At 41.3% G+C, this 144,179-nt stretch overlaps 6 protein-coding genes across 9 annotated transcripts; 3 read left to right on the top strand and 3 right to left on the bottom strand.

Moving 5' to 3' along the window:
• Positions 1–31,730: 31,730 nt before the first annotated feature.
• vgll3 (vestigial-like family member 3) lies at positions 31,731–47,164 on the bottom strand. Of its 2 annotated transcripts, XM_031561072.2 has the most exons (5): positions 47,011–47,164; positions 34,251–34,337; positions 33,360–33,672; positions 32,638–33,147; positions 31,731–32,476 (listed from the first exon to the last, which is right to left on the bottom strand). In XM_031561072.2, exons 3-5 carry the CDS (start codon positions 33,646–33,648, stop codon positions 32,436–32,438), a joined length of 840 nt encoding a protein of 279 aa, XP_031416932.1. In that variant the 5' UTR covers positions 33,649–33,672; positions 34,251–34,337; positions 47,011–47,164; the 3' UTR covers positions 31,731–32,435. The 2 variants fall into 2 exon arrangements, with proteins under 2 accessions (XP_031416932.1, XP_031416927.1); XM_031561067.2 differs by lacking the exon at positions 47,011–47,164 and having other exon boundaries at positions 34,251–34,597.
• On the top strand, positions 45,354–55,509 carry chmp2ba (charged multivesicular body protein 2Ba). The gene is made up of 6 exons (XM_012819804.3): positions 45,354–45,599; positions 48,710–48,801; positions 51,237–51,431; positions 53,228–53,330; positions 53,435–53,541; positions 53,897–55,509. Exons 1-6 carry the CDS (start codon positions 45,566–45,568, stop codon positions 54,017–54,019), a joined length of 654 nt encoding a protein of 217 aa, XP_012675258.1. The 5' UTR covers positions 45,354–45,565; the 3' UTR covers positions 54,020–55,509.
• Positions 55,510–56,425: 916 nt separating this feature from the next.
• On the bottom strand, positions 56,426–63,745 carry pou1f1 (POU class 1 homeobox 1). Its single transcript, XM_012819802.3, has 7 exons — positions 63,604–63,745; positions 61,108–61,257; positions 60,859–60,957; positions 58,628–58,873; positions 58,050–58,214; positions 57,753–57,813; positions 56,426–57,669 (listed from the first exon to the last, which is right to left on the bottom strand). Exons 1-7 carry the CDS (start codon positions 63,743–63,745, stop codon positions 57,462–57,464), a joined length of 1,071 nt encoding a protein of 356 aa, XP_012675256.2. The 3' UTR covers positions 56,426–57,461.
• A 14,968-nt stretch (positions 63,746–78,713) lies between these two features.
• htr1fa (5-hydroxytryptamine (serotonin) receptor 1Fa) lies at positions 78,714–80,340 on the top strand. The gene has a single exon (XM_012819789.2). The coding sequence runs from the start codon at positions 78,801–78,803 to the stop codon at positions 79,926–79,928; it is 1,128 nt and encodes a 375-aa protein (XP_012675243.2). The 5' UTR covers positions 78,714–78,800; the 3' UTR covers positions 79,929–80,340.
• Positions 80,341–82,184: 1,844 nt separating this feature from the next.
• Positions 82,185–88,924, bottom strand: zgc:152951 (uncharacterized protein LOC569013 homolog). 3 transcript variants are annotated; one of them, XM_012819816.3, is made up of 11 exons: positions 88,594–88,923; positions 88,028–88,301; positions 87,781–87,892; positions 86,059–86,211; positions 85,631–85,801; positions 84,815–84,888; positions 84,037–84,234; positions 83,754–83,891; positions 83,392–83,481; positions 82,935–83,078; positions 82,185–82,720 (listed from the first exon to the last, which is right to left on the bottom strand). In XM_012819816.3, the coding sequence occupies exons 2-11, from the start codon at positions 88,265–88,267 to the stop codon at positions 82,592–82,594; spliced, it is 1,449 nt and encodes a 482-aa protein (XP_012675270.1). In that variant the 5' UTR covers positions 88,268–88,301; positions 88,594–88,923; the 3' UTR covers positions 82,185–82,591. The 3 variants fall into 3 exon arrangements, 2 of the variants coding, with proteins under 2 accessions (XP_012675270.1, XP_031416892.1); XM_031561032.2 differs by lacking the exon at positions 85,631–85,801; XR_004162964.2 differs by lacking the exon at positions 82,185–82,720 and having other exon boundaries at positions 82,941–83,078; positions 83,278–83,481; positions 88,594–88,924.
• A 268-nt stretch (positions 88,925–89,192) lies between these two features.
• c2h3orf38 (chromosome 2 C3orf38 homolog) lies at positions 89,193–91,475 on the top strand. The gene is made up of 3 exons (XM_012819818.3): positions 89,193–89,421; positions 89,558–89,733; positions 90,449–91,475. The coding sequence occupies exons 1-3, from the start codon at positions 89,295–89,297 to the stop codon at positions 91,010–91,012; spliced, it is 867 nt and encodes a 288-aa protein (XP_012675272.1). The 5' UTR covers positions 89,193–89,294; the 3' UTR covers positions 91,013–91,475.
• Positions 91,476–144,179: the final 52,704 nt, after the last annotated feature.

The raw sequence follows: 144,179 nt of genomic DNA, 5'->3' as shown, positions 1-144,179 counted from the left end.
GTAAATCAATGTGAAATGTATTTATTGATAGCTCTACTGATGGCTGTAATGTGTAAGTACTCAGCTGTCAGTACATAACTTCAATTTCAGAGCAGTTATGTGTCACTCAAGATTATGTCACAAATGAAATACATTTGTTTCAAAGACATTAATTGGAAACCTTTTGGTAATAATTTATATCACCAAGGTTTTCTATTCCTCTGAAAAACAGGCTGACTGATGGTAGGTGGACAGCCGGGTTGTAACCAAGTTGAATGTAAATTGCGATAAAGATTGCTCTTTTCCTCGCAACAATTTCTTAAATGAAGAAATGTCCACTTGAGCTTCTTTTTGAAAGCCATTTTCGGTTAAGTAATTTCAATAACATGTAGCATGATGCATACGAGGAGGTGTTCGGTGGGCTTAGCATTTCTAGGCTACCGCATTTGTGTGCCACATTGTTTTGTATATTTTGCATTGCGCATAGTGTTACGGACAGTTAGTTAGTGCAGCCACTTCGTGAAATGAGCAACAGACGTTCAAGGCAAGTGACGTGTCCAAATGAAACCCCGTGTGAAGTAAACAGTCAAGCCAAGATGTCAATAGTTTGACTTCCAAGCTAACTTAACCCTTAGTTTAGCTACGCTAGCTTGCAACTTCTTATTCGACACGGTGTAAAAGTTCAGTTAAGAAGTCGGTTGTGTGTTTAGCCATATGACTTAACATAATTATTTAAAAAAACGATCGTTTTAAAGTCAGGCAATCGACATTGCAGCTAAACAAAAACATTAAGTAAAGATCTAGGTTTTAAATGCGTTTTACGTTATTTGTATATCACGAACCAATCAGGGGAGAGGTAAAAAGGTTACCCTTGAATGAGTGGTGGTGATCGGTTTTGGGCTATGAGTCGAGATTATTGTTTAAAAGCTCTACTGAAAAGTAGTTTGTTCTGTAGGCTACTGTTGTCCTCAGTTAAGTGTGTTAGGTTAAACCTGGTGACAAATGTCTCATTAAAATACATAGTTTACTGGGCCTGAAATTACAGTGATGTAGAAAACAAAGAGCTACAGATCAGATACATTGCACCACACTATCAACTGGATGGAAATTCTACCTGGATCTCGAAAGGGTGCAGTGCACAGAATGAACGAAGACCATGAGCATTGAAATGTTAATTTAAGCAATAAGCCCCAAGAGGCCGTGGTTTGCGCTGATTTTAGAACAGGTAAGGGGAGTTGTTAGGCACGACGCGAAGCGGAGTGCCTAAAACCGCCTTACCTGTTCTAAAATCAGCGCAAAATAGTTTAATAACAAACTATCATTCTTCCGCCACTACAAAGTATAGTTCCTAAATAAATCGTTGCCATGCAACAGCCAGATGGAACACTTGCGCTACCGACAAAAAAGGGGTGCTTATTTATTCACATTAAATTGTATATCGCCATTAATACTGCAATTGTTGAAATAGTTTTCAAACGGGCTCCTCTTTGCTGGTGCAGCGACAGGGGTATCTTGATGTTGACGCTTCAGTGTCCCAGATGATGTTGCAAGGATGTTGCTCCACTCCTTCCTCTCGCTGTAATTTGGACGCCAGTACGATTTCAGTGATGACTCGCACCTATCTATGTCCCGTCACTGCCATAATCTCTCTCCCCTCTAGGCCAGCGACAGCTTTGTAACGTCTTTCTTTCTTTGAAATATTCCATGCGCAGTAATATGGAATGTTATCATAGAATGTTATGAGGACAACTTGAAAGGTTATGCTGCATTTTACCAGAGCATACAGAGACCCTCCACCTGAAGACTTTTACACCGTGTCGAATACGAAGTTGCTAGCATAGCTTGAAGCGTTCAAGTGTGCGTAACTTGAATAGAATAAGAAAAATCATAGTCCTCTTATGCTGCAGAGGAAATGGATCTCCAGTTATTTATACAATCTCAATTGAATTTTTTTTTTTTTTTTTAGATAATGGAGATCCTTTTAAAGCCATAGTGGATATAAAAATAAAATGTCTAAGAGATATTAAAGATAAACATTAAGGGATTTCTTTATTTAACTTGCTAAGAAATAACAAATTTGCCTTGCAAACACCAACAAGTGATAAAACGAATGAAAGCTAGTTCGCTTGCTAACTGGTGTAATTCAGCAATATGATGACAATCCACAGATTTGGTTAGCTCTCCTTCACTTATTTTAAGGATGTTATACAAGCTAGTTACAGACAAAAAAAAAACCAATATAAATCTTGGTAAAAATGGTTGCATGATGCTTTTAGGTAGCTGAAACTCCTCATGGAAACAGTTTGCCTTGAGAAGTGGACACACTCTCCATCTGTAAGCGTATTGTTAGGAATGGTGCATGGATATCTGGCACCCAATGTAGACCCTCTGATTGAAAGAGCTGCTCTAGCTGTCAAGGCTGTAGCCTTAATTCTGGTGTACCGTGCCGGGCAACCTCTGCTTGTACCACTTCTTCTGTATCTCTATAACATGTAATTTTATGTTGAGGCTGGTGAGGTGCTTGTATTAGTTGGGTATCTACAAGGTGACTTAAGTTTTGTATCTTAGAATATCCCCTTAACCCTAGTCTGGGTTTGTATCCCACCCTCAACCTTTTCCCTAACCTGGCTTCATGTTAAATCTCAACCCCTTATCCTAGAAAGCCCAGGTAGTCTGTGGCATGCCATAGTGAAGTGTGGTCTATGTTAACTGTAGAAGGCAGTGCATTGTTTACATATTGTGATATGCATGTGACATCTTTTCTAGTATATGACTGAAATGAATTTGTTTGATGCCATTTGTTTGATGTTTATTAACCGGTCCCATATGATAGGATCATTGCCTGCAAACTCTGATGGCTGTGATATCATTGTTCCTCACCATCACAACTTCTATTCCACTCAAATAAAGCAGCCCACTAGGATATCTAGTTCTGTTTACTCACTGTGTCCCTTTTTCTTCCCATCCTTCTCTTCCCCCGTAGGATGCAGCTGTAGTCTGTCCACCTGATCTTGCAGACGTCCTATGCTCACTGTTGCCCATCTCCACCCAATTATGATTCATTCGATCCCCTGCTTATGATGCATCACATATAGCCACCTACCTGTAACTATATAGCCATCACTGCCATGGTTCTCAGCTGCATAGCCCCACTTAACCTTATAATAATAATAATAATATTATTATAATAATATTATATTTACAATATGTTCCCACTATGTTGTTGTACAACTAATATTTGGAAATATTTGGAATGCTGGTTATTCACTCTCCCCTACCTGTATATCCATTCGCCGTTTGCTGTGCGTGCTGGAGGGATTTTACATTACATGTACGCTAATACAGTATGTTTACAATTTGCCTGATATGTATGAATGATCTGCTTGCTTCTGACTCTCTCTCTCTCTCTCTCTCTCCCTCTCTCTCTCTCTCTCTCTTTCTCTCTCTCTGTCTCTCTCTCTCTGCTTCTCCTTCCTTTGTATCTCTCAGTCAAGCTGACTTCAAGCAGATGGGCCCCACCGTCTTGACCTGGATTCTGCTCAAGGTTTCTTCCTGTTAAAAGGATTTTCTCTTGCCACCATTACCTATGTGATTACTCTAAGGGGTTCAAGACTCTGGCTCTGTAAAGTGCCTTGAGACATTGTCTGTTGTTAAAGCAGCAATACTAGCAAGGTGAATCATAGCATTTACCTAAAAGGCATGCAGAAACCTTGCAAACACCATCAACAGCCCAGTTGACGCTGATAGAAGCTTACCAACACACTAACTGGTGTCTAGCTGGCAATGTCATGCGTGTGAAAGCTTTTCTTCCATTTTTGCAGGGTGTTCCAGCCTGGTACACAGAACTACATAGGGCATATCCTGGATGGCTAGTGGGTAGACAGATAGACACAGGTGTTTATCTGTCCTTCACATGACCATATGCTATCAAAATTAATTTGAGGATGGTACCAAAACTAGTTGCCTATAAAAACATACCTCAAAAAGTGTCAAATTATTGCATAGTGTTACTTTAATACCACTGTATAAATGGCATTGTTGCATAATGTTACTTTAATAACACTGTATAAATGGCAGTTTATTTGAACTGAAAATGAAAATAAATGACACTTAGGCTACAATTTTAGATATTGTGTTTGTAAATGTCAACTTTGATTAAATAAACATACAAAATCAGTTTAATTAAATAAAACCTTCAGTGTAAGGTTTATTATTAAGCCATATGGAAACTAGACCTCATTTTAAAATAGCAGAAATAATAACTACACCAATGGATAATTGCACGATGGATGGCAAGTGAAGTCCGCAAGAGAGACTTTCTACAGCTGTTTAATAAAACCCTTTCGGACAGTTTTGGGTCTTAGCTGATTTACAGAGAATCTGTGTGTTAAGTCTGTGTGTCAGTAATACCTCAGAGGTCTGGAGATTGGGCATTAGACAAACTGTTTAATAGTTTGCATCTGTTCAGTACTTTTCCATACAAGTATGCCCTCCTGTGGAAAATTGTTGACATGCAGGTAGACATAGGCCATGCAATGTTAAGCTATACTATAGTATATACTACTTTTCAGAATTTGTGAATCACTGAGAAATGTACTTATATTAAAGCTAAATTGATTGAAAAATAATGTTGTAAATGAAAAATGATAGATGGAAACAGGTATTTTAACTGAATATCTACGTAGGCTCATAGAGGCCCGTTTTCTGCAAACATTACCCTAAGGTATTATGTATTAGGTATTAAACATTACCCTGAGGTATTAGGTATTAAACATTTCCAAATGTATTATGTTAAAAGGCTAATTCCACCTCAGAAAAACCCTTTCTGAACATGCAGCTGAAAAGTGTTGTTTATATGCAGTTTATATTGCAAACAGTGCGTTCCAAAAGTAGTCAGTCCCCTTCACTTTTTTAACATTTGTTTCTGTCGCAGCCTTAAAAAAATACAAGAAAAAATATTAGGTACCTATTATTATTATTATTATTATTATTATTACAATGCCAAATACTAAAACTATGACTAGAGAGTAGGCCTCAAGTAAATTAACTAATTAGACAGATAACAAAAAGGTGAGTTTTTAAGCATTTCTTTTTCAAATGTACCAAGGCTGTTGCTGGAACAGACAGCACTAGGTACTGTAGGTCATTCCACCACTAAGATACCATGAACGAAAAGAGTCTTGACTGCAATCTCATGCTGCAGAGAGACGGGGAAACAGAGCTGAATCATAGCATTTAAATAGGCAGGTGCTGTGCTGATCCAGTGGCTGTTCTATAGGGCTTTAAATGTAATTCCAGCAGCTACAGGGAGCCACTGAAGGGTGGCCAGCAGAGCAGTAACATGTAGCAGCAGCGGTCTTGCTATACATGCAGACAGGCCTGTTAAAATGGCATTGCAATAGTCTGATTTAGAAATAACCAAGGCCTACATAATACGTTATTTAGCATATTGTCTGATCTTCAGAATATTATAGAGCGTTAACCAACAAGACCTCAAGACAGAAGATACGTGCCTCCTCCTCCTCCCCCAGCTACTAACCTCACTGCTGATAACTTTGCTTCCTTTTTCACAGAGAAAGTGGCAGCCATCGGGAAACAGTTCGACCAACTGTCTCCCCCCCCTAAGGGCGCAACCGTCAATGGCTCATCATTTCCTTCCTTCACCCCTCTCAGCGAGAGTGAGGTCTCCAAAATCCTAACAGGTAGCCGTCCAACTACATGCCCGCTGGACCCCATCCCATCCAATATCCTTCAAGCCATATCGCCTGCCGTCTTACCGGCAATAACACAGGTGATTAATGCTTCATTTAATTCTGGAACATTCCCTTCTTCATTTAAAGTGGCTCGGGTAACACCGCTGCTCAAGAAGCCGTCTCTCGATCCCACTCAGGTGGAAAACTATCGACCGGTCTCACTTCTCACGCTCCTATCAAAAACCATTGAGAGGGCAGCTTCCAAACAGGTCACAGAGTTCCTATCAAGGAACAATCTCCTCGATCCAAACCAGTCTGGATTCAAAAGTGGTCACTCCACCGAAACAGCCCTGTTGTCTGTGACAGAGGCCTTGAAAACAGCTAGAGCAGCAGCTCAATCCTCAGCTCTCGTCCTGCTTGATTTATCAGCTGCGTTTGATACAGTCAACCACCGCATCCTTCTGTCCATACTGTCAAGTATGGGCATTTCTGGCAAAGCGCACTCCTGGTTTGAATCGTACCTCACTGGGCGCTCGTTCAATGTGTCATGGCAAGGTCAGCTGTCTGTACCTCACCACCTTACCACAGGGGTGCCCCAAGGCTCGGTGATGGGACCACTTCTCTTTGCCATCTACACCACTTCGCTGGGCCCTATCATCCGCTCGCATGGTTTTTCCTATCATTGCTATGCCGATGATACTCAACTGTTTCTGTCTTTTCCTCCTGAGGACACCACTGTCTCAGCGCGGATCTCGGACTGTCTTGCTGATATATCCACATGGATGAAAAACCACCACCTTCAGCTGAACCTGGCCAAAACGGAACTGATGGTCTTTCCAGCCAAACAGGCCATCCACCACAACATCAGCATCAATATTGACTCCTTGTCTCTTGTTCCATCCAAAACAGCAAGAAACCTCTGGGTCATTATTGATGACCAACTGACTTTCACGGACCACATTGCCTCTGTCTCTAGGTCCTGCCGCTTTGCGCTATTCAACATCCGCAAAATCAGGCCGTACCTAACCCAGTATGCCACCCAGCTGCTGGTGCAAACCTTGGTGAATTCCCGCCTTGATTACTGCAACGCCCTCCTAACGGGCCTGCCGGCTTGCGTGGTGAAACCACTACAAATGATCCAGAACGCGGCGGCGCGTCTGGTGTTCAACCAACCGAAGAGGGCACACGTCACCCCGCTTCTTATTGACCTCCACTGGCTGCCTGTAGCTGCTCGCATTAAGTTCAAGTCACTTATGCTTGCCTACAGAGTGCTTGATGGTTCTGCTCCCACCTACCTAAATGCTCTTGTAAGGGCAAATGTTACACCCAGGATGCTGCGCTCTTCTAGTGAGCGTCGTTTGGCACTGCCGTCTGTGCAAGTACGGCAGTCCAGACTATTCTCATTTGTAGTTCCACGTTGGTGGAATGAACTACCCAGCACTACCAGAGCAGGGGCGTCCCTCTCTACCTTTAAGAAGCTTTTGAAGACCCAACTCTTCAGAGAGCACTTCCCGTCCTAACTGGCACTTCGACTAGTAACTTGCAATTACAGCAGTTACATTTCTGCACTTCTTTCTTTATTTTTTATTTCATTTTGTTATATTTCTTATGTAAAGTAGTATTTATTTATTGTTACACCAGGTTCTATTGCTCGTAGCTTGAATATTCTCTCCCTGTACGTCGCTTTGGACAAAAGCGTCTGCTAAATGACTAAATGTAAATGTAAATGTAACGTGCTCAAAGAAATGTAATTGGTCATCAAATGTAAGTTTTGTGCATATTTAGTTAGGGTCAGTGAAGATGAACCGAAGCTGAATGTTAACATTTTGTGGGATTGCAAGGTTGGCTGGGAATACGAGAGGCTCAGTCTTTGAAAGATTGAGCTGAAGGTGACGATCCATCATCCAAACTGAAATATCACTGAGGCATTCTGAAACTTGGAACCGATATTATGGGGTCATCCTGGGGGAAAGACAAGTACAGTTGAGTGTCATCCACATAACAGTGATGGGAGAAAACATGGGAACAAATTATCTCACCTAAGGAGGTGGTATAACTGGAAGAAAAGGTGGTACAAGTACCAATCCCTGAGGTACACCAGTGGAGAGGTGGTGAGATTTTGATACTTGTCCCTCTGAATGAACGTCCACTGAGGTAAGATTCAAACCAACTGAGTGCTTTCCCCGAAATGACCAGTTTGGACAGCGTAGAGAGGAGGATGTCATGGTTCACTGTGTCAAAGGCTGCTGACAAGTCTAGTGGAATCAGAACTGACTGAAAGACTGAGCCGAGGCCTTCACAGCTCCCAATGCTTCAGTCACAGATTCAGTAGAATGTCCACTTTTAAAACCTGACTGCTTAGGGTCCAGCAAATCATACGGAGACAGGAAATCAGAAATCGGACAACCTTTTCAAGAATCTTTCACAAAAAAGGAAGAAGGGAGACAGGTCTATAGTTCTTCACATCAGAAAGGTTAAGTGAATCTTTCTTAAGCAAAGGAGTAACCCAAGCCTGTTTGAATGATGTAGGAAAGTTTCCTGAACTGAGTGAAGTATTGACGACATGCATGATAGGCAAAGTTGTAGGCGGGATATAAACAATAGAGCAGAAGGGAAATGGCCATCTCTAAACAGGAAGTATAGACTTGACATAGATTTAGAAAGTAATATATTTTATATTATACGGCTCCTCAGAATGTTGCAAAAAGTTCCATTGATTTGAATGGGCCACCCCAATTTTCAGAGGTCTGATATCTCTTTATATTGACCGCTGTCATTGTCAACGGGTTTTGTGCCTCTATTTCAAATATTTCATATCATTCCGCAAGTAGTCCGGTCAAGTTACAATGACTTCCTGTTACGTTATATGAAGTCAGCAAGTAATAGGTTGCTACTGCTGAAACTTTAAAGTTCTATTTACGTGAAGAACTATTTTTTTCTTAGGGCAAGTCACGGAGCAGCAATAAAATCATTAAAAAGAGGTATTTTGAAGGAATGTCTTTTATCATATTAGCCAGTAACCGCATAATAAGCAGGATACTGTATAGTCCACCGGTCAGTATCGTAAAATAACCCCTATAGTATATTTTCCTATACTGACCAGCATTATCACTTACATAAATGTCTCTGCCCTTCAACATTATAGATTTCTCCTATATGATTTTTATAGCTTGTCCTGTTGCAGATTGGTCCTTAAGTTGTGACTTCAGATGACAATGTGAAATCTGGAAGTCCTGTCTTGGACCTTTCATTTTCAACTACCCTTTGTGCTGTCCCTCACTTGGGATGGTCTATCTAACCCATACTCAGTGCAGTTGTTTTAGGCCAGATCCACCGTAACTTCATTGTGGCATTCACTGTATGTTTGTCTCGCAGTTCTTATATACCCTTATACACCTTCTATATGCTTGGGCCTTGTTCAGTGCCTGCCCTTGTGCTGCTATGATAAGTATTTTAGGTCAGACCTTTCTAGCCATTGGTGGTACTATTGTTAGACACCTGTGCTATCTGCTATTGTTAGCCACCTGTGCTATCTGCTATTAGTAGCCACCTGTGCTATCTGCTATTAGTAGCCACCTGTGCTATCTGCTATTGTTAGCCACCTGTGCTATCTGCTATTAGTAGCCACCTGTGCTATCTGCTATTGTTAGCCACCTGTGCTATCTGCTATTGTTAGCCACCGGTGCTATCTGCTATTGTTAGCCACCGGTGCTATCTGCTATTGTTAGCCACCGGTGCTATCTGCTATTGTTAGCCACCGGTGCTATCTGCTATTGTTAGCCACCGGTGCTATCTACTATTGTTAGGCCACCTGTACTATCTGCTGATATATCACATGGATTATCCCATCTTTAGTCCCTGACATATATTGTGGCAAGGTTCTGATTCCTCTTGTAGCTGTTGGATTGATTACTTGATTCTTTAACTTGGCCATTGAGACAAAGACTCCAGCTCCAGTGAGTGAAAGTGACAAGTGAAAATATCAAATTGGCCTGTTCTGCCTTTTACTCCTGCTTTATCTCTGCTCACGGCAGGCCAAAATGTGACTTTTAAAAGAGTAAATTGTCATGAGTCTCAGGGCCTGTTTGAATTTCTGTGTGAGGCTCAGCCATGTGTAGTCTATTAATGATCCATATGAATATTCTTGATATATTATTGAATATAAATATTGTGGCTGGAAAGGCAGAACTCAGAGCTTAGCACTACCAGAAGCCTTGCCTGTACTTGATTTATGGCAGCTCTGTGTAATTAGGGAGTTGTCAGCATAGCTTCCATTTGCAGCTAATTTCAGTTTCCCCTCAGGTTGGCAACACATGATCTTGATGGTAAAGAAAAGGGTCATTTATGCATTGTTAGAGTTTGTATTAGTCTTATTTGGAATTCCAGGCACTCCATTCATCCAGTCCAGTCCAATGCACATGAGGCACTGGTGTTTGACCAGTAGGGGGCAGTGGCGCATCACACAAATGGCATTTGTCCCCAAAGCAGGGGCTGAACTAAAATGTTGGTGAATTACTGAGTCTGTAGTCTCTGAAATTAATCAGCTGAACACTTTGTCCCTCCCAAGTAGTAAAGATGGTCAGTCTTATTGACAACTCAAAACTGTGCTATGAATGCCTCAGCAAATGGATCACCCCATAGTTTGAAATGTAAAACGGCAGGATAGGAGAGAAGTTGGTACTGAGGCAACAGAAGTCAACGTGAACTGACAAAACACTGAAATATGAATTTAGAACATTTAGAACTTAGAGGGCTTTGTCTCTGTCTCGTTTGCCCTTCCATGTCACCTGGGTCCCTGTTTTCAATACAATTTCAATCACTGTGTTAGAGTCTCATGCATGAGGTTTCACTTCTATAATCCTAAATCCTGCCCGATTGATCTAACCATGGATATCGACTTCTGTCATAGCCTACATGTCAACAGGAAGAGCTAATGAGCTCTATTGTGTTGTTGACATACAAAACAAATGGGTGAGAACCCCACAATTGAAAGTGTGTTGTTATCATTTCTACTCCTAGCACACACAGCCATGCAGTCTGGTAAAGACACTATTTCTACCCCTAGCACACACAGCCAAGACAGTATTTTCATGTCCTTGGACTGCACTTGTTTATTATCCTTTATATTTCACCCTGTGTTGAGCCATACCTGCATTTAGTGTTAATCAGCTGCTATCATTATTAAGTGTTTCATGCTCATAATATTGATTTAGACTGCTGAATAAACTATTGACTGTGTCCCATCTTACGACCATTATATACTAGTTGCTAATGAACTGGATTAAATGAATTATGTAGATAATCTAAAGTTTTTCAAGCTATACTTCAGACCTCCCCTGAATATGAAAACCTCCTGTAAAAGATGAATTCTAGATGAAAACTGCACTGAATATTTCATCTTTCAGTGTCAGTTTCCTTGATTCTGGTGCACATTAGAACAAAGCTTTCCATTTGACATACATAACCCTCGCTTGGATGATGATGGTTATACAAGCAAGCACAGATTAAACTTTGAACTTTGTTTTGTTGACTGTATTTGATCTGTATGTATATTTGTCCATTTTAATGTATTTGCGGATCTGTATGTGTATTTGTTTTGTTGAATGTATTTGAGTATTTGTATGTATATTTGTCTATTTGAATTGGTTCCAAAACATTGAGTATGGTAAATGAAAGGTGTTTTTCCTCCATTGGGGATTGTGACTGCTTTGAGTGTGGGTCACTAGTCATTTTCCTCATGGCCTACAGTAAAAGCAATGAAATCTCTTCTGCAATTTTCCATTTCCTCTTTATTAAGGCTTTATTGGCAGAGACTGCTGGTGACTCAATTAAAACTGAAAAGCGTGAATTTGCTGAGATAATGATTGTTCCTTTAATCTGGGTACGTATGTGTCTTCAGAGATCTGCTATGTATGCAAATTGGTAACTTTAGGAGGCTCAGAGGGTCATATTGGCCCAGTGCAATTAATGCGTGCAGACACAGGGATGAGAGCCTCTGTGATGTGACCCTCCAAAACAGCAGTCTTTTCCCATCCAAAACTAGATATGAAATGAAAGTTAAGTCAAACATTAACCATTCAGTCTTAATCAGCTCAGCCAGCAGGTAAGGAGCAGCTCATTTTTCTGGACATATTTACCACCAAACATTAATTCCCACTGTCTATCCATAGACCAATTGCATACGCATTAGTGGATTGTGAAAGGGTTGAAAAAAAAAAAGGCTCTGGATACTTGACCTATGAAACAGAGAAAGATTTACTTGCATAATATTTTATGGAACTAAAATTTCTTGTAATAACTTAGTCCCCAGTGTTATTTATGATGTTAATTTGTCTGTATTTAATTGGAAATGAATATTTTAATGTTTACCGCTAACCCACTGGCCTCAAGGAGGGTTTTAAAAAATCAGTGATTTCAGAAGAATTTAAACATAAATGTAACCTTTCAATATTTAATGGCCATATTTGAAGCTATCCACATGTAGAGGTTAGAATGCTGCCTTAATGTGATTCAATCTCTGGGTTCACGTTCATTTCACAGAGATATTGTGGTTGATATTCAGCATGCTGGAACTGAACATCTAGATGTCATTATTTTATGCACACTGTTTCTCTGTACTCTCTCTTACCTGCGCAAGAAATCGGAATTTTATTAGACGTGTTATAGTTAAAAACAGGCCAATATTTGTAGGAAACTTATACCGTAGGTTCTTGACCTCTGTATTGATAATTCTCTTCATTTTTGACTCATTTAGTAGTCCTGGCCTTTACACTATGCTGGTCTTGTTCTGGACGACTAGACTTGATTACTTATTGGTTACAAGATGTCAGTGGAAATGAACAGCAAATAACTAGTTTTGGTACCAATTAGTTCCACCATTCCATCAGTAGGCCTGAACCCAGGATCTCTGCCTCAGAGCTTCGATTTACCAGAAGGATGTCCTTTGGATTGGACAGTGCAGAACCCAGTTCATTTTCCTGAGTTGACTACTGTAACTTTGCATCAGAATCAGATCAGAATCAGAATTATTTTTAATGGCCAAGTATATTTACACATACAAGGACATTAACTTGGTGTGGTTGGTGCATAGGACATAACCAACAAAATAGCAAAAACAAGACTAAAAGACAAATGTTTTACAAGATAGAATATTAAATAATAATTAATAATTTGGGCACGTGCAGGGCTAAGATGCAGTGAATTGGAATTAGCAAACCCAGAGTCAGTGTGATGCAGGGGGCTTGTTTGTGAGCCCCACTGCCGTGGGGAAAAAACTGTTCAGGTGGCGCGAGGTTTTGGTGTGTTTGTGTGTGTTCGTGTGGCATCCAGGGTCAAATGAATTGGACTTTTCATAGAATGTGTACATTTCTCAATCATAAGCATTACTTCTGGAGGCAGCAGATCAGGAATACTGACCTGTCATTAACTCCGTGATTGCTATCCTTTAGATATGCTGGAGTATAGAGGTTAATGGAACTTGAATGGACATTTAGATTCGACTGTAATTTCAGTTGCACTAAAGTCTCTTAGGCGAGTGATCTTTTCTCAATGTTCCATGCTTTCGAGGGCTGTGACCCAGCAGAGTCCAGATGCATTAATTCAAGCATTCAGTAGATCTTAGTCAAAGACCTTTAGTCCCTTTGCGCTCTCTCTCTTTCTCTCTCTTTCTCTGACTCTCTCTTCTCTCTCTGACACACACACAAACACACGCGCACACACACACATACACACAAGCACTCACACACACACACACACACTTCCACCCACACCCACTAACACATAGTCACACTCAGATTGGAGAATAACCTCTGACATTTAAAGTAACTTCATTTCCACATTAGAAAGAATAAAGTACCATGCTGAAAATATGTCAGTCTTCAAAAACTGAAAGTGGCCTGGCTCCTCTGTCAACACATAAATATCTCCCATAATGGTGGTTTGTATAAGGCCTGGAAACTTAGCAGTGGAATGGTCCCAATGGGACACACTGTCCCTTAGGCATGGAGCTCTGCTCTGGCCGGGGAGTAAGATCCTCTCAGTCTCTCCACTGGTTAAAGCTCATGCTCACTGGTCATTTAGAGTGTGTCCTTCAGGCAGATGTACTGTATGTCATAGGTCATCTTCTTACTGTCCATACACATTGCCTTAGTCATTTTGTGGCATCCCAACAGAGCCTGTGTCAGCTGGGCTCTCAGTGGATCAGTATGTTAACTTATAAAGTGTGGAGGCATCTCCCTATATTAGATAATTCAACGGTTTTGATTTCTATTATTAAGCAGTGGCTTGAAATGCACCGAAGTGAATCACGCCAGGCCCCCGTCTGGCCTGAACTCTGACTGTATGTTGGCTTTGTTCAATTGCACAAGATGTATTTTCTGGGGACTTGGTCACTTGGCTTGCTCTGGATTGGCCTTACCTCATATTGTTTTAATTCCAGACTGGTTGAGTCATATAGAGCAATCAGGGTAGTCTCGGGCCACAGTGCCTTTTTTGGGAATGTCATGTGAGAAGGACTGATGCCATTTTCCCTGAAAATAAAGTCAGAGCTGTCTGGAAGTTGTGGAATGTGTGGCCAGCCCCAGGCCAGGGTTCTGTTTGGAAATAACTGGGCAGATTAGGAGCGTTCTCAGGGATAACATGCAGGGGCAGGCCCTCAGCCTGGAGAACTGACCTATCAGGCGCTGCCAGCTCACTTCTGAACTTCCTTTTCCTCCTCTGCGTTTCGCTCATAAATAAATCCTGTCCTCTTAGCACCTCCCAACCATTTCTTTAAGACTCTGTGATGTCATATGATAACGGAAATAGCGGATCACACTTGTTTTTTTTGTTTTTTTTTAAATCAAAAACTCATGTACTGGTGTCTGTTCAAAAGCTTACGAAAGTTCAAGCAGCCTTTGCTTTCCTGTACAGAATGCATTCTGTAAGCTGCTGACTCATGGAGCTCACACCTTTCGGCCACATCATACTTTCAGTGATATAGCATGTGGTCATAACTCACTGTGTACAAAAACACTGACTTCTACGTAAGTTCAAGCAGCCTTTTCTCTTGTGGACTGAATGCCTTCTATAATTTGCAGAGTCACGGAATGTATTGTAGTAAATCCCACATCATACTTCCAGTCACATAGCAGAACGGTTATGCGGACAAATCGAACATTCCATGGCATGGAGTGATCCTAGTGTGGTGCATTCTGCATTACGTGCCACAAAAGTATAAATGTCGGCCTAGGACATCTATTACGTGGACAGAATTACTTTTGTCTTTGTTTTTTTGTACACGAAGGGAGACGTGCATTCAGCATTTTGTCTACAAAATGAAAAGCACAACGCTCAATTCAGTGCATGACAGGAATCATCTGTTTTATTTTCTGTGTATGTTCTCTCTTCAATATTTCATTGACACAATGATAACACGTTTGTATTTTACGTGGACAAAATGCATTACGGGGTTACATGGTTTTGTAATGAATTTATGTATTTCATAATACACAAGGCATCCTGTCTATGAAAAAAGGTCTGTTACACTTGGCACCCCATAATACAGAGGCGCCCAGAGAGCTGAGTTAGCCATGGCTTCTGGTGGTCTCTGGTCATCTGATCGTGGATACGTGGCATTATCTCATACATGGCAGAATGGGGCTAAGGCACCAGAAATGTGTCGTGGCAATGTATACAACCTATAGTGGCGTCATCATGACAATACAAGGCACTGAATTGTGTCATTAGTCACCCAAACACATTAATCAAATTGGAGTCATTTCTGATTTAACTCATAACATCCCATATTCTACAACTCATAACAGCATATTTCACATGCAGTTACTCTTATTTGACCGTGTAGATACAGGAGTTAGAAATGAATTTAACAGTAACCAATGATCAAGTCTTGTGACATTCCGTGACAGAGCTGTACCACAAAAAGTAGGCTAAGTAACATAAATAAATAAATAATAATAGAAAATAGTGTTTTTCTGTTGTATTTCATTGCATCATTCTCTCACTAAATTCTGCTGAATGCTCTGCCTTCACCCATGGGGGCTTAAAAGATAATGGATACTACATATAGTACACTACAGACTTTGACTTGTCAAATTTGATATCTGGGCAAGGTTAAGGTAACAGCTGCCTTGGCCTTCTTTGCCACTTCTATGCCAGTATATTCCAGGTTTAAGATGAGCAATACATTCACTGACAGCCTTTTTCACACAGCAGTATACTTTTTTTCCATCACCTAATCCACACCATGCAATTAAAACCAGGTTTCTGGATGGGCATAGCCCTCAGAGAGTCATGTCTTTTGAAATGGTAGAAAAGCCAGATCCCAGGTGGGGATGAGAAGGGGTGTTTTGGAGAAAACCTTGTTCACAATTAGACACCTTTCTTGTTGTTGTCTCTGTGTCAGCGTCTGCTCCATGGCTGGAGGTATCTTCCACTCATTCCATGTGCTAACAATACCAATGTTAATGTTTCATGAGATCAATGCATCGACTGTGATAGAAGTATCACAGCACATAAAGGCACCCAAGCAGAAACTGAACGTGAGCTCCCTGGAGGCCTGAGATGGGAGAATGGTTCATTCTTTTTATTAGTGTAATTCCCAGTACAACAGAGTGATCCACTTGATGAGGTGCTTTTGGATGGGTTCCAAGCCCTCAGGTCTATGTGTTATGGTCGCTCTTATCTTCCCTAATTAACAGGCCATCATAATAGTGGAGGACTGTGGAGATGAGAATGAGACAGTTTAAAGATGTTTTGCTATCAGACTAACTACACCAGATCAAAGTACACATTTGTCGGCAGAACACCCTATAAAAATGTACTTTTTAGGTAATCGCTTGCTTGAGCATAACTAGGCTGCCTGCATGGAGCTAGAATTGAATTGACCTTACTGTTGAACATAAATGTAATATCAGTAAAACATGAAAAAAGGGTATCATAAAAGATCTTCAATCGGATTTTGTGCCCACAACAATATTATGAGTGCTTTAATATATATATAGCCCATATCCAGGACTGCCTTTGTTTTAGAAAATCCGATGAAGCCAAACTTTTACTTAGAAAAAATGCTAAGCATTGTTCTTACAATATCACATCTTCTGAAGCAGAAGCACATTCAGAGGCAGTTGGTAAAGTAGGTTGGCTATCTGCTAGTGGTGGGAGTCTGATCATTGTGAGAAATCTTTCTGGCACAAGGTGCAGTGCTGGATTTGGGCCGCATCTTGATGTGAGATGTCTGTCACATTCCGGCCACATGTCAATTAGGGTGTGAGAAGACAACATAAACATGCTAAATAAGAGCGGATTCATGTTACAGCTGCACAGGCTTGAGGATCAAATGCTATGAGTCACAGTGCACTGGTACTGCTACAGCTGTGTTTGTCTGTGTACATGCCAAACTTAACAAGTACAAATTGGGTTCACGTTTTCTTTCTTGAAAATAATATTCCAATCTCTGGATCATCTCTGACGATTACATAGAGGTTACATTTAAAGTGAATACTTGGTCAATAGAAGCATTTAGACATGTGTTCTTAATGTGTGTATGTATATGACTGTATGACGTTTGATGGTCCAAGATGTGCATGGATTGTTTTGTACAAATTCTTTATTTGATTATTTTGTGTGCGTATAAGCACATATGGACACCATACATGTCTGGCTCTGGCTCTGGCTCAGGCTGGCTATGTTCTCCATAGCGGGGCAATTGCGTGAGGAAGGGAGGGGCGTGAGGCATGGCAAGGAACAATGTTTTCTCTTAATAAAATCCCTTGTTTTCTCGTTGGATGCTTAAAGGACAGGAAACCGGCCCAATTCCAATCTCATTACCATGCCATGTTGGCCGGGATTCAGCTCATTATAATGACAGCTCTGTTGGCCAGGGCTCGCTCCGCACAATGCCCAGCCTTTCCTGCGCAGGAGCTTACAACAGAATGCGCTGACGTCCTCGTCAAATCCAACCACTTCCACATGAAAGATGTTTTCTGAATATCTCTGTCTGTTGGAAAACATATGTATTGGAAACTACCCCAAATGTTACTATATTAGATTCATGGATCGTGTAGATTCATCTGAAAGCGTTACTTTGAGTGTTTCATTGAAGTGAAAGCCTTTGAATGTCTCACCATTTGGTTTACCTCAGACCTCACAAGCCATGGACTTAATGATGATGATTTATTGAATGAATATTGACAAGGTGATCACATGCTTTATCAAGGGGTCATGCTAACAGGATGATACCCGGCCTATGGGACCATGGCAGCTGTGGAGTTGGAGTATGTATCCGGCAATAAGGAGCATGTAGTGGGGCATTGGGCGTTGGGCTTTGGATGAAAGTGACTGGAGCCCAGTGACTGTGAGCTGCAGGTAGCGCTGGTGTTAGCTCAATAGGCTAAGGGCTCATTTGGGCAAACTGGTCTACCTAGCGGCCGACCGACCCTCTCGTGTATGTTAAAGAAGATTTGTATTTATTTCATACAGCCAGCCTTTGATTGGTACTCAATATCTTTTTTAGTAACATAATGCCTTGCCTGCCATGAACGGCATGTCAAATTGTCTGCGAAAGAAAGTTATTAGATGGTTATTCGTTCAAGAGGTTTATTGGTCCGTCCAGTCCTCATCTTCAGATGTTGTTTTGTTGACTCCTATCCGCTGTTCCAAAATGATGTGCATAATCTGAACATCTCATAGGAAACTCTATTAACCAGTCTCTTTGTGTTCATATATTGGGGAGCCACTTCAGATATATTAGCCCTCCTGAATCCTGAAGGAAGAATCAGTAGTTTTGTTCTGTATTCACCAGATGGTAAGCACTCTGTTGTTACACGGATTTATTTTGGTTTAGATTATTGATTGGCAATATGCTATGCAATGCTTCGTATGTTACATGTGCACACAGACGTGCACAAGTCACAGAGTGGTCTTGCTTTGTAGGTTAACATTAAGCACAGATGAATTGAACTGAATCACAGAGTGGTCTTGTTTTGTAGGTTAACATGAAGCACAGATGAATTGAACAGAATCACAGAGTGTTCTTGATTCTAGGTTAACATGAAGTACAGATGACTTGAACTGAACCATCCGATCTCCCTTTGTTCAGAACAACTTGTAATCTTTCCGCTGCATCCTGAGAGGTGGTGGTCCATGGTGTTGCTGGCACATACTGGTCTGTTAAATCACTACAGAACCTTTCTGTTTGCGTGTGACACTGGGGTGTGGAGCTCTGTGGCAGATGGCGTCTGTGCGTGTGGACTAAATACCGCGCCTTATGCCCAAGGTCTTGGTTCTTCTAACCATGTGCATGCTGTGTTTTCATTCCTGCATGAGGACTACTGCTGGCGCCATTTCTGGCCACTTTCAGAAATCATGCTACATTTCATCTTAACAGCAAGGCCACATTGCTTATGTACTGTATATGACCTGGCTGCAGTATACAACCATAGAACAAGCTTTGTGCACCAGTGCCACAGCATGGTGAGCTGCCTATCTAACCATGACACGTCTCTGTCCTAGCTAGAGTTTCTCTGTTAACCTGAATGACTAGGATAGTCTGCTGATTCTGTGTCTGTCATGAACAGTCTGCATGCCACAGTTGGCCTACCTGCAAACCTTGCCTGCCTGTAATGGCTTCTAACAATTTGTATTCACTAGCTTCATGTCAGCATACTGACCACCGTAAGTATCGCTCCATCATCAGTAATGGATTGCAGATGTGCTGGGAGTTGTCAGAGTAGATTTCTTAACACTCATGTTCCAAATGCATATTATCTGAAATACACCAGAATGTGCATCTCTGTGATGCAGAGACAATTTGCTCAGCAATAGCACGAGTCTATTTTTAGACATTCCCTGTGACATACAATATCACTGTTGACATTTACACTTTGAAAGGAAGAGTCACCCACTAGGTTTGTTTTGCCCTTTGGGAGTGCATCGGTATGTTGCATGTCAATTGCCTCATGCCAGTGAGAGTTGATTTAACTTGGAATAGCTCTGTGTGCTTAAATGAAAGTGCAGCAATGTGCTCAGAAGACACAGGGTTGTGTTTTAATGTCGAGCTCAGAAATAGTAAGCAAAATAGCTTCAGATGACTCATGTGGACATAGATGTCAGATGCCCATGCCATCATTTACAATGGTTATCTTGGAAAACAGAAACAGGACAAACACTATTTATACTGCATGGAATTATGAGGGAAGTCTTTCCCATGGTGTGGCCCAGGCCTATGGATGAAGAGGAGTAGTCACTGGTCTGCCCACACTGGCTCACTAATGTGTGAATATATCCTGACAACAGGCAACAGGACTGAGTCAAGGCCAACACAGGAGTGAGTCCAGTCCAGTCGTGTCAGTCTGACTGTCTGTCTGTAACCTGGTGCTGATCATTGGACATATAAGAACTGAAACAAAGGATGTTCTGTCAACAACACCCATGCCTTCATAAACACATGGCTCATATCTTGTGTCTGTTCGGCAGTGTTGTGTGCAGAGATGGGCTGTTCATCCTCATGTGAGATTTGAAACAGTCAACTCTTGTCTCCACATGCATGGCCATCCTTGCATGTGGGAGTCATGGTAACACATCCATATTGTGGTGGTATACTGTACCTATAGTCTACAGCATACCCATAAGCTAAGACGATGAAGTCCCACTTTTTCATTGATAAAGATATACCAGAATAGACTGATTTGCAGCTCTTTAGTGACATTTTACATATAAATATTATGGAATTTGTCCACACAAAAATAGTTCCAATGTTTCTCAAGGTGTGCAGAGATAGCAAATAGTGGATCACGTGCCTCACGTAGAATTTCCATAGAGTTTAATGCTGCCTCTCTATGGCCTAGAGCTTCAATAGGATGACTCTGCTGTGGAAGTCCTTTGCTTTGCAGGATGGTACAACAGTAACATATCTCCTGGAGGAAACTACAGGGAAGCTGGGGATGTCACTTGCATATAAGACTATGAGTCAAACTGGAACAGTTTGAATCTAAAATATCATCATTAGGGAAATAAACTATTCTTTAATTGCTGTCATATTTGCACCAGCTCATGTTTCCTTATTGCAGTTAACAAACCCAACACTTTTAATCTTGCCATTAGAGAAAATAACAGATTTTGAATTTACTCATCTTAAGCTTTCGTTCATGTGAAATAATATGTTCTATTGACAGTTCTTTCAACAGTTGTTTTAATTGAATTTAGAAATCTGTTTTTGACTCCCTTCAACACATTTAGTTTGTCCACTGACTACTAGCTCAGTGTTAATCTGCCAAATAACGGAGTTTGTGACAGCGAGAGGAATTCTTGATAAGCCCTTGAGGACTGAAGAAGTCACGAGGGAGAATGTGAGCAATGCAGAGCATTCACAACAATGAGTAGTGTCAGTAGCCAGGCCCCACAAAAGCACTGTTCTCTCAGCTGTCAAAGACGCCATTGTGGCATCAGGCGACTAGAACTAACCCGCCAAGGGCTTTTATCACACTGGCATTCCACGCATGCTGCCCCCTGACGTAGAATGCACCATGTCTTCCTCCATTCATTTCCACTTTTGATTTTTCTTATTCTTCTCTGCCCCCCTCTGTACTGTTACTCACGGTTTATATGGAGCTAGTCGGACTAAAATGCTAAAATGGAGCCTGACACCTTGTAGACTTTCCCTCTCCCTCCCTCCCTCCCTCCCTCCCCCTGTCTGAATGTGTGACGCGTGACGGATTCTGAGGGGAATGACACCTCTCTGGGATGTTGTCCGTCAAGTATGTAAAGACACTGTTAGACATGAATACTCCATGCAGAGTTGCACGACAGCACAGATTGTAATCTCTTTGCAGCGATGAAGGGATAACAAGAGCTTTATCCCGCTTATCCCTCATCGCCTCAGATGAGCTGCGTGTAGCCCAGCAGAGAGGAGCTCTCGACCAGATAAGACAGCTCAATTCTGAGGGGGAAGTGATACAAATTGGCTACTAATTCCATTGTCTGTAGACATCCCCCTCCCCAACTGAAGCTCATTGTCTCAGTGTCCAGTTTGATTCCTGTTGACCAAAGGGCCTCTCCCACCAAGGCTCAGCAAGGCTGCTTGTTCTGGAGGAGGCCTACCTGCTGATGGGCTGTCAGGGCCGGGCTGCACTCAGGGCTGAGGGGGTCCTTCATTAAATGAGCTCCCCTGTGGTTCAGGCCTCTGCCGAAGCGACAGCACACCCGGCCCTGCATCAGACTGGCCGGCCCCCTGCTCCACACTCTCCCACTCCACCTTCCTCCTTCCTCCAGAGGCCTCTGGAATGACTGATTGACAGGTGTTTCAGGGGGATGCTGTCAGGAAGACATTTTACATATGTGAGATGCCACCCCCCTGTCATGTCCTCCATTCCAGGCCCATTGTGATCCCGAGTGCAGGTGGCAGGATGGCGAGAGTGGAGCAGAGCCCAGAGATGGGGATGGACTCGAGAACATCTCAGTAAACTGCATAGATACAGTAGGAGTCACTGCCACAGGAATGCCCCTGCATGATAGGGCTGAAAACCTAGGTTTGGTTTGAGGATAAGGATGGAAGAAAGTGGCAAAGGTGAATACCAGACCGTATTATTGTGGCTGAGTGAGATCCCAGTAGGTAGTTTTATTTGACATTTTAGTAACTGCCTTTTGTCTGTCTTTTACAGGAGCTGTTGGATTTACAAGTTGGAGAGTAGAGTGGGAGCAGGAATGTTTTGGGCGAATCATGAACACCTAATGAATCAGGTTTAGAATCATGAACACCTAATGAATCAGGTTTAGAATCCTGAACACCTAATAAATCAGGTATAGAATCATGAACACCTAATGAATCAGGTATATAGATACGTCAAATATTCAGAGCGATGACTATTTTCTTTTATTGTCTTTCTTTCTTTCTTTCCTCCTTCATCTGTCTGTACCTCTGCTTCTCTGCAATGGATGTTTCAAGGTCTAAAGTGTCACAGTGTTCAGCTGCTGTGATCTTCTGCAATAAGCGATGATAACTGAAATATGGATGGTCATAGCTCTGTTAAAAGTCCCTGACAAAACATCTGCCCCATGTGCTGAAGATTTGGTGTGAATCTCAGGAGCCTCGTAGGCATTCTTCACTGTTATCAGCCGCTTGGGAGCTAAATGAAACTATTGCTCTCCCATTTTCTACATGCAGCTCAAAAACCTGAAAAGGTTAAGTACATTCGAATCACAACCCATTCAATTATGTAATGCTGGTCCTGATAATTCGATTTCATCTGGACATGTGACAATATTTTGACTGATCACTCTCTGTGATGAAGCTCTGGACTGGTTTCTAACTCAATTAGGTGACAGTGATCATATTGCTGAGAAGAGGGGAGTGCGTGGGCTTGCCTTTGTGCCGGCGGCTGGGGTGCTTGTGTGTTTAGGGTGATTTCTGTTGGCGGGGTGCTGTCACAGAACGTCAAGTCAAAGAAGGAACAGGAACAGGAACAGGGTGAAGAGACACAATAGTGACACATATCCTAGATGTGGGTTCCTCTCCCTCATGGATGGAAGTGCAAGCTTTTGGGAGTCCTATGAATATTTTGCACAAAGGGCCTAGGCATTCCGTTTCCATAAAGGACCTAGGCATTCAGTCTCCATGAAGGGGCATTTGTGCAGTGACAGGCCTCACTGTAATAAAATAGGCCATCAACATATGTCGTGATTATGAGGATGTCTAGCTCTAGTTTTCTCAGTCTGATTTAGACACAGTGGCCTCCTCTCTACATTATATCCCTCTAATCAGATTTGGACTGAAGTTGGGTGTCTACGTATATGTCTGAGACTACATATTTACTGGGGGATATGGTGTAATACATCAAACTGGAACCAGTTGAAAGAGAGAGCACTGGACGGAATTTTCTTTGCAGTGGCTTATGGCTGAGACAGTGTGTAGTCAAACTTTGAGTCACTCAAATGGAAAGGCCTGAAACTGAATTTTTGTTTACCGTTTACTGCCGTTCACGGATATTCTAATGTTTCTGTTCTTATGTTCCATTCCGAACATACTGTTTTTAAAACTAGTTAGATACATTTTTTACTACCAATTTTCCACATTGCAACATTGCAAACCAAGGTTAAAAAATGTATTTTAGAATTCCTTTAAAAGGCGATTTCAAATTCCTGACACCTTTAGCTACAGTGTGGCATCAGTCAAGCTGCTACTGAGTATTAGGATGATGCACCATATTCAAGAGAAGTGCAATGGTGTTACACTCTGGAGATTAGATGTAGCCTGCTGTCATTAGCCATCTTAAGTAAGCTGTCGTATTCTGGTGTTTCTGTTACCTAGACCAGAACCAATCGTGTCAACCAATCAGTTGGCTGACTACCACTATGTTTTTTCTCCCAGGTAAGCTAACAACTAGGCCTAACTGGACAACAAATGAAGTGCAATAAGTAGAAGTCTAATTGGACATGATTTAATTTAATTAAGGTTCAATGTTTAGGAAATACTCATTTGACCTTTGTTTATCTTTGCTTGAAAGCTACCAATATACTGAAGACATTCTTCTTAGGTGACCTAGAGCAAATAGCTCATAACATTATGCAAAACAGTAACAACAAGATTATTAACCAATGCTGCTAAATAACAGCTGTGTTTCAGAACCATTAATAAAAAAAAATCCATTTCGTACCTAAGTATGGTTAGTGTCCGGTTTGGGCCTTTTTTATCTTTACAGCATGAAATAACTTCTTATTCAATAACTTTGTACCTCAGAAATGGACATCACATCAATCTTTGGTCTGTCTATGTCTGTCTGTGATTTTGACATACTGCACATTGTCCCCTTTCTGGTGCATTCATGTAGCTATGTCTTCTTGAACTCATCATCTTCTTCTGTTGAATGTATGCAGAACGCTATGCCTTCTGGTTTGATGATTTGCATTGCAGTGGCAGAGAAGAGGGGGGTTAGCTTATGCAGTAAATCAGCTCTTGTCAAGTCCAGTCATTTGACTGTGAGCCCAGGGAACCTCTGGCTGCGCTGAAGCTAGTCCTGATTGAGAAGCACAATGGACCCAACAGATGTAAGGTAGCTGTGATGGTGGAGCTGCACCCCACTTCTCGCCGCTGCCAAAATGCTGAGCCATGGAAACAGGTGGAGGGTGGCCACTAATCTCTTTTTAAGGTCCAGAAGTATTCCAGCAATGTGCCCGGCCGCTCTGTTATTCTTGCCTTTGGCTGAGCCAAACGGCTGACTCTCATTACCTAACAGGGCTGTCTGAAGGACCACATGCCTTGTTTTTTTGTGTAAGTCACTCATCTACAGTGGTCAAAGAGCTCCTGTGGATTTCTCTCTTTTTCCTCAATGAATGACAGGACAGAAGGAACAACCTGCATCCTAGTGTCTGTCTAGACTCAGGAGGGCCTGAGATCTGCTGCAGGAATGTTGAAGGGGGTGTTACCGGCCTTTCTGTCCCACGACTGGGGATGGGTGGGGCCCCTTGCCCACACCTGCTCCTGTTGTCCCCCATCCGTCAGCAGGGCAGAGTGTTTAAACATGCCTGCAGGAAGGAGAGAGGCTGGCAGTGGCCCTGCTAATGAATCTCTTCCTCTCATCGGATGACCAACAGGGGCGAGTGATTAGTGGCAGTAATGAAAATACTGGCCCTCTCATTGGCAAGAGGAGAAATGCATGCTTGTGCGTGCCGTTATTGAAGTTGTGCCCCTTTGACTGTATCCAGAACCCCCCCCCCCCCTCTCTCTGAACCACTGCCTTGCTGCAGGAACAAAGCTGGTTAGAGCTTTGGCTTCATCTATGAACAAATAAACATTGACAATAACTGTGTATAGAGTTTGACAATTTGGCAAGAGAGAATTTGTGTTGGACCATTGTGTCCCCTATGTCTTACCGCCACCCCATTTGTTGCAGTGACAGAGGAGGAAGATGGATTGGTATCTGGATTGTGTATTGTGGAGTCATTGAAATACCGACACCAGGGTGAATGCTCCGATTCTGTAATGAGCTGTGATGTTAGATTAAATAATATATATATATTTTTTTAATCAGTCTTTGGAAAGTTTGATAGAGATTTGCCATTGTGTACCTTGTGTGTACGTAGTAAAGTGATCTGGCCCTCATAATACCCCAAGGTCCAACAACAATAGCCTCATCTCCATTGGTATGAATGAGGAAGTGGCCCCTGGGGACGGAATGAGAATGGTGTTTTCAGTGTCCTGGAGAGACTGCATGGGGGGAGGGAGGGTGTTGGGACTGTCTTTCGCTGACATTTCCAGACTGTTGCTGACACTTCCCAATGTTTTCATTCAGACACAGGAAACCCAGTCAAGATGGCTTCCTCCTGTTGGGAGTTCTCGGTAATCCCTTGGAATCAAATGTGGTTTGGGCCTTTTGGGGGCTCACCTGTGTCTTAGTCTCACATGCTGTTGTGTCACAGCTGGTCAGATCTTTCGAGAGGCAGAAAAAATTTATATTTCATAATAACATTGTCCAACTACAGATGCGCTCCTCTCTGTGAGTCCTTTGTAAACACACTTAAAGCTAATTTCCTTGTAGGAAATAAATACTTATTTGCTCAAGAGCAGCGATGATACATTTATGAAATATGTGGCATTGTGTGTGGGATACATATGATTTTATACTCCTTGATTGAATGGTGGTAAAATGAATAGGCCATTTATTGAGTTCAGTTAGTTGGGCTCAAAGCCCAATCCTTTTCCATCTAGAGAAAGACTCATCCAGACATGAAAAAAGCAAGCAAGAATGGAGCAGTAAGTTGATTAAATCTCAAAATCCCCCTACTCCTTGGCTTGGATAAGTTTAGGAAAGATTTCGATTTTTTTGTACGTATAGTAAAGGCAGGCAGAAGTGTCGTGCAGTAATGTTTCCATTAATTGTAAGAATCAGAGGAATTGTATGAACCGCCATTGTACATCACTTCCTTTTTGACTAAATCTCACATCTTTTACTTTTATTCAAGAGGTATGTTGGATCTCCTGAATATAAGCTAGATCATACCTAGACCATACAAGACTATGACTGGGAGAGAGAGGGATAGCTTTAGTAAAATAGGTGAGGTAAAAGTGTTGGAAGCTAAGGATAGATAAGGAAGAGAAGATGAACAGAGAATGATATTACCTTTCTTTGGGTGCTTTACCTTGCTTCGCTTGTCTTTCGTTTACTTCACCTGTTGCCTGGGGACATTTGATTCGATTAGAGCTTTGCCCATGCTGGAGGTTAAAAGACATTGGTGCACACTTCTCCTTCCTCTCATCTAAAATCTCATTAAAGACCCAACCTTGGAGTGAGGACAGAAAGAAGAGACATCTTCCCTACAGGAAAGGGCCACTATCCTCTGGCCATTTGTTTTCAGTTTTGTCATCCTCTCATTTCCAGACACCCTCATCCCTGTGTGAACAGACTATCACAAGGGCACAGAAATACTGCCATGCGTTATGGAAATGAGCACACGCTGTGGGACAGGGCTATCCTTTCTTTGGACGACTTTCTCACTCTCTCCAGGAGCAATACATTGTGGATTGAAGCAGTCTGGGTAATAGAGATATTCCTTTAATGTCAGCAGCAGCGTTGCATTCCATGATGTCCTTTCATTAATGACATACACGTCTGAAAGACCACTCTCATGCTTGCACTGTGTGCTCAGAGAGCATATATGAGCACCATTAGGACCAATCTGTAACCAGTCATACATATTTGATAAGGTCATTAAGGGTTTATTGAGTTTCTTGAGATGGGTGGAGTGTGGAAGCTGTCATAGAGGGGTATGTGCCTCTCTCTTGGTGGGTGGGCCGGTGTAGAGCAGGTGGACTGCTGTTTAAGGAATCGCAGCAAATGAAAAAGGTCATCAGTGTTGACTTTAGCCCATGCTTGGATATATATTTAACTTTGATTTACAGCCATGTCAGCCACATTATTCAGGAGCGTACAGACATGGAGCACTCATTTAACACTGAAGAGGGAGTCTGTGTTTCTCTTTGATCTTCTTATTGGCGCACTTTAACAGAATGTGTGTTGGGAAGGGGGGACAGCACCAACACTGGGGGGGGATCTTAGTTCATACATATCCTATGTGATTGAGCTTTACAAGCCAAATGTCATTTACAGTCATTCTTTATATTTCTTTAAACCACAAAATAGTTTTGCATCAAATAAATCATGCCAGTGTGCAAAGTTGAATGATTTTCCAAAAAGAAAGACATTCTCATAAAGACATGTGCTTCCAGTGTTTTATATTTGCACATACCTTGCAACTTCAATTTTCATTGGAAGATTAATTGGAAGATGAATTCCTATTTGCAGGCTGCATGTTGGTATTCTTCATTCCTTTCTGTTTTATCCCCTCGTCTGCTTCCTATTTCAGCCAATGAGTAAAACTCTCAGGTGGCGCAGTATTCAAGAAAACCGCCAATCAAAGGATGTGTGTGTGGCATAATAAAAACCATCATGCTCCATTTAATACAACTTACAAAGGTGTTGACATGTATTTGCTGGAGAAAATGGACTCTGTCTTTAATATCTAAACAGTACTGGAGGGTAGTGTTTCATCTTGGGCTGGTTGCATGAGGAAAGCAAATTAGTTTCAATTATTCCTACAAATTGGAAGAGAAGTTGGCATGTGGATGTGAGGGAGTAGATTAGCTTTAGATGGAGCTGGGTTTATGGCTGCCACATGCTCCGGTACCTTCCACAGACAGAACGCCAAAATGAATGGAACAAAATAGGGGTTTCACATTTAGGCAGCTGGGATTGTGTTGGTGATTGTTAGACTAATCATCTGCTCAATTACGCTGGAATGTGGATGAAAGATGAGAGAGGAAACACTGAGTGTGGTGGGGTCCACACTGTTTTGACAGCTCAACACACTGCCTGCCTCTTGACATGGCAAATCTGGCCACCTTTAAGGCACTGAACTCTGCATGTTTGTGGTGTCCAGCTTGATTTAGACGTAACCCCACCACTTTCGGGAAGAATGGGACTTCAGTGCTGCTCAACAATTGGGTTTTTAATTCCTCCTTAAACATTAGTATTTTTTTGGTACATGGCACCTGTGAATAATTGTCAGATTAGAATAATTTGTTAGATTCTTCCTGTAACAACACTCGGTTGCTTTGGGGTGTTTCTGTGCCTTAACAGCAAAGAGACTGAAAAAGAGAGTATCAGCAGCAGCCAATCAGTAACCTTAGCCCAGCGCTAGTGTGGTCGGCCCACACCACATATGGGGCTAGTGCCCACCAGAACCAGGCTGGAGTCTGGCTGGAGGTCACGCCCCATCTCTCTCTCCCCCACTCACTTCCTGTCTAATCTTCACTCTTCTATCAATAACAAAAGCTGGAGAGTTTAATGTTATGTTATGTTAAAACTTTCAAAGAATAATTTGGAAGCAACAGGAACATAGAATGATTTGGAAGTAACAGGAACATAGAATGATTGTTGTTAAAAAGGCAATAAGTGAAACTGCCTTTCTCTTTCTTGTATAGGTTTGACACCTTCTTGATTCATACATACACTAAGTATTTGCATAAACACTATGCATTTTCATGACCAAAAGCGACTAAACAAATCCTTCATTTGATTGCCATTTTATCCTCTTTTTATTAGAGAATGCTTTAGCTCACTTTGTCTGGATCTCCAGCATTCCCACAATACTGACTCCCACTGGAATGAGAAAAAAGTCTTCTAAAGGAAGTCTGATTTAAGATTTTCATTTACCATTGGGATTGGTAATGAAGAATCAAAATGAGATTGAACATAATTTAGGCAAAGCCTTGTTCAAAGTACAATATGGATAATTCCAACACTCCATGACCAAAATAGAATCCAAATGGCTGGAATGATTGTCTCAATCAACATTCATGATGGCTCTGTTGGCCGTTATGAAAAAATAACCCAATACGAAAAGCAACTGTTTATATCCATACACATTGAATCCATAAATATGGATTATATTCTGCAGGTGCTGATTAATTGTTCATGGTTGCGGTTGATGAAACCTTTATTCTCACCTTCAGTAACTTTTTAGTTCTTTATTTTACCAAATTTGGTTTAGTCAATTGTATCATGGGAAGTAGGTCGTCTGATATGTAGCATAGGTGGGAAGACTTCTGGCACTCTGAGATTCTTTTGAATGAAGAGTGCATTACAAATAAAATAAATTATTATTATTACTTCTGTTGGTGCCTGTAGTGTGTCCTCATGAGAACAGAGAGTCTGAGCTGAATAATTATATCAGTACATCATATGCTAATCGAGAGAGTAAAAGTGGCGTCCTTTGATTCTTGGAGGGCTCCACTTCTCCAGTGGCTGGTTTCCTTTGGGAGAAGGCCAGTCTGTGAAGGCCAGAAGAAGCTCCCAGGGCTTTCAGAGCTATGCTACATACAGTACACAACATCACTGAACATAATCTATAACCTACTCAGAAGTACTTCTCATCAGTGATGATGATATCATGTTCATTGTGCTGTAATTAGTGTCAGGAACACATATGCCTTAAAGATGAGTACCCAACATTTGAACATAGAACAGTGAAGGTGCTGCACTTTTATCAGGTCCATCTCCATATTGTCCCCTTTCAGAGACCCTTCATCTTCTGCTTGTGTTGTTTCATCATTATTGCTCTCCTTTCCTCTAGTGGCACCCCAATAACAGCGTCTCTGGATCCCAATGAGAAAACAGAGTACCAATTAGCAGCGCATATTAAGTGGGGCATTTTTACCCTCTTGAGAATAATAACCTTCACTCAAAACTAACCGGTGTTTATCCTTTAATTCAGGACATCATAACATGTACCAACCAAAGATAGGAGGGACCCTGAAAAAAAAACAACCATTTATGACACAGGTGCATGTGTTAGCCAAAACATCTGCTTCATCAAAAAAACCCTCTGGCTCTAAGCTGATAAACTAGTGTAACTATGTAGTTTAAGTTCTTTTGGGTGCAAAGTGTCTGTTAACCATGAGAGCAAACCCTATAAGAGTGGTTGGATGTGCACACTACACAGTCTGTAAAGTACAGACAGCAGAACACACCTACATTGGACATCATTATCGACAAGTTCCACCAACATCCTCTGAGCAACATACATTGGTTCATAACTATTACAAAACACCTGACAGAGATCTCCAGGTTATTTAATTACACACACACACACACACACACACACACACACACACACACACACACACACACACACACACACACACACACACACACACACACACACACACACACACACACACACACACACACACACACACACACACACACACACACACACACACACACACATACACACACACACACACACACGCGCGCGCACACACGCACACACACACACACACACACACACACACAAAGGCATATCACTGCAGATATAATTTGTGAACTTCTTTGAGCAAATGAAAGCATTCATTTGAATAGATTGAGTAAATAGTGAGTATTGCCCTCATGGACCTAAAGGAGAGTACAGTAGACGGCCATGAGGGATGCCAGAATGCCAGGAAACAGGGATTGTAAATGCCACCTGGTCAAAGAGCTTCTAACTTGTCTGGCAGTCCCCTGGAGTCTCCCTACCGCTCACAGGCTTGATTGCTCAGCTGTCTGTAACGCTGAAATGAACACTGTTCTTGGCAAAGGGCTCACGCAGAAATATTTAGAGTTTCCAAAATAATGCTCAATTTCACACCCAGAGCACATATCCAGCGCTCCTTGCATTCTTTGGATAGAGTGAACTTTGGGTAGACCATAGACGGAGAGACATTCCAACACATTCCTCAGGCTTAATACAAACTGCAACAGCGCGCCTGTGGTTTACACAGCACATATGTTGTCTGCTCACAACCACTTGAACTGATTATCATCCCTCGTATAGATTCAACTATCTATTAACCAGCCTTTATGAGCTTATTCTCACCATTTAGTTTTAGTTCAGTGCAGTTTGTGTTCAAGTCTTTGGATTCATGGATGTTTCACAGGCAGAAATGCCTCTAACCGAATCAACAGAACGACAGAATCATCTCGTTGAGGAAGCGGAGTGAAGCTCTGTGTAAAACTAAAGAAGGCATCCATCTTAAGAATCATTGCCAATACAACTCAGCAATTTATTTTTAGCTTTAAAATGACATCATCGTTTCCAACAAAGGCACAACAACACAGAACATAATTAACACTTCTGCTAAGAAGACCTATATAACAAGATATATTACAGTAAATAGACATTATTTACAAATGTACGTATATACACACCTATACAAACATGAACACATATACCACTCATTTACCAGTCCTTCATATAAACATACAATTTATGTGTCCCAACAAGAGGCAGTTCTTTTAACAGAACCAATTGATAGTTATACAAAACTGCAATGGCATCCCATTAATCAAGACAATATGACCATTCTGTATAAAGGTAGTAAAATATACCTTTCAAGTTCTATTCTCAGTAACATCCTTCATTTGAGATAGCTCTTTAAAAGGCCAAGTGGAAAAGCTGTCTTCCTGGAATCTTCATCCCGCGGATGGTGCATGCACATACACCAGTCCAGAGATTCATCTCGGTCAAGGAATGTTTTTGGAATGAAATCACTTCTCTTGTCCGGAGGACATTGCTTTGTGAGCCTTATTGATGAAAGAGAGACAGAATTTTCCTTTTTGAATTCATTCCTTGAAATAGTGGAGGTCATTTACAGGAGAGGGTCTGTTCAAAAAGAAGCTTGGGCCATCTAATTCAGGACTGCCTCAGCCCCAGGGCGGTAGGTATCCATTCATCCATTCAGAACCAAACAGCTGCTTTGACTTTGTCCTGTTCTAGTGCTGCATGGAGATAAGAGAGACCAGTTTAGGCATACTGCTGTACTGCAAGACAGTGGAAATACAAATCTACATTTAGCACACCACCATTAAAGTGTGACCGGACAGATGGCAAATCAATCAAGTTGACATAAGAGGTGAGGGGGCTCTCCAGCAGCACTCACCTGTTTCAAAAATATCCACGGAGCTGTGAAAGGTCTGCCAGCTAGAGGGTTGTGTGCTCCCAGCTTCCAGGTCTGTCTTGGCCGCATCAGTGTGTGACACGGGGCTGCAAGATGGTCGGGCAGGATGGAGGAGCAGAGGGCTGAAGCAGGGTTCCAGGCTGGGGCTGTGGGGCAGCATGTGAGGGTGGGTGTGGTTGTGAGGGTGGGCATGGCGTGGGTGCACATGATGGCTGTAGAGATCGTGCACGTGAGGGTGGTAACTGGCACCACCCTGAGGGTTCAGACCATAGGGCCAGGAGTCAGAGAGGCTCGCTGCGGGGGCGAGGCTGAGCTGTGGGAGGCCGTGCCCACTCCAGATGCCTGCTGGGTCTGTCGGGTGAAAGGCAGCTCCAGCGGAGAAGTCCGGGTGCACTGTGGAGAGGCAGGGTGCCGTCTGGGAGGGGTAGCTACTGCTCCACAGGGTGGGGGGTAAACTGCTCCCACAGTGACTGTCTGAGAGAGGGCCGCCTTCTGGAACACACAGAGAGGACATCAGAAACTGCTAACACAACTAGCATAGCTCCAACAGCTCACCAAGGGGCCTGTGCATCTCGGTTATTTCAAAAGCATATTATTATATTAACACTTGTCAAAATATCTTCTGTTGAAAAAAATGAATGTTCTACACAACTGTCATTTCCTGTAGTAAGATAAAAGACTTTTAACATGAATCTGAAACTCACCTTTCCATAGTGGTCCCGTTGAAAGCTTTGAGGGCTTTGCATCACCGGTGAAAGCACTAGGCCTACTCAGAGCGCGGGAGAAGTGTTCATCCACCACGTCCCCAATGTTTCCTTGGAAGTAGGTGAAGACCACACACCTGGAGCTAAGGTACTCAGCCTCGGCCGGCTGTGTCTCCTTCCCCTGCAGCCCTGTTCCGTCTGCCCCTGGCACCTCCTCCCTATGGATCTCCGGCTTCTGTACTTGCCTCCCTTGGGCACAGTGTGCGGAAATATTCATAGATTCCTGCATCTTACTGTAAGCACTGAGCTTCTTCTGAACACAAAGGAAGAGAACAGGAGGGAGAAGCGTTACAAATAAAGTAAGCATGAAATGCCTCAAAGTCATCAGAGAAAACGCAATGGATTTTTCACTTTATAAAAAGTCATTGAATATTCACATGAACCATGATAGCCTTGGCACAACAGTACAGTGTAGGTTTTTTGGTTTTGCCCTGGCAAGTATTTTTGTTATGCTGTCCAATGTACCCCTTGATTTAGATTAGTTTATATGTTTGTTTCTTGCCTTTGTCATTGTCATAACACTATCATTTATATAAAACAGAAAGCTTGGATGCCAGAAACATCTTTGCCTCGTTGTAGAGATTAGAGTTTAAAGAAGACGCCCTCTTGCTGCCACTTCATATCTGAAACTCATTTTATCTAAAAATGTGAGTTTACCTATAACATTAACTTCAGAAATCCCTCCCAAACTCTCGCATAAACACTAATGATTTTGACAAGCTGTAGAAACATAAATTACTCTAATGGACCACAACGCTCACAATACAACAGGTACAACACTAAAAAAAAAATAAGTTTTGATTATTCTACAACTGTCCCGCTACCACAGACCTGTTGCTGTTGCTGATACGCCGCCCTGTAAGCTGCCGCTGCCGCTGCTGGTGTCGCCGGCAAGTAATGATGAGCTGCTCCATAACTCTGGTGATACATAACATCCAGACAACTCATGGCAAGGGACATCAATCTCAAGAGGTTCTGCAAAATCACTGGTGTTGTGCTCCTCAGAGACAGATAAACGTTCGTGTCGTCATCCTATCTATATAAACCGTGCGTAAACAAAGCCATCACAGCGAATAAAAGAAAGTATTAGCATGGAAACAAAAGTGTCACCATTGGAGATCAACCACCCACAGTTTACATATTGAAATGGCAGAGCAATAGTCACAAACACACGCGTGGTGTCCAGATAGCTGAAATTCTCAGCGCTGTGTGGATTGGAGGGAAGTTTGCTAAAAGATGACGCTGATTGGAAGTTTACAACGATACTGTAACACCCCTTCGGAGGCGAGAATAGGACCGGTGGAGCAAGTGGTGCAGGTTTTGGAATAGCCTATGTTTTTTCTTTTCCCAACAGAGGCTAGAGTAAGTTGCTAGTAGGCTACATAACATTATTGCGTGACTGTGCATATCAACTTGTCTTGATCCTATAGCCCACACTGCCAGTGCAAACGCCAAAACGTGTTGGAACATAACCACAAATTAATGTGATTTATGTACCTTTGTGGAGAGAGGATTAAGTCAACCGTTAACTAAATTGTAGTTGCACACATTAGCCCACAAAATAGCCAAAACATTTTAATAATCTTCTACGTTCTGACCTGATTCTTCTGGATTCTGTCTGTATAAGCTACCCCATAACTTTAGTTTCTTATTATGAGATGGAGAGGGTGATATCCACACAAAGAACCCTAAACTTCTTCAAAAGTCTGAACTGTGTAGGGACTAGGGCCTACTTGAGGCCTTCATCAAATCAATCTAATTCTCAGTTCCGTCTAATATATATATATAAAAACCACACACTTAAGTGTCAGTTTTTGTTGAGATTTTCTTCAGAAATTGCAGATGTCATTCTAGCGAGGGCTTTGCTGCCATCTGTTGTCAGCATCACTCACTGGTATAGTGCTGCTCACGACTAGCAAAAATGATTGAAAAAAAAACAAAAAATTAGCTTCAGTGCTCATCTCATCTATTGGCCACATTCGATCTAAAGGGTTACTGCACGTTGCTTTATCAGAGAGCCAGAGTGTTAAATGTTTAATGTCCTTTCAAATTAGTTTGGGGCCTTTTCGTGGTACATTGAATGAATGTGTGTGCTATACGTCAATCTGAGTAAATGAGGAATCATTCCGCAAAAGTTGTGTTGAATTGTACTTTCATACAGAAAATTAAATAAGGCTTACACTATTCCTGTCTATTACCAATAAAGCATCAGATGCCCACTTTTGAACTAGATTCTATCATATCCATCTTCTATCATATATTCCATTCTATGTAATTAGCACCTTACAACGGAATCAGATACAATATGAGACGCAAAATATTAATTTTTTGACACACAGTAGTGTATAGATAGATAGATAGATAGATGGATACTTTATTAATCCCGAGGGAAATTTAGGAAATATAATGTATATGATTGTGCAAGATGATGGGCTTCACAGCATGGTTTATCCACTGTGGTAGAGGGCTGATAAGCGAGGACAATATGTTTGATTATATTATTAATATCTTCTCCCAAATGAGCTTCAGCATTTAGGCACTACAGACCGGGCTCTGTAGGACTCTTTCACACATTCACTTTGATGATGGCTGTGACATGCAGATGGAGACTTAAATAATTCAACTGAGCCTGACATTGTTGTAGAGCTGCATGTGGGGAACTGGGGCACTGTAACTTTGTGGGGCTGTGCAGTCACGGCAGGACCCAAACCCAGAGTTAACTGGGACTGCCGTGAGACCAGACCTGGAGTTGTAATTCTGAGTGTGAGTGCATTGTTTACTTTATCAACAATTAACAATTCCCTTTGAAGATGCGATTGAGGAAGTCTTTGAAAGGAAGAAGCTAAAGTATGCAGAGCTGGTAGAGGAAGGTGAGGGAACGGGGTTGTCAAGCTCTTGCTGAAAGCTAACTAGCTGCTGAAAAATCAAGCGAGTGGTTGTGGCTGAGGTGCTCGCAGACTACAGTCATGAATGAACCTGAACTAACACTGAGATATCTGAAATCTTGTTGAGGTGTACCTTTTGTCGTCACTGGTAGTGGCATGTGTCCTTACCCATCATGAGTATGGAGGGGGGTGGGTCTGGGATGCCAGACATCACTATTGAGCCATCTGGAGGCGTTGTGGGCCTAATTCAACACTGATGAAGGAAGGTGCCTGCTTGAAAACCCCAGTGAACTTCTCACAAAGGCAGGTCTGTTGTTGTTGTTGTTGTCAGGCTACTAATCATGTTGTTGTGTTAGGCAGTTGTGAGCTACGGACAGCGCATTCAGCTATTGTACTGTGAAGGAGGGCCTTTTATGGGTCCTAGGTACCACCAGACTCACCCAGACGTGGGACTTCCATGTAGAAATGAGTTCCTTCAAAGCAACTCCATTTCTCTGAAACCTCTAAAAAGCACAGACAACCAACTTTCATTTAAAGTCAATCTCTGTCATGTTCCTCCAAATGTTAAAAAGCGCTACAACTGCATATACTGTACACTCTTGCATTTGTATATTATATAATGGATTATTGCTAAAATCCCAATGAACTGAAATGCGGATAAAAAGAAAGTCCTATTGGTTTAGATGAATAACATTGCGATAGAGCACATTCAATTGGTAGGCAAATACTCTGTCCTGCTCATTATATGTAGAATGTTCTTGTTTATCTCGTATATTCTTGTATATGTGCACGACAAGAAAAAAAAGAAAGACAAAAATGTCATTAACTTTTGAATTTATTCTTTTTTTCCTTGTTTATGACTGGAATGCCCACGCCCACATATCATGGAATCCATTTGTTGAAAGTGCATGAGGCGTCACTCCTTCATGGACCGTACCAAGCAGACTGATATTTCCACTCAACCCCAGAGGCTGTTAATTACGTCAATGTTAATTACATTGGGTCCGCTTCTCACTGCTTGTATAGTAACAGCAGCGCTGGTCTTTTACACCACTGGACCCTTCCAGCGCCCCCTGGTGTCCAGGGTCGGGGCATCCCACTCGGTTTTAGGCTTAGCGACACAGGTAGTCAACGCCTCCCTTGTTCGCAGAGCAGAGCAGTTTATTGTTTTCCATCATCTGATGCCTAGCATGCAAGAAAGAGCACATTTTGGATGCCTGTGGGTTCCAGGGGTCTTGGGTATAATAAAAAAGTTCACATATTTAGTTATGTGGATGCACTTAGCCTTACAAAAGACAAGTTGGACGCTTCTACCACTTGTTGGATAAGCAATACATACAATCTAACGCGTATCCAAGTATCATCCAAAGCGCAGGGCAGCAATGCTCTAACACTAATGACCCACTGACATTCTGTCACACATATGCAGACAACACACTCTGCTGTTCAAATATTTATCAGTCAAAGTTGTGTGCAAAGCACCATATTGAGACCTAGGAAGAACTCAACCACTTCATCCCGCCGAAAAAAGTCTGTTGTCTTTACCTTCTCTTCGCAACAAGAGATGGCAATCTCGGTGGTGGAATGGCCAACCTGGTTCTATCTGATCGAGTGAGGTTTTTTAAAACGCTGTAGTCCAAATCCAAACATGCAATTGGTCAAATTATAATGTGTAGAAGATCACACCGCATACCTGTAATAATACAATGTAGAATGACTGTAAAATAAACAATAAAAGTTGTCAGTCATATGGAGAGAAACGTTTTAAAAAAGAAGTTACCTCACATTTACAAAATGAGTTGCTTTGATCTGATATTGCTGGCTGTTGGCTACGTAGGCTAGAATGGAATCTCATAAAGTTGTATGAGCAGAACTAAAAAGCAGACTACTCTGAATGTGCAGGCTGTGCATCACGTTTGTCTAAAATACACAACAGTACTTACAATCAGTTATGCTGGACTCTGTTTCACATACACACAAAGCATCACAAAAGAATCATGAGGCTATTTTACAAAGGTCTGATGTACCTATCAAAGACATTAATAACATGGATATGGAATCAATAGGGCTAGGGTTAGGGGTACACCCCTGTCAAATATCACTTAGATGTCAAATGATTCAAAACTGTATCAATAATAATTGCATTATTTCAAGGTTGACAAGTAGAGTATTTCCTCTTATGAACAATCAAAAACAAATACTTTAGAAAGACTATATTGAAAATGCAGGCCTCAAAGTAGAAACTCAAGTAGAAAACCTGTGATCGTTGAAACAAAATGGAGTACACCTGTGATATCCAATGAGCCTAATTACATGAACATGGATATAAAAGGACCTGTGAACACCAGAACTTCCTCAATGTTGGACCTATGGGCTGTGTCATGTCTGCATCATGGCTCTACAAAGAATTGCCAGAGTAATTGAAAAATCTGATGGAACAGAATACAGTAAATACAAATAGATAGATTTATAGATAGATAAAAACGTTATTGCCACACAACAATGTTGGTGGTATTCTTTTGTCATAGGTAGCTCAGTCCAGTAAGCAGGGGGAGATGGGGATAGAAAAAAATGAAAATAAAAATAAAAAAACTCCAGGTCAGCTTTGGGAGTTCAGGAGTCTGATAGCAGAGGGGAAGAAGCTGTTATTGAGGCGCATCGTTCCAGCTCGCATAGATCTGTAGCGTCTTCCAGAAGGCAGAAGTTCAAAAAAGTCATGGTTTGGATGGGAGGAGTCTCTGATTATGTTCTTTGCACGATTTAAGCTACGCTCAGCATACAAGGAGAGGACTGATGGAAGGTCACAACCAATAATGTTGGAGGCTTTGGTGACCACTCTCTCCAGTTTCATCTTTGTGCGACTGTCAGAATTTCCATACCAGACAGATATTGATGCGGTGATGACACTTTCTATGATGGCTTTATAGAAGAGCACCAAAAGGTGTTTGTTGACATGAAACTTTTTCAGTTTCTGTCCGAACACAGTTGCAGCCGTTATCAAGAGGTATACAATGAGACATAGTACCACTAATCAACTGGCTGTCCTCCTAAAAGGATGCCATTGACAGTGCATTACTTCTCAGTCTAACTCAGTCAGTCTAAACAGACGGGCAAGTACTTGGCATTGGGGTTATGGATGGAGATGACAGTGTCTGTGCTTTGCTGGAGAACATGAAAAGAAGCCTGATTAATGTTGGGAGCACATTCTTTGGTCAGGGGACACCAAGATCAATGTGTTTGGCTCAGATGGGGTCCAGCATATTTGGTGTGAACCTGGTCAGGACTACCACAGTGAATGCATAGTCCCAACCCGACGGCCATCAGAACTCTAAATACCGACATGCACTAAACACTAAGCACTTTATTGACTACAAGTCACATACCATCTCAGTCACCTTACAAATGTGCATAAACAAAGCTGTATTAATTGATGTATTTATTGAAGTACTTTGGTCTTTGCCACCGCACTTTGTTCTACTCTTAATGTATATATATTTTTGGGATGTTCCTACTGTTTTTGGATAGTTGTAGTATTGTTATGTTATATGTTGTTGTTGTGTTATATGTTGTCCCTCGTCACACAAACAGGAGAAGCACTCAAAATTTCGTTGTATAAATACAATGACAATAAAGGATTTTCTATTCTATTATTCTATAGACATATATACATATCTATATATGTCTATGGTCCCAACAGTGAAGCACAGGGGTGGGCGTGTGAAGAGTGAGTGCATGAGTGCCAAAGGTGTTGGGGAGATGACATGTAGAGGTGGGCACCATGAAGATCTGTGGATATACCACAATACTGTCTGACCAACCTGACCTGACCAAATGCTCTGAGGAATGGTAGAAATCCAGAAATGTGTTCAACACTGGTATCCTCAATTGAGTCTGTCATGAAAAATGAAGGTTGACATACAACGTACATTCTTTCTGACCTCAAGCCTTTTACATTTTTTAACAACCCTTCATTGCTTTCTTCCATATAAAATCTTTAATATTCTTTTGTTTGTCTATTTGAGGGGTCTACATGGCATTATTTTTCAGGACTGTCCAACTGAGTTGGTTAAGAATATTATTATCCTTATTATCAATCTTAAAAGTTCATATTGGGCCATATAATCAGTGTACCCAGAGCTTTATGGCAATTTCATATTGTAGACAGAAGATCGCTGTGGTGATAGTGTTACCTAATAACCTAATCTTACTATTCCACAAATGGCCACCATTCCACAGACAAACAGTTGATCCAAGGCACGGTCCATGTGTCCAATACTAATAGGTTAATGTGTCTTGTAGCATTAATGTGTCTATAGATTTGTCATGTCCAGGGTCTTTGAGGGGTTTTATCCACACAGCTGCCGCCTTCCTCTTCAGATGGTTGAAGAGTAAGGTTCACAGGCACATTTGCGGCAACTGAGTTACATTCATCTTTGACAAACAACAGTGTCACATGTGCTGAGTTTTTGTTTATTTGTTTTATGTTATACACAATTTTGTCAACAGATTATGAAATGAAAAATGTGTTCACTTGCTCTCTGTCCTTCTTCATAATCCAGAACATGCATCCAATACTATGGTGTAGCTGATGGATATAAAGTTGACAAAGGAGTCATTCATTCTTGCAAATGGGGCTTCGTGCTTGTAATAGTATAATGCTGCCTGACATGAACCTCGTTCCACTGTGTACAGAACTATACAGGTGTGCTGGAATCCAGACAGGATAATATATTGCAGCATCCAAATGGCATTACATTAGTTCAGATCCTTACAGAGTGGAGTTTGCTGACGGTACAGCATTTTGATGAAGGTGCAAATTGCATTAACCCCCAATTAAATACAAATTAGAGCTCGTAAGTGTCTCTCTGTTCTGCTGAAAATCTCCACAAAGCTACAACAGCAATGTAAGGCTGTCTTTACATTCACATCAAACATGTATTCTGTTCAATGTAAGGCTGTCTACACATTCACATCAAACATGTATTCTGTTCAATGTAAGGTCTTTACACTCACATAAAACATGTATTCTGTTCAATGTAAGGCTGTCTACACATTTACACCAAACATGTATTCTGCCAAAAGTGCAATTAAAGGATATCTATCTTATTTAGTATCCCACACATCCATACTGTCACCACAGCCTAAGTGGAATGTAAACCAGATTTGGAATGTCTCAATACTGACTATGAGTTTTATAGAAATTTAAATAGATTGAAATACTCTCTTCTATCCAGGCGCGCACAAAAGCATCGTCCTGACAACACAGAGCTGTCGGGGGAAAGATACAGTTAACAGTTTAACGGTCTTGCTTCAATATGTTCTTTTTGAAAAATGAAAAGACTTTTAGCTGACTGATTAAAAAACGAAATAAAAATCTTTCTAAAAAACAATTCTGTTTAATTGCATATTCTTTGAGTCAAGTAGAACCATGATTGATTCATTTAATTATTACAGAATATACTATCGTCAGCTGATTGGGTAAGGACACCCATACAGGGGTAACACAATTGTGAGGGCAGACGAAAGTCTAATCAAACTGATAAGTCAACACTAGTAATCACGTTAAATAACTCTAGTGTATCATACAGCTGCAGGGTCTGTTCCCCCAAGGCTAATTAAAGTGCTCTTTCATAACCAATATACAACCAGCACAACAGTATGGGTTAGCAGCTCATGTGTCTGAGCAGTGGGGCTTGGTTTTGGTGCGCTATGACAACCAGATAGCAGGTGCAAGTCAATGAAACCATTCAAAATACAGTTTGGTCTAACACAAGTTTGACAACCAGCTAACAGCCAACAGACTTGTCTTGCAAACAACAGCAACAACAACAGAAAACACAATACAATTTCTTATGAGTTAGTGATCTGGCAATGGTTTGTCATCATCTTGTCATTTCAACAAACAACAATGCAGTAATGCATTCCCATATCAAAGTGTTTTCCTATTTTACCAAAAGACTATCTGCTTTACAAAATCAGCACATTTTACTGTTGTGCTTATGTGTATGTTTGTGCTCACTCACTCCTGCATTAAAGGACACTCAACAATCCTCTTGAATTCTAAAGCAGCTGAAACAAAAACCTCCACGGAATCTGCATCTCCTGGTTTAATGGGATTTAAGAGGGGTGTCAAGTGCCACATCAAAGAACATCATTTCTTGCTTCAATCTGAAACACATTCTCCACAACAAATGAGAAAACATGTGTTATCCTGTGTTTAATGGACGCCCTGCTGTGGGTATCATCCTGCACAAGGACTGAGTTCAATGGATTGCTTTAATTGCTCCCACTGTTTTTGCAATGGCATTGTCATATCACCCCTGAATTCAAATGTGCACAGCAATTGGGCAGAGCCTATTACAAAGGGGTCCTCTCGAGTTGATATGCCATCCACGACATAGCATAGACACTAGAACTTCTTATGCTAATGGGTAACCTTTATTTTTGACCATTTTAACCCACTGACTACTTTATCTGCGCCATCTCCCACAGAAAGATTATTTTGGTGTTATATGGACTACATAATTACATGTCATCATTGTGAATAAAAATGAGTCCTGCAGTTCTTTGCACTGTGGAAAGAGCTCAAAGACTCCAATTAATGCAATGTCAGAAGTTGAAAGTCCCATTGAACTCACTGGCAAATTCCCAATTTCGATGTTTAAACACACAGCTCTGAGTTGAATGTAAAATGGCAAAGCACACTTTTCTATTGTGTATTGCATTGTGTATTTCATTGATGGTATACTGTATTTCAGTCAACCCTGCTACTGTGTGTTTAACCATAATTACCTTGAACCGCTCTTTATTGGAGGGTTCAGGGATTATAAAATCCTCAGATGAATTAGTAATCTTTTGAGTATGCAGCCAGTGTTGAAAGAGAACAACAAAACTCCACTCAGTTTGGTCTGTGGAGCCAGAATACAGAAACAAACAGATAGAACTGTGTCAGTGTGTCAGTAATCATCGGACTGCCTCGTCTGAGTCCAGTGTCCTGTGATGGTGGAAGCCTGTGTGCAACGCCCCTCATGTCCCCAGCTGAAGGACTCGTCCTCGTGCTGCCCTTCCCTTTTTAATGATTCTAATTCCCCACCCAAATCGTTCTCATTTGCCACACTTGAGTAATATCTGCTTCTGACTCACCCTGGGGCGGGAGTCACTGGGAGGAAGAGGAGGAGGCGGAGGAGGAGGAGGAGGAGGAGGAGGACCGCTGAACTTATCATTTAAACACTCTACCCCACAACCCCACATTTTAACCAGGGGATCAAACTCACGATAACATTAACACCACTATAAACACTGTTTAGTCAGTAATTCATGTGTAAAAACCTTCAAGCTTGATGTCTGATGAATTGTATGGTCATTGGGTCTGTGAGTGTTTGGGTGTGTGTGTAGAGGTATGTGTGTGCAGCTTGGGCATGGATACAAGAGAGAGGTCTGACAGCAGGCTAACTCAACAGGGGTGATAATCTCTCATTACCCATGGTCCCTTGCTGTCCCCCTACTCCATGGCAGGGGACGCTCCAGAGCCTTATTCTTCCCAGGGGCAGATGGAATGGAGCCAGTCACTCGATATATTACCAGCGCGCTCCTCTTCCAGGGCACTCATGCACAGAGCATTCATCATCAGAGGGTTGGCGCATCTAAATCACTACAATGTGCTCCTGATTTGCCTGGCCCTGTTTATATATGGCTATAACTCTGCCTTGTTACCAAATCCTACTGATATCCACTGAGCACCGAGTGAACTACAAAATCACTAAACAAAGATTGATACTTTATTGTTTGATTGAAGATTGATACTTTATTGTTTGATTGAAGATTGATACTTTATTGTTCAGAAATGTAGAGATCATGTTTCAATATATGAGGAGCTAAAAAAGTTGCGTTGGTTGTTATTGTTTCTATTATAATTTTGATAAAGGCTAATGTCATTGCTGTCATACACCAATAAGATGCGTATACCTATTACTACTGGATAAATGCTGACTGAATCTGAATGCTGAATGATACCCAATAACCTAATAAAAAAATACATTGGTAAACACAGGATTCCTCTTATTCCAAACGAAATCCATAAAAATGAAGATTTATTTTTGAACAGCGGTGGTTCCCAACTGTGATCCACAGAGAAGGCAAGAGTAAGAATATAACTAATACACTGACCATATTCTGCCACCCTGCATATCTTGGATATAAAAAACGGAGTTAATAGAGGACATAGGAACTGTACTGGAAATGGTAGCAATTTTGTCTAAATGTAGTAGTGTTGTAAGACGACCGTGAGCCCGAGGCTAACTGTATCACCAGTGGGGTTATTACCATTATTAGAACATTTAGAGCCGGTCCCAGTGGCCCAAGTTGCTGATTACATGAAAACATCTCACTAATAACCCTAACAAGAATAACGCTCTAGGAGGACCCCCCCCCCCCCCGCTGGTCCCCGTGGAGAGGGCAAGCAGAGCGCTGTGGGCAACACATCTACCTTTCTCAAAGTCACCCTTGGACGCCTTTTACTGTCCCTGGCAACATTCTCTTCCTGCATGTCAGTGATCCCAAAGCCTCCCTTTCCCTTCCCAATCCTGTGTAGTGTAAGCAGATAGGCACTTTCGGCTTAGCCTACATTCATACGCAGAGCTGTGTTAACTCATGACTCACGGGCCCAGATTGAAAACATTGGCATTTGATCACGCTGAGGCATACTGCACATTGAGGCACACTACGGTACACTTATATGACAAAGCGTGTTACATAAATACAATAGATACACAATTATAAACATCATAGTGGTTGTTACACTGAATCCTTTCAAATATTCATAATTACACATATTACCCTCCTTCATCTTTACCAGTGCCACTTAAATGGGCCCTGTTGTTTGATGTTTGTTTGGAGGATTTAATGTTTTCTCTCAACCAGAAGAATGCAGCTTTTACAATTGTAAAAAAATATCTTTGGTCTGAAAAGATTGAAGCAAATACACACAAAAAAAGATACACCATACAGTAGTTGGTCTATAAAGGAATCTGAATTCCGCGCATCGTCGCCATCTACAGGAGGCTAAAAAAAAAAACTGAGGTTGTTCGTGACGTCAAATTCAATATGACTCAGTGTCGTCATGTGGATTTGAAAGTCAGTTCTTCGTCGGAAAACTAGCAGAGCGGGTTAATATACCGGCAAGTAGTTAGCGAATAACCAGGAAAGAGATGCAACAATACTAATTTCTTTACTAACGCGGGTTGCCACACAGACAAAAGAGCAATGGCTTCATTATTTAAGAAGAAAACAGTGGACGGTAAGTAGGATATCCTAACTTTTTGTGGAGGCAGAATATCGGTTTACTGCCAGGTAAATAGCCACAACAACAATGAAAGTCAATAAGAATGTTTGGGGTTGATGTTAAGTGAGCATTTCTGACCTGTTTGTGCTGTTATCCGAGCACAGATGGTTGCATTTTGTGAAAATCTAATAAAATATCGTAACATAGACTATGTTATTATGTTCTTATGAAATGTATATTAATTGGTTATTATAATAAATTGCCAATGATGAAATGAGAGGCAAACGATAATCGGAAATGGAAGGAAAAAGTGGTGGTGGTATTAAGTGGTGTTTAGCATAGTTATTTACAGGCACGGGCTCTCCAGTAGGGGCAGAAAATAAGCCAGTTGATTGGTGAGATGGATCAGGTGCCATGACCTGTCCTTTTTTCCCTTCCTTTTTTGAAAATCAAATGTCAACAACAGTTCAACAGCTGACAGATAGTTTTTTTAACAGTACGCACGTGTTGGCTGTTACAGCAAAAGATAATTATCAGATTGAAGTGACAAATGCTTACAAATGAACATATGAAATGAAATAAGCATGCTTGCCAAGACTGAAGTTTAAAAAAAAAAAAAAAAAGTGTATTTTTTAAAAGCTGTCTTCTGTTCTTGCTTCATCCAATCAATCAATGCCTGCAGCCCTAAAGCCCCATACACACTCTGCTACACTGCTGAACACAATGAAGGAGCTCAGTTCAAAATAGAATGTGCACAGATAAATGTCAAAGTACCTTTGATAATCCTTTCCAGTTGCAACTGTCTGATCAGATCTGGTCTGATCTATGTGAATCTATTGTCTTTATGTTGCCAGCTTTCCTACTCTCCCACTCTCTGCAGCAACTGTAGTACATTTACATTTACATTTATTCATTTAGCAGACGCTTTTGTCCAAAGCGACGTATAAGGGAGAGAACAGTCAAGCTAAGAGCAATAAAAAACATGGTGTAACAATAAATACTACTTTACATGAGAATTAGGAAAAAAAGAAAAAAAAAACGACCTAGAAAGGAAAAAGAAGTGCAGGAATGTAACTGCTGAAGTGCAAGTTAAGCGCTAGTCAGGTGCCAGTTAGGAAGGGAGGTGCTTGGAGTTAGTTTTCATCACACAATATATAAATTGAATGCCACATAACTGAAATAAGGTTTTAAAAACCAGTGTGCATCTAATCCAGTAATCCTGGACTCAGTGGATAACGTTACAGAATAATGGAAGAAATCAACAGTTCACACCATTTTACACACTTCTGTCAACTTTACAGTATTTTTTGGTAGTAATGTTAATTAATTAAAACCAGTTGACATAGTAGTATCCTAATAAAACAGAAGCTAGATGTTGCTCTATTCTGGCCAGTGAGTGAGTGAGTGTTCCCTACTTACGCGTTACCTGTCTAATGCCAGAGAGTCAGGGCTTTGCGGAGTGTCTTGAATAAGTGGATGTTTGAGATAGCCCAGTGGTGGTATGCCAGAGTATCCATTGGTTTTCTGTGTGATGGCACAGTTCACAGAGTTTTGTTAGCCGTATCCCTCCCTCTTGGAACACGTTGTTGAAGACGTCATGCTACGTATGTACGACGTAGAGCTAACAAGCGTATGAGTCCAGTTTGGGTGGGGACAAGTTGGGGCGTACAAAAGGCAAAGCCTTTCATTTTATTTGGCTTTTTAATAAAAGTTCTCTTTTCAATATTCTTTCAGTATTCTTTAGTGTTCCTTTAAATGTAAGACTTATTTTTTAAGAACAATTCAACATTTAAACTGTATTTTCATCTTGCTAAATAGGAATATTTTAAATATTGAGTTTTCATTTCTTGTCTGCTCTGCGGTTCCTTAGCACCGGTCAGTTCCGTTTGTCATTGATATGAAAATATTGAAGTTCTGGTTCACTAGTTTGGGAGAACAATGCATGCTCACTATAGTTCTGCCACAATAGTTCTTCAATATTACATTGCCCATTGAAGCACTCAGAAGCAGTGTAATGTTTTTTGGTGGTTTTGGTGTACAGGGGTCCAGGGATATGTGGAGAGGGAGGCAGGGGCTCCTCCTGGTCTCCCTGGTGTGGGCACTCTTGCCTTTCATGAGGAGGAGCTGTGCACCGCAGGCTGGTTTGGAGTGAAAGACAGTGTGCCCATACTCTGGAGTAGCAGTGGTGCACTGGGACACCCTCTCATCCGTATGTGTGTGTGTGTGTGTGTGTGTGTGTGTGTGTGTGTGTGTGTGTGTGTGTGTGTGTGTGTGTATGTCTGTATCATTCATATCATCTACATAAAGTGTGTGGGTGAGTTTTCTCAGCCTTGCCTCCAGACAAATCCATCCCCTTCAGATTGCCCCCCCCCCTCCCCCACTCCCCCCAACCGTATAAAGATAGTGTGTATCTCAAGGCAATATTCAGGATGTTAATGGTCTGTGTGTATTAGAAGACTCTTTTGTTGGAGAGGGATGGTTGAGCCAAGTACCTTTTGTTTCCCTATTTAGTGGCAGTGATGAGAAAACATTGGCATGATATGGTCGTCTGTTTCTCTATATGTTGAATAAGCTCTATATATTTCATTCTAGTCCACTGAAGATGCTTAAAAACATTTGTTTTATAATTCAGACTCATAATCAAAACCATTATACATTCACAAGTCATGTCAATTTCAGATGTTAAAATTCCTGGGTCATTACAGAGTTTTCAACCTTAGTAAGAACAGTCAGTCAGTTATTCTAACAGTCATTTCTCCGGACTGCTCGTATCAGGGCGTATTGCCCAAACTGGAGTGAGCGCCGTGAACACTGGACAACCTGCATGTTTCATATTCCTGCCATGCTGCTGGTCTTATATCAGTGACAGTGCTGCTGTGGTAGGCTGGTCTTGGGGTTTGTTGGAGGTCAGTGCCCTGGCGTGTTGGTTAATATGTTGCCTCAGTTAGATAGCAACTGCCAGGCAAACTGTCCACGTATGTCCTAGTACAGAGGCCCATGATGGAAGTGACAGCCCCTGAATGTTTTGCAAGACAGCATTCAAATCAGATGGGTTTCTGATCAACTAAAAATGATAGATGAGGCATATTTAATATTGTTGCGTCCAAAACCTTCCATTTCCTCAGATATCATTAAGGAACAAGGCAAAGAGCTGCGAGGCACCCAGAGACAAATCACTCGGGACAGAGCAGCTTTGGAGAAGCAGGAGAAGCAAATGGTAAGTGATATGGAAATGCTTTGACCATCTACTCTACTGTGCTCCTACTACATGAGGCTGATCTGATACATAAAGCCATCAGAATTAACCTTTTAAGCTCCATTGGGGGCCAGCCTTCTTTGTTTGTGATGTGGTCCATGAAATAGACAGATCGAGAGATAGATGGAAAGACATGTAATGGATTCATCTATTTCAAACATACTTTTTATATCTGTGTTTTTACAGATACATCTGAGTTAAACTGGGTTAAATGTAGGAATTAGGTTTAGTCACACCCTAGAGAGATACAGTGTATCAGTGGAGTCACCCAATCCATCTTTATTTTATTTATTTAATTTTAATTTTAATAATTACTAAAGGAACTTGTGGCTCCTCGTGTGTTAGAGTGCAGATGAATGTAGCATGCATATAATTACCCCTCGGGGGGTCGCCCAAGCCCTCCCTGGCACAAATTGTCTTTTAATTAATCTACTTTTTGGGCTTTGTTCTTGGTGTGAAGAAGTCCCCTGCTGGAAGTGACCTATATTGAAAGTTGCCACACGCGTGGCTTCATTTGTTAGTCCTTCAGTGTTTTGTTGATCCCTCTGGCTTCTAATCTCTATTAAAAGCAGGGGGGAGTTGGATGGTGCAATGCACTGAAGTAATACATTCATTAAGGCGTTTACTTTACTGTTCTTGCACAACGTGCATATTTTTTACATGGTACTAACCCTAACACTAAAGTATATTTAACACAGTGTTTTTTACATGGTGCTAACCCTAACTCTAAAATACATTTAACACAGGTTTTTTTTTTGTGATGTATACAATCTCATTTGTGCAAAATACTACTTCTACAAACATAGGGCCCTCTGCTTTTGATCATTACAGACAGAGGTATATTCTTGTGCTATAAAATGCTAATATTTGCCATTAGAATCGTCATTAGAAATATTAGATATTAGAAATAGAGTAAAAAAGCGCATACGATTTCCTAGAAATAACAAAGTGATTCCTCTTCTGATTTGTCTCTTCTTCCCAACTTCATGACTATTCCATTAGTCTCCAGACAGGATCCATCTCCATGTCTCACGCATCTGTCTTCCCCTCCTGCTCCATTTTCCCCGAGTGTTTGACAAAGCCATAAACCATTCCAAAATTTAAAAGCCAACAAACCCGTCTGTCACAGAACACCAAATTAGGGCATCTTTCTAGTAATGTAGACAGAAAAAAAACACATCTGAACTCCTCTCCTCTTTTGTCATCTTTTTAAACTTGTGACAGAACAAGATGAATCTTTTGTTTTCGTGAGTAAAATAGGGCAATTCTGCGCGTCCCTGTTCCTAATGCTGAGCTTTTTCTTCTGCTTAGCCAGCAGATGTGATGCTAAACAGTAGCAGCAGCAGCAGCAGCGGCAGCACCTGCTTTATGAGTGCCATCATCACTGTGCACGCCAAGGGCTCATTCCTCATTTAGCTCATCAGCAGGAATATATCTGAGACTGTCAGGTGCTCCAGGCTCAGGAGACACCCTTTTCCACAAACATTAATAAACAAACATGCCTTACATTCTTGGTTATGAGCCTGGCTAATAGCAGTTGGAACATCCACATGTAAATCCATTATATCACTCCATGCTGACATCTGCTAGTGAACAAATAAGCAAATGTGTCTTTTTAGCTATTGCTTATGTGGCATCTCTGTTTAGGTCTGTGTTTAGAACTGTTACAGCTGTCTTCACATCATCAGAGCTGCAGGCCCAAGCACCTGCTGGCTCTAAAAACTGGCTACACCATTTGACAAGATTCCTTTGAACATTGAATTACTCTTTAGACGTCATTTGTGAAATAGCTTTATGTTATTTTCCCCTAAGTTGAGCACAATAGTGAGGCGAGTAGAGGGCCCTGCTCTAGATGGGAAGCATCGCTGAGAGCAGGGCAGCCGCAATGCTGATGGGTTCACTGCTGCTTTAGTCCCAGGGGAAAGATTTGTAAATACACACACACACACACACACACACACACACACACACACACACACACACACACACACACACACACACACACACACACACGATAAACACTATCATCAGGCGTTTACGCGTTAATGCATATGTTTCAGTGCATTCATGGAAGACCCTCAGGGAAGCAAGGGGGTGTTGTTTTCATCCAATTACAAATGTAAAGAGAGGCAGACTTCTGCCTCCACAATGGTTATGTTAGCTGTTAGCTGTTAGCTCATGTTCTATCCCATATCCTGTTTGGTCGCTCTCACGGATCTACAGTCAGGAACTTTAACTTTGACTTACTGAACTGACAAAAAAAAACAGTTACGTTTTTACCGTTGTTGTAATGTTAGAACAATATTAGAACAAACAGCACTCTGCACCATGAAATATGTACTCCTTTATTCACCCGGAAGGTTATGAAACCATTTGTTGTCCCTTTTTGTGAACAGGAAATGGAAATAAAAAAGATGGCCAAAACAGGTAATCGGGAGGCCTGTAAGATCCTGGCCAAGGAGTTAGTCCAGCTGAGAAAGCAGAAGAACCTCACATATGCTGTGAGTTCAAAGGTCACCTCTATGTCCACCCAAACCAAAGTGATGAACTCCCAGATGAAGATGGCAGGAGCCATGTCCACCTCAGCTAAAGTGAGAAGCACATCTGACACCTCACATCATTCCTGCTCATCGGCTCCATTCTGAGGTTTAATGGGTTTGGATAAGAAAGGCTTAGTGGCGTGGGTTACATTATCAGTCCTATTCTCATGACATTCTCAAAAGGAAGCCTGAAAGACAATGTTATTGTTGAACATGTTTGTACCCAATTCTTAGAGACATTTGAAACCTTGTAGTCTGGTTTTATGTACTTGATTTCAGCGGGTCTATGTGAATACCTTTCTAAAAAAAAACTCCTCACCAAGCACAGTACATCAAAAGAATTCTTCGGGACATAATTAGGATAGTGTGCGGTGTCTTTATATGAAATGCATTTATTCTTAGGGACATAATTAGGATAGTGTGCAGTGTGGTTGGTAGAGGGGCTTATCTCTTGCTAGGTTTGAATATTAGCTCTCTTGCTACCCATGGGCTCATATTTACAGTGTTGCTAGCTTGCACAAATTCACACACTCTTTTGTGTTGCATATCATAGAATATTATATCTTAGTTACACGTTCACACTCACCCACACACTGCTATAACTATTTGGGTGTATCAGAGTCTGATAGTGTAGTTTTAATTGAATTTTGAAGAGGTAACAAAGGAGGTCAATATAAAAAATCTTCCTTTCTCATGTTATGAGCGTGTAAATCCAACTGCGACTGAAATAGTGTAAACCTGGAGACACATATGGCATTGCCATCTTCTGTTGTGAGAGCCTAAAGCCAGCCATTAGAGTGAGAGGCAGGAGCAATGCTCCAGTCAGCCCATGTGCTCTCTCCCCCTGTAATAGTCCTTGAGTACAGCACAGAGGAACAGCAACAGCAGGGCTGTGGTAGCAGGGTCTTGTGCCGTGTACTAAACAAGGCTCTTATATGAACAGATCCCTCTGTAGCAGGGCTGTGGTAGCAGGGTCTTGTGCCGTGTACTAAACAAGGCTCTTATATGAACAGATCCCTCTGTAGCAGGGCTGTGGTAGCAGGGTCTTGTGCCGTGTACTAAACAAGGCTCTTATATGAACAGATCCCTCTGTAGCAGGGCTGTGGTAGCAGGGTCTTGTGCCGTGTACTAAACAAGGCTCTTATATGAACAGATCCCTCTGTGGGCTCACCAGGTAGTTAAAAGCCAGGTTTGTAAAATATGCAAATGAATACTAATTGAATTCAGTCTCTGGCTTCTCGTTTGTGGCCCTCTCTCATCAGCCCTCCCTCTCTCCCTAGGTCCGTGTGGGTGTGTGCATGTGTCGATTGCCTGTGTCTGCACTAGGTCCGTGTGGGTGTGTGCATGTGTCTATTGCCTGTGTCTGCACTAGTTCAGAATAGCTAAAGTGGGCCATGTTTACGTTATCACACAGTCATGCTTTGTTGGTGCCACAGAATGGAGGATGGTATTAAAATGTCCTCCTGTCTGTATGCGAGTGTCCTGGGAGCTAGTGTCAGCCACAGATGTTTTAGAGTGCAGTAAATAAGAAATGGGGTTTAATGAGGCCACGTCAGAGAGGGAGAGAGAGAGAGAGGGAGAGAGAAAGAGACAGTAGAAAGAAATATTGCTCTTTGCTCTGTTTCTCCTCTGTAGTGATGGGGTTGGGCTAGTGTCATGTACTCACATAATGAGACAGACTTGGTAAGATTCATAGCGGTATGCATCCAAAATGGATTTTCACATCTCATTCATGCTACCTATTGTGTTTATTTATAGTATGTGTAAGTTTTATCTGTGAGGGCCAAATTGCAAGAAATGTTTTCTCTGATATCACAGAAATCATGTGCTTCATTTGTATCTCTAAGACTATGCAAGCAGTAAATAAGAAGATGGACCCAAAAAAGACCTTGAAGACTATGCAGGACTTCCAGAAGGAGAACTTGAAAATGGGGATGACAGAGGACATGAGTAAGGGTCCTTCTACTCCCTGGTCATAATGAATCTCCTGGTTTAGCCTGCAGTATGTAAGATGCAACATGATATTTCATCTTAAGGTGTTCTTTACTCCACAGTCAACAACACGTTGGACGAGATCTTCGAGGAATCGGGGGATGAAGAGGAATCCCAAGATATTGTGAGCCAAGTTCTGGATGAGATTGGAATTGAGATATCAGGAAAAGTATGTTTCTACTATCCATTTCTGCCTGTATGACTATATTTCATCCATTTCTGCCTGCATGTCTATATTTCTCTTTCTCCCACTGTTACCCAGTTACACTCTCTCCTTTAGGGCCAGTGTTGCCCACACATCCTGCGCTGGTGTTTATCATCAAGCACCTGATTCACAGTGCACTCAGTCCAATAGAAATGTCAAAAGCAGCATCCTTGTGTCAATAACAGTTCCTCTCATGTTGGAGGCCAAATGAACTGTTTTGCTTGCTTTGTGTTAATGAAAATGCTGACCCATCGTGTTAATAAATGCTGACCCATCGTGTTAATAAATGCTGACCCATTTCTCTGACGCTATTGTGCAGATGTCAAGAGCTCCAGCAGCAGGCAAGTCGCCCCTCCATTCATCCAAGACCAGAACTACCTCCTGCCCCACCATCTCAGATGATGAGATTGAGAGGCAGCTCAAGGCCCTGGGGATGGACTAACTAACCATCTCCTGAAACCTTCTACCAGTGCAAACTCAAGAGTGCGTCCACAGCCAGCAGCTCACTTACCTGTCATGACATGAAGCGAGTTGGGCATGGAGGTGGAAATGGGTGGTTGGGGGTGGATGGGAATGAACTGATGAAAAAGTAACTCTTCAAGGCTGACGCAGATATCTGATGCTCTGTAGAATAGAGAGTGGGTTGAGTTTGATGGAGTTCTCTTGGATGGATCTTGTTGAGGATTCAGTAGTAAGGTCAACATACGACAGGCTGCTCACGCTCTCCAAATGAATAATGATGATCACTGTTGGGAAAACATGGTTCTATGACACCATGGATCTATGGACTGTCAAATGTGATTTGCATTTTAAATACAAAGTTCCTGAAAAAAGACAGAATTTTTTTGACTTGGCTAAATGTGTTTAGCTATCCTCTGGTTATGTTTGGTCTACTGAGTGTCTTTTCATAATTGCATACATGCATGGGCTTCCGTGGGATGTAGAGCTCTTTTTTTACTGGTAGAATTGACAGTATTTGTGCATTAATAACACCTTTATGTTTTGTCTTTATAGGTATTTCACTGTGAGTATTGATCCTGGTTGTGCTTGATAGTACTTCCTTTAACTCTGACCACTCTAAATGACTTGATCCAAATGTATTTAAAAGAGTGATCTCCTATCATGAAAAGAAAGGTTTTGCATGAGTCATGAATTAAATGATGAACTGAGATGAAATGCTGGGAAAGAAGCAGGCAGGTGGGTGGGGCCTTGGCCTGGTGGTAGAACTACTTCCTGCTGCTTTGAGTTGAAACCTGTTCATGTCAGCCTGAGCGCAGAAGATCTGATCATTGTGAAGGTCTATCTAATGGTGATGCCGAGGGTTTTTTCATGGTCTTTGAACTAGATGGAATGCCCAAATGAATACCCAGTAGGTCAGGAGGTCATGTCTGCATTGTGTGAAAGGCTGTGGTGACCCCTTACGTATCATACATGGGCAGGTCTGAAGGCAAGCAGTGCGTATGAAATTGGAGTGTAATTTCTCCTCAACTCTTCTCTTCAAGAGCCATCTGTAGTCTTTCCTCTACGCAGTGCAACCTCAATGTTGAAAGACAGTCCTGTTACAAATCACCCACAGATAAGCACTGTAGTTTGGGAAGACACCACCAGAGTGGAGTGAATATATGAAAGATGATGATCAGTACGGCTAAAAAATAAAGTACAAAATGAGACTATAATAGTCTTGCATAGGTGTGACTTGACTGCTCATTTTGTTATTGATAATAATCTGCTGTTGCTGAAAAAAGTAATATATAGGGCTCATGTTAATTTCTTGTCTTGTCTTATAACTTGATATCTGTGCAATTTTAAATGTTGGAATTTTGATTACATGTTATGTTCATATGGTGTCAAATTCTGTGTATGTTAAATATACTGAGCATATTAATGTACAGTTTGTTTGGCTTTTTAATGAATAAAACAATTTGCCTTTGAGACGTGTTGAATATACCCCTCTTTAATTAACTTTAAGTTCATTATATTATTAAATTGAGTTATATTTGCAGACCTAATTGAGCTTAGCAGTGATGTATTGCTTAATCGCCCTAAAGAATTACTGATTGAGCCCTGCCTTATTGAATCTCTGACTCATAACGGCTCATAAAATGCATTTCAAGCTCAGCTCACTCTCAGCAGTGGATTGACATTGTCATCACTATCAGTCAGATAATTCAATTCAATTTCAATTTTATTTGTATTTATTTGAAATAGATGGATAAACGGTTTTCAATAGACACACATGCCAATGCTCTTTCTTGAATATATTCCCTGAACCTTTCCCCAGGCTGTAGCCAACTGACGAGGTCAACGGATGCATCCAGTCTTGATTTGTTCTTTGGTTGTCTGAGATCTTAATTGCATGCAAGAGGAACATTTTACGGTCATATATTTTCACTGTGTTATGTTCCTTTTCCATTCATTTTTACTGTCCTCTTAGGCGGCGTTTAAATTTTCATCACATCAGAAGAATTGATAACGAAAGAAAACATTATCTTTATGAGGCCTGTAATGAGACCCTGAGTACCTCAATAAATCGAAACTCTTAAACTCGTGACGTTTTAAACAAACCCAATGAGCAATACTATTACTCTTGGACCAAAGTCTTTCCTTCTGTTGCCTGGATATAGAAATACTCATATAGCATGTCTTGTAAGAAAGCTGCATTATTCAATACAATTCCGCAGCCGAACTTCTTATCATGTTTTGTTTTTTGAGGTTGACTGTAATGTAATCATCATACCATATTTATGGTACATAAAATGGATTCAAGAGGATGATCTGTGTCGGTACACTGGTGGGTTGTGTTGACAGAATCCATAACAGTCTTGATGACCCCATATATCTTTCTCACACGTAGGATAACATCCCCAGGTGAAGATGTACAGAGAGAGTGAGGACTTGAGAGTTTCATTATCCAAGAGAGACGTCTTACTATGGATGTGTGACATAAACCTAGAACAGCTGTCCTGGGCTAAGCACCTGGACCAGTATATTATCTTGGAGATCATTCACTGTGGGGAATTCTTCTATTCCATTCTGTATGCAGCTTGCTGTGTTAGGGTGAAGCCTCTCGTGAAATGGAGGGGTAGAGGCTGCCAAGGGCTTGACTACATCCAACAAATCTTTCCAAAAAGGTTTTAATACTGAATCTGTTCGAATAGATGGGGCTCATGGTATATATTACTGTACTGTACCATATTAAACATTTGAGTTGATGAACTATACATTCTGTACAGTATTGTGTGAATGCTAGGGGTGCATGAAGAAGATAATACCTAAATCGGTTCTCCATTAAAAATCCATGAAATTCATTCAGAATTCATAATGCAACACAAAAGAGAAGCCAAGTCTTTTATTAATGTGTTTAATCATAATGCATACTGCATCATACTGATACAGGTACGCACAAGAGATGCATAGAAATGCCATTTGTTTCAAAATCATTTTGTACTTTTCTAATATCAAACTACATATTAATACCATATATTAGATTTTTTTTTTTTTTTAAATATACTAACAATCCGTTATTATGAAGACCATGTGAAATGTAGTATCATAATTAAATAGACAGGGATTGTCATTATGACATAATTAGGGATTGTGTAAACATGAAATGCATTTGAGAACAGTTTGGATCAAACATAATTTGGCACACAATGCTTTTTGAGAATAAACAGTACGCTCTGTATCAACTGAAGTTCACGTTTTTTATATATCCAGCATCCAAGTGAAGCTAACACTACGCCACCATATTGTAGTCCACCCTTGTAGTTGCTCACAATAGTTCAAAGCTTAACCTATTTTTCCATAGCTTTGGCACCAATATTCCTGAGGTTTATTTTTCCTGTGCCATGGCAAAGTCTTCACAGAGGAGTCAGAGATGATGTCTACCTACAGGAGTGAGCTTCTTTATTGAAGAAAGAGCTGTGGTGCAGGTTGGTTTTGACGCGTTTCTCCCGTTGCCTGCGGTTACAGAACCAGACGCGCACCACCTCTTTCTCCAGGTGCAGCCCCTCTGACATGCGCACGATCTCCTGTGAGGACGGCTTGTTCTTCTCCACAAAATTTCTCTCCAGGGCCTCTTTGGCCCCCATACTGTGCAGAGGAGAATAAGATATTAATGTGCTGACGTGCAACATGAGAGAAGATGAAAGGTCTTCCTTTCCGGCAGTGTTTACCTGATGGTTGTTCTCCGCTTCCGCTTTCTCTCGTGCATGCCCATCTTCTCATTAAACAGAGCTGTACAGGCAGAAACGGCTCACATTAACATTCACTTTGGCCTAAGGGGAGAAGCCTTGCATTGTTACACATCATTACTGATCAGCCACCGTGCCACATGCACAAGAGTCCATTTCTGTTCATGCCACCATAGCAGATTATAACAAGTTATATGCTCCTTCTAAACACGGTGGGGGTCATTCCTGTGTGTATGTCCATGACCTGTGCTGCTCCACACATTTCACAGGATGACTCACCTCCAGCCTGCTCTGCCTCCTCCAGCCACTTGGCCAGGATGGACTTCAGCTTACAGGCGTTTTTGAAGCTGAGCTGAAGGTTCTCGAAGCGGCAGATAGTGGTCTGGCTGAACTCCGAGCCGTGCACCGCAGCCAGGGCCTCACCCACATTGGTCTGGGTGTAACCTGCCAGTCGACACAATACGCATTCAATCAATGTCATCTAAGAGGGTCAATGATCTCACCCACATTGGTCTGGGTGTAACCTGTCAGTCGACACAATACGCATTCAATCAATGTCATCTAAGAGGGTCAATAATCTCACCCACATTGGTCTGGGTGTAACCTGTCAGTCGACACAATACGCATTCAATCAATGTCATCTAAGAGGGTCAATGATCTCCTACATGTATCCCTGAACATTGAAGAGCAGGGACAGCCCTCTCCCAGCATCAGTGTTTAACCTGTGTTGCACAGCAGTCCCCGTCACTCAGTGGCACTAGCAGTACACATGGATGGTTGTATTGCTTTTACTGTTGAACTCTACGCTCTATCAAACCGTGTGCATGAACACATTGGGATGGGTATTCAGAACAAACCCAGCTTGATCCTGCGCAGTTTGAAGTCATTAGCAAACTTCTCCAGCTCACGGATCTGGGGTGAGTCCATGTCAGGAGGGTCCTCTGGGGGCCGGCTCTTCCTGCGCAGCTCTTGTTTGATGTCGCCCAGACACGTCTCGTCCGTGAGCAGCGCCTGGGGCAGCGGGGGGAAGCTGTGGCTCAGTGCGCATGGCCCCCCTCCCAGGCTGTGCTCCGGGAACTTGTACAGGCATGGGGCCAAACCGCCTTTTGAAACAAATCCAGATCAATTTTAAGGAACATTTTGGGGCAACACCATCCGGCTTGATGCACTTTTGGCCCTGCTGAGTCTAATCTAGACTACATGCCCAAGGAGTCCCAGAACACTACATTATTCAGTGCAGGGAAAGGGCTATAACTACTAGATCGCCTCGAAGCATAAACCGGGTACACTGACAGATTCATATAAATGTAGAAATAGAAGTGAACTACAATGGCAAGCCCCTGAGTGAACAGTGCATTTTTTGTACATGAAGGAGCCAGAATCAGTGTTTCTAATGGAAACACTACACTCTTGTGGTTGGTTTGAGAACAATTTGCTTCATCCAAATCAAACTTGGTAAAGAGTAAAATCGTGCCATACAAATAATAAAAAAATTATATTTGTGAATATATATTTGTTTTTAAAATATACAAAATAAGATGCCTTGGCACCCATCAATCGTCTATTTTTCCTCGGTTTGGTTCTTAGTCATGTGAGATTGCCAACAGTCAAAGTTTTATTGTAATGAGTCAATAGTTCACACATGCTCAAGGTTATAAAATAGTGGTTTCATTATTTTCCAGTTTAGTTTTAGTTTAATTTCTATTTGGGTTTATTTAAGTGTCAGTTTTAGTTTTAGTCATTTAAGTTAAATCGTCTAGGATAAGTGCATCTTGAAAAAGAATCTGTTTATTATTGAAGATGTCAACATTTCTAAACTAATTTTAACTAACATATGCAATACATTTGTTTCAGATTGGAAGCCTGGTAAAGATACAGTGTGCGATTCAGTTTCGCGAAAGGTTGTTGATATTTGTGCTCAACAGCCAATCAAATGACACCCCTATCTTCCGTGCCCCTGAAGCACCGTGTTGATTGGCTGCGATGGTTTATAGCTTAGTCTGAGCTACTACCTCTGTTTCCCATTTACAGTGTGTACAGAGTTTTTTTTTGCATAAACACTGAATGGATAGCTTAGATAGAGGACCGTGAGGAGCTTGCTGAATTTGACAAATAAGTGTATGGGATTATGGGGAGTGTATGGAATCCCGGACTAGACCTTTAATACACATAACTAAACTAATCAACTATTTACTTACTGCTTCACTTGATAGTAAGGCCTTCCATTAGTTAAGTAGGTCCGGACATGCTTTATGTGACACCTATCCACCCACCCACCCAATGACAACTATTTTAAACAAAATTATTGATTTCTTTTCTATGCAACCATTATTAGTTTAGTTTATACTTAGTTTTATGTTTCCTTCGGGTAAATTATTTTATTTCAGTTTATGAAAATGTCAGAAAACCATTAGTTTTGGTCTTGGTTTTAGTTTTAGTTTACGATAATAACCCTGCATATGCTTTTTTTTCTAAATCACTTTTTATTTATTTAATATTTTTTTAGCAGGGCATTCTGGCAGTAGTTGAAACCTACAGTCTCATGTGTAGTCAGGGGGATCAGATGGACACACACCATTGGACAAATTGGCCTTCAGGGAATGACAAGATTCATACGTACACACGCCATTGGTCACCTGCAGCGCACTCATCATTCACACATGCAGATTGCCTTCACAATCGGGTTATGAGGTGAATGCTTTCTGCCATGATAGCACAGTTGAGTGATTTACCCTCTGCGAACACTGGGGGGTAGCATGACAACAAGAATCGCCTTACCATACATTAAACAAAGCCATTCTACAAAATTGTTCTAAAAAAATCTGGGGTCAATTTGTATGATTAATGCATGATTTTTCAAATCTATTCTTTGCACAGGAACACCCACTGATGTGCTTCCCATGCGATACAAGGCTCCTTTAGTCTTCAGAACCAGTATGAGTTTTCATTATTCACAAGCGCAAGGATTTTTTCAATAGAAAGTCTCCATTGTTTTAGTATGATTTGACTTCAATTCTAAAGATTGAATAGTAGAGTAACTGCAAAAAAAAACATTCATGCAAACAGTGTCCTTCGGTGGTTGGTCTACCTTGTAATGAGTTGGCTCCGTTGACCATGTTATGGTGGGGCATGCTACAAGTCTGTAGAATACGGGTCTGTGAGATGCTGGCCGAGAGCATCTCCTGTGCTGTGTGGGAAGGGAGAAGGCATTGTAACCACAGCCAGTGAACACAACCCACCCTTCTGACCTGGGCTCGGAGGCCTGAGTCACAAGCAGCCAGTAATGAAAGCCCAAGCAGCCCTTACAAAATAAAGTGCACAGACACTGTGTCCTCACCTGCCATCATCCCGTATGTGGTCTGCTGGTTGCTATAGTGACAAGGAGGCATGGGATAGTGCAGACCAGCTGATGTGTTGCCAAGGGCCGAGGTGGACAGGTGCATGTGAGAGCGCTTGGAGGACTGGACCAGAGACAGACCGGAGGACACTTCAAAGAGAGGAGAGGAGAGGAGACCCATCAGAACACACCATTAGAGGAGGAAGAACAGATCACCAGTCATACACTTTCCAGAAACTGCATTTCCAGATCAGTGAAATTAATTTCAACATCATTACAAACGACAGAAGGCTGACACTGACAAAAGAGGAGGCCATCAATGACTGGTTTAGACAAATATACAAATGCAGCCTAGAGTGTAATGATATGGCCCATGCAAAGTACAGTAGGCCATAAGAGGAGAAGAGTATAGGTTATCTTCATAATATACCATGACATTAAATATATATATATAACAAAAGGAGACGCACTTTAGTAGACCCAGAGTGTTATGAGCAGTGCACCAGACTGAGACCAATCCTCAAGCAGTGACCTCAACATTGTTTCAAATCCAGTGCATTACCTTAATGGCTGCCTATGACCAGGCGTCTGAATAAACGTATAACCTCACAGCCTGCAGCCACAGTTGAACACATTCTAGCGTCAGCTAATAGAATCACTTTTTGTAATTTAGTTAGTAAGCAATCTACACTATCTGTATGCTATAATGTTTACACAACGTACACGTGGCACATTAATGTCCCCAATTTCTTTAATCTACTCTGTGTTTGTTTTGTTTGTTTGTTCACGTTTTTCCACAGTGAATCATGGCTGGGCTACAATATTCAAATGTGTCCATTCAGAAACATGGCTCCAGGCAACAAACCATTAATACAAGCTACAAACAAGCAGTAAACAATTAAGCTGAGTCAAAGACTACCACAGTCTCACTGACTTGGTAACCTCAGACAGACAGTGAGTCATACTGGAATAAGATACACCACTTAGATGCTGTGCTCATCTCCGAGACGGAGGAGTTGTTTTAACTGCTGCTACCCTGGTTTGTTCAGCTCCATGAGGTTCTTAAGCTTTGCTATATGGTTCATTGATAAAACGATATAAATACATATGTCCAATATAAATATGGTTGTTTGTGGTCCAATTAAAGTAGAAACCTAATCCTACATTGTGATTGTTTTTAACCCATGAAAGCAACATTATGTAGGCTTGAACTGTTTTAAGATATTGTTAGATGGGTTTTTGTAGGTAGCTAGATTTGATATGATCCTCAGATTCTTTTTGATTGTATAGATAAATGCACCAGTCATCACCAGTCACTAGCGCTCATGGAACCCCAACTGTAAGAAAAGCTTTTAGAACACATCACCACATACACACGGTAGAAAGCTAGCTAGCTTTAATCACCACATTGCCATATACACATGGTGGAAAGCTAGCTAGCTTTAATCAGCGGTATCTGTGCTGTTGATGGTCAGTAATGCCTCTTAAACCATATTGATGGTGATTATGCATGCAACTACGCCTGGGCCTACTAACATTTATATTTGCTAAAAATATAAGCAATTATGAATATGTGCTCTTCGCTTGTAATGTTTAAATTATTGAGTACTATGCAACTATAGTGTCACTCTAATTGCAAAATGGTCTACTGAACGTTCACAGCAAAACAAGAGCTTTAGCTTAGCATAGCATATTATTTATCTTGTTTTGTATCTTGGTGGAAAGTTGGCTGGCTGGTGGCTAACCGACAGCATAGCACATGAGGACAATAACTGAGCCCTGTCAGGTGCTTTGTTCAGCTGTGCAGTACCAAACGAATGGCAGTGGCTGTACCATTAGAAGCAGGAGATACATGCTAATAGAGTACTAAGGACTCTGTAGAGCTTTGCCCTGTGGGGGGAGGATTCCCCTAGGAAGAGTCAGTAATGACATAATCAAACATGTCCCACTCACCCACACATCCTCACACTTATTACATCTTTCCACAGACATGCCTCTCCACTCTCCCTCTGTCACTTTGACTGTTTCCTGTCCTCCCTCTCCACCAATGCTGCTTCATTCCAGCTGTCAGCTGCCCTCAGGGAGAAACCACTTCACAGATAACTGCTTGGCTCCCAGCACTAGAAACCTTCACAGTTCATTTATAACAATCTCCTTGGCCTCCTCCCCCTCACACTCAAAGGTGCTGCAGAGCATTAAAGCATGCAAATGTTTGCCATTCCTACAGAACCCAGTATTACAAGTCTGAACAAATCGTTAGTTGCAATAAAGTAAAATAAAGTAAAAAATTATGATAATATAATAATAAGTAGCAAAATGAATAGCTTTATACATAATTACATATGTTGATGAGGAAAAAGATATTGTAGAATAGGATTGGAGATAGCAGCCGTTTTGGTGTTTGGAGTTTGGTTTCTGAGTCACAGAGTGGACCAGAGGGCACATCTCCAGTGCCTGAGGCAGGCCAGAGTGGCACCTTGTGAAACAGGGGCTTACCTGCAGACACCATGTTGCTGGCGTGGCTGCTGACGGGCAGGCATTCCCCAGTGCTGGCATGGTGCATGAGCAGAGGCAGGGCAGACGAGTCTCCTGCCAGCGTGGTGAAAGAGTCCGCTGCACTAAACGCCTGGCATGTCATTCTGAAGCGGAACTCGTCTCGTCTCAAGCCTGGTCCTGGACCTCACGCTCCTCTCTGGGGACGATGACAAGAGCTTGTGAGCACACCTGTGGGAGGGACACGCTGTCGTGTGCAGGTATTTATATCAATCCCTGCAGTCCCCCTCTCATCCATGTTAATGCGTTCTGTATCCCCAGGCTGTTACCACCCTAGAGCTGGACTAAAGGGCTCATTTGGGAAGAGAAAGGAGGAAACTTGACACTTGTTCCCCTGTGTTTGTCTCTCCCTTTCTTTCACAGACACACACACTACCACTGGACAAACTAAATCCACTCAGATTGTTAACAGATGGAGTCCGTAACGTGGCTAAACACATCCACTAATATATATTTTTTAATCACCTCTGATTTAAAAAAATGTCTTTGGCTACATAGATGTGTGACCTTGGTTTTCAGAGGATGAAACTATTGTGAACGCAAGGGACTAGGATAAAAACACACAAACATAGTCATAATCGTTAAGGGACGGTGTTGTTTGTACACAGGCATAAATGTTTCATGTTTTAACTATGAGAATTATTTGAAGTTTGAGTCTTAATCTTGGGTATCAGCTGAACTGACCTTATGACACCCCAGAGCAACTGCTCTGGCACAGAGAACCATCTGGACAGGAAGGATTAAGTTGTACATGAACAGACTTATGTTGGTCCATCTGTTTACAACAGTTGAAAACACACATTTAAGCCAAACCTGACCAGTTCTAATCTAAATGTTGTGCAGTTAGTCAATTGCTATGGCTTTCAGCTCTAAGCTTTGCTAAGGCTTTCAGCTATCTAGTCAATGTAGGTGGCAGGCAGGTGAGCGTCCTCGATGCATGGAAATGAGTCCCCTCAAGAGCCTCCTAATACTATATGAACACTGCCTTTAGGACACTTCATTTTCAACAAAACAGATTAAAACACCAGTTCACTGCAATTCATTGTCTGCCTGAATTTAGTTTGTTAGAAATGTATTATTTTAGTATTGGTACTCAGTGGTGATGCATTATGTTTGTGCCATAGATGAAGCATCCTAAGGCAAGTATATAGCAGCTTGGCATGATAACACAAAAATGTCCTAATATTAAATAGGATTGTAGTTCCAGCTCCTGTGCTAAGGTGTTAGCACTGCATAATCTGCAATACGTCGGGAGGATATTAGGGTGTAGAAACACAAGCACCTTAAGTCTCCCATGGATGAGTTAGTTATGAAGAAGAAACAACACCCTTTGAAAAAGCCTCTACACCTCGATGGACACTGCTGCCAAATGCTGCACCTAGGAACACTAATGCACTCATGGGATGGGATCAAGCTGGACTGTGAAGACAAGCATTTGCAAAAGCGACGGGGAACAAAAAGGAGAAAGGGCTGCCTGATTTGGGAGAGTAAGGGTGACGATTATTACATCTCTCAAGCAAATCCCTCAACATTGAACCTCTTTGGTCAGCCAGTGTAACCAGGCACGGCCACACAAAGCCTCTGAACTTAATTAGTGTGGGGAGCATGAGCTGCACCGCGGCCCTCATCCCTGCACCTGCTGCCCTGTCTCGGCCTCACGCAGGCCCAATGTGCACTCACGGCTCCAGGCCTTTATCCCACAGAGGAGTGGGAACTCAGGGAAAGCCAGTCTTCTCACAGGTATCATATCAAACCAGCAGGTAGTGGAATACATGTATAGCATAGGATGCGCTGTGACCACGTGGTTTTTGTACATTTTCATATGGCAGTGTGCGTGTGTGTGTGTGTGTGTGTGTGTGTGTGCATCTGTGTGTGTGTGTGTGTGTGCCTGTGCGTGTGTGTGTGCGTCTCTTTCTCTCTCTCTCTCTCTCTCTCTCTCTCTCTCTCTCTCTGTGTGTGTGTGTATGTGTAAAACATAGCTGACCTGTTCCAAGAATCATAGTCCTATAATGATCTCTTATTTGACTGAAAACCTTGTCACACACTGGCCCCATAGATGACCTACGTATCTGACCATTGGTGATAAAGACATTTGATAAATCACTTGTCCATTATAAATGTCACTTCAAAAACAGGGAAAGGTGAAATGGCCTATCGAGATTTATTCTCTTCATCCATTATACAAACATGGGGCTCTGTGTACTGATGCATATCAAGAGCACCGTATATTCGATTCCTAAAACATCTGCCCCAGAGGGATGGATGATTCAGATATCACTGAATAAACAACTGAAGCCGTGGCAATGAAGGTAATTTCATCAACATATTCAGCATCTGCCCACATCCTGAAAGGTTAGCCTGGATATACTGAGAGGAAAGAACCTTTCTCATCTGGCAAACATGTGATTCCAACCCCTTTTACTCACACAAATGTTTTGTCAACAATTTGTCCTGCTTTATTGTTTTCTGTGCCTCCATTAGCATAGATTACAGAGAATGTTCTTACATTTGTGTAATTTGGGGGTTCATTGTGCATGTGTATGAATTTATTAGAAATCTGCCTCATCTGCCTGATCTAACATAGAGAAATTGCTCTCTGTTTGGTCAAAAAAAATGGAAATTCTTCAGTATAGAGATAAATAATGTGACAACCTACAACAAGAACAGTGCTTACATATGAATGGAGGAAACAAAAGCATTGTCTCTCTTGAGCTAAAATAAAAAAACGTAGAGCCCACTTATTGAGCAAACTGGCCCACGCCGTTTCCTTAAGTGAGCATCAGATCAGGCACAACAGACTTTCTCTCTATCCATAGTAATCACTGCATGGCCAAGTGGAACAAGTGAACTTACCCAGCCGACTGAAGACGCTTAAGGTACTCCTCCACATTAATGAAAAAAGAATTCACAATCCGAATGTATCTTATTTGAGTATGAATATTCATATTTATTAGGAGGATTGAAGGATAGCATGCTAATGACAGGTATGGAACTGACGACAGGTCGTTTAATTACCTGAAAGGTTCCTAATTTCAGGGTCCTTCTCTCAGTGCATGTGTGTGTGAATGAGAGTGTGTATTTCTCTTCTACACATATTTGAGTAGATTATGGTTGGATGTCATCAGTGACAGGTAAGTTTTAAAATGTGTTGACTGACAAACATCTATTGATCCACTATTACAACTTATTTGCTATAACATATGTCTGTGATGTCAATGTGTAGCAATAACAAATGATTCTGTTATATTGGAATATCCCTTTCAAATGTATTCTATTCTTCAGTAATAATCTTTATAAAAAAGTCTGAGAAACATTACAATAATCCAATTTCCCTGTCTGTAGGAAACAGACCATCGTCAGATCAAGTGGTCAGATAGACTGTTGACCCTTTTCACCTTTGATAAGCTTTTCTTTGTGGAGAACGATTCAGGGTTTGGCATTTTGGATATACTTTATGAATGGTCGGCTCTGTGGAGTGCCTTTGACTGGCCTGTTCTAGATGTGAGTCCTGGGCTGTGATGACAGGGGGGATACTGGTGCTGGCAGTTCTTTCATAAGAGCCATGTGAGCAGCACATCAAAAAGGCCTCCACGTGGCGTGGGCCACTGATGAAAGACAGCTGTTGCTATGCTACTGGACTCTTGGCTGGGGACTGAAAGAGATAGAATTAGGATAATTCATCCTAATCACCCAGGTGTCATGCTAATTCAACACACAATATGATAGGCAAGAAGATATCAAAGCTGAAGTGATACCGCTCGCCACTTGGTTAAGTTTCTGGGTTCCAGTAGGGGATCTGTTCTGGGAATGGGGTGGGGAAGAAGAGAACCCCAGTGGTAAAAGTGTACCTAGCGCTTGTGTACATAGCGGTTGATTTCTGATGGCTTTGGGTACACTCTCCTCAGCTATCCCCATGTTTTATAAACCATGACATACATCTCTTTACTTTTCCTGACTCATCATACTAAAAACAACAGTGAGAGAGTTATTTTAAGAGCCTAAGAGTTCTTAGTTCTGCCATACACACTAGTTCAATTCAATGTGGGTATTTTGTGTTCAGTGTTATCATCAAAAGAAATGCCATCAAAGGAAATCTCTTGCAATGATTTGTCACAGACACTTTAAAATGCTCTCATGAGTCAGAGAGGGCAAACAGAATAAATAAGCTCATAGCACTGAAATGTGATAATAAGCAAACAATAAACACATTCTAAACACTTTAAAAGGCTAAGAAGCTGAAAAATGATAAGTTGTAATAAGATCAGTGGGTGGTGAAAACATCCTCTCAAATGAGGTCTGCCATGTCAGAAAGGTGCATTGGTGTAACCTGTTATGGACTGCAGGGAGGGATAAGAGCCCTGCACTCGCGTGTGTCTGTACAGCCACATCATTCTTTAGTTCTCCACCCAGTAAAACAGAACCCAACCAAATGCTCCTCCATCAAATTTACATTGACATTTATTCATTTGGCAGATGGTTTTATCCAAATCCAGTTTGTTCGGAGACCTAATGAGGGAAAGCACACGCACTTATCCAAGTCAATCCGACACAAATGCTATAGAGGGCGGAAGATAGGATAGACAAGGAAAGGCTTAAAAGAATCTTGTGAGATGATTTGTAATGGTAATATCAGTGTTTGCACCCAATTAGTGTTAGAGAATCACTAAAAACTATGGCAGTGTTAGAGAATCACTCAATACTATTGCAGTCCCATGCATGCATCTCACAGTACATGTTTGTGTCACTGATTGTTTTGCTTGAGCAGAGTGCAAGTGTAAACATGACATGGCTTATTTCTTTCCCTTCCAAGGATGGCACATCGTCAGTCCCTCTATCAACTACCAGCTGTTAATCAGGTGTGTGGAGAAATGGTTGGATAATGGGAGAGTATGTACGTATGTGACAAAAAGGAGAACAGAGAATAGTTCATGTGTAGAACAGTTCCAGTGCTTTATGTGATGGGTTATGAGTTTGTATTGCAACTGATGAAAAGGAGCTCCTCCTTTAATGACTATCACAGGGGCAATGAAAAAAATTATCTTGCGAAAAGTATTTTCCACATATTTTTGTTGGAAGACATATTGTTGCTTAGTGACAATGAGCTGGACTTTGCCAACATGTTTCACCAATGAACAAATCTCAGCCTGGCGGCTGAGCGACTATCATTTTTGTTGAGTTTTACAAGTCCGTTCTTCGGCATGAGAAGCATGACTGAATGAAAGCACAGGTAGCTGTTTACAGGCTCATTTAAAAATCCACAAGACAGTTACTGCGACATGAAAGTCATTCCCTGCAGAGAAATACATTAATAAGTAAGTAAGTAAGGCCTAATGTCTGTTTCATAACAAGATAAACATAGAGTGGAAGATCCTTACCTTACCTGGATATCCTTGAAGATCCTTGTCTAAGTTCACTGTAACAATTCTGTTATATAGTTTGGATTAGGCTGAAACCTTATGGCTCTTGTGGAAGTCCAGTAAGCCTGATGTGAACTTTTGCATTAACTTCTTTTTGTGCAACAAAAATGGCTGCAATTTTGAGGTGCACCAACATTGACTAACACTAACACTGCAGGTAAGGTAACATTTCAAACACTTCAGCCTCAGTTGATATCATATAGAACAGGGGTTTTCAACTGGTTTTGTCTCAGGGACCACCATTCTGACTAGAAATTAATTTGCGGCCCACTGATGGTACGTGTTTGTAACCGCCACCACCACGCCCCCTCCCCCTGCACAGATATTCTGCCTATAACACTTACATATGTGAAATTATCAGGGTAGATCACTAACCGCCGCCGCCACGCCCCCTCCCCCTGCACAGATATTCTGCCTATAACACTTACATATGTGAAATTATCAGGGTAGATCACTAACCGCCGCCGCCACGCCCCCTCCCCCTGCACAGATATTCCGCTTGTAGCACTTGTCAATGTAATTTCTTCGCTGAATATGGGTCGACATATTTTTCTTATTTTAGATATTTTTCACGATACTCAAGAGAATTTATACAAATAAAAAAATGAAATGGTGAACTGATCAACATAGGCTCATGTCGCAGACCCCCTGCAATGCCGTCGCGGACCACCAGGGGGCCGCGGACCCCCGGTTGAAAACCCCTGATATAGAAGACCCAGAGTCAAGACCTTCTGCTGCCAGTCCAACAGAAGCATACATCAGAAGGCTCACGCACATCACAGTCCAACAGAAGCATACATCAGAAGGCTCACGCACATCACAGTCTAACAGAAGCATACATCAGAAGGCTCACAGACTTCACAGTTTTGTGCAACAGGGCAACTAAATGAGAGTCGTGTCCTGCTATCTGTTATTTTATAAGCGGTATGTTCCATCTGAAGACGTTTTCAACTTTCTACATTGTCATTTTGGTTCATTGTTTATGTGTTCGAATCAGATGGTGGAATGCTTTTTGTTTGTTGTGGATATTTGTAAATATTTATTTTGTATCCTTTTTGGAGTGCATTTATTGAAAATAAATGTCCTTTTTTTAATCTTTTTGTTCTTTTCTTGAGCTTTATCAGGGGCATATTGACCATCCCTCTGCAACAGGACAGCGGGTCTACCTCATATGCAGGGTTCCTGAACCTCAGTCATCCAGAACTCCTGTATGGTCCTGAACGGTATGATGTGTTTTAATTAATGTAGGCCTACATCAAGAACCTCTCAAAACTACATTTGAAATGTTTCCCTGGGATTTATACACATCCATTTGCACTTTGAGGTTGTAGCAATCATTGCTGTGTGCACAAAGGCTAAAATCAGTCCTGTTTTCTCTCTTATTCATGGCATAGTTTAGTACATTCACTGTGGGATTAGTTGTGGCTCACAAAACAAACACTTCGATTAATGCAGTTAACTGCTGTTTTGGCTTTTGAAACATGATGTTTACATGTTTCCATCCTGATGTGTTACCATGGTAACCACAGTGGCATCTAAACTCATTGCGGGTTGTTTCAAGGGAGATTTTTTGAAAATATGTTCTTTTGGCAGGTGTAACCAGATGGTTTAAGCCAACTTAATACAAAGAAACTGTGCACCATGTCTCAGAGGCTATCCATTAGCCCAAGGCAAAGCATGTCTTATCTTATGTGACACAGACATAAATCTATTGTTATACGTCCTCAGTTCTTTTGCCCTGGTCATCACTTCCTCGGATGCTATATACAAGGTGCAAGAACGTTAAGCACTAATGTAGTCCGACTGCACATTAGCATTAGTTTTGACGGAGCAGGAATCACACTTGATTTAGTGTGATGTATTAGGTTAAGTAATTAGTTCATGCTGGTCACATCCTGCCTGCCTGCTGGTGGACTCACAGTGGCAAGCATAGGTGTGGATCATGCTGACCTGTCCTTAATGCTAGCTAGTTTGATGTCTTTTATCTTTTGTCACAAAATCATTTGCTTGGCAGTCAGAGACAGAATGTTTGAAAAGTTTGAAAAGACTTGAAAAGATTTGAGAAGATATATTGTTCCTTTGACATTTGTGATGTTTAAAGTGGGTTATTATTTCAGCATGAGTCATCATTCTTCAGTCTTCCACTTCAGTGCCACTGGATACAGGAGCTAAGCCACTTTGTCAGGTCCCTTTAATCTCCGTGGTTCTTCCTCAAAAGCATCTATGGTAGATGCTAAAGGAGAAGATGGAGATATGTACTATTAGCTTCCCATAGGGTGATTTTCTAGGGGCCATTCACAAATGAACAATTTATACTTAACTAATATTCATCTGATGGGCAACTATGCATGATATAATACAAACACACCATGATACATCTTGACAGGGGCATGGATTTTTTGGGGGGAAAAATAAAAAAAATCCCCCATCCCACCGAGTACAGATCAACAAAAAAGATGCTTACACATGACATGAGACAGTGGCAGCACAGATGGTGTTGAGATCTGTTTTATTTTGGGGTATTTGAGCTTTGTGAAGCAACTGTTACAGCAGCTGTGCCGAATGTCTTTTGAGAGTCATGCCAACCAGCAGCTTTTCTTTGGGAACTGGGAATTCTCCAATCCTAAATTCACATGTTAATCGTGTGCTCTAAAGCTATGAATGCATTGCAAACAAATAGCTATTTCAGTTTCAGAGGATGACAATGCCTGTTCAATATGTATCTCTGCTCTTGTGCCACAGATTGTGATTCTGTGTGTAATGTGCTCACTTGTCCTGGTGTGATCCATACTGAACGCATTCACACAGGACACCAATGAACTGCTGGTTCATTTCTGGTGTAATTACAGTGTTTATAAGGCATCTTAATATGTATGAGGCTTGGGCCAATTCTACACAGACAGACAAATTAAATCACTTCGTCATATTCCCAGATCCCACATTAGTAATCTTTCCAATATTAGAATAACCACATTTTATTATATAAAAAACCCTGTTGTTGCATTGCTGCATGGCCTACTAAAAGGTACGCAGTTAAATGTCTGTAATACCATGACCCATGAAGAGGTTTCATATTAATGATGCAGTTGAGGGCTATAGGAATCAAAACAGTCAAATCCCACCCCATCCCTACAAGCAGATAAAAGTAGCTTATATATGTAGAATATTTCACTAAAATGACAGCGATACTGAAACTGAAATCTATTTCAGTCTTAATACTAAAAATGTTGTAGTTGACCTTCCTCCTTTCTACTATGCTTTGGAGTCTTGAGGATGACTCCAGTTACCGTTCGTTTAGACTCCGTTATCATCCAGACTCTCTGTCTGTGCTTGACTGATGGGTTCCATGACTACAACAAACAGAACAAGGTTTAATAGCCACCCATGCATATCTAATGGAATAGATCATAATGTACCATCATGGAGATTTAGATTACAGTTTTTCTCGATTGATTACATTCAAAAACTGGAACTTATGGCACAATGACCACAACCTGTAACTCATGTGCCAACTCCCTAAACCAATTCTGCTAAACTATAAGCACAATTATGTGCTTTAGACACAGATTTCAATTGCTAACCGCACTTTCTTCAACTCACAACACACAATTTTCTGCTTTAGACACAAATTTCAATTGTTAACCACACTTTCTTCAAAACACTAAACACCATCCTCTCTACTTTGCACACTTCATCAATGCCAAAACCTCCTTGTGTTCAGACAGAACACACTGCTATTCAATTGGCAAAACTTCCATTTCCAAGGCTGTTGTGCAATTTGAAATCAAAGCTTTAGCAATATGATGGCCACAGGTTAGCTCCTGGTTTGGAGAACAATTGATGGCAACATTGAAGTGAGAGGTGATCAGAAAGGCAGAGGAGTAAGAGTAAGAGGAGGAGGAGGAGGAGGAAGAGGATGAAGAGAAAGAGCAAGAAGGAGAGCCATTATCTCTGATGAGATTCGGGCCACTGTGGTCAACCCTGTGGTCAACCATGGTTTGACCATGCAAGAGGCTGGCCAGAGGGTTCAACCAAATATAAGCCGATTCTCAGTTGCATCCATTCTCTGGACATTCAGAAGAGGGAATAGGTAAGAAACACTACTATGACAGGAAAACACTAGTTTGAATGCCTTATCAGGAGCATAGTATTCTTGTATTTTCCATTGTACTGTATCTGTAAAATTACGTAAACAAATACAAAGTGCAACCATTGATGACCAAGACTAATTCCTAAACATCAATACAGTGAGCCTAGCCACAGTGGACTGTGTTCTAAGGCGGAACACCTTGAGAATAAAGCAGGTGTACAGGGTGCCTTTTGTCAGAAACTCCGACAGTCAAACAGTTATGCTATGACTATGTGCAAGTAAGTCATATACATTTCCACAACTGATTGCGTCCTATCAGCACTGACACATTACTGTACTGTATTGCAAACCAATCCAATGTTACAGCTTTTCTCGATTGCTTACACACATGAAGCATGCCTCGTTTTCTCAAAACTCCAAACACAAATCCCTAAACCACTCACACAAAATGCAACAACATTCACAACACTGTGTAGGTCTATTTCTGATAGCACATTGTCAATATTGTCTTGAGCTAGAACAGGATGCAGTAGTTTTTTGTCCTTTTTTATTTTACATTTTTCTTTCTTTTTTTTGTTGACTGTACTGGCCTATATCCTATTGTTTGTTCTGTGCAAATCATTTACACATTCATTTGTGTTTGCTGTGATGTATAGGCTACAGCACTTTTGGAAAAAATAAAGAAATATTTTAGTTGTTACTGTATATTTGTGTGTTGTTTTATATTTGCGTAAAAACATTATACAGTTATATTTTACTAAAGGAGTAAGCGTATAGTAACATAATGTTCCTGATAAGGCCTTCATACTGGTGTTTTCCCATTTCATAGTAGTGTTTTCCATTGAGCACATCAGTGTGCAATCGATGCTTAGAATGTCTACTCATATAATGGGCTGTGTTTGTCATTAGAAAACAAAGTACCCTTTTGAGGTGACATAACACTGTTTTGAAAGCAAAGTTGCCTTTTGCAGGATGTATAAAGGGTTTTGCATTTTGTGTGAGTGGTGGCACACAGACAGACTCAAGCCTGTATGTTGACAGTATGTGTGTGATGTGTTTTTTATTCTTTTACATTGCCCTTATTGTTGTCATTGTTTTTGCATTGCTTCTGTGTACTTCCAAGAAGGCTTTAGCAACACTGATTTACAGTGATATAATATGTGACAATACAACTTATTTCAATTTGATTCACCACAGCATACATCAGTGACCCAAAACATTCTCACTACTCACAGCTGAACTGAATAACATTGATTTGATTATGACAACAGTGCTTGTCAAAAGTCTGTTCCCGTCCTCAACATGCTTAATGCTGGAAAGGTGTAAAGACCTACCCTGGCCGTGTTGCGCATGAGGGCAATAAAGGGTATCCCATCGGGTCCAAAGTGACAGAAGTGCTACCGTGACGAGTCAAGAATAATTTAAGGGGAATTCGAACACGTGTTAAAAACGTGGGGGGGGGGTGGTCCGCGAGGCGTCCACGCACTTTTGTGAACAGTCAGGTTAAGGGTGGTTCTGAGAGGAATGTGTCACAACCAATGGACAGCATGACATCATGAACTTACATTCTAAAGGGAGGAGCTGAGAAAAGGAGGCCTGTGTTTGTTCTTGGCTGTGAGGAGCTGAGAAGAGGAGGCCTGTGTTTGTTCTTGGCTGTGAGGAGCTAAGAAGAGGAGGCCTGTGTTTGTTCTTGGCTGTGAGGAGCTGAGAAGAGGAGGCCTGTGTTTGTTCTTGGCTGTGAGGAGCTAAGAAGAGGAGGCCTGTGTTTGTTCTTGGCTGTGAGGAGCTAAGAAGAGGAGGCCTGTGTTTGTTCTTGGCTGTGAGGAGCTGAGAAGAGGAGGCCTGTGTTTGTTCTTGGCTGTGAGGAGCTAAGAAGAGGAGGCCTGTGTTTGTTCTTGGCTGTGAGGAGCTGAGAAGAGGAGGCCTGTGTTTGTTCTTGGCTGTGAGGAGCTAAGAAGAGGAGGCCTGTGTTTGTTCTTGGCTGTGAGGAGCTAAGAAGAGGAGGCCTGTGTTTGTTCTTGGCTGTGAGGAGCTAAGAAGAGGAGGCCTGTGTTTGTTCTTGGCTGTGAGGAGCTGAGAAGAGGAGGCCTGTGTTTGTTCTTGGCTGTGAGGAGCTGAGAAGAGGAGGCCTGTGTTTGTTCTTGGCTGTGAGGAGCTGAGAAGAGGAGGCCTGTGTTTGTTCTTTGCTGTGAGGAGGCCTTCTGTCCAGTCTTCATGAAGGCAATGGTCCTTGGGGGTGGCTGTTCTTAGTGGTGTTGATGGCTGATTTCAGGTGTCTTCTCCCTTTGCCCCTGACCTTGTCAACGTGGGCCTTTGGGATGAAGCCTACTAGCCCTGCTCTTCCTGTCGCCATTGTCCCCTCTAGTGCCTTCTGCCACTTTCACCGCCCTCCATCTTATTCTCATTTGAGTCCCAGTACATTGCAGGGCCTCCCTCGTGCCACCTGTAGCCACCTGTAGGTCGCTGAAGTGCTGTGCTGTGCTGTTGAGGCTCCGTGGCAGGACCTGGCCACCTACGAATGGAGTTCGTGATTCTCCTCTCCAGGGGCCACAGGAGATGGGACAGGATGGTGTGTTGGTAGATCCAGGCATTAAACCTACCAGGCAGGCCAAACTTGTGTACTTTGGTAAGCTAGGCATCAGGTTCCACAGTGGTTGACTGGATTGCTACAGTGGTCTTGAGGCTGCAGTCAAAACGTTTCCCAAGGCTTTTGACCGGCTTCTCAGGAATCTGATTGTTGTTGTTCCAAACAGAAAAAAGTTGAACCTTGTCCACAAGTCTTCCCTTCTTCAGCACTACAGAGACCATGATTCTTCTTCAGCACTAGAGACCATGATTTTGCTGGTTTAAAGCTCATCCTAGCCCATGTGATGAGCTTTTCCAGGATCCACCTGCTGCCAGGCACTGATGTCGTGGTGACATTGAGGTTGACATTGACTGCCGTAATCCCGTTTTTGTCAAGCTGCTGTAAGTAAGTGTTTTTCTATTGCTTTCATTTTGAAAGCCAGCCAAGCACAACCAATGTTGCCTTGGCTTTTTGTCATATTTGTGCTGTTTTTTTGTGTGCTGTAAATGAAATGTTATGTCATCCAGTACTGCCTTTTGTGTGCTGTGAACAGACAGAAATATTCAAATTATTCTATATTCATGGATCACAGGTATCCAAATATGTTCAAAACTGGCAAAGCCAGGCCAAGAATAGATACGCACCATGGGCACTGTGCCCCAGAATGTTTTAATTTTTAAACTCATTTTATATTATCTTCCAACAGGGAAGGCAATTGGAAATATCTAAACTGTACAAAAATGTACTTATACCCATATATGAAAACACTTAATATATTTTGTATGTTGTTTATCCAACAACAACATACTAGCTATATGCAACTCTTTTTGTTATCTTCAATTCATAGTATATGGTCATACGAAGGACAGTTACAGTGAGTTCTGGTAAAGATATGGTTCTTTTCGGTAAGAGTTCCATTTACTTAATTAGCTCCTTTTAAAACCCCTCATCACTCTGCACTTGAAACAATTTGAACTCATCTCCCACACCAATCACCCCCTCAAGCTCTTGGACTTGATGTGGATGACGATCCATCTGACCAGAATGAATAAGCTCTTTAAGGTGGTCTCAAAACATGGATCTCAATTGAATAAGTTACCATCACTACTGTAAGCCTGTTTGAAGGGATGAAATCACATACCATTCCTCATCCTTAATTTGTCAAGGTGTGACAGATTTTCAGTCACCATGAATTTCTAAGACAAACTGTAGCTTTATTCAAGAATTCAGAATGATCAAACTACTATGATAGGAGACACTACCTACTTCCTCTCTGATAAAAAGCGCAACACACACAGACACACACAACAGCTTTTGAGTTCGTCTGCCGTATTATTTACCATATAGAAATTGTACTAAACAGCCGTGTATAATATAATGAGTGTTCAACATGAAACGCAAGATTCTAGTGGGGAGTACGTTTTGAGGACAAGGTCTTGGCTGAAACGATTGTTATGTTTGCCTTAAAGCAACTAAATGGTCAGCAGAAGGGCTGAACACCCTCTCAACCAACGCACATTCATCTGCTGCAGTTGCCTAGCTGAATATTGCATGAGGCTTTCGGAACGTGTTCACGGGAAAAATAATCATTTATTTATTTGTACGTAAGTACTCATTTTCATATTGTAATTTCTGTAGGGGGTCTGATTTATAAAACAACTCGTGGATTTCATAACTTTGTTATCTGTAAGAATGGAAAAATCAGTGTTTAATGGAGGGTTTGCCATAATATTTCCTTGGGACAAATCCTGTATTTATAGACAATACAGTGTTTTTCAGATATGAAAATTCGGTTTGTTATATTTAAAGTAGGTAGTGCATTTTAATTTATTTTAGCAGTTGAATCGACGATTTCAATACTACTGATGATATCCTTGAATGCAACATATTCTTTATATTTGAATTCTGACCGGATGGTGGATTTATTATTTGTCTATTAAGTCGCAGACGCCAAATAATGTTGTGTTCCTTTAGCCTACTCGACTACAATGTCAGTTACCTTAGTTCAATGAGCTGGTAACGTCACACTTTCTTCCTAGTCTGTTGTAGACGGTCTCCTGTTGAAGTGCTTCTGTCCTTTCCCTTTTCCACGTCAGATATGCTGTGCTTAGTTTACAAATCTGTATAAATACAGATTCAGCCTACATTTAGGTTACATTTGTTTAAATGTAGATTTTAGGGGGAGTTGGTTATTAGCCTGGTCTCTATTGTAGAACTAAACTTTTCCTGTTAATACATTTTGAACTCCTAAGTGTAGTGGATTTGAATCTGAGCCCATGTTAAAGTTAAGCGGCATGCGGATCTTGAACATGTCTTTGAACGTCTCTGTATTAAACTTCCTCTCTGTAAAATAAAAAAAAAAACCCAGTTAAACCATAGTGAACTACGGGTAACACAGAAACAACTTCATCCAAAACTACAGTTTATGCCATTCAGTTACACACACTGGTATGTACGTCCATGATAAAATATGAAAAGTGCTGACAACATCGTTTTTCTGAATTACAAGGCTTAAACCAATTAACAGTAGATGCTTAGAGTTATAGTAGAGCAGTATCTACAGTATCTTTTGGTTTACTGAAGGCAATATGTCAAGTAAGCCACATAATTCATTGTGACACTTTTGCACAGATTGCTATTTCAAATATCTTCCCTCAGATTCCATTCTGCCATGAAGCAGCCAATGTGCAGTGAACACTAGTTCATGGATGCCATGAGATTTCTCTGATGGATCTGCTACACTGCTGAAAAGTTCAGTTCAATGAAAAGTGGTCATAAAGGTATGAAATACTACGGGGCAAATGTGATGCTCAGCAAAAGATTGTTCTATATGTATTTACAGGTAGAGTTTCTTATTTCATTTAGATGTTTGTGTTTGTGATTGTATAATTTAGGAATGGACTGAAAAAGGAAACGTTATTCTCTAGACACTCGAAATTAAAATGGTTTGACTGTCTTTGTCTTTGCCCGTCTGAACTTTCCCTTTATTTTTGTCTTCTGTCTCATCTCTCTTTTTAAAACGACCTTTTGGTCACCTTTGTATCATTCTTCTCTTTCCTCTCCAAGTATGGCCCTATCTAATGTCACAGGTTCATCTTTGCCTGAGGGCAGTGAAGTGTCTGGCAGTAAGATTGCCCTCTCCTTGACCCTGTCTGTGTTGGCAGTACTCACCAGTGCCATCAACTCCCTGGTCATCACTGCCATTATTGTCACTCGAAAGCTACACCACCCAGCCAACTACCTCATCTGTTCTTTGGCGGTTACTGACTTGCTGGTGGCCATCTTAGTCATGCCCTTCAGCATTGTATACATCGTCAAGGAGCACTGGATCATGGGACAGGTGGTGTGTGACCTCTGGCTGGCTGTGGACATCACCTGCTGCACCTGCTCCATCCTGCATCTGGCAGCCATTGCTGTGGACCGGTACAGGGCCATCACTGACGCAGTGGAGTACTCTCCGAAGAGAACGCCTACACGTGCAGCCATCATGATAGTCCTGGTGTGGGGGCTGTCCATCCTCATCTCCCTGCCCCCTGTCGTGTGGAGGCACCGTGAGAAAGGCAATCAGACGTCAGGCCTTGAGGAGTCAGATGAACAGTGTGTCATCAAGCACAGCATCGCCTTGGCCATCTACTCCACCTTCGGAGCCTTCTACATCCCTCTCCTTCTCATCCTCATCTTATACTATAGAATCTACCAAGCCGCTAAGAGTCTGTATGATAAGCGAGGTGCCAGCCGGATCAGTAAACAGACGATGAACGGGCATGTGTTGCCCAAGCGCATGGACCACGGAGAGCCACACAGCCGTGACACCCTTAGTCCTCCTGAAAAGTCCTTCACAGACCCTTCCATGGAAGGTGACCATGTTCGCATCACTGCCCGAAGCTCACACCGTGTACCCCGCCGGAAGAAGTCCATCAGGCGGCGGCATCGCATCTCCGGGAGCCGGGAGAAGAAGGCGGCCACCACTCTGGGCCTCATCCTGGGGGCGTTCGTGGTCTGCTGGCTGCCCTTCTTCGTCCAGGAGGTGGTGGTCAACACCTGTGGTCACTGTCACACATCATGGGAGTTGGCTCACTTCCTGACATGGCTGGGCTACCTGAACTCGCTTATTAACCCACTCATATACACCGTCTTCAATGAGGACTTCAAAAAGGCCTTTCAAAAGCTCATTAAGTGCACTCAGTCCCTTTGAGTAATGCTGGTAGAAAGGTCACAGGCTCACTGGGAATAGTCAGATGTGTGCATGAAACGGAAATGATGGAAATGATCTGTAGAGAAATGAAATCCTTCTCAGCATTTTGTGTCATTTGTGTCTAACTGAACGGATATAGCGCATTGACACCTAGACATACCAATCCAAGTGACCTTCATATTCTATTTTGGAGTGAATAGATGTCATCAGGATGACAAAATACTTCAAATACTTCATTCTAGAAAAGGACAGTGATAAATGTGTACCGCGCGTCCAAAAGCAATATCAGTCTGTAAACTGTATCACAGTGCACCTTATAACGATGTGAAATAATGTTTTCACATTGCTTTCAAATAACTGGCCAAAACACACAATAACACAACCATAAATACGTTTTGAATGGTATAACATTTGTCTCATTCATTATGTCAATATTGATATTACAGAATGTAGTTTTTGAACATTTGAAAGGTAATATGTCAGTAAAGTTATTCATCTTTCATTCATTGCCTTGACAACAGTGTCTACTACGTGCTAGATGTAAGTTTGCATAACTGCACAGAGTTTGCAATGCAAAATGATGATGTCATACATGTATGCTGTGCAGTGTGTAAGCAAGAGGCAAATTCAAGAAAATGATTTCAGAACTCATTGTTTGTGCTATGCTCGTCTGGGCCTGGAGTATAGACAACTTTTAGAGTAGAGATGACAATCCTAGAGGGAGTTCTGACTCAACAGCGCCCCCTCCTGTGTGAAGGACAAATTATGTGTGCCTGGATGAGATAGAAGACTAGAAGGAAACAGAGTAGGACATTGTTCATTCATTCCATAAACTTATTCTGAGAAAATTCATGTAAAACATACTGTCATAATAAAGCATAAACAAATACACACACACACACACAATTTATGTTAATATATACTTTATTGTAGTATTGCATATTCACCCATCGTTCTTCAAGTATTGCTTGATATCAATGCAAAAAGCATGATTATAGTTATGAAGACAACCAAGACAATCGTATATCATAACCAACATGTTCCTGATAGGTGGAGATCAATGAGGTACATTTGGGGTTTGACAGGCGTCTGCTCCCAATAAAGGCTTGTATTGCAACCAAGCAGACTTCTCCACACTCTTTCCTCCAAGAGAACTTTTGTATTACAGACCAGAGGTTACCCATGTCTACAGTATGCAATGTGGATAGGATATGATATGCATTGACCAGTGTGAGATTGCCATGGTTTGCATGCATTTACAAAAACAAAAAATGAAATAAATAGGCACTGATGTCCAAGTGTACCCAGAGTACAATGTCACAGTACATGCAGCAGGCAGATCAAAGCATGCAGTGTGTACTACAGTGCAAATGAATGAAGGTCACATTAATAACATTTTAAATGAATAAAGATCACATTAAATCACATTTCAAATGAATAAAGATCACATTAATCACATTTCAAAGGCAGAACAAGAGGAGTAGATAGTTCCTGAAATGCAATCCTGGCAAAAGATAATATTTTGGAGGAAAAACAGATAAATAAGGTTCTCAGAGAAGCTTGGCCTTGGAGTACTACATAGATCGTGCCATGCATCCAGGCAATGGACTCATTCAAACAATCTCTTCCAAGACTCACTCAATATCAAAAGATCTCTTGAAGACTTTGTGATAAAATGAGACTGAGATTCAAATCAAATCCAAGATGTTCACACAGAGTAATTGAAGAGTAGTAAAGTCACTATTCCAGCTGTGTCCATGCACTGAAACCATGCGTGCGAACATGTTTCTGCACTGATTATTGCACAGTATCTGATCTCAGAACAGCATCTCAGAATAGATGGAAGCCTTACAGCTCTACTTCTCTGCCCTGAGCTGGAAGATTCTTGTTCAGTCAAGATAGCAGCTGATCATAATTATTATTATTATTATTATTATTAAGACCAAATAATAATATAATACTAATAATAATAATAATAATAATAATAATAATGTGTATGGTTATGCACAAATGTTAAGATTACAGCAAACAAATAAAAGGCTTAATGCTTAATGCACGTACGACAAACCAGAGTTGGAAAGGCAAGTGAAGGTATCCTGGTGTTATAATAATGTCATTAATGGAAATTCTCTTCTCCTCATTTGACCCACTATTAAACCTTTGCAGAATAAATGTTCACAAGAATAATATGCACATTTCATATAAAAGAGCACTGTGCCAAATATCTGTGATCTGTGATGTCTAAGGTCTTTTTTGTCAAAAATGCTATTACTCTGAGATTTGCAGTAAAATCTATCAGCTATTTGATATAAAACAGTTAAATATTCGTAAAAGTGCAGATTAAATAAATAGATATTATGAAATCATTTACTTTTGATTTGTATTCTGCAAAATGCAGAAATCTTATTTGTACTGTTAACTGGAAGACTTATCAACAGTATCGACCATGCTACAGGATTAGACTGTCCCTTGTAGTGCTGAGAAATCAAAAGAGCTGAATGCATAGTCAACTAGAGTACAAGAGAGATAGAAACTGCTACTTTTCAAGGTTGCTCTGACATACTTGGTCAGACAACAGTGGTTATGTTGGAAGTACTTCATCGGACAAGTGAACATCAACAGAGGCCTACTGTCCTTCTCTGAACAGCGTAGGGAAGGCCTGCTCAGTCTCTGCTGTTGGTAGACCAATCATAGGGCATGAATGTCACTTTGATAGACCCAGATGACAGCAGGCTTTGCAGGTTCAGCTTTTTAGGCGAGTCATTCATGTGCTTTAAGATCCAGGACAGCAGCTGCAGGAAGTACCGCCACAGAAGGAGAGAGATTTAAACACAGCGCAACACAACTTTGGCTTTTCTTCAAATCCTTCTGTGCCTTTTGCCATAATTGCATGACAATGTGTATTTAGTTGGAATTCCATTGTACAATTTTACGAGTACTGTTATTGTTGTAACTATTAGATTACACAGTGCACAATCACATATCTTCAGCTAAGGTTTCACATACCTTCTCGTCTGTGCCTCCAAAGTCTACCTTGTACCATTTGAAGATCTGGCTGAGCTTCACCTCTCCTTTGTCAGGGTCCACAAGGCATCCATCATCATCCTCTAGGAAAGCTTCAGCTGCAGTACGTAGCTGACTATCTATTCCCTGTAAGGACAACCTCTTTACACATTGCCCTGCCATGACTTTGACCTCCAGTGGGAATAGAAACATGGCCTAGATTGTTAGCACCAAATGCACTACGTGATTCAAAAATATAAACATGTTTACCAATACCATAAAAAAAAGGTGAAATGTTCAATAGTTACCTGTGGTGAGTAAGTTTAGTGAAATGGTAAATAGTTACCTGTGGTGAGTAAGTTTAGTGAAATGGTCAATAGTTACCTGTGGTGTGTAAGTTTAGTGAAATGGTCAATAGTTACCTGTGGTGTGTATGTTTAGTGAAATGGTCAATAGTTACCTGTGGTGTGTAAGTCTTGATTGGGGGACAGCCTTTGGCACCACAGTTCAGAGCAAAATGAATGAGAGGCTCAGGATCAGGAAGAGCCACCTAGTGGAGAACCAAAAGTGTAACAGGATGTTCAGTCACAACAAGACTACCACAACAGAGGAGATTTTAAATCAAACCTAACAACATCTGCTGCTACTAGAACAAGTAGTTCTGCTACAACCACTGCCTTGGCCAGGAAGGAAACAACTGAATCAATAATTAGGCCACCTTATTTCCTGAGAAAGTTGGAGTGGCAGGAGAGTGGTCGAGATACATGAGCCGTACATAAAGCCATGAGTTGGAGACGAGACACAGTGATTGAGACAGAATACCTGGAGCCTGGGGTCACTCTTTGAGAAGGGCTTCAGGATCTGTGCTACGCCCTTCCTGTTGCCTCGCAACACTCCATTCTCAATATCCTGAAGGGTGAACACCTCGCCTCCAATGAGGTAGCTCACGTAGTTAAAGAACTGCAAGAGAACAGGACATCAATGATACAACCTCACAGAAAACATTGTTAAACAGGGTAAGAAGGGACAGGCAAACATCTGGTGTGTTGTGGATGTGTTTTCCTCTTCCTGCCTGGCTCTGGTGGGCAATGAGGCCCGTTCTCACCCGGTAGCGCTGCCACATGTTCTTGGGGGCGCCCAGGCGCACATTTCCGTGGATGACGAGTGCGTTGTAAACATTGATGAAGAAGGCCAGCTTCTCCTCGCGGCTGAGGGAGCCCAGCTCCACCCGCTGCAGCTGCACCGCCAGCTCACAGTATTGCTCAAAGAAGGAGCTCTGGGCCATGGCCTTGTAGTCCACAGACTGCATGTGAAGAGACAACACAACGTTCGATGAGCTTTGGTAGCCTTCATGTGACACCATGCGTGTGAAACCATGAAGGTAGTTGTTTGAGGCTACAGTTAAAAAAAAAAATAGATGTTTCTAAGTGCAGTCCGCTAATCGTGCAGCTCTAATCCCATACACTTTTTCTCAAATTCAACCAACTGCTCCTCAAGTTCCGCTAGCTGTCCGTTCAGTGTGAGCGGTCAAAAAAAAACTCAAATAGGAAACAAATAGGAAACAGACATAGTGGCTCGGACCAGGCCACAAACAATTCCTGCCAATCAACACATGTGCTTCAGGTGCACAGAAGGGAGGGGTGTACATTTGATTGGCTGTTGAACTCAAATATCGTGGACTGAATCTTTAGTGATGCTTTTATGCACTTTCTCGAGAATTAGAGAATGCGGTTTAGAGGACTGGTCAAAGCTACTGTAGGATAAAGTCAGTATTTCTTAGTGACTGCCTCTAAAGGCAGTGTGTGTGTACCTCTGAGGGTCTGAGTCTAAGGGCACTGAGATGTGTCGGAGTGTGACTGAGATTCTCAAGTGAGTTCTGGTACCTTGCCATCAGAGGACAGGTTGTCTGCATAAAGTTTCAGGATGAGGTTCCTCAGGATCTCAGAGAGTTCCGATGCTGAATGATAGAAAACACATTTCAGATTTGACATTCAGGCTGCTCCACTTCATAGACAGCACTGGGTGCCAAGAATCAGATAAAGGGTGCACATGTATTCAACTTGTGAACAGACAGACAGACAGAGAGAGTTTTGCATTTGCAGACAGCCCAGGAACGTGCAGGTTACTTAAAAACATGCAAGAACAGGGAGACATTTAGTAAACAAGAACAGCACAGGCAACTACATGCATGCCTGAAAAGAACTAGCCCCTTCTCAGACATCTACCTGCGATGCTGGAGCAACTATGTGTTAAGCATCTCCTCTGCACTAAAGTGAGTTTTAGGCAGAGCATGAAAAACAACTTGTCAAGGAGGCTTAATTGTCTGTTTAGTACTAGCGTTATGTTCAAACTACAGGGGTTAATATGCCATTTTAAGACCAACATTTTATCATGCTAATCTGTAGGAAGTATATGAAAAACAGATGAGCTTTTTATATTTTAAAATAATTTAAAAGCTGCTTGGAAAAACATGGAATACTTTTTTTCTAAAGAATAAAACCAGTAGTTTAGCAAAGAAGTCAACTAAAAGCGTCTAAGCGTCTGTGCCGTGCTTCTCTACAGGACATCTGCAGCTCTTTGTTATTTCAAAGCATTCTGGCCTTAGTGAATATGAGCACTGATTCACGGCCACTGAAAAACTCATAAATCAGAACTTCTTCTGAATGGAAGAACTGCGTTGTTTTCTTGTCTCTACATACCCTTCAAGACACTGCATGCTGCCATTTCTCCTGTGTTGAGTGCAGCGTTGGGGTCATGTTCCAGCAACCTGAACAAGGCGCTACTCTCTTCAAAACCACCCTTTCCCGCCACAGCATTAAAGTACTTCCTGTCCATTAAACCCTGTCCAAGTTCACGTGCCTTTTGCCTGTCTACAAATTGCAAGTGAAAGATGTTAAGCTCTGCCAAAATGTCATTGCCAAGCCGAAGTCACAAAATAAACAGGAATATTGACAATGCTCACTGGTGTAGAAGGTCTCTAATCTTTTCTATTTAAACAATAAAAGCTATATATTGCTCCTTTAATTTGATCAATCTAAGCTACATTAACTGAATCATTGTTGAGACTGCCTTTCTGCAGGGTCTCTCTTTTGCAAGTGTTTTAAAACAAAGTGCAAGGTGAACTTACCCATCCCCTTCTCTGAGTGCAGCCAGTCCACCAGCTGCAGCCCTGTGAAGCTGTTCCTGCACATTTTCAAGCCCTTCCTGTGGCAGCCAATCACCCCGCTGGACTTGAACTCCTCTACCAAGTCCGCAAAAGCATCCCTCTCACACACAAACTCTGTTGAAGAGGCAGATCAGGCTGGCCTTTCACCGCATTTTTCAGCATCACAGCATTGCCACCAAACGTTTAATGCTACCGTTTCAGTTTAAACAAGTATGGAATGACTTAAGCATTTGTTACACCCACATAGATATGAGGACAATAACTTTAAAAACACTTTGGTACAACAGTTTTATTTGACAAGTAATTGTCAAGTAGCTGTCTGATGCTTCTAGAATGTTGGTCATGACACTATTTACTTTCTATAGTGTGACTTCTAAAGTGGAGGTGTTTTAGTCATCCCTGTGAAACATCTTTGCCTGTTATACTGTATGTACACCTGGCTGTGATATTTGGGTATGTGCTAATAGGAATGTAGCTCCCCTTTCATAATGTATTGTGTACACTGTGACTAACAAGAAGTCAGATCAATTTCAATCAAACGGTGGATGTTCTGAAGGCAGAGGCTGTGAGGGAAGGCAGGGGAGTTCAGAGATGAAGGAAACAAGCACAACAAGTGTTTCTCATCTCTTCAACTACTTTTCAGAGACTTACATTGTTGTGGTATATTAACATTACCATAGCATTAAAGGTACTGTCCTTAATTACACAACTCTTTTCATTGAATTCAGCTAACTAAACATTCCATCCCGTGTGTGCACTCAAAAGACTCTGATGTTCCTGCACAGTTGTGCCTCTGTAAAAACAAAGTGGTTTGGACTGAGCCATACACTACTCCAGCCAATCAACAACCATGCTTAATGAGCAAGCCTGATAGCCTGTTACGTTCAAATATCAACAACCTTTCCCCAGGTTCGAGGACAGCACCTTTAAGTACCAGACATAATTAGCAGGAGAAACAGCTGGTGAGGTAGAAACAGGGGCAGACTGTTTGTGATAAAACATGCCAGGTCTTATCCAGTCCCTCCATGGCAGGAGCACTCAGTCCTGCTCTTGCCCTTCGCTCTGCACTGGAAATCCTCTCTGTATTCCTGCTCTAAGAACACACCATTGATGAGTTCTTCTCTCCAATGAATGTAGAAAACATGGGCAGCGTGGCGTCATTCCCTTCCATTACACAGAAATGAATCCAAAATGGGTCTAGGTGAGAGCTGACGTTTGTTCAAATTGGAGCCAGATTCTGCACAGTAAGTACTTGTTTGGAACCAGAACATGCGTAGTAAAAGGAATATATGTCAGGTCCGCCCAGAACCGACCCATATTTAGTTAAATCTCTTCCATTCTCTAGTTCCTTCCTGTTGAAATGAACTTACGATGTCTATGCTTTTCACATGGATGGCTTCTGTCAGATAAAGGTGGAAAACACACACACAGTCGGGGGGCTCAGGACTGAGTGCTCATGCTCTATGCGATTCATGATATCCATGCCAAAGTACTCAGTCACAAATGTAAATAGATTTCAGTCCTGGTTAAAGTGCAATGATGGTAACTTGACAGCTGCAAGTAGACTTTGCATGTCATTCTGTTCCCTGAGTTTGTTAACATTAACAGTCGAGGAACCTGGAAATATCTACACCTATGAAGTTATTACAACAGGCCAAACTGTGTGTTTTTGATAAGACAAACCTCCACTCTCCGCTGTAGTATCTGAACTGCCCTCCTCAGGTAAAGGAGGTGCATCTGCTGGAACTGGCTGTTCTCTCACCATTTGCACCAAACGCTGAAGCTCCTCTGGCGCCTGAACATGAAGTTACATTAGAAGTCACTAGATTTTTTTTCTTTTTTCTAATAACATTAGGGTGATGGACCTAGCTTATATGAGTGGAAACACAGAACAGCAAAGCAACTCTCAACAAAGCTCTGGTTTTCTCACCAGCTTTTGCAGGTCGTCATTACCCCCCACATGGACGTTGTTGAAGAATATCTGAGGAACTGTGCTACGGCCAGTCAGTTTCTTCACCTGATCCCTCAGAGCTGCTTGTTGATTTATGTCCACATCACACACCGGCAATCCTAGTTTCTTTAATGTTGATTTGGCTTGGAGGCAGTGTGGACAACCAATCACTGAGTACACCGTTACACGTCCCTCTATAAATCCTTCGGTCTCAGCCATTGAGTTAAGCCTGACAAGAGCGTCTCTACTTCGACTAGAGTAAAAAAAAAATACAAAGGGAAACAGTCGTGAAATTGTTGTTAAGTGCATAGCAAACGGACAACATTAAGTTGAACAAATCGGTTAGCATTCGGTAGTCTAGTTCTAGCTAACGTTACCAACCCAACGACAGTACCTTAGCCTACGTTGTGAACACTCGATTGATATGTGGTTACCACCACATTACCAAATGTGACACAACTTCCCCTTGTGTACACTTATGAAGTGTGTCGCGCTGTGTATGCCTTACCACAGATGTTTTAAAATGAACATCTCTCTGACCTTACCTTTACTGCCAGTGGAGATCTTCCGCATTGGAATAACGTTAAATCTAACCAGATGAATGTCCACGACAATGCAGTGAAAGACAGCTATGGTTCCCTACGTACCGTTATCCTTTGACACTCGCTGAAATGAAAAATGTCAAATTAAAGGATAAAGCTTGAGTCAAATCATTTAAGAATAACTTGTTTCACAACCACTAATGGTAATATGTTTCCTGCTGTTTCGTCTTGCCAAGAAGCTAATTTACAACAACGTAGTGACATCACGGATCGTCAATGTTGACACCCTGGTGGGTATCCGGTTTCCAAACAGTTCAGACACAACAATATTAAAGTCTGCAAGCCGATTTTGATTTAAACTGTGACCACTGCATTCATGGAGTAGGTCAGCCTGAAATCAGTTCGCATGTTTTAAAAAGCTACAAGCAATTTTACACAGAGATTTTTTTTCTGGAAAATGGATAGGTTGTTGTTTTTAGGGATGCTCGCTTTCCCCCATAATATTCTAATCACAACATTTCCTCAATTGGTCTACTGCAGCAAAAGCCCCTTATAACGTCTCTGAGCATTAACAGAGTACACGAACCTTTACTTTGATTATCTAGCTTTGGTTTCTTAACCCGGAACTGAATGGTTACATTCCGAAAGTGCAAGCGATATTGGAAATGTAGTTGTGTTTCTCGCGTAAACTTAATCAGCTAGAAATGTCAACCTTGTCAAAAGAAGACGCCATCGGCTGTAGAAAGTTGTTGAATTTACTCTCAGAGTATGATTTGTTAGCACTTAACGACACGGTAACTAATAAGATGATTGCTGTTGGTAACACGAAAGGTGAGGCTAAGCTATTCATACTCAGCTACCTATCAGTTTCCTTATGCTGTCGTTTGCCAGCATTTTTTTATTCAGTCAGAAGCATTTGAACCCTTTTGCAGCTAACAAATTGATTGATTATGTTATATTTTTGCAGAGGCAATTGAGGCCATTATAACGTACTCAAAGAACTCAGAGGAACTCTTGAAGCGAAAGAAAGTCCAACGCGACATCATATTTAAGTACCTAGCTAGCGAAGGTGTTGTTATCCCAACGAACAGTGACAAACATCAACTGGTGAAGGCGACTCTTGAGTTTTGGTCATCGGGCAAGGTGATTAAATCCAGATATGCTGCATGTATAACTGGTGTTTGTACAGAAATGTTCAGGTTTAGAATTAAAGGGAAACTTTTTTTAATTTGAGATCTTTTTGGGTCCACGCTTTTAATAAGGACACTTAACGATCCCATTTGTTGAGTTTCAACGCTATAACCGGCAACTGCAAAACGGTCTTTAATGTGATCACATGGATCAAGCATCTGTGTCAAAGTAAACCACTTGTTTTCGCCACTGATAGGTTCGTAATGTAATAATAAGTGTCTGACGACATGGAAAGGATCCCTACAGAGCTAGACCTGTGTTTGTATACCTCAATAACTGTAAAGAAAGTGCCATTACTGTTTCTACATTTTGTGTAGTTTTAGTTTCTGCAGAAAATGACAGTGGCTGAGAAAAAGAGGTTTACTTTGATGTGGATGCGTGCCCCATGAGATTACATTAAATAGCCGTTCTGCAATTGCTGGGCACAGCTTTCTAACGCAATACCGGATTGATTTCTATCGTTAATTTAGTCCTGAGTAAATGTTTGGACTCAAAAAGAAAAAAGAGCCCAGTTTGAAAAATCAAGATGTTAAGGAGTGCCTTGGACTATTTAAGATTTCTTTGGAGTGACATAATGTGAACCTGTCAGTTAAATTCTCTATGGTGCCCATAATAAGCTGCTCAATGTGATATGTCCCCGTCCCCCCCCCCCCCCTCCTTTCTTAAGGTTTCTCAGAAATCCCATCGTGAAAAGGACAGTGAGGTCACGGGTGATGGTCTATCTAATGTTGTTACATTGGGGAGGCAATTTTGTCAGTGGTTCTTCCAGCTCCTGAACAGTCAAAATCCCACTTTTGGGCAACAGCCACAAGATTGGGGACCCCAGCACTTCTGGGACGACGTAAGACTTCGCCTCCTGGCTAGCACGGAAAACGAGAGCAAGGAGGAGTTCCTGGGAGCTGAGCTGGTGAGCTTACGCCTTCAGGCGTTATCACGGGACGAAAGTCTCCTCTTCAGCCCCAACCTGGAGCCTCCTGGCCTGAGGACTATATCGACAGCGCATGGTTTGGTGGTAGTGGCAGTGGCAGGCACCATTCACAGGGGGCAAGCCTGTCTCGGTATTTTTGAGCAGGTCTTTGGCCTTATCCGTTCCCCACTGAACGACAACAGTTGGAAGATGAAATGTATTGACTTGAAAATAAGGGCAAAGAACTCTGTCAAAGACCAAGATGAGCTGGTCTCACCTGCACTGACTTATAGCTCAAGTGAACTACAGCTGCTCTGTAGCTGAAGGCAACATGTGGACATAGCCTAAGCAGGCATTTGTTGTAATGGATAACATGTTTCATTCCATAACATGTTTCATTCCATAACTCTTCAATGACCTTCCCTATCTCTTCATGGACCATTTTGAAGGCAGTCTGCAATGAATTCTTCTCTAAATATGACTCTTCCCTCAGGTTGGCAGTTTGATTATGTGCCTGGGTTCTCATTCTGCTTTGGGTTTTTAAGCAATAGAAAGGAGAATGGGTTTTAATTTCAGTCCATTGTTTAAGTGTATGCCAACAATCATATCTCTGAAAAAACTAGCTGAGGGCAGCATCTTCATATTTATTACCTCTAGGAATATTCTATCATAAGTAAAAAGGTGAAAGGACATTACGCAAAAGCAAGATTTCTGTTGGTTTCCTAGAAAGATTTTTGGAACTTATTGTATACAATACAATAAAAATAGAATACATACTTTTTTAAAACCTTTACTGTGGAGGACTTGATTTCACTGACGTAAAGAGCATTCACCAGAGTGAAGGAATTCACTTCAGAAACGTCTTTAGCAAATTTTCAGACAGTTTTCATTGCATCTTTCTTGGGTATTGTGGTATTCTGACTTTTGCATAGCTATAAGTCGTCACATGATAAATCTGAGCACTGTGATGGTCAACAGCACATATGGAGCTCTGGGGAGGACTCTTTAGCATGACATTACTGTACTGATGACGTTGTGTTGCTGGTTGTAGAAGTTAGGCAGATGCTTTACAGTTGAGAATATTTACTTCCATCATGGAGAGAAAGGACATCATTCAGTTAAAACATTTTAGGGAATAAATTAATGTAAGAGGGAGTGGCATTTTCAAACCAGTGCAGCTGTCCCAATGTCCTGTGTCCGCTGACTTTACAGCAGGTAGCTTAGAGCATGCAAGTAGTCTCTTTTACATTGAAATGGATTATTTTGTAAGAGGTTTACAGACTCCCAAAACTGGCCTATTTTCTCCGGGCAGAGTGGTGTGTGTGTGTGTGTGTAAGTTAGACGTGGCTGGTGCGACACTGCTTTGGGCGGGGTGTTGAATGCAGCAGTGACTGAGGTTTTGGTGGGAAATGTAACATGTGGGAAATTATTCTTGGCATGAGTTTCAAAGGCAAAGGAATTCTTAATATCTTCTCAGTCACTGCTCACTCATGAGCCACCATACCATAGTTGTGGTGAATGAAAGCACCATAACCGTTGATCTTTTTTTCAGTTCACCTCACAAAAAGAAAAATAACAAGCAGCTTGCTTTCCGTCTTTATGGCTCTTGGCTTCCCATTTTTAATAAGTGGTTTGGCTGTGCTCGAGTCTATGACGTGCAGGTTCACAAATACTGTTCATTGGCGTCTGTGGGCCATTGTGACACAGGAGTTCTTCTAATAGAGAAGTGTGTTTCTCATAAAGATCTTGTGAACCCCTGGATAGCTAGATGTTTAAGATGTTTTGGGTGGAGAGCGCCCACAAAAAATGTAATTGCCAAGATGATTTATTTTTGCATTTTTTGTTCTGTCCTTTTAAAAATGGTAAGACCAGGCAGCCAAACATCTTCTAATCCTGTTTAGTCACCCACCAGTTTCACAATGTACATGCATGTCCTTTATGGAAAAGTAATATAGTGATAGTTCTGCAGGAAATGTAATGCTTTTTAAAAATGCATTCATTCAGCAAAATGAGACACAGTCTAAAGCTAATTCTTTGGTGACATCAGTGCCTCTGGATAGAGTACTATTTGTCCACATGGTGGCGCAGTGGCTTCATATTACTCTGTCAAGGGTTGAAGCTCTGCCAAATTGAAACCTTTTAAAGCGATCATTTGAAGAAAGTCATCAGTGTCTGAGCAGGCTCAGCTTTGGTTTATGTAACCAAACCCTGTCGCCTTGGTTGGAAGGGAAGCATATCATTCAAGACTTTATAATGAAAAGCATGCTATTAAATTAATGATGTTCTTAAGAAAAGACTTGTTAAACTACTCCCTCTAAAGGATATGAAAACATATTTTAGAATTTATTGACGGTGCTTCTGATTTATTGCTGCAATCAGGAGAAAGTTGCTCACAGAGCGCAGAACACAAACAATACTGAAACTATGGATTTATGACCAGGGCTTCAGATAGTGTGTTTGAAATAATATATCTCTTCAACCTTGATGGAAAAACTGATTTATTGAATCCTAGCAATGGGATTGGGTTACAATCAGAGATTTTTTTAGGGTGACAAGTAATTGTAGTTGCCACCGGTGGTGAAACAGCAAGCTTGTGAAATGAGGTCTGACCCTACTTGAAGAATACAGGACAGTCATATTGTTAAAGGGGAAAGGGGATATTCTGAAGTTTTCTAACTAGTCTATAGCTTTATGTCATTTATGGCATACATGTAGAATCTAGATCAACTGACATGTTTTCAGCAGGTATTTCTTTTGTGTGTGTGTGTGTGTGTGTGTGTTTTAGAAACATGTAAGTCTGAGCAAAGATCAAAGTCTTTTTTGTCATTGTTTGAATGTACTAGAAGTTCAGTGCCACCTTTCAACCAGTTTCAGAGGAGTGCAAGAGCTGAAAGCATTGTTCAGTTTCAGCCCAGATTGTCTAAACTTGAGAGGAGAGCATTTCAATTAAAGTCAGCGTTCTCCCTAGTATGATCTGGAGTAGTCTTACACAAGTATAATTATTTTATATAAACAGAGGAAATCTAAGTATATAAATATATAATAGCTAATAGAAATTCATTTTAATCAAGACATGTAGTAAGAAGGTGGGTTTCCAGCTGTGCATTGCAGTTTAGTGTCAGTTAGTGTAGTTTAGTTTAGTGTCTGATCTTTGCTACATGGATTCATCCACCTGAGGATAAAGAAAGTGTTAGAAAAATATAATAATACACATTCTGTGTATCAGTGGTGTGCCCAGTTACACACGGCAATATACATGCTACCAAGCCTACAACCGGACCTTTAGCAGCAAAGGTATACCTATGTATCATTTCAGCCCAGGCAAACTTCATTTTTTATAAAATAAAAAGTTCATGGTTTAAAATTTCAGTAACAGTGTTTAAAAGTCTCCTGCTATTGAAAACCAGATTAGTCATCGTATGCATAGAAATGTACAGAGTGTGTGAATGTCAGCAATCGATGCAGGGGAGGCTGGTTTCCGGGTGGGGGGCGGGGTGATCACTTTATCAGAGGGCTCCAGCAGCCTGGAGAGGCGGGCTTTGCCTGCTGTGTGTGCTGCTGCCCTCTAGATCCTCCAGGACATCTGCTGTTGACTGTGGCAGCAGAGCGAGCGAGCTGCATCTTAATACAGATCTGCAGCCCACTGGTAGCCTGTTTATATTAATTGCCCTTGCCTCATTCGCTGCTGGCCACTGATTACACTCATTAATTTCAATTCCCCTTGAACTCTCTCTTTTTCCCCTCTCTCCCCTGTGTTCTCCATGACATCAGCGTGTGGACATTTGGAGACTATTAGAGAGCTGTTTGGAGCAAGGCTGTCGCTGCATTGTTCTCTCTGTCTGTCTGGGTGGTTTTTGAAGAGTTTCTCTATGTCCAGTAACTCTTTATTTCAGTCTTGTTATTGACTGTTAGAAATCGAACTGAATGTGAATTGTGAATAATCAGAGATCAGGTCAAGTATCTCTAGGTACTGAACTTGAATTCATGAGATATTATCCCGTATGTTTAATGTGAAGTATGCACGGCCTCTGAGACTAATGTAAGTCATTACACAAAAAAGAAATGTATGGTGGTGTACTTCTCTGCCTCCGCAGACCAAAGTTAGAATTCAGGGAAGATGGGGACATAGTGAATCTAGCTTCATATTAGAAACCACACCTTTATTGTAGTAGCTTCGGGTCAGGTCACTTAACAGACCCTTTTTGTCAGATTCTGCTGCTTGCAACAGAAGACACCCAGTAAGGGGAAAGATGCAAAAACAATGGTGAAATGGAGGCCATATATGCACATAAAATCACTATTTAAAAATCAGTTGTTCAGCTGCATAGTCTCACCTACTTGTGTTATTCTCCATGAGCTGTGATAAGAGTTAACAGCTGTGCCTTTACTTTCCTGTGGCGGGTCACTCCTCTGAGGTGTTTCATTCATGACTTTTGAAAGGGCAGCACCCCAAACACATGACTCTCAAGGCATGGTCTAGTTAGAGGATTCTCCTTTAGACCATGTGACTGACATAGCATGTGGTTGTTTCCACAACTGTGTGCTACATTATCTTATATTCAGGATTTATAGTTTTAAGAAACTGAAAATTCAGCCGGGTGTCCTGATGAGGTGTCCTTTCAGTGAGAAGATCAAATAGTTTTTGTATAAAAATAAAGATTCCCTTTGGGGAAGGCCAGGCCTATGGCTGTGTGTAAGGAGAGGATTGGGGGCCATGTGTCTGTGTGTGTACACTATACCAGGAGAAGGTTGCATTGATTGATAAAATGTCCCCTCAGCACATCTCCCTATAGAATCCCTGTTGTTTGTTTGTGTGTTGGCAGCAGCCAGCTTGCTGTCCACAACCCTTGATATCTCAACTTGAGCAAAGAGGAAAATCGATGGCTATTGGGCTCAGACGCTGCACCACCAGCTGTTAGCTGTGAGCCCCTATTGGCAAGATATCCCCTCTGCTCTGCTGACACCCAGGAATGTCTTGATTCCTCCTAATCTAGCCGGGCCCCTGGGCATCTCTCCTCTTTGTGTTTCCCAAGACACTACTGATAAACCAACTCTCAGCATGGGGAGCGATGGAGTGCAGTGGATCTGCCAGTGCATTACCGTAGTGGCCAAGTGGCATCAACATACCCCACTGAGTCAGCATATTTATGAGTGCCAATCAAAAAAGAACCCATCTTGTAGTTGACTTCAATGCACTGATAGGGAAACTACAGTACACACAGTATACTAACGAGGACGTGTGCCCAGTCATGTAGCGGGGACTTAATTCAGTGCAATAATTACATTTCTGTAAATAGACGGAAGAGAATGATTACCTCCTGCTGTTAGCAGTTGTAATTGCTAATGTCTGAGAATGAACGTATCGCTTAAAAAAACCTCTTTCAGTACAAGTGTCTTTCTATATCGTATACGCTTTAACAATATCCTTTATACTAGGGTTTCTCTGTAGGCTTAAATTAATTTCATAAGCTGGTTCGAAGACCACCACTAATTCTGCTTACATTGCTTGTTAGAACATGCTTATGGTGCGGAATGTAATCTGTGACCTGAATCACATTGAAGTCCCATAGTGGCTTCTCAATGACCTTTGTCAAATTCAGTTTAGTATAAAAAAAAACACGTATATGAATGGTTTGTGTGAAGCCTTACAGTCTTTTTGAAAGAACGTCCGACAATTTGATTGCACTTCTGTCATACTGTTTATTGATTCAGTATTATTATTGATTCAGTAGTGGCATTCAGTGTTCCTTGCCACCGTCCATCCAAGAGCAAACAGTTTTTTTTTATACAGGAATAACACATTTGCAGCCATTCCTAGATCCAGTAGATCCAGATGAGCAAACCCCATACATTTGGGTCTCAAAATACAGGATGTTTTTTTGGTGGTGGTGGTGGGGGGGGGCTTTAACTGCCAGGCTGTGGTCACAGATGGGGGAAATTGCATGTAGTGAGTAGATTGTGTGTATAGATTGTGTTTTTGTAGACGATCCGGCAACTTGGATAACATCAGTTAAGTTTGAGGGCCATGCAAATTACAGGAGGTTCCCGGGAGAAACAACAAGACGGGAGAGCACTGGGAGATGGCCTTGACACATGGAAGAATCCCGGAAAACAACGTGAGTGTTGGGAGGTATGGCAAACGCATGGTAGCTGTGGTTCAGTAATGTTGTATACTGAGATATATACACTGAGATGCCTGGAATAGTTTGAGATTTTGTCGAAACAATTACACAAAGAAACACTAAAGGAAATAAGATAGCATTTAATTGGCATCATTAAGATAGCAGTCTCAAACTCAAATTGAGTCTAACAGTAGTCTTGATTCTTTAATTGCTAACAGACTCTGTATTGTTTGCCTCGTATTTCTTTATCAATTACACATTGAAGGCACACACAGACTTACATTTTTTTACCTTTCGTGGTTCAACAGTGTGGAGATTTGCCTCAATATTTTCCATGAATACCCAATCATTTAAAAGCCAGGATATATTTCAGCGCAACCCCAAAAGAGCCCTTTGGTCGCCGGACTTTTCTCCAAGAATGCCATTCATCTTCATTTCACACCACAGTCCTCCAGCCCTGCTTTGCTGTTACACCCGGTGAAGTAGCTGGGAGTGTTTAGTTAACTTCTGAACGTGTGTAATTGCACCAAACTGCCTCAAATTATATCCATCAATCAAACCTTTACAGCAGGGTGTCATGTTCCTCAGAGATCTACTGCAATTTGCTCTAATTCAGATCATTCTGTTCATTTGATTGTCACGACTCTTTTCTTAAGAGGAAACAGAATGTAGAGGGAGACGAGCCTAAAGCAGACTCAGTATTAAGGTTGTCCAAGACAATCGTGTGTTTAGTACATTAAGCACAGCACTTCATTGAGAGAGATCTTTAATGGGAGACTTCATAAAAATGTTTCCATGCTGCCGCAGACACAATATTTGTGGCTCTCTTAAATCAAAGTCTGATATACTGTCAGCGGCCCAGGGAAAGGCTGTAAATCTGAAGACATTAAGGAAGTGAGGCTAATCAAACTATAAGCCCATCGCTTGATGCTGAATCAAGTCTACAAGGGCATTGATTGACATTTACACTCTCCTGGTAATTTAGAGCCATTGATTCCATATGATTTAGCTGCAGATTCATTAGGTGGAGGTGCTGTCACATTCGTGATGCTCTCCTGAATGCTGTTAAAAGAAGAGGACACACACACTGACTAAAAAAGGAACCCCTCCTGTCCCACTGAGTAATAGCCCCACTATCCTGACTATCCACATACTGATGAAGAAGAAGCCCCCTCCCCCCTCCCTCTCTAAGACACCTTCAGTGTCCTGCTGCACAGCTAAAGTACAGATGCCTCCTCCTGCAACCAATCTGATTCATGAGAAATCAAATGTTATTAAATTGGTGGGATGGTTGGATAAACTTACCTTGTATTAGGGAGAGTCCCAGTATACCGATGAAAGTAGAGCTGCCTTGATAATGTAGCTGAAGTGAAATCCATTGCAAAGCCATAATTTATTCATCTCTCCCCCTCTGCTGCCCCAAAACTAGGCCAGTTACATATGGGCGCTTCGTGGGCCTGTAAATTGTATTCTTTTTTTTTCTCCTTTGTGCTCATCAGAAAATGACCAAATTGAGTTTTAATGGGTATTTGAGAGAGAAGGGGATTATTTCCCTTTTGCCTTGTAAAAAACAGGAGACATATTCCATTCCCTGATCATCACTGGGATGTCCAGTCCAGCAGTAGACGGCTGCAGTGTGTTCTGCTCTTTTAAAGTATGACACCCCACTGACAACCTTCAGAAACATGTACACATGGGTTGGCATCAGATTGGCAGCCTCATCTGAAGCTACACGAAAGCAATAGATCGAGTTCCTTTATTTCTTCTCCCACAACTGCCTTTTGTAAAGACCACTTCCAAGTAATGCTTTGTCTATATGCGGGTCAACACGAAAGAGGAGGTTAAATCTGTTGACCCAAACAAAACATTAACTGAAAGACCAAGACCAAAGTATCACAGCTTGGTTCATATTTATCAAGGTTCCCAATGTGGTGCACACTCCAATAAGATGATAAGCATCAATATCAAGTGTTGTTATATGCATAAAAATGTGAGCGTGGAAACTTGTATTGTAATTCCTGACACAATAAGGGTGTACCCTAGCAAGTGGTTCTAAAATTAAACCAAACTGAAATCTCCTAGCCCATTAAGCCATTACAGAAAAAATATTAATACTGTTAACCTTTGTTTATCTAGCCCACCCAATTTATCTATGGGATTGGGATGTTTGTTTTTAAAAACAGTTGTCAAAAGTGAATGACATCTCCTTAAAGAATGAGGTGGTACAGTCCTCTGGACTACAGTATTGAGAGCTGCCCATGTATGAAAGACGGATCAGGTTTGGCTTAATGATGCAGGGGAGGTCGGAGGTACAGTTAGGAGTACAACACACTGAACATGTGTGTTTCGGCCTCTTACGTCAGACAGTGTTCAGGCGGAGAACAATGGAGGAGCTTTTATCAAGCCCAACCTCTCATGATTTGCCAAAATATACAACTGACAGCCTCTGCTGCTGTTTAAATGAGGTGATACTCTTGACATTTATCTAAGCAGCTCTGAGAAGATTAAGTCATGTTTTGCACTCAAGCATGCCCACATTTGAGAGAAGATCAGTTCCCTTTCATAAGCCTGTATAACTAATTCTGCTTAAGGTCCTTCCCAGCTCAAAGACAGAAACCCCATTTCTTTCCCACTCTGTGCTGGTTTTGAACCCTTTGGGTTTACAGTTGTGTTCTTCCTCCCTTCACCCTCTTCCTCTCATCCTACTGGATGCTGGCACACACATAGGTGGGATTATTTGATACAGTAGCTCCTATTATGATAGATGCACACTGCAGGTTCTTAAGCGTAAAGCGTAATTGACTGATCATTTCATTCAACAAAATATGTGACCTAATGACTGTGTAGGGTATGCAACTACGCTCAACAGCACACAGTGTATAAAAGAGTCCAGTAGGCTATCATTCATCAGGGCCTTAATGTGACAGAAAAGTCATATTTGACATCATAGTACTCACTCAGTTTGGTCCAGTCACAGTTAAGATAGGCCTAAAGTGAGAAGGAATCTTTGCTTGGTTTATTTAACATTTAGAATCATTCACTTCTATCTGGATCTGAAATATTACCTGTATTTTATGTTCTTAGTTCTTAGTTGTGTTCTTTAGATCTTTGCTTTTGGAGTGTGGCTGGGGCTGTTTTGCCATTTAACTGTGAGGAGTATTTCGTAATTTTGCAAGAGAATGCTTTGCAGACGACCTTGATGTTCTTGGTTGATTACTGATACAGCGTGTTCTTTTCTCCACTGCATAAGCGGTAACGAGACATTTCCCCCTCTAAAGAAATGACTATCATTACATCACACATGTAGCTCACAGCTCGTTTACCTATGGAATTTGGGCCCAATATAAATTATGTCAAAACCTTTTCGCTTCTGTGGATATAGTCACTCAAACTACATTTACCAGATATATGTCAGATATGTTTTGGCGAGTGGCTCTGAATTTCTCTCTCACAGACCAGCCAGTGTTACCCGGCAAGGAGAGACACTTCTGGTAAGTTATATTCACACTGCAAGCCTGACTGCTCAATTCAGATTTATTGCTCAGATCCATTTTTTTGGTTTGGCTGTTCACATTATTACCTTCATCAAGGAGCTTATGTTTTCACCCATGTCCATTTGTCTGTTGGTTGGTTTGTTTATTTGTTTGTTAGCAGGATGAGGCAAAAACTAAACCATTCTAGTTATTTTGGCCAATATCCAGTGTGCCCTGCATGCGCCAAAGAACAATATCATCATCAACAACAACAACAAAACAACACTATCATCATCATCAACAACAACAACAAAACAACAATGCCATCATCATCATCAACAACAACAACAACAAAAGAACAATATCATCAACAATATCAATATCAACAACAAAAGATGCACATGTAGCACACTGTGGTGTGGAAGTAAAACATGGAGGCCACAGTGTTAACGGTTTTACTTATTTACATTCAAGTTGATGCGCAGTGGAAGCCTGGGGCAAATTCACGATATGATAACGAGGACGAGGACGAGGATGAGGAGAAAGAGAGACACATTTTAAATTGTGGCATTTTGTTGAGCAATGAAGTCTAACACCTCCCTCTCCCTCCACTGACAACCTTCGTCACAGCTTTGAGGTGCACTGCACCGCATTTTGACCCTTTGTCCCCGCATATTGAGATAATGTTCCGCATTTTCATTGGACATTTGGTTTTTCATCGTCAGAAATAAGAACACATGGATGCGTTTTTTAACCTGCCAGGCACATGAGCCGCTTATGCCGTTGCAGCATATATATAACAAAAAGATACAACTATGCCACCTAGGCACATGAAGCAGCAATCTAAAAGCATCATTGTGAGCTACTTTCAGTCTCTGTATACTCCTTTTCCTGTGATTAGACCACAAATGAGCATAGTTTCTACTTTAGTTAATCCTGTCCTCCATGTAAGTCTTCATCGAGTGACTCCCACCAGCACAGAACTGTGACCAATGTTGATCTAGAGTGACGGAAAAGTTGCATGAATTCCGACATGAATTTTTAGACTGGTTCAGAATTAGGTTGCATTGCAAAATATTTGACCATATATGGAAGTCGCCCCAAATCAAAACAGATTCCATGTGATTTGTGCTGTTCACACTGTTATGGAGGGGAAAAAAACAGATCTGCGTCACATATGAGCAAAGACAATTCAGATTTGGGCCACTTTTGGCTGCAGTCTGAACGTAGCCATAGTGTGCTGTGTGGCCACAGTGAGTTAGTCTGTTGTCCCTGCATGCAGCCTACAGATGTCTGCCTGCTCTGGGGCTCTGGGGCTCTGCCCCTCTTATCCTTGTCAAGCCCCCAAATTGTTGCCATGGTTGGTTTACACAAAACCAAGATCTATCAGCTTGTTCCGGACTGGGAGATCCCTTTAGTTCTGTCTAAATGATATCATTAGAGGCTCGATTGGAGATGGTCGGGTTAGATAGGCAGTTAATGCTACTGCGTGTGGTTAGGGCCTGCTGAAATGATGTCGTAGAGTGGCAGAACAGCACATTTATCAGGGGAAAGGATCAGAGGAAGCGATAATTCACTTATCAGATTTCCTCTGATGAGGGGCTGCTACTTGGTGATACACATCAAAGCTGCGCTGTGATCTTGTTTGGGTCGAGGGCATGAAGGTGGCCTGCAGTAAACAGACATGTCTTTGAAGGGGATGATGTCTGGTCACATCTCAACACCCTGCACTGGGCCATGCGCTCAGGCTGTCTCCCTGACATTCATCAATTGGCTTAAGACCTTTCCAGACCTTTCCAGAATTCATATTTTTATTACATTTCATCTAGCATACTGTATTGGTAAATATAAAGACGGTAAAGCCAAGCAAAATAGGTTGTGAAGTTGTAAAAATGTGCGTGAATAAGCTATCCACTGAAATGGTATAAAAACAAGGCAGTTTTAAATGGAAGCGAAGACAATCTCTGCCTCATTAACATAAAGACAGATCTCGGAGGTGCATGCTTACTTTAAATGGTCATGAAATGTTCCTGGTGACAGAGTGTAATCATCCGTCAGCCGCTGCTGCTCTTGTGATGAGCAGATTGTTCCTCTGTGATCATTTACCCATCAAGCCTTGCAACCGCCTCATCTGCTATTGTCTTTGCCACCTGAAGGGTGATTTATAGAGCACCCCAAAATCCCATATTATTATAATTAACAGGTATTTTCTCTCTCACTCCACTCTGAGAAAAAAATGAAGACCTTCCCCAGCCAAACCTCTCTGCCACTCATGCATGTCAAGCCATTAATTAAGCTGTCAAGCTGAGCAATCAAGCCTTTTTCATTCCTCCTGAAATTACAGATCTGGAGGTATGTGCTCGGCTATTGGGGGGGTGACCCTGGGTGTGTGGAGAAGTGGCAAGGACACAAGCTAAAGCTCATTAAAATGTAAGTTTCAAATGGTTGGATGGATGATTGTGAGAGCCCCCCCTCATTAGCACCGCCTCCGTCTGAATGAGATCATGGTGGAGTCCTCTCCCGCTGCATCCCAGTGCTTTTCCCACTACTACTACTACTACTACTGGGTTCCCACATTAAAATCCACATCACAAAGGCCACATGATTTATAAATAACAGTTTTTGTAAGTATATTGTTATCAAATGATTTGTTGTTTCTGCAATTCTTATGCCACAAGATCAGGGGTTTGTTCACATAAAGCATTGCAATAAGAATGCTGACTTGATCAATGTTGTAATTGCCATTATTTCTATGGAAAGCTCTGCATTGCGTTCCGTGCTATAAACTTCAGTTTCTAGATGCTTATTAAATTCCCCTTCTGAGTCTTTATACAGATCATTTCAGATCTTTAAAAAAAAAATGGCATCTGCTGGTTAAGTCTGGATCAGTCCCTGACTCACCCTATGCTGTCCAGTCACTGCTGAAGTGCTTTCCTCATGACTGAGCAAGTGCTGAAGAATGAGACGGGAGCATGCTTAGAGAGCTGAGGGGTGGAGGGAGGTGGAGGGAGGTGGGGGGAGGTGGAGGGAGGTGGAGGGGGGTGGAGGGGGGGGGGGGGAGGTGGAATGCGTCTGAGAACTTATCTTTATCCAAAGTGATGCTAATTGAGGCCTTACATGCTGAGTGGTGCAGGGAAGGTACTGTAGTGTGATTGCTTGAGAGTGAGAGAGAGAGAGTGAGAGAGTGAGAGAGAGAGAGTGAGAGAGAGAGAGTGAGAGAGAGAGAGTGAGAGAGAGAGTGAGTGAGAGTGAGTGAGAGTGAGTGAGAGATAGTGAAGGAGAGGGGGGGGAGGGAGAGGGGGGATGAGAGAGTGAGTGAGAGAGAGAGAGAGTGAGAAAGAGAATGAGAGAGAGAGAGTGAGAGAGAGAGAGAGAGTGAGAGTGAGTGATAGAGAGAGAGAGAGAGAGGGGGGGGGGAGGGAGAGGGGGGGATGAGAGAGTGAGTGAGAGTGAGAAAGAGAATGAGAGAGACAGTGAGTGAAAGAGAGAGAGAGTGAGTGATAGAGAGAGAGAGAGAGAGAGAGAGAGTGAGAGTGGGTGATAGAGAGAGAGAGAGAGAGGGGGGGGGGGAAGGGAGGGAAAGAGAGAATGAGATGCATGAGCATATTTTGTATTATGAAGGTAAGATGTGAAGTTAAGGTGAGACAATCAGACAAGCCCAAACAAAAGGATAAGTTCACTGAAGCAAACAGCTTCAGCAGGCAGCTGAGAGGAAGAGACTGGAGTCTTATCCTCCTTTCCCCCCTCTCCTCTCCTCTCCTCTCCTCTCCTCTCCTCTCTGTGCACCATGCACTTAGCTCAGGGACCCCAGCAGTCTGCCAGACCTTCAGACGCACTCCTGTCTGTTTTGATGTTGTGGTGGTTTCGTGATCGCTACCAGTTTCCTGCAGCCAAAACATAAATTTGTCATAACGCTCACCCCTGTGAAAACTAATCAAAAGAAATCAGCCGTGACCACTCAGGGGCAATTGTGACAGTTGGAGGGGGGAAATGGAACATCATAATTAGTTGTTGAACGTCTGCACACCTGCAGATTTTTCAACCGATTTAGATTCACTGACTCACTAAGTAAGTATTTGCACGCAAACTAGTGATATTTGATCCACCCCAGTGTCAAGTGCTTCCATGACTTTAAAAATTAAACAGGAGGAAACTCTCTGGTGGCTTTCAGCTGGCAGTTTGATTCAGATTTTATTATCCGCAATGGTTCTATAATAAGCAGGAACTGTCCTTTCGGATTAGCCATGCTTGGCGACGCTGCATGCCTGCACCCCCCCCCCCCCCCCCCCCCCCATATCTACTCCCCCACTTAGCTGGAGGAAATGTGTGCGCCCGCCGCCAGACTCTCTCCTGGTGAGCGTGTATGTGCGTTGGGTTGGAGGCAGGGGTAGGGGCTGGGAGCCAGACAGATTTAACCCCTTGGTGCCTGGGCTCCTGAGCTCCTCTGCAGGAGAAGAGATGCAGAGACATGTGCTGCAAGGTTACCTGACCTTTTTCTGCAGTAGCTGCTGGCTGAACAACTATGCCTTGTGGCTCCATCGTCTAAAGAGGGAGCCACGAGACCTTCCTGACTGAAGCCAGGACACAATGCTGTTGCAAAAACACAGTACTGGGGTGACACTTTTGAAACATTATTTTAAGTTGACCTGGTTAAGGCATGGGTGGGATTTCTTTTTCTCGTCGCAGTTATGATTTAGGTTTCTGTTTATTTCTGTTTTTTTTCTTATTATGACAAAACACAGTTGCAATACATTGGTTAGCAGTCCATAATTTTTAGGGTTGTATAAATATGCACATGCCTTGTTTGGATTCTCCTGCCCCGTAAGGGAAGAGCTCATGCTGATGTGTTGATGCCACCTTGTGTGGTATGCTCCATTGGTACAGCCATGATCACATCCCCAGGGAGGGGGCTTGTCTGAGACCAAGTGGTTGGGATGTTATATTTATAGAGTGGTGCCTGGGCATATTACAGAACACCTTACCCCTAACTTAATAAAGTAACATTAACTAATGTACTTAAACTCAATAGTTTGACAATAATAAGACAATTTGAATTAAGACTTTTACTAAGTCTAATGCTAAAACTGCTGGACTGATTCACTGTCTCTGACCTGTTATTATAATTCAGATTTCATCTATAATTTTGTTGCCTTTGCAGATGAAACAAATGTTTTCGGTGCAATAGCTAAGCTAAATATACTACACTGGCCTGATGAAATGATTTTTCACCTGAATAGAAGAATGGCCCAAAGAGGCTATTGTGCTGAGGGATAGAATATTCAGCAAGGAATTTTGATCTGTGGAACTGCCTTCATATGAGGAAAAATAAGGTCAACATGCAAGTCTTCAAAACCCGCCCTGAACATTTGCCTGTCGTAAGCCTGAATGGGCTTTACAGTGTAACAAATTTAGGGAGGAGCAAATATGATCTTTTGAAAATGTTAATGCACTAAGTTGTATGCTAACTCCAGTTTTAGAAGAACTGCAGTTCGTGGCACTCTGTTTGACCCTCTGCTATCCTCCGTGACAAATGTGATTTTCTTTTTTAATCATTCCAGCACAGTGATTTATGGTCCTCAACCGAGTTTCACAGCATTAAAGCTTCTCTCTTTGAACTGTGTGCCAGATCCACCTACTACTGCTTTAAGAGAACATGAGTCACCTAAACTGATAAACTCTTGCGGCTGTGTTATATCACTAACTGCGCTTTAAGGGCTCTCTTCACAGCTATGCCTTCATGACACCATCCAAGCTGATTTGCCACGGTACTGCTGGCACCTCTAGAGTATGATGTTCGTCTTAATAAGAATATTTTTTCTCTCTATTCTCCACTGTTTGCCTGCTCGTAGGATAGCCTGTTTTTTTCCACAGATTCCTACGCAGTGAATGGAATGCTGATTATGGCTTAGCCTCTTTTTGTGTTGCCTCTTGGTGTTTATTTTCAGGGAAGGGAATGCATTCTTCAAAAAGTTCAGTTGGAAACACTATATCAATATGTATATCAATAATAACAGATCCCTTTCATGAGCAGAAATGTGTATTAGAGTTCTTGCAAGCCTTCCAAAGCTTTTTTTTTGTTTTGACAGGACAGGAAAAGCCTTCTTTTAAAGGCTAGGCATGGGGACAGAGGCAGCGCTTGTTAGAAGTCCAGGCAAGCACATGGTTTTTGAACTGTGTGCTTTTGAGTCCAAACCCCCTCAACTTTCCTGCATTATTAAATAATCCATGCATAATTCAGTCCCTTTCCTATCAACAAATATTTTGCAACTTGCACCTCCAAACGGTGGGGTGAGGGCAGGACCTATAGGAAGAGTACAGGAACCTTTCATCTCAAGCAGTTCAACTACCGCTGCTCCTGCTTCCACTTATCAGGGACACACACAATCCTTTTAGAGATAGAGAGAGACACACTAGCTGTTTGTCTGAGAGTTTCACAGCTCCTTGCTCTTCGGGCACAATATTGCAATGTTTATTCAGAACCAATCTTCAGTTCTACTGTAGCATAGCTGTACAAACTTCCTAGATCTTAATGGGCTTGGTTCTTCTGGTGACCAGGCTCAGAGTTACTCTGCTGTTTCTCTATCTTTTTCTCTGTTCGTCATCATGTTGAGCCGTGACTAGCGTGGCCATGTTAGTGATGCCTAACTGCACAGTTTAAGGAGGTCTCCTGGAAGATGCTGGATACATAGAAAGATATCTAAAGAGACACGGCTATCAGCGAGTTTTGTGTTCAAAGAGTAAATGCTTTCTTTAACGTAAAGCCTCTTTATTGTGAGGTATTGAATATTGATATAAATGTAAATATTTAATATTACAGATCCCAATCTTATGAAATAGTGAAATTATTCATAACATTACTTTTATTACATTTTATTGTGTCCTCCTTGGGTAAAATCCTTGGGTAAAATCATTGAGTTGTTACTTGGTAATTAAAGTTACAGCTATTGAGATTAGCACGCAACTCTCATGCAGTTAACTTAGCTGCCTCTTGTGGGTGGTGTCTCCTACCGTTTGAGTGCAGACTCTCTGTCTTTGGTCCATAATTTATACATCTACCTAACTTGCTTCTGCGTGCGTGGAGCTTCTGCATTTTTAAAGGCTGGGTATTGAGGGATTTTCTGTCATGCTCTCTGGCTTTGTTCTGATCACGCAAGGTGCCACTATCCCACATACGGGAACGCAGGAGAGGCAGTCTCCATCAGCTCACACTCTGGCAGGGGGGCGAGAAACCCTTGTGCCCGGGCACACACACACACACACTCCTCTCTCTTTCTCTCTCTCTCTCTCACACACACACACACACACACACACACACACACACACACACACACACACACACACACACACACACACACACACACACACACAAATATTAACCGTGTCTCTGTCACTTCCACATTAACAACAGCAAAGATGTTTTTCTTCCATTCTGTTGTTTCTATTCAAATATACAGTTTCAGTGAAAATAGCTGAGTGCACTAAAATAAAGTGAGATATTTTTAGACAAATTAAAACACTTAACTGACTAACAAGCATTTTACAATGCTCCAAAATCTTCCCATGCCATTTTACAGTACTGTCTGTGACCATGAATTTCTCATTATACAAATATAGACATTTTTGACCCAAAGTTAGCAATTCATAATTACCACAAAATGAACTTTTTATGTCATTCGGCATATTTAATTCACATTAATTTCAAGGAGACATGATGGTAATATAGTGTGCTTAAAGTCTACTTGAATTCTGTTTATATTATGTGCTAATAAGAAATATATTGTCATATTGTAATTCTATCACATCATTTTAATTCAACACAATATTATTCCACTTTTTCCACAAAATATTTTAAAATGAAATATTCAAGCATATTCAAAATATTTGCTAGTTGGTGTGCTATTTACATTTAACACAATTCTAATGATTGTGATTCAATATATTTATATTAATTTTAATATTTATATTTATATGTATACACATTTATTTATACACATATGAATTTTCCCCTCCAGTTGCATATTATTTTATTACATTTAGGAATAAGGTAATTACTTAGCAAGATTGTTACAGTGTAGCCCACAGGTTTTGATCTCTTGAATTACACCAGAAATGAAATTCTTTTTGCACAGAATAAATGGGCCCATAAAATAGTTTGCAATATATGTATTCCAAACAGAGAACAGTAGCATGCTTAAGAACGTTAAGAATATCTGACGAAAGAAATCATTGTCGAAAACTGCATTCATAACTGTCAACAGAGTCCATATTGTTGGGAGATTTTCCAGCATGAGTTTGACATGAGCTGCAGACACACAGGGACATGTGGCCCACTTCATCGCTGTTGAAACATTATCCTTTCCTTTCCTTTCCTTTCCTTTCCTGACCCCAGCCGCAATTTAAAATACATACATTGAAAAAAAAAAAAAAAAAAACATACGTGGAAACAGATAATACTATTTCAAATCTTTTTTCTCTTGCTATTTGGAGCGCACCTTTAAAACTCCTGTAAAACTCTTTCCATTGTTCTATTAAAGATGTCAGAGAGAGAGTCCGGGCTTCAAGTGCTGTCATTTAAATGCCCTCACTATATATGAATGTAGGTCAAGCCACTGTTTTCCTCCCAAACACACCCTCTGACATCTTTCCCACTTCTGAGCATTGGAATGATATTTAGAGGACTGTTTCACATGATTTCATCTTATTGGAGCATGGAAAGTAAACAAAAAACAGACTTAAAGTGCCAGAAGAACACATTGGCCAGTGTGGCAGGCCTGCAGGCCCCACATGGAGATTCACCTCACGTCTGAACACACTCCACAGAGCGAGCCACTCTCTGCAAGCTCTGCCACAGCACTCTCCAACAGACAGGCCATATGGCCTCATTAGAAGACTCACTGCATACATACACACACACACACACACACACACACACACACACACACACACACACACACACACAGAGACACACACACAGAGACACACACACACACACACACACACACACACACACACACACACACACACACACACACACACACACACACACACACACACACACACACACACACACACACACACACACACACACACACACACACACACACACACACACACACACACACACACACAGACAGACAGACATTGCAGTATACACAAACAGTCATACACTTATGCCTACACTGTTAGACACACACATATATATATATAGACATAAATACATATACTGTATATATATTTCTACTAGAAAGACTCAGTAAGCAAGAGTGAAAGTATACCATTTTAATCCTCAATGGGATTTTGCAAGTTGAAAGATAACAATTCAGTAGAAATGGTAAGGGTCTTAGGCATGGGCCCCGTCAACGGTTCATATCTTGGTGCATTGAGACCCTGTCAGATCCTGTCATATTGAGACAGCAGGGGCGGAGACCACCCCCTGGACAACCAGACAGGGACCAAACTGGTGGTGGTGGGGGGGTGGAAGGAAGGGATCATCAAAATGTTGGCACTTGAAAGCAGCAGAACAGTTACTGTACATGAGTCGAGTCATTTAAAAAAAAGGGTGGTCAGGAGTAAGGAATGACTGAATGACATAGTATTTGTTGAGTGCTTCTCTCTCTCTCTCTCTCTCTCTCTCTCTGTGTCTCTCTCTCTCTGTCTCTCTCTCTCTTTCTATATATATATATATACACACATACTGGATATAAAACAGGCAGTAATAATGATCTGTACCAATTTACCAAATTACAAAAATGCCTTTGGTAGCAAGTTAGGCTGTCAGGGATGAACTGACCCAATTAATGACAGCCACGACGGACATGAGCGGCATTAAGGATCGTCGACTGAGACATCATTGCCCAAGGTGATTTTTCAAATCAGATGTGCAAAGTTTGATGAACTGAAAGTAATTTGGAAAGAGAGTAAACCATATGGCAATCAATATTTTTCATAAATGCGTTTTGTTGAGTGTGTCATATTAAAGAACTGGGGCGGGTATCCGAGTAGCTGTGTCTCTTAGTGACTTTAGAGGTATACCTTACTAACCTCCCTATCAATACCTTAAGAGGCTAAATCCATGTTTCTGAAATCGATTATTGTCATTCACATAGGTCTGAGCATGTGTGAGATGAGAATGATGGGCATGACTCAGATTGGAGCGCAGATGATCATTATTAGAAAGAACATCAACGAGAAATACTATGCAAGTCAACAGAAACAAGTTACCAAATAAGGACAGCTGTAGGCTAGATGTTACTCATAGATTTGTATTCACAAGGGATTCAAAATGACATAAAATTAATTCATAAAGAATTTTTTCTTTTTATTTAATGAAGGACAAAATGAAGTACATGGATACATGGATATCATATACACATATCTTGGTCTTACAGCACATTAGGACACCAACACAACATTTTTATGCCCTAAAATGATTTTTTTTTTTAATACTATGTTAAGGTATAGCTAAGAGTGGTCCAGACCAACCTTACAAAAGTATCTCTGACAGAAGGTATACTTAGCTAAGATGTTCTGGGAAACACCTCAAAACGTTACCTTACAGTTTAAGGTATAACTTGCAAAGGACATAACATTAAGAAGCCTCTGGGAAACTCACCTCTGATGTTTTGTGTGCATGTCATCGGTCGATTATCATTTATTGTTGGCATATTTGGAATCAATCATGACAAAAGGCAGGAACCACACATACATATATATATATATATATATATATATATATATACACACACGTATATCTGTGTGTGTGGGTGTGTGTGATTTTGTCTGATTTGATCTGATCTACACTGAGGAGGTCATGCTCTTTGTAGCACCCCCTTTCTCAGCTCCTGCAGTAATGACTGTCAAATGCACTGCTTTTTCAGTTCTGTCCCGAACACACCCATATTCAGACCTTGCCATGCCTCACATGTCAATGATGATAGTGACACAGAGATTAATTCTCGCTGCCTTCCACCCGCTTGGCGAGACAGGACCCCAGCAGGGCCTAATGGCGCTAATTCCCTTATTCAGTGGCACAGCAACAATAGGGAGATGGAGGCTTGTCTCCAGGACACAGGCACTACTTGAAAGACATTAGTGTCATATGCTCACAGAAAACGAGAAGCCTGTCATGACACCCCCGGGACCCCGGCAGAGGTGCTGAGAGGTGTGAGTCAGTCACACTGGTACACCTGAGGAGGTTGTTTGCCACCCCTGAGCCCATGGGGGCAAAAGCAATCTGATGGTGTCGATCAGAAGGCTGGTGACCTCATTGTCCAGTCTGTTAAGTCAATGGAACCAATAGTGTTGTTAGACTATGGCTGGCTTGTGAGAGATGAGGATTTTACAACTGTGACACAGGAAAGGGTCAAAGAAGTAGCATTTCATTAGGAGAACAAAGGCCCACTGATAGGTTGGACCCAATAAGCAATCAAGACCAGAATTAAACACCTCTTCATCAATGAGACGAAGGTAGGGACAGATCAAAATGATCAAAAAACAAATCCATAATGTGGGTCATTTTAGGGAGTTTTTTTAGCATCTGAATATCAAAAACCTAGTATATCCAGTATATTAAAAAGTCTACAAGAGTTAAACAAGCATTTTAATTGCAGGTACAAAATGGACATATTTAGTTATATAAAGATGGATGTGTGGACCGTGATTTCTTTATATTGACTGATACAAAGAATTAATGACCGTTGCCATTGGCAACACCTAAACCTTTAAAGTTCTATTTGCGTTAAGAAATGTTTTTTTTGTCAACGGAAGCCACGAAACGGCAACAAAATCCTTAAAAAGAGATATTTTGGAGGAATGTCTTTTATCGCTTTGGCAAGTAACCGTATAATAAGCGGGATAATGTATAGCCCACAGGTCAGTATCAGAAAATAAATCCTGTCCGTCCTGTTGGGATTTATTTTCCTATAGTATTTACTGTCAGACTATACATTATCCCTTACTTACTGGTGTTAATAAGAATCAGAATGGAACCGTAATAGAACATTACATTTCTATAATCTCTCCCTTCAGAATCATTAAAGCACTGCCCTTTGTATGTATAGGGTCACATTAAGTTCAGGCCAATCAATCTGTTCTGACACGGTCGGTCCCTCAGACAGGCACGGCTTGATTTCATTTGACAGTTCACAGGGGTCCATAACACTCCATTCAAGGTATATGGTGGGGAATTAGCTCTACCGTTAGACTGTGACAATAATTCAGTCCATTTTCATCCCAACATTTTGTGGTGAGACCTGGTCTACTCCATGTGATATTTATTTGGAATATCTCTGGAAACACAGCGAGTGATGGATGTGAACAGTAGAAACAGTCTGTTCTTTAATTTTCTGTGTACTTCCATTTACCAAGAAGTATTTATTTATGTGTTTGCTTATTTTTCTGCAGCTATTTCTCAATGTAAAATGTATCATAGATATTCCAGTAAAATAAAGTTATTTTTGTGATCATTTCTAAACTGTAGAGTGTTGTACATAGATACCGTTTGTTTGGGGATTTACCCTGGGGTCATGCTGTTTTTATTGCACAACAAGAACGAACTGGCACAACCCCCTGATTGCCCTTTGACCCCAGCAGTCAAACCTCATCAATCCACTGATGTAGCACTTGCTCTTTGGTGGTCTCTATGGAGATACAGCTTGGATGACCTCGGAAGAAATGTGGGCCGTGTGGGCTTTATTCAACCTTCCCAAACAAAACTGTTTGACTTAAAGATAAAATATGACATTTGAAATTGTGTACAATTATATGTTTAGTGTATCCTAAGTGTATTCACAAATGCATAGGAAAATATGAGGGTACACAGTTTTACTGTACATAAGAGTGTACACAAGGACTTAATAAGACACAATAGGACTGTGCAAATCAGTGTAAACAAACAAATGATAAAACACTACTAAACGCATTTTGTAGATTCTTGTCAATATACTTTTCCCACTGATGACAAGTAATATAGACTCGTGTCTAACATGTTATGGACCACATGTCACCATTCCTGCAGCACTTTCCTATATAGTTTTCCCTTTATCTACTACAAGTAAGTGAGTTAGCAGGCCAAAGAAAAAAAACTGCATTTTGTTTGGCTAAAAGTTGTGCTTTCATCTTCTTTAGCAGGCTATCAATGCTGAGATGTCAGATTGGGAAACTGGAAGGCAGTCCTCTAATGATCCGTCTAATTTGTCCGCCAAGGCAGCGGCAGAAAGCAACCCTGGCTGTGGTGAGTGACAGCTCAGTTTTTCCATAGGACGGCAGGTCTGCTTGCTATTCCAGCTGCCGCGGCTGGTCAGAAAAATGTGGCATCATGGAATGGACAGTTTTCCCTCCTGTGGCCGTTATTGAGCATTTGCCAATGGCAGTCTCAATGGGTAGTGCCAGGGGGAGAGGGGAAAGAGAAAGGAGAGAGGGGGAGAGAGGGAGGGGGGGGGGGCACCAGATTACTCCCCGTCTGTTTGGCCACTGGGCCCGTGCTCACTCGTCAGCTCCAAGAAAATCACGGCCTGGCTCATGTTGAAACACAGCCACCATTTTAATTGCCAAATAAAGATAAGCAGCTTCTTGTTACATTTCTTTCATTCTTCAGCGCATAACAGCAGTTCTATTTTGCTGACAGAGAAAACTTCAAAGCATGAGAAGCAGACTACTAATACTAATAGGTGGCTCAGTATGAGGAGTAATAGGATACTAATTGGCACCTTTAATTACTCTTTTTCAGTCACAATTTTTTCAAATTATTTACTAATTTGAGTTCATCTGAAAAATCAGATCCTCTTTGATAGTGCTAACATTATAAACTAAAAACCTAATGTTAATAGTGCCACTGCTACTAGATTAGTATTATTCATTTTGAGTATTCAAACAATTAATAGTACGTGTTTTCATGTTAAGCTTCCTGGTTTTCAAATATTTCTCTTCCAAAATCCACACCTTTTAAAGAGAAACATTTCGAATTCACTTATCCATTCTCTGCAAGTTGTTGTTTTGCAGATTAAAAAAAAAAGACAATTCGGATGCTTTTACTGTTTTGACTAATTTAATGTTTCTAAAGAATGTATAATGCATTACAGTTTTCTTAATTTCAAATTGATAGACATAAGTAGTGACATAAATTAGATTCTGGTATAAAACCTGCTGCCTTTTCTAAATTACTTACAGATTTAAAATAGTCATATTGAGGATCAGACATATTTTCATTGAGACATATTTTTATATTGAGCATCTCCATATTTTAGAATTAAAGAATATGCAATTCATGATTGAAATGACCTTAAATGCAGACTGACTATATTTTAGAACCATTTCTCTTCTCCTCTGGCCATAGAGGGAACACACGTAAAAGAACACTGCCCCATAATAACTGGTTCCTCGAAGAAGCTGTCCCACTGTGTAAATATTTTATCTCCTAACAAGAAAATATTCATTACACATTCCTTCCTTCGGGAACTTTTTAAACTCCTTAGTTCATACATTTTTTTAGGGGCAAGATGTTTTGCAGTGAAAGCGGGCAGATTTGAGTGCAGAAATAATCACAAACAATAAAACTCGCTCCAAAGTTGTTGCAGTTGTTTTCTCCTCCCTATAGTTGCTTTTAGAATTCTCCAAACAATCAACATGTATTGAATATTTATAAATTCAACACCAACAGCATAACAATAATAAATCTGTCTAACTATTGTGGAGCCAACCAGTCCATCACACTAGAATTTGACCCGTGTGCTATAAAGTCCCATTCAGTCAGCCCTGCTTTGTGACAGATGAGAATTCCCCCTGCTTCTTGGGTATGATTCACCTGGCCATCACACCCTGCCGTCTGGCTTCCCTGTGATTTACTCATCTGTGGGAGACGTGTCGCTCCAGCACAGGCCATCCACAGCTCCTCCATCACTCTGGCCTGCTCCACAGTGGACAGGCAGGCAGGCAGGCACAGCTTTTCAGCTTTTCTTCTCCCCCCCCAACAGCTGATAGCCAGTTGCCTCAGCTCTTCTGCTTGGTTGTGCTGGCGATCCATTTATACAAAAGAGGATTTTTCTCCAAAACGGCTTATGGTTCACAGCTGCTTTGAAGTAGCATAATCCTTCCAGTTACTTTAGACAACTGTGATACTGATGAGGGCTAGGAAAAGTCTAAATCAAATATCTTGTAGTTAAAGCAGTGATGTCATTGCTCACACGTTTCTCTATGTAGACTGTTTGGACCTTTGGTGCTCTTGTGGAAAAAATATTCGGTAAAAGTAAGATGATCTCAGTTCTTATTATATGGGGTGAAAGTATTGTTATGATTAATAACATAAACGAGTGTTTCGTTTCTCAAGACTTGTTGGACAGATGACTTTGAAGATCAAGCATATCATTACCTTGACATACATCCACTTTACACCGCAGGCATCATTGATTACCTATTTTATTAATTATCCAATGCTGCAAGCTAAACCTCTAACCAAGTGAGGTCAGTAAGGCCTTTACTTGGGGGCATAATACTGCCTTGTTGAAGCAGGTGTGTGGTTGCCATAAGACACTGTGTGATTGTCATAAGACACTGTGTGGTTGCCGTAAGAGACACTGTGTGATGTCATAAGAGACACTGTGTGATGTCATAAGAGACACTGTGTGATGTCATAAGACACTGTGTGGTTGCCATAAGAGACACTGTGTGATGTCATAAGGGACACTGTGTGATTGCCATAAGAGACACTGTGTGATGTCATAAGAGACACTGTGTGATTGTCATAAGGGACACTGTGTGATGTCATAAGAGACACTGTGTGCTTTGACCTCAGTTGGAATGTATGTTATGGACTCCATCTTCTGAAAAGAACATTTAGCACTTGTATACTATATATATCAAAGTGGTTTGTAGTACACAGATCAAAGACTTCACACATATTTTCATGTTAGTAGATATTAACACATGCTTTTGGCCTTTTTTCTTTGTTACCAATCAAATCATGTCTTAAAATCAGGGTGGTAGTTCCAAACCCTATAATATCACAATGGAGTGGTCACTGTTGAGTAACTTCAACTGAAAATATTTCTTAGAAATCTTGTGGCTAACGTGGCACGAGGCTTCATTTTTGGTCCAGTATCATGTATGTTGGTTTCACCACACAAAAGCGAGTTGTCAGCAATCAGGACAATGCCAATTTTCCTAAATCCATAAGTTCATTCCTTGAAAGCCCCAGGCCAAGTCTTCCTCACGGTGCTTTTGATCTTTGTTTTGGTCTCATGCTACATTTATGCCACAAATAGCTTTCACACTCACACAGAAAGGAAAATAACTTTCACACTCACACAGAAAGGAAAATAACTTTCACACTCAAACAGAAATGTAAATAACTTTCACACTCACACAAAATTGTATATAATGTTCACACTCACACAGAAATGAAGGGGTTGGCGTGGATGGAAAGGGTGCCGAATCATTCCCTCATAGACACAATATACTGCTTTCTGTTTGTAGGGAAACAAGTCAATGGTCAGTATATATCTGTCAAAAGGACTACTATACAGATATACGTAGATCTCCATAGTGGTCTAACTCATTCACCATTGACCACCAGACCAGCATTAGACAGTTTTCTTTAAAGGCTTTCATTTCATCTGTGCAAGACTGGATTCATTCAGATATTCTAAAGTTAGTTCTCAATGTTAGAATTTCAAGTGATTTCTTCACTGGAATGACTTGGGATAGAGTTTAAGATTTTGGCAGCTGTGGAATCACTGAGGAATTGACATTCAGGATGGTCTTGGAGTTGGTTCAGGAAAAAAAAACTGAAAACTCAGGCCTCCCTTCCCACCAGACTGACCATTGCCAGTATTCTTCACTGTATAATCAATACAGATTCTTCCCCCCGCCACATGCTCTCTTGATGGGTTGGCCAGACAGAGGTTGTAGAAACAAAATCTAGACAAAGTCAGAATAGATTTGATGGATTAAATAGTTTTCTTATCGAACAAACCAAGTGTTTTTTATACAATGTTTTGTAACGGAATCCACTCTATTCCACAACTAGGGAGTTCTCTTCTATTTCTTTAATTTGAGATGATCAAGTTAAGTAGTGTTGCACAGATATTGACAAACTCTTACACACACAGACAGTAAGCACCATATTTAAGCCAAAGTTTCTTCAGCAACAGAAGATTTGTTAAATGAACACATAAACAAACACATGGGGAGTCAAATCACACTTTGTTTGACGGCAAACTGCTTCCACTAAAGTGTTTGGAACCACAAGACAATCTCTGCTATGAGGCCTCCGGTTATGAGTAATTACAAGGAAATGGATGGGGAGCGATTGATAGAAATCAGGTAGGCAATTAAACTTCAATGCCCTTTCACAAGCTTCTACTCCACACTACTCAACATTCACACCCAGCTGGCCTGTCCTGTTTATTGGCTTGAAGCTTTAGTGCATTGAACTTGCGATCACCCTGATACACCAGCATGTTAATTAAAGTGGGTTAGAGATACAGTGTTTGTAATCCATGGAGCACACCCACTGATTTTTTTGGAGTGTGCAGTGTGCCTCTTTATCTCTCGGCTCCCATTCTGTCTGGCACTGCTGAATGCCTTGCATTGAAAAGAGCATTTCAATCTGACAGTCAGCTGGATTAAATGTAGCGACGAGCATGGAGAGGAAAATAACAAACCCAAAGGTGAACCTGGGGACAGTTGGGAGGATTTGTGTGAAAATACGGAAGATGTACCATTGCAGTTTGAATGAAAGAAAGAGAAACAGACTAAAGAAAGAAAGAAAGAATGAAAGAAAGAAAGAAAAGGATAGGAAAGGAAATGAACCATGTATTAAGAACAAAATACTCTTTTAAAATGTACTTGAAAGTGATGACTAATCAAACTTTTAATCTCAAAACTGGTAATGATGTAATTCACATACATATCCATTGACTTATAACCACTTCATAAAAATCTAACATCTTAAACTCTGGCACCACTTAAAACAAAACCAGAACACACCCTTCCTCCGCAGTAACATAGCTGTTGGAATAGTTCAGTGCATAATCATCTTGCTTTTTATTTCCTCTACAAAGAATTTATGATCAGCATGTTGGGTGCAGTTGAGCTGTAGTACAAAAAGGCTGTACTTCACACTCTATGTATGAGGAAAAAATGGTCAGAAAAGGTCTATTTTTGTAAAGTAAGTTTGTTGTTTCTTTGGGAGACAATCCACAAAGACAACTCAATAATTTAGTTTATGGAGGATTTAAAGGGCTACATTAGAAAATATATCTGTAAAAATATATTGAAATATACAGTATGTGTCCATATCTCATTCAATAAATGACATTGAATTAATCGTTTTAACTGGCATGAACCGTTTCTATGTAATTCCAGAAAGAAATACTTACACGTGTCAAATGCCTAAATTGTGATTTAGGGATTTATTGATGGTTAATTATATATTGCCTCATATATGCCATGATGTATTGAAGAATTGTAAGGTCCAATATGTACATAAGGGGTGGTTTTAGTTGTGTTGGTGACATCTGATTGGAGAGCCCTCAGGTTTGTTTCCAGGCACGTATTTCAGGAGCCAAAATGAGAACTCTTTCAGAGCCAGGCCCAAGGGTTTGATTTGTTGCTTCATTATAATTATTATATACTCCATCTTGGGTAAAATATGAGTTCCACCCTTGTTTACTCACTGGACTGATATAGGACAGCTGCTATTTCTATTAGTGTTAATATATTATTTAAATGTTTGAGGACATCCTTTCAGTTATCTGTGCATAATTATGCACTATTCATTCATTTGTCCTCTCAGTGGTGAACGTCAGGGCCTACTAAGACTTTACTGCAGGTGTTGCTGTCTCCAAAACCAAGGAAAAGAAATAAATCAATGTAGTCTTCATCAGTTTAGAAAAAAATAAACAAAAGAGGTAATGGTTAATCCCATCAGGCCTGGTTCTCCATGAAGAGTTTCGACTAAGCTCCTCCTCACAGGGCCTTCAGAAATGTCAGAGAATCCCTCAGTAGTGTAAAGCAATACCAATATAATTTCAGATTATTATTCTGATCGAATCATATTTCACTTGGACATAATAGGTATAAACTCTGCTATTAATCATGACCCAAGGCTTTCACTTCAGTTTGTTATATGCTTATAATTATATAGCAGCATAAATAGGAAGCATTCATTTTTGTTCCAGTGCATTATGGTAGCTTTCCATCTAAAATTCATGCTTTCTATCAAATGTCAGAAACATTATATCTTCCTGTCTTTGTGCTTTCAAATGTTCTAATAGAGTTTGTAAATGTTGCTACCGTTACAATTTTGGTTCTGTTTGACAAGTCTAAATAAAACAAAGTATAACTGCTGTTAGATAATGAATTACACAAATGGTGTATTACTTACTTCTTTTTTATAACTTCAAGCATAACAAGTGATTGTTAAGCCCTTAAGATGTGACAGAGTGGGCTAATCATCACGTTACTTTTTCTGAAAGTTCTTATTTTAACATGAATGTTCTTCTAGTGATGGTCAGGGACACTTCTGGGATGCTAAACAGGTTTTATACACTGAACAGAATGGGGTGCTAAACAAGTTTTATAGACAACAGAAATGACATGTGCTGCAAAAGTTTGCTTTGAGGTCTTGCCATTGTAACACAGTAAACTAACAATGCCAGGTTGGATTGCTTGAAATGGGATGTCATTTGGGAGATTTCAAAGGAAATACATTGCGGCTTTTACACAGGTTATTATTAAAAATGTCCAAACCAATTACCTAACGTTTACATCTCAGTTCTTTAGGTCATTATATGACATCTAAGAATGCCTCTACATTTGCAAAAATTGTATAACTGTGAAAGCATGACAGAAAATGTCTATCATCACAGGGATAAGCATTCTATCTACTTCTTTGCTTCATATTAATCATGGCATTGGTTGCCCTTTCAAATGCTTGTACAGTATGTTGATGTGTTAAATACTTAATCTAATGTTACATAAAACTGAAAATGAAAACTGAAAAAGTTAAAGAGGATGCATGGAATACACAGGCAACACATCAAGAAATGTTTTAAGACCTACAACATATTATTGTGGGTCAAGAAACATGTCTTACGTTCTGACAACCACTCACTATACACATCAAGTCTGCTTAGAATTACACTTAGCAGGTGTGAGGTTATGGATGAAAAGAGAGGTAGTTGCCTGTGTCCAGCAATATTATGCCTTTACAGAAATCCTTCCCTCTATTCATAATAAATACAACCTCTTTTTGGCCTGAACAGTGTTTACTGACTCACTGCAGCACTTGACTGTAAGACAGTCTCCTTGGTGGATAGCCAGCTCTGGGCATACCTTTCTGAATTTATTAAAGTATATTTTCATGCCATTCTCTTCCCTTTTAGGACTTTCTCTCATCAAGAATTCTTGCACCGTCACTTCCATGACATTAGGAATCATTATCTTCACCATTGCATGAATGGAAGCTGGAGACCTAATTTGCTGTAACATCTCATCACTTCACTTGTGGCGTAGCAGTAGAGTGAGATTCAAAATAAATCCCATTTGAACTTGTAATCGGATTATGTAGTTTAATTAAAAGGAAGCAATTGGAAGTGCAATTAACAATGTCATTCTGGAAAAAAAAGCTGCAGAGTTGAAACATAGTTCATGATTTTGTAAGTCCAAAGGTGTCTCGCTCTCATTGCCTGTTTGGAACACAGTATGTCTTCCTGATATTTTGACCTTTGACCTTTGCAATGTGACTCAAGACTGCAGAGGTAATAGGCCAGTAGTGGGTTGAGATACTGTATGCGACCCCAGACATGCGTGTGATTATGCCCGTAGTAGAGTGTTCTCTGGGTGCCTTGTTAAGTGACATTTAAGGTATTTGAGAGATGCTTTTGTCCAAAGCAACTTACAAAACATATTTGAAAAAAAAAAATCAGTGTGAAATAAGACATTATGCATAATGCAACAGAATACATATTAATACTACAATAATAATAACCAAAACTATAATTATATTACAATTGGATGATTGTATTGTATTGTGGCAAGGCTGTTGCTGGAATGGACAGATAGGTAATTCCACCACTGGGGTACCCCAGATGAAAAGAGCCTCGACTCGTCTTGACTGTGGTCCCCTTGCTGCAGAGAGAAGGCAAAGACACCCCATGTTCAGAGACTACAAGTTTGAAAGGCAGGCTGTGGATTTGGAGTTGTGTGAATGTTACAGCATGGGAAGTACATTGAGTATTTTAATGGATTGTAATAAGTCTTGGCAGATTCAGACAATATAGGTGTAGGCCATGCGTTTGTAGTCTTGTCATTTCATAGCTAGCACACCCGCTAATTTGTCTTGTACATAACCACTGATGTTAATGCATTACACAATAAATGATTCATGCATCGCCTTTTGTTGTCATCAAATGATGAGTGCATCCTTTCAGTAAATATCTGACAAAACAGGAGAACATGTGTATGACTAAAAGCTGTCTAAATCATTGTTACATTCACACTTAGATGGTTTAACTGTTGTCTGCATTTTATGTGATTGAGTTGTAGGTGGCAAACATAATATGGGTCAAACAACATGTTTCAATATGTTTCGTCAGAAAGATACAGTTTACAGTTAAGTTTTTGAGTTGGTGGTTGACCCATTTGCAAACCAGTCATCAATCCAACATAATAATTCCAAAGAATGCAATGTTATGGCTTGTCAGTCACATGTGAACAAATGAGAGAGAGGGGAATTACAATCAGGCTTGGGGAGTAATGGAATACATGGAACTGCGTTATGTAATTAGGCTACAAAAAAGGTGACTGTATTCCGGTACAGTTATAGAAAAAAATAAGTAATTAGATTGATACTTCTAGCAAAATGTGGGATTATTAACAGGATTACACATTTCAGATATATTTTAAAATTAAGAACATTATACTTTCATCCACATGCGCACTTTACAACACTTCACGAGAAGATAACAGAGAAACTTACAAGTCCATATGATGACCTCGAGTTCAAAAAATGCTTTCTCTGGCTGGAAAAATCGACACTATTTTGTCTTCAAAACTGAAAATGGGAAGAACATAACAGTGCAGTGCACCTTATGCCTCCCCGCAGTGGAAATACTGTCGTTATCCAAGGACTCCACGTCAAATGTAATGAAGCATAAGAGGTAAGACCACAGGTAAGACCAACACTGTCTACACAGACATCCAGTTAGCTAAGGTTAAAGTTGGTTAGCTAACCTGTCAGTATTGCTTGCCTACTAACGTAATGAAAAACGGGGACTGTGATAACTGGAATGATCATGTGTGGATAAAACACAAGCCTCTGACCGAAATATGTTCGTGGCAGTTTAATTGAAGTTTCAGCGTGAAGTGTGAGTAACATCTGTTTATTAACAGAGCAAGTTTGGCTACATAGTATAAGTTAAATGGGCACCGTTACCGCGACTATCACTCAACATTCAAACTGCATTTGTAAACTATACTACTATGCTATACTAATCTGTAGGTCCACCCTATAATTTATTCTTAAAACTTGGTTTCCTCATTTTCTTTTCTAAGGTTACATTGTGCTGTTGACTTACAGAATACTCTTAAGCGTAAACACCATCTTATTGATGTCTCTTTTCTGTTGTCTTCACTTGCACATTTGGAATTGAGGTAATCCAAAAGTAACGGAAAGTAATAAAGTTACTACTTTAATATTGTGATACTTGGATTAGGTTACTGAATACAATTTTTAACAGGTAATTAGTAATTGTAACGGAATACATTTATAAAGTAACCCTCCCAACCCTGAATACAATCATCTTGGAAACACTTCATTTGAACTCACTGTGAGACTGAAGTAACCATGTTCTTATGAAATCTCCATTGGGTCATTGGACATTAGGGCAGGGTTCAATGATACGATAGTGTCATGTTACCATTATCGAAAAAGATCATGGCAGCTCTCAGATGTGGCATATGCCATGCCATGTTTACTGTGGGATTGTGCCAGTCTTTTAAATGAAGTGTTACTAACAACATGAATGAATAATTGGTCAGTATGAGCCAAAAGGCATAATATGCAGATGCGTTATTTCATCATCCATAGGTAAAACCTGTCCTAATGCACAATAGGCTGATTGTGCGGATGGAATGGGCTGTGAATGTTTTTGTTGAGAAGTGACACCAGAGCAACATCATGAGCAGAGGTTTCACCATATTTCACTAATCATGACAGGAGAGCACTTTGTCTCTTTAATCAAATTCAGCAGGCAAGACCTTGCTAATGTGTCTCAGCAGGACGCTCAGGCTGTCACCGGCAGGGGGATCTTTCCTGCAGGCAGTGCTTCTCAGTAAGTGCATTCCTTTCAATTACCTTGGATGAAGATACAAAAGAGTGTTTTGTTCCAATTAGCTCCAGAACTAGGCAGCGCTGCCGGCGAAAAAGAGAAAAAAAGAGGGAGATGAATTGAGGCCATTCTTAATCTACCTCACCTTGCATATCATTTACATGTACAGTAGCTTTAGTCTTTCACCAAAGTGTCTCCTTCCCTTTTAGTCAGCTTCACATTCATGTGGGACTACAGACTTCTTCTATAGTGGCCTATTAGAAGCACCCTAAGGGTATATTACAGAGTAGCACAGCTCATTTACGTCACATTCTGCTCACGTTGAATGAATGACACCTCCACAACAGGTCTGTTATTTTCTCTTGGCACCCATTAAGATATTATTGCAAATTCCAGAGTGCTTATAAGTGATTATTAGTATGAATATTATTAGTAGTATTATTTGTAGTAGTGGTGGTAGCAGTTGTAGAGGTAGTTGGTGGTATGTTTTGTTTTGCTACCATGGACCATGCATTTTTCCATTTGGAACCATATGATACAGAAATATATATTGCTATAGAAGCATTTGGGCTCGAGGTGCACTTCTTTCCTTTTGGAAGGACGAATCATTACACACGCCGTCTGATCCCTCCCTGATCTACCGCCAATCCCATTCAAGTGTAATATCTTAACATCACAATTTTGAGCTCAGTCTATCTCACCTCTCTATCCTCTTTCATCTTAATCACGCTGAAAATGCCAATAGTCATTATGCCCTGTTAACAATAAACTCCTCATTCCAACCTGAGGGACCCTGAGCCATGTGTGCTCTGCAGCAGCATACCAGCCCTCCAATGCAGTTTCTCATTTCCTCAATTACAGCGCAGGCTGGACCTTGCCTCATCACCTCCAGTCCTTGGCACACTGGATAAACAGTGTATGTTTGTTCAGTTGGGTTACATTATTCTCTACATTGCCTAGTATGACCTGCAAACACCTTGATTGATTATTTTGAGTTGTATTCACGAGAACCCGCAGGAAATTGAAAGGTTTTGAAATGTGTTTGTAATTGATCTTTGTTGAAAATGTCCGGTTCTATGAGTTTCTCTTAGACTATAGATGGGTGGATTTCATAATGCTTATAATACAAGGGCTTCATTTCATGAAAAAATGTGTTGGTGTGTAGATTATCCAACAGCTGATTTTCAAAATTATGAAATTTTACTTCATGCCTAAATAATCAGCACTTTGGTCGTTGTTTTTAAATGTGCTTTATAAATACATTTGATTTGACTTGACTTGACTTGATAAAGTTGATTTGAATTTAACTGTGTTTTAAGAACCATCAGTGTCTGTGGTGAAGTGGTGATTAGCACAACAATAATGTTCAATGGTACTTTCACTTAAACCCTCTTCTGGTAAAGCATATGGATGAAGGACTCTACTGTCTGTCAGATATTTACCATCATGAGAGGTTATGGGTGGCACCAATACCATGGTGAGGATTATGTTCATTCTGGTAACATAACCACCACTCTCATTCCAGGCAAAAAGACAGAATCCAGAAATGAACTTGGCATGTTTTGCTTCCCACACACAGACTGAGAGTTATCTGAACAGCACCGATGTCTGAAGTTCTGATGCACTTAAGTCTAAAGTTGTAATATATTGGCTACAAGTCAAGACTTTGTGATCAAACAGGCAACATAATATTTCTCTTTTCGGTCTGATCACTTCTCTGCATATCAGAATGCAACCCAAATGTACCATTTTGAAACCAAATGAACACATGGCAACTTCTCATCATATCACACCATGTTGGACTAAAAATGACATTTATTTTGAGTGAATAGAACTCTGCTCCTATTTGCTTTATGAACCAATAGATGGCATTGTCTTTCAAAGAGACTGCTACTGTATCTAACTATGGTCAACTTGCAGATAAATGAGGCGGTTCATGAGATGGTTGATTCATTTGACTTGAAATGGCTTCCTCTTCGCTTCACTGTATAGAGCAGGGTCAAAATAATTCAACTTGCTCAGGGAGGACTCTTGGACAGATAAATTGGCAGGTACACATCTGTCATCTGTGAACATTATTTACAAGTAAGAATATATGTATGTCCATATGTAAATCAGTCCTGTGGAACAGTATCTGGGCCCTTAAGACAGGAGTCAGGAGGAGGGTTTGATACTGCTTATCAGAGATGGTGTTGCCCCCTGACAATTACTAACACATGGGAAAAGCTGAAGACATGCAGTGGAAAATCTTGAGTGATCATTAGAAGTAATTAAACAGATTTCTCTGTTTTCACGTCAGTTTTAATAATTGTTACTTTTCGCAATCAGTCATCTGGTCATTTTAAATTGTACTCATTTTTGTTGACGGCTGAGTGACCCTCACACGAGCATAAACCTCCCTCAGAACTCCACTGTCAGTGAGTAGTTTCCAAGGATGCTTGAAGGTAATCCCCTTTTTCATTTGACTGAAATATTCTATTCCTCACATTGTTGAACATCCAGATGTCTGGTATTTGATATGCACTAGACTGGCATTACCAGATTATGACATGCAAAGCAAGCAAAAGTGGGTCTGAAACATGGTCTGGCAGCGCAAGGCTAGTTATTAGCACAGTCAGTTACCCAACAAACCAAAAAAACATTAGCAATACACGTAAATACAACAGAAAATTACTCTTAAAAGAAAAGGCAGGAAAGTAGTTTCAAACAATCGAAAATCTACGGTATGTATGGCAGTGAAATTGTTGACAGTTGCACTCCTGTAATAGTTCATCTCTCTATACCTAAATCCACAGCTGGTTGGCGTGCTTCAATAAGATATTGAACTATAAAACTGTGATAAGTAAAGGGTGTCTGGCTAAAGACTGGTCACTTGATCATGTATCTTAACTGAACAATTGTGTGCTGAATGAACATGAATGTGAACTTGGCAAAGGAAAGGAAAGTATTTCAAGTTTCTCTCAACACTTTTTAATCATGGATTACTAGCTGTCCTGGCCTGCCCACAAATGTCTTGTCTGTCCACTGTTTCATTTCAGTATGACCTCTCTTTTCTCAGTATTCTTTTACCATCTTGCCACCAAACCACATTGATGTCATTGCCGGCATGCTATGGGATAGAACATTTCATTTTCTTGCAGCGGGATTTTCCCTTCAAAAATAATCAAGGCCAAGAAGCAGGACCTTTACTCCGTGATGAACAGATGCCTAAGAGGGTAGTGTTGTTTTTGGCACCTTCTTTCATGGCCATTACATACCCAAGATTGATGTATGAGCTTCTTTCAGTGCCAGTTGCTACCCAAGACCAGCTTGGCATATATACAGAGATGGACCTAATACACCTTTGATGACAGAAGAGTCATTCATACTTGACTCAGTTTGTACAGTAAAAGAAACCCCATTTTGAGTGGTAAATGTGTGAATGTTTAAAGGATAAAATATATCTAATTGTATATTGTATTGGTTAACGAGTCACAAAATCCAATTGCTTGTCACTCCCCTGAAACAGCGTCAGAACAGTCACAAACTGAGGGGGAAACTGATTCTCAGTTCGCCATGTTAAGCCAATCAAATTGTCTGTATATCTATGCAGCGGGCATAATCTGTTGGAAACATCAGTGATCAAAGCCCTCTCTGGGTTTGTCTGTTATAATGGAACAGGAAATGCTAGCAACCTTAAACAGGGTAGGCCATTCACTTCGCTGGGGAAGCTCTGGATTGCCCAAACCATGTTTTGCTGATGTTGAAAAATGATTTATAGATTCAAAGATATATAGGAAGAATTTATAGGAATGAGTTATAGGAACGATGAATAGGATTTATCTCCTCTCATGGTGCAATTGCTTTGATAATAATCCTGTTTGGTTGTTGGCAGTTACTTGAGTAAAAGTGTAGGTTATGCAAAAGTCTAACACACCAAGATGACCTAATGTTAGCTAATATTCCCCAGTGAAAGGCCTGGGAAGGGTATGGGATCAATTTAGTGATTTAGTGAACGATTTACAAATACCCTGTGATTTGCAGACAAACAGAATGTGATTTATAAATGTCCAATGATTTTAAAATATGTACAGCATGCTTTACAAATACAAAACACACCTCTCAATCAAACAAAATGTGCTTTACAAATACAAGACACATCTATCGAAAATACAATGTGTTTTGCAAATAAAAGTGCTACTGTCAAACATGAAGGAAAGGTTCCACAAATGTAAACAAAGAATGGAAATAATAAAACCATGTTTTGCATGTCTGTGTAATGGGATTTACAAGTGCAACACATTTTTTCTACAAGTACACAGCAACAAAAACATTTGTGGATCAGGTGATTTTTGCCATGTTTGGCACCATTTGTACAAGTTGCAAATGTAAATACTTGTACAAGTTGCAAATGCAAAGGCACCAAAACCACAAGTGGGGTTATAGAAGCATCTGCTTTGCATTCAGCTCATGAAATAGCTGATTTGTCTTATTTTTATATTAGTCAGAACTATTTTGATACTGTTGTTGGATTTTCTTTAGATCTTTATTATCAGGTGTTATTATATATAGATCTGTCTTCCTCATTCCGTTTAGGTATATCACACAGATATATGTAGCTATATATTGCTTATGCTATAATGTCAGCCACTTTGCCCTGGTTTATACAAAACATTGAAATACTGCGCTTTTTTCTTAATTGTTCTATTTTTGATATCTGGATGCACAATTAAGTTTCAGTTAGCAGAACTCAGTCTCAGTATGCATTATTTATGCCCAGAGGTCATCCAGATAATGTGGTGTTTTCATTCCAAAGGAGACGAACACTGTGAAAAGTCTTCTTAATGTGTAAGGAAAGATCTTCTTTAGTGCTGTAGCAAGGCGGTTGGTCTCCTATCTGAAGGCAAATAGTTTGATGGATATTTTCATGCAGAAAACAGGAATCCCGGGTTTTTCTGGATGTTTGGAACATAGTAGAATGATTTGGCGTCTCATCTGAGCTTATATGGTGACATGACAACATTGACTCCATGTATCCATCGGCTGTTAACCAAGTTGAATAACAGTCTGAAACCTAGCAAATGTAGAAGTGTTTCTATCAGTAAGGGAACACTGATGGAAAAGAGGTTTCATATTGATGGTGAGGTGATTTCTTCTATAGTAGAGAAAATTGTAAAGACTTTAGGCAGGTGGTACAATTCCACATAGAGTGACCGAGGACAGGTTTCAGAGTTAGATAATTCACTGTTAAGGCTAATAGTACTATTGATAAGGTTGTCTTGCCTGGTAAACTGAAACTGTGGTGCTTGCAATTTTGGATCTTGTCATGCATGAGGGTATGAAGTTGCTATTTCAGAGTCGGAACAATTTGACTGGGTAAAAAAGGCAGTCAGGAAATTGGCTTCAGGTGCCATGTTATCTAAGTACTGTAGCTTTGTATGGAAAATAAATTTTGGAGAGTTGCAGAGTTTGGGCTAGGTGACGGTTGGAAAGCATAGGGTACATTGCTACTACATAATGGGAGAGGGGGCAGATGGTGACCAGCTTTGTTCGTGAGCAAGAAGATGAAACCAGACAAGCAGCGGCTTCTCAAGCAAAGCAAGGGCAATTGGCATGGTGTTGAGACGTGGAAGATCAGTTGGAGAGAACTTTGGGCTATGGTGATACGTACAACTGCATTCAATTAATCGTTTACTCAATTAATCGTTTACTTAATTAATCGGAATCGTTTACTATACGACCTCAAGTGGATCATTTAAGTTTCACGTTCAGGATTCATTCGGAATTCTCTCTGACATTCTCCTCCACCATCTCTAGAGTCCACACCAAATCACATTCCTGCTCAAACGTCACGAGAGGTTGCCTCGGAATTGGTTATTTAACCCCATTTGATTCATGTGTCAGGAGTTTATTTGTGTCTGTGGCTTGAAGACAGTGAATAACACGAAAAACAAAAGTTGAATTACTGCCTGTTGGAGATGATGAGGTGTAGAGGTCAAAGGCTGTGGAAGTGCAGTTCATAGAATCGTGTGGTTTGTTGTGCCACTGCTCAGGAATGCAGAATGGAGGTTGACCAGTGTTAACGTTACTAGTTCTAGGTGACCACAGACTATCTCACCCTCAGTGACATCTGTGGTCTGTGGTTTTCTTGGCTATTATATATTACATATAATGTATATTGGTAAACATTAAATATACATTTAGTTATATATTGGCAGATAATAGAGTAAATATAGTGATACGTACAAATTTGATACAAGCATGGTATTTCATGAGCTCCAAGTAATATACACATCTAAAGTTTTAGTTGAGTTCAGTTTCTGTAAAGTAAACACATTCTGTTGAGCAGGGCTTAAACCTATATTGGACAGAATCAAGTTCAGAGACTTCCCCTTTGTCCTCGGCTGGTTTGCTGGATCTGGGGGCTTTTTCCAGCCCTCAGGCTATCGAGGGTTAGCAGATAAAAGCCTAAGCATCACGCATCCCTTCCATGCTCAAATGAACACCTTCTGTTCCTTAACCGGCAATTTTCTACAATCGGTTTATTTCAGTGGAGAATGTTTACGCTTGTTATGTGTGAAATTTGCATCGTGGCATTGTAATGAGTGTGCTTTCCTTGATAATTTAAGGATTTAGAGACCTACTTCTCCTACTCTTATAAACATCTGTGTTTCATGCTGAAAGGTCACAACCAAATGTAAGATCTCACCCCAAAAGTCCTGGATATTTACCCAAGAGCCCAAGCTTCAACAGTAGTCTGTGTGACCTTGAAGCTTTTGTCTAATTCCCCAACCTGCTTCTAATCCACGTGTTTATGTACATGTGTGATACATGATATGGATCAGTGCCCTTACTTCTACCAGCATTGCAATTGGCTGGGAAACATTCCTTTCCCCCGTGTCCCAGCCCCAGAGAGAGAGAGAGAGAAAGAGAGAGAGAGAGAGAGATAGAGAGAGAGAGAGAGAGAGAAAGAAAGAGAGAGATCATCTTCATGGTGATGTATGTATTCTCTTGAGAGAGAGTTTGTAAATACAAGTTCACGTTTTCAATGTTGGCCGAGAAAGGTCTTAGGTGAAGTGGCATCTTGAGTTGGGTTGAAGAGGTCACCCAAAACATTAGATGTTGACATATGAGCTTTGCTGTAACCCTAGCAGGGTCTGTCAAGGTAGGCCACCAGCTTTGACAAGTAATCTCATTGACTGTGGTGTCCCATCTAATATCCTTCATTATGCAGTTGAACTCCAGCAGTGTGTGAAAGTGGAGTCCACAGCACTATGAATGGAAGATAGCATGTGCAAGGCTAGTATCAATGTATCACTGCAGTAAGAGAAGGGGAAATATAATATAACAGTGCTCCTTCCAGAGGAATGGGTTCGACTTAGCGGCAAGAAATTCAAGCAGGTGAATGTCTGTCTGGGCACACATCTTGGTGTACAGTCTACAGGGCAGGGGAAGGGCTGTTGGACTGGAGGATATGCTTTGGCCAGTCAAGCATGAGGTGAACAGTAAACGGATGTGAAACACTGGCTGTACTCCAGACACTGTCTAAGATTCCTACCACATTGTTTCCTGACACACGAAGGCTACTCCAAACTAGGCAACAGCTGTCGCCACTCTGTTCAAGGAAATGGTGGACACATATATACATATTATACAAATATATAATTTTCTTGAAAATAGGAGATAGAGAGAGAAAGGGAGAGAGAGAACAAAGTGTTTCCTGATCTGTTGCTTTCTATTCGTAGTTTTAAGTTTTCTCCTCAAGGCATTGGTTAGATCACTGTGAACTGTATAGGTTTCTCTTAAATTAAAAGATTTCTACAGCAGATAGAAATGTTCGAATGCGTCTGTTTCCTAAGATATTTAAACTGTTTGGGCTTTTACTGGTTAGCCTCAAAATCATGTCATCATTTCTCTTAAACCATAGGGTTTACAGTACAGTGGAATGGTGCTCCTAAAGACATTTGTTAGACTGGCCTGGACACACACATTGCTTGATTCAATAGGTCCAGATTCAGAAAGATTTCCAATCAGCACTATCTTTAAATGTATCACAGATTAGGAGCTGATCAACTGCTCCTTCAAATGCTATATTCTATTTTCGGGGAGCTATACATTTCAAATAGTCAGTCTTTAATGGCCAGACAAATATCTTACACTATGTGAACAAAGGCTGATAGGGCATCCATTTAAATAATCCATGTATTGTGACTGCTACTCTGATTTCATGGGAGTTATAGAGAAATCAATGAACAGATGAATGCTGGATGTGAGTATGACACCTGCCATGAAGGAGGGGGCAGCTTTATGGATATGCCTGGATGTGTGTGTGTGTGTGTGTGTGTGTGTGTGTGTGTGTGTGTGTGTGTGTCATATGGCTGTTACACTCTCGCATAGCGGAAGGATGAGAGAAAAGCAAGAGCTGCGTGAAGACACTCTGCCAGGATGCCCCCCCCCCCCATCTCAAAGCCCTTTTAATTAATAGGCTCATTACCTTTCAATCTAACCTTGTTCCCCCTCTCCTGGGACTGAGAGAGACTTGTCTGCTTGAAGAATACGGCCCCTGGACTGTTAGCAATGGTTCACTGGTGCTGTGGAATTGATGTTGCTGTAACCAGAAGCGCAAACAAAAGGGGAAAGGCTGTGACGGTGCATATTTAATGGGGGGCTCTGGCTGAGCTCAATCCCAGGAAGCCACTGAAAGCCCATTATCTCTCCATCCTCATCGCCTGGGTTGTGTCAGGCTGCGCTGATGAGATGCTGGTCCATCTGCATGCGAGCCACAAGGGAAATTACAGCGGGCCCAGAACCAGATAACTCTAAACATCTGAGGACTTAGAGTTCAAGGTGTGTGTAAAAGGTTTCAAGGCTGGTAGTCTTTACTGGTTCTAAGTGGACCTTAAACTACGAACTTAACTTGGATATTTACTAGCATCTTGAATGAGCTTGTGATCTTCCCATCTTAGGCTCACTAATATAGAGTTGTAGTGGTGATGTACATCTATCATATTCAGATTAAAGAAGAAGTAAATCTGTATTCACTTTAGCAAAAAGCCAGACAAAAGAAGTGTTCGCATGTTTTTGTCTGGTCTCAGATCAGTGTAAAGCCAGACAAAAGAAGTGTTCGCATGTTTTTGTCTGGTCTCAGATCAGTGTCAATTGTGGGGTGTACTGTTTGTCTGAGGAAATTGTGTTTTCCATCCTAAATGCTAAATATTCCAGGCTGTTCTAATAAATACTACATTATTACAGTATTATAGTGTAACATACGAGAAGCACTGTAGGAAATATTCACACACAAATACTTTCAGTGGACTTCAGTGGTTTGACCACACATTGCTGTCATAGACAAGATAATATCTGTAAACGTTCATGACACTGTCTGCATTTTGTAACCTGCTGAATGATCAACAGTATTATTCCATATGCCCTGAATTAGGTTGTTCTTTGTTCAGAGGAAAATGGCGCTGAAGATTAAAACCATGTCTGTAAAGCACATAACTAAGCACACACTACACTAGTCTTCTGTACGCTCAGGTCATTTGGAAAGTGAAGCAACTAATTGCTGGGCTTGTTAAGGGCCACCCACCAGTTACTGGGGCAATAAACAAGGCGGAGACACATCTCATAGACTCAGTGCTGAATGCCCCTCTTGGCTGATAGATTGTTTAGCCTTCTTTACAAGGCATCCCCACTTGTCTGTCCTTTCAATAAAAAGGGGGCAACGGCATTGGGCTGGACTGAATGTGATAGACGCCACCTCTTTTAGCACTATACATTACTGGCTCTGAGATACAAAAATACCTTTATGAATATAAACATGATTCACTTTGAAAATAAACAAAAGATTGATGTCCCAGGAACCCAATGCTCTTCACCTCCTTCCCCAGACATCACCTGAGCATTTGATTTGGCTTTTTGAGGAGCTCATGCTAACATCGACTAAAAGAACAGAGAAGAAAGTTACATGTGGCTTTCACTTAAGTTACATTCTGAACGGTCTTCTAGAATCCCATTTAGTTTGTCAATGTGAGCTACAGTCCAATCAGATTATGAAACGTACCTTTGACATGAACTGTAATTATACTGCAGTGTCTGAAGGGATGTTTTAGTCACGGTCCAATCAAATAAACAAGGAGCTGAAGGAATGACATAAATGGCTCTGCTTGGTGATATTTCTGTAACGCAAGACTAATGAAGGTGACCTGCCTATATCATGCAAAGGTACATCAGAGGCATTGAGATGTTTTGTTCATTTGACACTGCTGTTTCCAAGCCTTCAAATGGCAGGTTTGTAGTAGTGCAGCTGCATTTGTCATCCAAGTATCTGTTTGATCGCCCTTTCCAAAAAGTAGCTAAATTAAGAACCAGTACCTATTACTCAGATGAGGAGCTGTTTGTTTATGACAGTCTTCATTGGCCAAGAATAGATGGGTAGAGGAATGTGGAGTGATCAATGTGGAATTTGGCATGGAATTTGAAAACATCTGGGTCCATTTTTTTTTTTTGAGAATCCTTTGAAATAAAAATATTTATAACACCGGGGGGTAAAGTTGCCAAGCATACATTTCTGCTTCCTCAGATTGGCAGGCCACCACAGCGCCTACAAGGGAAAAGTGTACACAAATGAAAAGGAGATGCATGGCTGTCTCAATCAGTAAACACAGGCTAATTAGTATTCCAGCCTGACTCTCTCCCCAGACTTATGTGCTGTTCTGAAGAGGATGGTTTGTCGCTGTAGAACACTGAGAGCCCTCTCACCCTGTGTCTTCTTGTATGTCTTTAGTAGAGTGCTAAACCCAGGGTTAAGTACTGTATAATCCAGCGCTTAGGAATACAAACACATTCATTATGTGTGTCTGGACATAGGCCAGCCAGTGCCCGACCCTGTTTACAGCAATCTTTAGATCCTTTCGCACTCTTCAATTCAGCTAATCAGGGTTCTAGTTCGTCCAACAACACAGGCTCTTATTACTAACAGTAGTCAGAGTTTTGTCCATAGTTTCCTCTGGGTGAATACCACTGCAATGAATGCTAGATGGCTTTGTTGGTAAACAGGCAAGCATGATATAATGAGCATGACAATGATATGAACACGTCAATAACATTCTATTCTTAAAATGATAGGGGTGGAAAAGAAAAACAAAGCCTTTGTCCTCTCTCCTTGTGTGAACTTGGTATAACCCACATTCTCCCTTGTGTGATCTTGGTATAACCCACATTTTCCTCATGAGTCACTGTTGAGTATCATCTACCTGCACAGGGATGACCAATCCTCAAGAGGAGGAAGAAAAAGTGTGCCTTTTGTCAAAAGGCCATGGAAGAGCTCCTGGCCAGCATAGAGCCCAGCCCCTGGGAGAGAGAGATGGTGCAGGGCTGTGAAGTGAGGTTGTAAATAAGACTGGGCTCTGCAAGAGCGATCCTCCCTCCATAAACCCTAATAGAAATGCTGGCATGCGTCGGGCCCGGGTTTACTGTACGCAATAAAACACAGAATGGCAGGCTGTAAATGTGGAGTAATGAGATGTGTGAATAATGGCCTCCCGTGTCTGGGGGACATCTGTAGCTTAGCATGTGCGCTGTTCTACTCCCACCATCTGACATCACAAACACTAGAGATTGCTCATCTGTAGCTTAGCATAGGCGCTGTTCTCCACTCACTATCTGACATCACAAACACTAGAGATTGGTCATCTGTAGCTTAGCATGTGCGCTGTTCTACTCCCACCATCTGACATCACAAACACTAGAGATTGCTCATCTGTAGCTTAGCATGTGCGCTGTTCTCCACTCACTATCTGACATCACAAACACTAGAGATTGGTCATCTGTAGCTTAGCGTGTGCGCTGTTCTACTCCCACTATCTGACATCACAAACACTAGAGATTGCTCCGACTGCCTCAGGCTAACACAGAGACCTAATTATTGGCCAGAGTCCCCTTGGCCCTTTGGGCCTGAAGTTCTTTTTTCCTCACCCTCTCTTTCTGGGTCATTGTCCCCGTGCACCTGCTTCTTGGAGCCGTGTGGGGAGCATGTTGCCCCGGACTCTAATTCTCTGTCGTCTTTCATTACTCACCTCCATTATATCCCAATCTCCACTCACAGCAGGGGCTCTTGGCAGGCCGGATCACTGGGATCATTTATTTTCACTTGCACTGCAGAATGGGGTCCCGGGAGGGGCTCAGATAAAGACATGGGACTAAGTCTTGATCGTTGCCCTATCGTAAGGTGTCAGAATTAGAAAAAAAAATGAGTGAAACATTGTGCAATAATTAACATTTATACAAAAAAAAATTGCAGTTACACGAAACTGTAGTTATAAGACAATGTCACCTGAAAATCAGGCAAGATATTTTTTAGTCAGAACAATATTCATTTTTGAAAACATATATGTTATCATGCCCTGCGTAGTGCAAGCAGAAACAGCATATTAAAGTCCTCTTTCTGTCCCGTGTCTAAAGCACACACAGGAGGCTGTGGGGTCTGATGTTTACATGTCAGGCTGCTCCCCATGGATCTCTCTCAGACCCAATCTGCCCCAAGTGCCTTCCCCAGGCTAGGAAGTGTAAATGAGGAACATGCCAGGATTTCCTCAGTGTTGTCAAAGCAACCAAGAGAGAAGCACAAGGGGGAGGGGTGTTAAGGTTTTGATGCTGTCTTCACAGCCTGACTTGCTTTGACAGGTTAATACAAGCCAAGGAGTTGAAAGGGGCCTCCCCCAGCTACACAGAGGATGTGAGACCTTGCGCAACCGTGTGTGTGTGTGTGTGTGTGTGTGTGCGTGTGTGTGGGTGTGTGTTTGTTAGAGGGTGGTGGTTGATGGGGATAGATACATCAGTAATGACTGCTTATGAAGGCTCCTCCAATCCTCTTAGGTCAGGTTAGTCTCCTCTCCTCTCCCAGCAAGACTGAGCACAGAACCCAACATACGGTGTCTGGCTCCTTCTCCCTGGTGTTAACGCGTCAGCAGCTACTTTTGATTAGAGACAGCAGGTGGTGACTGGTGTGTGTGTGCACGGGTGCGCGGGTGTGTTTGGGTGTGTACAAATGATTGGGACTTCATAATCACACTCTTGCTGAAAAAGAATGGATGAAGTTTACGTATGTTTCTGTTAGTGTGTGTGTATGCGTGTGCAACCTAGAAAAGATGAAGGGGTTGGCTAGGGGCTAGTGGGTGATTCTGAGGCTCAGAGGACTGGGGATTGCACGGACAAATACAATGCAAATAGGATTTTACACCATGTTGTCAGGCGGAGCTTGGAGCCCCAATCTGGCAAGACCACAGTGGGAACTGAATTCTAACAATAGGAGACAGTGTCTGCCATATAAAGCCCTGAGCATGAGGCCAAACAGGGGGCCAGAGAGTTTTGTGCAATGACTGAAAACTTTTAGAGATGTTTCCACCTAGGAAAATATAATTTTCTGGACTTTTCAATTAGAGAAAAACTAACTTGCTAAACCAGGTCATGCCTTATTTGTCATTTGAAGCAGATATCCACAGAGAATCGGAAAAACAGAGAATCAGGTTTTCAAGCCCTTATAAATTGTACGATTAATATGAAACTTTTCACAGTATCTATCAGATTAACAGACTAGGGGTCGATACTGTGAACAAATGTCATATAGTTTGTGTTCTTGCTTTAAGTAGCCTAAAGTCTGTAGACTGTTTGGTCTACACTGTAAGCAGTGCATTCTCATAAGTCTCTGGGGAAGATCTGGAAATCTAATCATGATGAGCTTTATTGTCATTTTTTTTATTAATTTGTAGAATTATAATCGTGACTGTAAACCAGGTGTAAAAGAAACCACTTTTGACCCTTTCAAATGTGCTACAATGAGATTAAATGCTAACAGAGCAAGATATACCTGAAGTATTTACAGTAAAACCAATATAGGAGCCCTTGTTTTTGTTCCATACCGAAAGAGTGGAGAGAGCGTGAGAGCCTGGAAGTCTGAAAGCCCTGTCAGGAAATTAATTAAGGACTCAGACTGTCAGTCATGCCTCTATAGAACACCGTAAGCTCATACAAATATTATCCTTGGATTACTGGGATATAAAAGTAAAACAATTACGGGTTGCCTCATTTTAAGACAGGCATGGTGTAATATCGAGGCATAAAAATCTCTAAATATGAGGAAATCTATATCAAATGAAAAACACATTATAAAAAAATTATAATTAAAAAGGGTAGTGATGCATCAACTCCCCTTAAAGGAATCCAGAAAGCATGCATTTCTTCATGGGAGGGCTTCTTCTGAAGATTATCTTAAAGTGAGGAAATAAAGCGGAACTCCAGCAGTGTTGTTATGTGAAAACCCTTTCAGATCAAAAGCTTTCATAGACTCCACCACTGATTCTTAACTTCTTTCTGTCAAACACAACATATTTCCAAGTTGGGAAAGAGTAGCTTTATGCTCGCTGGCGGCAATTGAAGGTACCCAGCCCAACAGAGAACTAGTCATCGTGAGTGTCTCTGGTCCAGCCCAACAGAGAACTAGTCACCATAAGTGTCTCTGGTCCAGCTGACAGAGAACTAGTCACCATAAGTGTCTCTGGTCCAGCTGACAGAGAACTAGTCACCGTGAGTGTGTCTCTGGTCCAGCCCAACAGAGAACTAGTCACCGTGAGTGTCTCTGGTCCAGCCCAACAGAGAACTAGTCACCGTGTGTGTGTCTCTGGTCCAGCCCAACAGAGAACTAGTCACCATAAGTGTCTCTGGTCCAGCCCAACAGAGAACTAGTCACCATAAGTGTCTCTGGTCCAGCCCAACAGAGAACTAGTCACTGTGTGTGTGTCTCTGGTCCAGCCCAACAGAGAACTAGTCATCGTGAGTGTCTCTGGTCCAGCCCAACAGAGAACTAGTCACCGTGTGTGTGTCTCTGGTCCAGCCCAACAGAGAACTAGTCACCGTGAGTGTGTCTCTGGTCCAGCCCAACAGAGAACTAGTCACCGTGAGTGTCTCTGGTCCAGCCCAACAGAGAACTAGTCACCGTGTGTGTGTCTCTGGTCCAGCCCAACAGAGAACTAGTCACCATAAGTGTCTCTGGTCCAGCCCAACAGAGAACTAGTCACCGTGTGTGTCTCCGGTCCAGCCCAACAGAGAACTAGTCACTGTGAGTGTCTCAGGTCCAGCTGACTGAGCAGTGGGGGCAGACATTAGACTCTCCTGGGGGAAGGTGCGGAGGGAAATGAGCTGCAGTGCCAGCGCTCCAGCGCTCCAGGCCGGTGTGGGAGACCCAGAGAGGACCATCAGGAACATTAATTCCCTATTCCCTTTCACCCAAGCACTAAGATAAACAAACTTACCAGCCCTGTGGAGCCTGATGCTTGACTCTGGAAACTGAATGAAATCCTAGAGACTTGCATGCAGAGCTCAGTCAATACATTCAGTGTTCATTTTCAAAGTAAAACTAGACCAGGGTTTGGGGCTTTGCCACAAGCTCTCACTTTGAGTGCCCTGAAACAGTGCAGTAAGAACAATATTTATTTATGTTTACCACTTTATAAAAAGGGACAAAAAGTTCATTGGAAAGTTAAGGAACTGAAAATATTGAATACTTAGGCACACAAAGTAAGTAAACACACTGATGTAAGGTAAGTAAACACACTAATGTTTCTGTGATATTTCTTTGTGAATGAAGGGGTGATGGTATTGGGAATGATGGTCTGATTTTGTGTCATGCTTTCATTCTGTTGCCATTACTTTAAGCCTTTGTCACACAGTGAGACAAAAGTGCATCATTCATTTAATCCAAGACCTACCAGACATTTGTTGCAGCCTGTCTTCAATAGAATTAGAAACTTTAGCATGTGGATATACACACAATGTTAGTACAATGCTGAACAAAAACAGATTTGTATAAGGATCCAAGGTAGGCCATGCGCAGCGCAGTACTTGAATCCTACTGACGGGTTGCAGTAAGAAGCCATTAAACGTTAAACATCTGAATCTGAATGTGCAGTCATAAATTATTATAATTGTTGTGCAGCAATGCAATTCCTTAACTACCAACCAATAAAAGAAAAGTACATGAAAACCATGTGACCAACATTTCATTCATGAACGAGACAGCTTATTTTCAGCTAATTGTCCAACCTTAAAGCACATGCTCATGTCTAGCATTGGAAAGTTAGATAATACTAGTGTTTAACAGCGACACTTTTTTTGTGATGCTGAAAACAATACCCCCGCATTTTCGAATGCGTCATGGAATGATCATTAGTTTGTTTCAACCAGAGGAAAACAACAACTGATAGGATGAGAATGAACACACATGTAGTCTGTTGTCTCCATATAATGAGCCTCTACGCAGAGACGTACACAATGGCTTAGGAACTGTGTAAATCCCCTTCTGGTTTAGGCGAACCAATCTGTTTGTAAATTGCACACTGAAGGAACCTGGCTTTCCATGTGACTAAACACAATGGTTAGAGCAGCCCAGCCTGGCTCCTCTCTCGGGGGACAGAACTAGTTTGAATTTAATGAAAGAGAGAAAAAAACATCAAGCTGCATGTGGCACAAATGGGACCCCAGAGAATCCCAAAGCAATTTATGTTTAACAATAAGGAAGAAGAAGGAAAGAAAATCTCAGCACACCCAGGATCTAGGCTGGCGGGGATGAAGATTGGGCCAGAATAGATGAGGCTTGGATGGGGTTGTTAAGAGAGATGAGTGAGGAGAGCTGTGAGGTGTTCATTCATTAGGCGGATTAGCGTCAGGGGTTTGGGGGGTGAAGGGACAGGGGCCGTGACCGCTCCTTAGCCAGCGTGCACGGGGCCACTCTCATTAAGACTCGACAGAGCGGGCTCGGCCCTGTCCACACACAGCCCAAAATGTCAGCTGGAAGGAATGAAAAAGATGTGCGTGCACATTGAACGAGTCCGTCTGCAGAGTGTAAAGACCGTGTCCCAAACCACCCAAGGCCCCTGTAGGCACTGGAGTCAAATCTGTGCACCTCTTGTTGTTGTTTTGGTGACACGCCAAAATTACAGCACTTGTTTTATTATTTTTTCGCGTCAGCCTTGATATTCCCAAGAATTTCCACATTGTTTGTTTGTTTGTTTTTCATTAGTTTGAGAGTGCGTACTCTTCAAAGTCGAGATTACTTGGTTGAGTTTTCCAGACACCATTTTTATTTCTTCAAATGCAGCTGAAATGAAGTCTTTTTCTCTGGTATTATTCGCGTGCACTGAAGATTGCCTTAATAGAATCTGAAAGCACACCCATTGAAGCCGTCTGGCCAGTGGTGACCTGTTTATCTCCGTGCTGTGGAGGCCACTGGCCTGTTTAGAGCCTCTAAATGTGGCTCCATGCAGCTCAATAGAAACATGTCCAACTACAAATATCGTAGTTCATCACTCCCAAGTCCCGCTGAACTCTTCACCCTTTTTAATCAGACCTTCTCACGTTTCAGGGAGGTAATAATACAGATCTTGACCACCATTTTGTAGGTCATCTAGCAGGGCTTTTGTGCCCATGCTAAATAACCTAGAGACCCTCCTCCTTCAATTGAAGACTAATGGCAAGACAAAATGCTCTCCCCTTTTTGGAAAAGAAATGGTAGCATCTGGTATATTAAGCTGTCACTGTGCATTTAAATCTTTGCCTATTTTTCGTCTGCTGCCATCTTCAGAGCAGCTTTTGTGGTGTGGAGGTATTCAGAGTCGGCTAGGGAAAAATACAAGCAAAATGAGATGTAAATCCCACAATTCATTTGGCAATGTGCGAAATGTGGGTCTAATTCCTCCAGCAAGGGCCAATCTGCAGCAACATTACTCTGGTACACAGTACAATGGCAGTAACAAAGTTGTTCATATGAACACATTGTTGTGTGTTGGCAGGGAGGGAAATCAATGAAGCTACAGGGACAATAGCAGGAGTTTAAACAGGCTGCAGAAATTTGCTAAGACACACACAAAAGAACCTATGCGCCCAAAATGGAGGGGTGTTGAGGCTGGAAAGAGAGAGTTGGAAGAAGGAAGAAAGAGTACGGATGGGGGCAATCATGGGTGAGGGGGGGGGCTGCTCTGTATGTCCTCCAGCTCCATTATACCTCTGAAACAATCCTTGCTCAGAGCTTGGATTTGCATGTGTAATAGAGTTCAGGCTCTTGTTTGTGAAAGGCTTTCGCTGGGCATGACCCAGTGGTACAGGCCTACATTGACACTTGTGTCCTGCTTCTACCCCATCCTGACACAGCCTGCAGTGTTATCATGGGAAAATGCACCCGTTTAAAGAAGCTTTTGGAGGCAGGCAGTGAAAATGAGAAGCGTTAGTGCGCGCCACAGTGGTACTTAGAGGGAGCAATGACTTAGGTGCACAATGGAACCCACCGCAGTTAATTACTACTAACAAGCCTCTTCAAGGAAAACCTGGTGTGATACACAGGCTAAAGAGAATGAAATGAGTGTGAGCCTCTGGATTTTCAGGCTCAGGCTCTCCAGGACGTAGCCTCCCGCCCGTCCCACCCTGCTCCGACCATGGCCTCTGGTCTAACCATGTAAACCACTATTTTGGGCAGGTTAGCGCTTACTCCAGTGAGGGCAAAGATTTAGGCTCAAGGGTTGTGTTATTGTCTGTGTTTTTTTTTGTCTGTGAGTTAAAGCTAATAGTTAGGTTGTAGGTTATGTTGAATGGTAAAATAATGTTAGATTGGCAATGGTGGTCATTTGGGTATTACTTTTTGACATATGACTCCTTTGGAAATTTGAGCTACCAGGACATAACAGATGAGCTCAAAAGTTATGAAGTTCCCATCATACCATGGACTTCGTGAAGTAATGGTTTACATATGTACATACAAAAATGCCATTGCCCTCTTCTATCGCTCATTCCAACAATTAGCTCACTTGTCTGTCTCAAGAGGATTAGCCTTGATGGTGCTTGAATTCCAAGTTAAACAAACGGTGTTCATTTACAGGAGATGTGTCATTGAATCCAGGAAGTCATCAGGGATGGGCATTTTAGTCTTAAGTAAAGGATATAATGACAGGATAAGGACATAATGACCACACTAATTTATTCTGTGCAACTTCTCCAAAGTATAGCCATTTCACAGAGCAAACACACCATATGCAGAACATGTGTGGTGTATGAGGACGATTAGGATTACTCAATATACTGGATCAACCCAACTACTCAAAATGCTTTTTGCTCATATTTGCAAAGTGTGACTATTGCAATTTCAGCCAAACCAGCACAATGCAGAATGCATTTCAATATTTTAAACACAAATAGTGCCACAGCCAAGACTGAACCAGTTTAGTGGACACTACACTTGTTTTGATTGGTAGACTGAGGCATCTGTACTTAACCAGTTTAGTGGACACTACACTTGTTTTGATAAGTAGACTGAGGCATCTGTACTGAACCAGTTCCAGGGATCCTCCTGCGTTTGTGAAATCACTAGCAGTGGGCGGAACAGCCCATTTATCATGATGTTTCAAAGTGATAGCTGTCAGTGGCTGGATGGGTTCATTGACCGAGAGTTGATTACAGCAGTCAATTTGTTTATTTACAGCTAACAGAGAAACCCATGTATTCTTTTGAACACACATACCGTATATGGAAGGAGTGATAGAGAAAGCCTTGCTGCATGCTGCTTCCAGGCGCAGGCTTGAAGGCCTGGACCTCTTCCAGGGAATCTTTCAATTACAGAGAGTGAATTGAACAGTGCTGTGTATGCAAGATAAATAACTTAGTGCTCAAGTAGCAGATGAAACAATTAAACTAATCTATAGATTTAATTAAAATAACACATCTGGGGAATGTCAGCCATGTAGACAACGATGTTGGTATTAGACAAGCACCCAACAAATCGAAATGTCTAACACAATAACTTCTAAAAGCATGTTCATAAAACATTCCCTTAGACAAACCAGACACTCAGCAAGCCAGATTGAAATACATTACTTTCCAGGGAGAAGGCTACTTATTTCAAACTGTCAACTCAAAGCATTAAGGCAGTTGTGCTGTCTCATGAGCGCAGTATTTATGGATATGGGTACTGGGGGTACTAATGTATTCTAATGATTTCATCCAAAAGTAAAAGACTTGTCAAATTAAGTCATTGCTTCCCTTTGTCTTCAGCAACCCCTTGAGCAATCAAACACTCAGTCCACCAGAGCCGCTCTCAACAAAGGACTCCATTCTTCTGTGCTGTTATGAATTCTACTGCCTCTGTGGTGACTTCAGGGTCCCCCTCACAAGGTTGAGTTAGTCTGGTCTTGCCCAAAGCTGTTCTCTATCCATGCAAGATATCTTTGATCTTAGTTCTCTTCTCATGATAATTCATGCAATAGATCCAGTTTGAGGAATGTTTCCACAAGGTTTGTATGGATCATCTAACATCCACCTGCTCAGTATGGCTTTGACCAGTACTATACTTTACTGATGGCCCAGGTCGTAAAATGTAGCATGTAAATTATGCTCCAGCACTTCCAGCCGGGCCCAAAGCGGAACACCGCGCCCCGAGGTGAGCACAGGTCTCTCACCATTAGGGAGTCTGAGGACCAGCAGAGCGCTCACATTGTTATTCTAGCGACTCACTCGCAGTGCACTTTCTCAGGGAGCTGATGTGTGTGGAATG

This window comes from Clupea harengus, chromosome 2 (assembly GCF_900700415.2).
Source record: "Clupea harengus chromosome 2, Ch_v2.0.2, whole genome shotgun sequence".
NCBI lineage: Eukaryota > Metazoa > Chordata > Actinopteri > Clupeiformes > Clupeidae > Clupea > Clupea harengus.
The sequence above is the reverse complement of the archived record's forward strand: the minus strand, read 5'-3'. Positions and strand labels throughout refer to the sequence as shown.

What these genes read in the sequence shown, in the direction of transcription:
- vgll3 (XM_031561067.2), bottom strand. Translation starts at nt 34,379, where the DNA reads ATGTCCCTTGCCATGAGTTGTCTGGATGTTATGTATCACCAGAGTTAT. An exon ending in CGTATCAGCAACAGCAACAG is followed by an intron (nt 33,673 to 34,250) that starts GTCTGTGGTAGC and finishes CTTTGTGTTCAG; the next exon opens with AAGAAGCTCAGTGCTTACAG. An exon ending in AACGGGACCACTATGGAAAG is followed by an intron (nt 33,148 to 33,359) that starts GTGAGTTTCAGA and finishes TGTGTGTTCCAG; the next exon opens with AAGGCGGCCCTCTCTCAGAC.
- chmp2ba (XM_012819804.3), top strand. Translation starts at nt 45,566, where the DNA reads ATGGCTTCATTATTTAAGAAGAAAACAGTGGACG. An exon ending in TAAGAAGAAAACAGTGGACG is followed by an intron (nt 45,600 to 48,709) that starts GTAAGTAGGATA and finishes CCATTTCCTCAG; the next exon opens with ATATCATTAAGGAACAAGGC. An exon ending in CCATGTCCACCTCAGCTAAA is followed by an intron (nt 51,432 to 53,227) that starts GTGAGAAGCACA and finishes TGTATCTCTAAG; the next exon opens with ACTATGCAAGCAGTAAATAA.
- pou1f1 (XM_012819802.3), bottom strand. Translation starts at nt 63,745, where the DNA reads ATGACATGCCAGGCGTTTAGTGCAGCGGACTCTTTCACCACGCTGGCA. An exon ending in CGGAGCCAACTCATTACAAG is followed by an intron (nt 58,874 to 60,858) that starts GTAGACCAACCA and finishes TTGTTTCAAAAG; the next exon opens with GCGGTTTGGCCCCATGCCTG. An exon ending in AAGCGGAGAACAACCATCAG is followed by an intron (nt 57,670 to 57,752) that starts GTAAACACTGCC and finishes TCCTCTGCACAG; the next exon opens with TATGGGGGCCAAAGAGGCCC.
- htr1fa (XM_012819789.2), top strand. Translation starts at nt 78,801, where the DNA reads ATGGCCCTATCTAATGTCACAGGTTCATCTTTGCCTGAGGGCAGTGAA.
- zgc:152951 (XM_012819816.3), bottom strand. Translation starts at nt 88,267, where the DNA reads ATGGCTGAGACCGAAGGATTTATAGAGGGACGTGTAACGGTGTACTCA. An exon ending in ACATGTGGCAGCGCTACCGG is followed by an intron (nt 83,892 to 84,036) that starts GTGAGAACGGGC and finishes GTTCTCTTGCAG; the next exon opens with TTCTTTAACTACGTGAGCTA. An exon ending in TTGGAGGCACAGACGAGAAG is followed by an intron (nt 82,721 to 82,934) that starts GTATGTGAAACC and finishes TACTTCCTGCAG; the next exon opens with CTGCTGTCCTGGATCTTAAA.
- c2h3orf38 (XM_012819818.3), top strand. Translation starts at nt 89,295, where the DNA reads ATGTCAACCTTGTCAAAAGAAGACGCCATCGGCTGTAGAAAGTTGTTG. An exon ending in TGCTGTTGGTAACACGAAAG is followed by an intron (nt 89,422 to 89,557) that starts GTGAGGCTAAGC and finishes ATATTTTTGCAG; the next exon opens with AGGCAATTGAGGCCATTATA. An exon ending in AGTTTTGGTCATCGGGCAAG is followed by an intron (nt 89,734 to 90,448) that starts GTGATTAAATCC and finishes TCCTTTCTTAAG; the next exon opens with GTTTCTCAGAAATCCCATCG.